Source organism: Miniopterus schreibersii (assembly GCF_964146895.1).
Source record: "Miniopterus schreibersii genome assembly, chromosome: 5".
Classification (NCBI taxonomy): Eukaryota; Metazoa; Chordata; class Mammalia; order Chiroptera; family Miniopteridae; genus Miniopterus; species Miniopterus schreibersii.
This window is the reverse complement of record NC_138106.1, coordinates 65708739-65836870: the sequence shown is the minus strand read 5'-3', so window position 1 is coordinate 65836870 and position 128132 is coordinate 65708739. Positions and strand designations below refer to the sequence as shown.

Below are 128132 nucleotides of genomic sequence, written 5' to 3'. Positions count from 1 at the left end.
AGCGCCCTCTTGTGTTAGACACTATTTCGTTGACTTCGCAGAATAGTTCAACGCGGAATTAGCCTCTTTTAATTGTGAGGCGAAAGAGTAATTCGTCCAGGGGCACGCTGCCAAGCCGTAAGACTACTTTTCCTAAAGGCTGCGATTTGTTTCAAGTTAACAGAAGCTACTTCATTAAGTAAAGATTGCAGTAGTTTCCGCCTTACTTAAAAATCATGAGTGGAGCCCCAGTGTTTGCAGAATGAAGTCCAAGCGTCATGTTGGGGCCCAGCCTAACGGCATCTTCATTTTCCCCTTTTCTCCATGTCCTGCTGCCCTCTGGCCGCACGGCGTGTATTCCTTGCCTAGGGAGCTGGAGTTCCTGGGTTTGCCCTACAGTATACAGTGAGGATTACAGAAACTGGTCTTAAGGAGTCAGAACTTGGGTTTGAATACCCCGATCTACCCCTTACTAGCTGAGTAAATCTTCAGGGTTTCTTACTGTCCACAGGACCTACATTTCCTTCTCTATAAAACAGAAGTAATCTCCTAAAGTATCTCCTAAAAGGGCGGTCATGAGGATCAAGTGAGATAATTGATATATACCATTGTTTGGTCACTTTATACTTCCTTCAGTATGTGTTTAAAAAAAAAAAAAAAAAAGTCTCCCTACGTGGCTCAAAAGTTCTTTGACGACAAAGACTTTTTTCCCCCAACAGAGACCATAATTCTTTTTTTTTTTGGTCACAGCACTTTGTACTGTGCATTTCATATATGAAAGGTGCTCAGTATTTGTGTATGGATGACTCCTCAGGTTCCAAGCCTAGAGAATGGAGAAAGAATCAAAGTATGCCTCATGACAGAGCAGGGTGGTTTGGTGATTGGGTGATTTGAAGTCCCTGGTCCACCATTTATGACTGTATGTAAACGTGCCCAGCCAAATATTTTACATAGAGCGGGTAATTAATTCGTGTTTGTTTTATTTTTCCCAGGTGTGATCTTCACAAGTTATTTAATCACTGAGACTCTCACTTTTATCATTTTTAAAAGAGACATAAACATGAGATTTTTTAATGTGAAATTATGTATTTATAGATGTCTGTGTATATATATATATACATATATATTTTTTTAAATGTTTTTATTGGTTTTAGAGAGAGAGGAGGGAGAGAGAGAAACAATTGGCTACCTTCTTTGTGCCCCCTACTAGGGATCAAGCACACAACCTGGGCATGTGCCCTGACTGGGAATCAAACGGGGACCTCATGGTCGATGCTCAACCATTGAGCCACGCCGGCCCAGCTATATATTTTTTAAATTCTCACTCGATATTTCTAGAGGAAGGGGGAGAGAGAGACATCAATGTGAGAGGAAAACATATGTCGGCTGCCTCCCATACCTGACCAGAGAACGAACCTGAAACCTAGTCACATGCCCCAACCAGGAATTGAACCCGTAACCCCTGGGTGCATGGGACAAGGCTCCAACCATGGACGATATTAATCCATTAATTCACCTGTCAGTTCTCTGTGAGGTCCTATCTTGCTGACCTTTGTTTCCCCAGGACCTAGGCTATACTAGTTTCAATAACTATCCATTGAAGAAATGAATGCAAGCTCCAGTAACCCCCAACAAATGGGTTAAGGAATGAAAAGGAAGTTTACTGCAGGACAAAGAAAAATAGCATTGCATCAGACAAAACTGAATTTAAATTCGAACTGCCATTTGCTAATTCTGTGAGTTTGAACTGATAAAGCAATTTTACTGATCATGTTTTAACTACAAAAATGTAGTAATACTTGTAGTGTTACTGAGAAGATTGAGATAATACAGGTCAAATTTGTAATACAGTGCTTGGCTCTTGGTGGACTGTTGCTTAATGGTAGCTATTGTTTGTAACCTCTAAAGACCCATTCAAATAATGGTTTAAATGCTGGAAGAGGCAGGTAATATATACACAATTATTATTTTAATTTAAATGTGTAATTTGTGAGGTGACTGGTATAACAACTGGCATTTATTCATGCTTACATGCCAACCATAGTTTGAAAGTTTAAAAAGATATTTAAAAATTTATCTTTATTTTTGGAAGTATTACAGATGTCCCCCTTTTTGTCCCCATTGACACCCTCCTCCCACTTTTTTAAAAAAAATTTTATTTTTTAAATGTATCTTTATTTTTTAAAGTGTTAAATATGTCCCCCTTTTTTTCCCACTGACCCCCTCCTCCCCATTTTTAAAAAAATTAAAAAAAAATTTAAATTGATTTTAGAGAGAGAGGAAGGGAGAGGGAGAGACCAAGAAAGAAACATCGATGTGAGAGAGAATCATTAATCAGTTGCCTCCTGCACATGCCCCAGCTGGGGACTGAGCCTGAAACCTGGGTATGTGCCCTGACCAGGAACCTAACCCTCCCCCCTTCAACGCATAGGACAACACTCCAATCAACTGAGCCACACCAGCCAGGGCAGTTTGCAAGTTTTTAACATGAAGTCAAGTACATTAAATCATCACAACAACCCTAAGAATTAAGTGCTACTATTACTCTTACCTTTATGAAAGAGGAAACTGGATCACTGGAAAGGTAACAGGTAGAATTGAACTTGGAATTCAAGTAGAGAGCTACAACAAAATCAGAGAAAGAGTAGCTAGCTAATCAGGATTTCACTAACCTTGAGTAAGTTCTAAATGCAGCTTTGTAATCATATTGTATTTTCCAGTTCCATTCTCAAATTTTAGTGCACAGAAGAACCACCTGAAAGGCTTGTTAAAACTGTGGTACTACAAAGTTTTTGATTCAGTAGACTTGGTGGGAGGGGACCCCCAAATTTGCATTTCCAACTGAGGTTTCCAAGTGATGTCGATGCTACTGCTCTGGGGACCACACTTTGAGAACTACCTGCCCTAATTCACTCATTTTCCAAGACTATTTCACACTTTCTGCACAATCCAAAAACACCTAATATCTCCTCCCCCTCAGCTGATGACAAATGCTTTATATTCTCACCATGTCTGTGGTGGTACCTGCATTTGTCCTTATATGTTCTGTCTTCCTGTCACTTATGCAGTAGATCCTATCCCTCTTACTTACACAAACTTGTCACTCTTCTCACTCCACTGTTTCATCAGATACCCTCCTCCCACTACTGGAACATTCCCAACAGCATAAATACCTGCCTTTGTATCTCCTATCTACAAAAAAAACAAAAGGCTCTTCCGTAAATCTCGACTCCTTCTAATTTATTACTTTTTCCCTTCATATAGAAACTCTTTAAAAGGTTTGTTTATACTTACCATTTCCAGTATCTCTTTGCTATTTGGTAACTGTTATCCTGGTCCAACCCACTATTATCTTCCACCTTTGTTACTGCAATAGCATCCTACTGGTTCTTCTCTTATAATCTAGTCTCAACACAGCAGCAAAAATGATCCTTGAAAGGAATCAGTTTCAGCCCTGGCTAGGTAGCTCAGTTTGTTAGAGCACTGTCCTGATAGAGCCAAGGTTGCCGGTTCTATCTCCGGTCAGGGCACATACAAGAACCAGCCAATGAGTGTATAAATAAGTGGAACAAATCAATGTGCCTTTCTCTCTCAAATCAATTAAATTATCAGATTCATTCACTCAACAAACTTTGTAAAAAATGTTTTTATTGATTTTGAGAGAGAGAGGAAAGGAGAAAGAAACATTGATGTGAGAGTAATGTAACACTGATTGTGGCTGCCTCCCACATGCCCTACTAAGGATCAAGCCCTTCAATAGGGTGGAGGGCGGGGAGGGGCGAGTCCAGAATCAAACCAGTGACCTCTTGGTGCATGGGATGATGCACAACCAACTGAGCCACACTGGCCAGGTCACTCCCAACAAATTTTTAAGTGCTAATTATGTGCCAGGCACTGTACCAGACCTTGAGGATATAGCAGTGAATATGAAAAAATAAAAATAAAAAAATCCCAGCCCCAAGGAGCTTACAATCTAGTTATCCTATTAAATCATCAGGAACATGTCACTTCTTTCCTCAAGGCCATACAATCTTCCCATCTTATTCAGAGTCTTTACAATATGTAAAGACCAAAGTCTTTACAATATGTCTAAGAGGCTTACATAACATACCCCTAGCTACCACTCTGATCTCATCTTCAGCTCTCTTTACCTACTCTGCTTCTGTTGCACTAGCTTCCTTGTACCTTGAATCCTCTCTCAGGGCCTTTGCATTCATTCCTCTCTTTACTTGGAACTCCCTTCCCTGACATCTCCTAGCTCAGCTTCCTTCAGGTCTCTGCTCAAAGGTCAATCTTATCAGTCTTCAAACAAAATAAAAAAGAAATGCTCTCCTGTTGGATGCAATTTTTAAAAATCTACAGGTTTTAGAGAGGGAGGGAGAGAGAGAAACATTGATTTGTTGTTCCACTTATTCATGCATTCATTGGTTGATTCTTGTATGTGCCCTGCAACCTCAGTATAATGCTATAACCAACTGAGCTATCCGGCCAGGGCTGGATGCAAGTTTTAAGAATATGGTTTAAAGGCAGATAGTGTCCTTTATATGAAGAAAATGGTTCTCCTTCCTTCTAGCAAGTATAGCCCTGCACCAGAGTGCATGCTTGGAGAGGGTAGTGCTCCTGTGAACGACCTGCCTAGAAGGTAGTTCTCAACCACATTTTTATAAAATTGTAATGCCTCCCCAAGCCAGCAATCCCCTTTCTCAAACTTTTTGTTTTTTCCAAATTATAAGAGAAAGTTTATTTGGAAAGTTACAGAGGTAGTAGAAGTGAGCCAGCTGGGCTGTGTGTGAGAGACAGAGACTGACTAAAATAACATTACCATCTGACATTTTACATATTTGTCTCCTGTTAGCCCAGAATTTAATGGCTGGGACGCCTTTGTTTGTTGCCGAATCACCAACATCTAAAACACTTCTGGGCACATATTAGGTTCTTAATAAATATTTGCTTAATGAATGAATGAGCCAATGAATGAAGATAAGCTGGTAGAGTGAGAAAAATAAAACAATTGCTGTGATATGGAAATCAAGGAAGAAGTATTTTAAGGAGGGAAGAGTTCAGTAGATATGCCATAGAAATGGCTACCGAATCTGGCTGGAAAGCAGATCACAGGGTTATCAAGCAGTGCTGTAGAGCTTCACTGGTCAGTGTGGCAGCCACTAATTACATGTGACTATTAAGCACTTGAAATGCTTGCTTGAAGGTTCTGGCTTAAATATAACGAAGGTCAACTGGGTAATATTATAGGAGTAATAGTAGCAAGTATGGCCCGGTAGCCCAGTTGGTTAGAGCATCGTCCCAATGCACCAAGGTTGCAGTCCCATCCCCAGTCAGGGAACACACATGAATCAACCAATGGGTAGAACAACAAACCAGTGTTTCTCTCCCTCTCCCTTCCTCCCTCTAAAATCAATTTTTAAAAAAGAGAGATTAAAGATGGTTGTGGACTGAGTGGAAGCTACACTGACACTCTCCTGAGACCAAAGTGAAATTACAACTAAAATATAGAAAAACCATCCTGAATAATCAACTGCAACTGAAGACAAGCTGGAGAGCACCCTCATATCCAAGGAGGAAAAGTGGAGACCACATAGAGACTGGTAGGAAGTGGGGAGGTACAAGAGGGCTGGCTGGGCTCCCACAGGCAGCAGCTGAAGGCCCGGAGGGATATCTCAGCTGTAGGGGGTTCCCACTGAGGACTCTGGGGCCTAACCCCCAGGCTGGGCTTCCCAGCCAAGAGCACCAGAACTGACAAAGGTGCCCACATAACATCGGGCTGTGAAAAGCAGCTGGGTTTCTGTCTGCCAGGGAGAGATGGCTGGAAATGCAGGCATCCTCTTAAAGAGCCAACACACAGTTTTGTATGTAGCCATTCACCTTGGGCTCCAGAAGAGGGAGGAGTGGACTGGAACTGTTCGAGGATAATCTAGGGTTGTGGGCTCTGGAGATAGAGCTCAGAGGGCAACCCTCTGGACTCCTGTGCTGAGTCATTTCCCCATACCGCAGAGGACATCTTTCTCAGGCAGATATTTAAATTCCAAGCAGCTTTTGCCTGAGGGGGAAGCAATTGCCCACCCTACCCAGAGGAGTTTCTATAACCTGAGGCTCCTTAAGAGACTGATAACAATCACCCACCCCACCTTTCAGAGTTTCTACAGCCTGAGGCTGGAGGCAGACTTCAGAGTGCTTTGGGTCTTTGCCTGATCTGCTTCTGGACCTGGGCCTTGGAAAAGCAGACTTTGGTGGGCATCTTGGTCATGTTCAAGCACACCAGGCCCCAACAGAGGAGACCTCAAGCCATGGGTTGTTGAAAGCTCCAAACAGGGTACTCAAGACCAGTCACAAACAGCATCTGACATTGGCATGCACCAGAGACCCTACAAAAAGACTGAGAGTCCTAGTAGGCCTATGTAATACATAGAAACACACCCAAATAGGCAGCCAAAATGGAGAAACAAGAAAACAAGCGCCAAATGAAAGAACAAGAGTCTCCAGAAAAAGAGCTCAATGAAATGCAGATAAGCAATCTATCACATATAGAGTTCAGAATACTGATCATAAGAATACTCAACAGCATGAAAAAAGATATGAAAACTATGAAGGAAATGAAGAATGACATAGCAGAAATAAGGAATACACTGGAAGGAATAAACAGATTAGGGGTAGCTGAGGATCAGTGAATTAGGAGACAGAGTAGAAAAAAAATCACTCAATCAGAGATCCAAAAAGAAAAAGAAAAAAACAGGACAGTCTAAGGGAGCTGTGGAATAGCATGAAACGTAACAATATTCCCATCATTGGAGTGCCAGAGGAGGTTGAAAGTAAGCAAGGGTTAGAGAACCTGTCTGAAGAAACAATGGCAGAAAACTTCCCTAACCTGATGAAGGAAAAAATCACACAAGTTCAGGAGGCACAGAGTCCCAAGCAAGAAGAATCCAAAGAGGCCCACACCCGGACACATCATAATTAAAATGCCAAAAATTCAAGACAGAGAGAATCTTAAAGGCAGCAAGAGAAAAGCAATCTGTTATCCACAAAGGAGCTCCCATAGGCTGTCATCTGACTTCTCATCAGAAACTCTACAGGCCAGAAGGGAACGGCATGAAGTATTCAAGGTAATGCAAAACAAGAATCTGAAACCAAGACTACTTTATCCAGCAAGGCTATCATTCAAAATAGATGGTGAAATAAAGAGCTTCCCTGTCAAAAAAAAGCTAGAGGAGTTAATCAGCATCAAACCAGCATTGCAGGAAATGTTAAAGGGACTGCTGTAATTAGAAGTAGAAACAGAAGCAAGAAATGTTAAAGGGACTGCTGTAATAAGAATAGAGAAACATAGGCATAAAGAATTTAAATGGCAACAAATAAGGACCTATCAATAATAACCTTAAGGACTTTAAGGGACAGATCAACAGCAATAGTCATAGTCGTGGACTTTAACACCCCACTGACTTCACTGGATAGACCTTTCAGACAAAAAGTCAACATTATCTAACCCTACAATTTAAAGAATTAGAAAGCTCCCCTGTGAAGCCGTCTGGACCAGGGCTTTTGTTTGTTGGGTTTTTTTTTATTACTGCTTCAATTTCATTAGTTATTAGCCTATTCAGGTTTTCTGATTCTTCCTGATTCAGTTTTACATGATCTCACTCATATGTGGAATCTAATTAATAAAATTGACTGAGGAATAGATCCAGAGACATAGAAGCATGGGACAGATTGATGAATCTCAGAAGGTGCGGGTGGGGGAGTGGGTGGGGAGAGATTAATCAAAGAACTTATATGCATATATGCATAACCCATGGACACAGACAATAGTGTGGTGAAGGCCTGGGGGAGGTGTAAGGTAGAGGGGATCAATGGGGGGAAAAAAGGGGGATATCTGTAATACTTTCAACAATAAGGATAAATTAAAAAAAAAAAAAGTTAATTATTAAAAACTGGGAAGTTGGTGGCCTGTTTGAAAAAAGCAAAAGAACACTTGAAATGGCATTATATAAAAACATGTCTGTAACACATAAGAAGACAATTAGAACATAGGCAACAAAAGTTGCCTTCAAAGAATACTATAGAATTATTGGGTGTTTGAGATAGAGAGAAAAGGCATCACTTCTTAGTGCCAGGGAAATTAGACCACCTAGTTTGGAGAAATTGAAGCATCTGAGGTTCTGCTGAGTTCCAAATTCTAAAAAATTTGTAAAATTAAAGTCTAGTTGAAACTGGATGAGCTTGCCATTGTAATTTACATATATAAGAAAAAAGCAGTCTTAGAAATCAGTTACTGCTTGGCTATTTGGAAAGAAAGGGTCTTTTTTCCCTTTTTAATTCTAATGTTGCATTACTGAAATAACAGCATATTGTTACACAGAAATAAGAATGTACTCCTTAAAGGGAGACAATAACTTGTATATACTACTAGAAATTCCATACATCCCAATGAAATTTCATTCCATTTTGGATAGCCTGAATTTACTTAGCACTTATGTGCCAGACACCATATTAAATGTTTTACATGAGTCAAGAACCACTTCTAATCTTTTTATAGATAACAATTTCAAGAGATTAAGCAATTTAAATAATGTTGGAGCCTGTGAGAGTGGAGCTGAGCTAGAACCATGGGAGCAGGGCTGGGAGACTAGTGAGGTGTCACCAAGAGCCTTGTTTGCCTCACTCTAGTGGTGGTCCTGCCAGGCAATCTTAATCTTTTATTTTTTAACCTCTAAGCTATTTTAACTTCAATGTATCTCAAGCTGTGGCCAGGGAAGCCAGTTCTGTAAAAAGAGGGCAACTTCCATTCAAATCATATGGCTGGAGAAAAGGAATTATTTCCTAGAAAAGGAAAGCCATATACACTACAGTAGGAAAGTGCTGTACGTTAAATAAACCCTTTTTTTCCCAGAGGAAAAGAAATGAGTTTTATCCCCCCAAACCCAGTTTTCATTATACGGCCAAATCCCATGACATGTCAAGGGATCGCTTAACCTTTTGTTCAATATTCAGTTAAACAATACACCTCAGTGCCTATGACATGCCCAGCACTGTACCAAATGTTCCTTTAATAAGTGAATGACCACCTGAAGTTTAACCTTTCTATCAATTTTTGATGAAAGGGTAGTTGCTGACATGGCTAAAAGAACATTTAAGGAAAATGGAGTCCGAGACAAGGTATTCGTAAAAAACCCACACCAATGATTCAACTGTTTTACTGGGCTCAGCAAACTTGGACAACTTTTACTTTCTAAGATTTTTTTATAGTAAACAAAATACATTTCCGAAGTTTTGCAGATATTTAATTAATTGGGGAAAGATACTTGTTTAGACAGACAAAACTTTGAAGAGCAAGTGAATTCCATTCAGGAAGAGACTAACAGAACTTTATTTCCAATCCATTTTCTTTTCAAGCTATCAAATATTCTCTTTCAAGTCACGTTTTCTGGGCGCATAAAGAGAGCCTTTTGGAAATGAATTAATAGTCTTTGACTTCTTCATTCTGTTGACAGACTCTCGAGAATGCTGAGAAACCTCCAGATAACCAGAATGTTTTCTGTTAGGAACAAACTTCAGAGCCTCTTCCCAACTACCAGTGTTTTTCAGACATAACAAAATACGCATCATTTGATCTAAGGTGAGATTTTTTGTACCAATGTCCCACTGTAAGTATTTATCTAATGGAAGGCATTCTGTTGCCAGATTCAGCCGTTTTGCCTTGGCTAGGGATGTGCCTGGCTGCATATTCTTATCAACAAAAGATCCCACTATATAAATTTTGTCATGCTTGAAAGTAGTCATAACATTGGGAGAATCGGCAGTTAAATATATAATACTGTCTTTTGGAAATAAATCTATGTGAGATTTTTCTGTTGCCGTTAAAAGCAATTTGTCCCATTTTTCTCCATAACGTTTAACTAACTCTCTATGAAAAGGGCTATCTATTTTAAGATTGCAGAAATGAATATGGAAAGGATCAACATTTCTTCTGTTCCATCCTTCACTTTCTAAAAGCTGGGAAACAGCACTCTGCAGTTCTCTTGGTTTCATATAATTATCATAAGCCATGTCAAAAACCAAAGGCTGTCCAAACTGCATGGCCTGGACACCCTTCCAGCCCATTGCTATGTCCATATTCCGATCCCAAAGTCGTAGAAATAGAAAGTCTTGCTGTTTATCTTCCTTAGCTGTTTCTAGCAGCTGGTCTTTTTTTGCTTTTTCCCTTGCTGCTGCTTTCATTTCCTTTTTTATTTGCTTAGCTTTCTTCATTTTTTCCTTTACATATAAATATTTTAAATATTTTTTTTTCGATGATTTAGAAGCACATTCCATAATGGTTTTGAGCTCTTCTTCACTAATGTGTTCTGGTACTTCTCTGCCAAGCAACCTCCACATCTCAATTAACTCCCTAGTTGCAGCTACAGGATCTTCATCCTTGGTACTTGAGACTGTTGGAACACCTTCTTGCACACTAGATTTCATTGTAATTTTCCACCCATCCAATTCCAGCTGTTCAGGTGATGTACTTTCCTTTTTAGGAGAGGTCACAGCTGGTATTTTGGAAGACATGTATCTCTGCAGAATCATGGAATATAAAACCCTTCTCTTCTTATTAAGGGTAAATGGCACCAAAACTTTGGCAAAAGGTCTTATGAAGGTGATACCAATACTCATTTTGAGGAAAACAGCCATGTAAGAAAATCCCTAAAAAAGAAGAAAAATGTAATGAAAAGTTAAAGATTTTAAAGACCTCTCAACTAACTGTGCAAGTATAAATTTGAGACATCAAAATGCAATCAATTTCTTAAACACAAAGTGGAATCTTAATTCAACTTTATTTGCTGCACTATTTTTTCCTAGACTCCAGTGGCCTAGAGCCTATGATCCCTCACTAGGCAAAGGTGTAAAACTTATTTGGGTTCTTATTTTAGACACTATTGCTTTAGGCAAAAGGATACCTTGAAGATCCTTTTTAGATATGATTCTAGGAGCCCAGAAAATCAATGTTACTAGATAAGAGTTATATACCACTGATGTGGCTAAGATCATGATGCTATATTTTTCTCAATTCTGTACTAACCCAGGTAGTACAGACCCAAACATAAGATCCATAACATAAGCAACATAGGTAGAAAAGGGCTGAGAAGTTATAAAATATGGCAACTGGTAAAAAAGCACTTAGGAGCTGTTGTACCAATGCTCTTATGTGTTTTCAAAACAGAAATATAGAGAGATCTACTGACTTTAAAACACAAACCTTTCTCCAATTCAGACTTTATTTTGCAGTAAATAATGTTATTGCCAAATAAAATGTCCAAAATTAGGGCAAATATAAATGAGCGCCACAGTTTTATACAAAAGGTTTGGATGTCCACAAAACAATGAAGACACTTAAAGATGTGAAACTAGTGCTGGATTTGAAGGTGGGGGGGGGTAGGAGGGAAGGAATTCAACTTTTTACAAAATGCAACTAAAATACCTGAAAAGAAAAATTTCTTTTTCTAATGACTCTGCATGCTCCTGGGTCTCCTGCTTCTTTGACCTGTGCACTGATGCTCAGATGTCCCATCTCCTCACCCCCTTTAAAGGTGGATGTACCTCTCAGTTCTGTCCTTAGCCCTTTTTTCAATCTAAATACTTTCCCTAAGAGGTTGGATTTACCTCAGTGGCTTCAATCACCATGAATCACAAGACACCTCAAATGCAACATATTGAAATAATCTCTCTCCCTTGCCTTCCCAATCTGCTTCTCCTCTGTCTTGTTTTAGGGAAAGACACTGCTATCCATTTATTTGCTGAAGCCAGAAACTGGGAATCATTTCATTATTGTCTTCTCTCATACACAGCATACCAAATCCATTTGAGTTAAATTCACTTTACTTTCTAAATACTTCTTGAATCCATTCACTTCACTTCAACCCCATTTTCTTAACTGCATCTCCTAGACCTCAGATTTGCTCTCCCTTATCTTTAAGCCATTTGGAGGAAGTGCAAATCTGATCAATGAACTCATATTGTCCCCAAGGAGTATTTCTAAGCCCCCTGCAGCCAGGTTAAAGTCCAAAGTTATAAATGCGGCTTATAAAGTTTTTCACAAAACCATCCTCTGCTCACCTCTTCAGCTGCAACTGTCTAGCAACTCACCTCAAACTTTAGATTAAGTATTCCTGTTAGCTTTTATAGTACCTTGCACCTCTCCATCACAGTACTTGTAACACTATATTCTAATTGCCTCTTTACTTATTTGCTCTACTAGATGGTAAACTATCAGGGCAAGGACTGTGTTTATATTAACACTGAACTCAATGCTTGGCAATATATGGCTCTCAAAAATCACTGAAGTATTTTTCCTTTATAATTTTTAAAAACCGATTTTAGAGAGAGAAACATCAATCGATTGCCTCCCGATGGGGAATTGAACCCACCATCTTTTGGTGTACTGGACAATGAATGCTCCAACCAACTGAGCCACACCAGCTAGGGCTCTTTTATTTTACTTTTTACTTGTAGAGAATTTTTATAAGAGTTTATTTGAGCCAAACTGACCACATATGCAGGGAGCAAGATCTCAAATGCTCCTCAAGTATTTTCCGAATAAATACCCTGGGTCAGTGCTTCTCACATTTAAAATATGCTCAGACAACTTTTTTTTTTTAAACTTTTTAAAAATAGAATTTTATTACAAATTTTTTTAAAAAAAAAATTCAACAATCTAGCAAAACCTAAATTTACTATTGATACTAATTCCTGAGTTTGCTGTGCTACCACACAAGTCAAGAAATTAAAGAAACCATTAAATATTTAGAAACATTTAACATCAGAAGTCTTAAAATCTTAACTGTATGTAGTAGCTACAACCTGAATTTTTGAGTATTTTCTCTACAAAGAATCTTATCAGCTATACAAAAGTCTGTAGTTTTTATACAGAAGCTACTATCGAGCTGCACTTGAATTCATTCTTAGCAAAACAATGCTTCTAAAAGGCCTTCATCTGCCTTCCTCCTGTTTTGCTCTGAACATTGCCCTAAAAACAACTCATTTTAGACTCCCTGGAATATTTAACTTGGAGTCTTCATCCCCAGTATGAGAAACACTGATTTCAGAAAAAAGTTTTTTCTCTGTAATTGGTAAAAATTTTTAGGATATCATTGTAATGAAAACCCAAAATATAAAAATGCGAACAAGGGTATTATTTTGGGAAACACTGCTCTTGTTCCAAGTAATGTACTATTTATAGTTTCTTGAGACACTGGGCTTCTTTTTTTATTATTTAGAGAATACTTTATTAGTTTCTGTAACCAAACCCATGTAGATAAGACTTTACATATTTACTACAGTGCATATTTACCCTGTACAAGTGGGTAAAATTATGTTTAACGTTTCCAGACCAACATGGCTGTTAACTTCTGTAGAATGCCAACCCAACAAGGTACAACTCGGACACTTTTCCCAAAGTTGACGGTACAGCTAAAGTCTCCAAAAATTCAAATTATATATACATATCGATCAAGAGCAACAGTGATGTATCACTGTGGGCTTCCTCTAAACTGTAGGCCTTCTGAGGGCACATGCTCCACTAAGTCTCATCTAAGACCGTCTCCCGCGTCCTCCCGCCTCAATACAGCTGGGAGACAACAAGAAATGCCCGTACCAGGAACGCAGACAGTGGATCCCGCCGGCGAAGCCACAGGGACCCGGGGAGGACGCAGGGCTGCCGGGAAGCACTGCCTCTGAGGGGTGCCCGCCACACCGGACCCGCAGCTCGCTGAGTAGTTGACGCTAAAACCGTCACTGACCCTTGACCCTTGACCGGAAATCCCGCCCTCTCCTCTCCGCGCCGTCATATGACGTCAGACGCCAGGGAAAGTTTTCCGGCCTGGAAAGCGGCGCCGTGGGAGAGCCGGCTGGTTGCTCGCCCTGCGCCGTTTTAACGGAGATGGGCTGTTTAGGTGTTTTTGTTGTTGTTGTTGCCCTGTTCTCCCGTTGTTTTTAAAATTTTCTTGTTTTTCTTTTTTTTTGTTCCCTCATTGTTTAAAACTCCTCCTAATCGTCTTTTTAAAATTTCTTTTATTTATTGATTTTAGAAAGAGGACGGGAGAGAGGAAAAGAGAGAAGCATGGGTTTGTTGTTCCGTGTAGTCATGCGTTCTTGGGTGGCTTCTTGAATGTGCCCTGACCGGGGATGGACTGCAACCTTGGGGACCGGGTGGACGCTCTAACCAGCTGAGACACCCCACCGGGGCTGATCCTCTTAACCTACTCTCCGCGTAGTCACTTAACTTATGCACATTTATTTCCATAATACTAAAATTAATGTTTCCTCAAGTCTCACTGAGCTGTGAACTCCTTGATGCTTGGACTTTAACTTTTTTGACCAGCTTATCACCAGTACCTGGTACAATGCTTGAAACCTGATAGGCAACACTAAATATCTCTTGCACCACTTAGCTCATTTAGAAAATCTAATGTGAAAATGAAGTTAAGGCGCTAATATAAATCAGTGGCCTTTGCGCAAGAATTCTGCTGAGCCAGTTTAGTGAAAATCTCCCACCCTGGTTATCAGATCATCCATTATGTCTGATAAAATACCTCATCCTACACTCACAACATCATATCACTCTGGCTTTCCTTCAGCAAGAATCTCATTAGGTCTACCAATCTCTCATGCCCCCTGATGTTATCACTTAGTAATTTTACATTCATTGACCCTCATTCTGCTCTTTGTCTATAAATCCTCCCCATTCCTCCTTGTATTTGGAGTTGATCCTGATCACTATCCCTTACTGCAAAACCCCCATTGCAGTAATGCCTCTTAAATATAGTCTTCATTTTTGTCTTTAAAAAATATCAATGAATAATGTTTTCTTTAACTCTACTCCCTCATAATTTTTTAGCATTAGCTGACTTGATTTGTCCCTCCCGCCTCAGGATCTTTGCACATCACAGCTTTGCCTGTGATTTCTCAGCTAACTACTACTATTCTTCAAACTAAGCACCACTTTCTCAGGGAAGTATTCTTTATTTTTGCTTTATTAATTTTTTTCTTTTTCTTTTTTCAGGGAAGTATTCTTTGAACCCCAAGACTTGTTATTTCTCATGCTGGATGTTCCACAGCACCCTTTATTTCTTAACACTCTTCACACTTGCAATTTGTTGTTCATTGTAAACTCCATAAAGATAAAGGCAGTGTTGGCCTTGTTTGCCAGTGTCCCCAACACCTAGTATTGACTGGCATACAGTAGACACTCAAATATTAGCTGAAGGTATGAGTAAACATACAACCAAAAAATTTAAACAAAAGGACATAAACATACAAAGAATCGAATTTGCTTACGATATTTAATTTTTATGTTTACTTGTAATTTTAATATGGCATTAATAACATAGAAACCAAAGCCTGACTTAATATTTAATTTCTATTGACTACAGTTTTGGTGCCATGGTATTAAACCATAAATAAGTCACTTTTCAAAAGAAAGATCCTCTAACTTTATACTGTAAAATATTAAAAATAGTATGGACTGGCTTCCTGGTTCATCAATAGGCTACAAAAGAGAACATACTCACTTTAGAAAAACTAAAAATCAAACCTTAATCCAGAATATAATACTGTGTGAGGTAGAAGTATTCTTTTTCTCCAAGTACCTACGTTAACAAAGTTTCAGTGAGACCAAAAAAAAAAAATCATACATAACAAAAAAGTAACTTAAGCACTTTGCTTTATTTTTGTGGAGCTTCTATATACTGTTGGCACATGATGGAAATTAATAGTTGTTTTGGCTTTCAGAGCTTTTTTAGAGTATTTAAAAATTGACTGAAGGCTAGAGGAAATGGCTAAGTCGTGTTCTTCTGTACCAGCAGAAACCATTGGAAACTTTTTTCAAAACAGTAGTTGCAGATCTATCCAAAGGCTTAGTACTTGTCACCCATTCCTGGCAGTGGTGCTTTATCCATGCTGATAACTGTACATCACTTCCCAGCTGGTGTCCTACGTGATGTCGAGAATCAGTAAGTGCAACAGCATATACTCTGCCCATCACTTCCCACTTCCTATCAACAAACAAGTCCGTAAAAACCAAGCCTCCATAACCATGTACAATGAAGGCAACATCCTCTTTGTAATGAAGTTATCCCAAATGTAAGCCATGTGTTCTTCAGGGGTGTTGCTGCATCTTTTTGGAATGCATTGGAGAGGCTGCTGGAGAGATAAAAAGCTCTCAATTTGAACCATTTTTAGGCAAGAGGATTCAATATTTTGTGTTAAAAGGCCTTTCCACTCTTTTGCCATCTTTAGGTCCACAAAGTTGTCATTGGGGTCTGGCACGATTACATCATAATGTGCTTGCAATGCCATTTGAATACATGGTATCTGACTTCCATGTTGTAGACCATGATGCATTATTGCCTGTTGACTCCACTGACCAGCTTGAAAGACCCCATGGTCTTGAAGGACAAGAAGAGCAGAATGATGATTTGTTAATGCTTTCTCACTCATAAAAATGAAGCTTCTTGATTCTTTGTCAGCTTCTGGTGAGGTGTATACTTTTTATAATTTGCACACTTTCTCAAGAACTCATAACTATTTTTCAAGCAAATGGCCAAGGGCCTGGTCGTGCTTGCAGTTCCTCTCAGGGGCATTTTTATAATAGTTAAAGACAGAAGGCGTTTGTGTCTTGATGTGTCTCAACTCAGCTTTTTCATTGAAGTCATATTTAAGTTCTTCTAGTAAGTAAGATTGTTCAATAAATTTTTGGAAGCTCAGTTCCTATGTCATTGGTAATCACTGAAAGTGAAAAGAAATAATACGTTAGTGGTAGAAAAAATAAAATTTTCAGCTTGCTAAATTCGTCTGGTGGAAAATCATGCCAAATTAAGCACTTCACAAAGACATTAACCTTGTGGCCTATGGTAAACACTTTAACTCAAAATAATTGTGAATGATGCAAAGTAATGAGAAAAAGAACATGCTAAGGGACAATAGCCAGACCATATATAAAAATAGGACTTTGACCCACAACCTGTAGCAACTTGCCAGGAAACCAACCCTTTATCTATAATAAACAGCTCAGAAAGCTAGCTTCCTAAGTTAGACTTGTAGGAAGTCAGACTGCCATCTCTAGTGATCAGGAAGCTAAACAGTAACTTACGTTACAATTGGCCCCAAATGGACAAGACTTGTTTAATAACTGACAGCTTTTCTATTTTTTCCCCCCACTGTCAACTTAGGACGTACAAGAGAAAGCCAAATATGTACCCCTAATCAATCACATAGGATGCCCCGCTTCTGGTTAGCCTGCCTACAATTTCCCCATGTCAGTGGACTTCCCTTTTTTCCACTATAAAGCTTTTCCATGCCTGGACGGTGTGGCTCAGTGCTTGAGCGTCAACCTATGAACCTAGAGGTCAGGGTTCGATTCCTGGGCAGGGCACATGCCTGGGTTGGGGGCTCGATCTCCAGTGGGGCAGTGTGCAGGAGGCAGCCAATTGATGATTCTCATCATTGATGTGTCTATCTCTCTCTCCCTCTTTCTTCCTCTCTTTGAAATCAATAAACACATATTAAAAAAAAAAAAAAAAAAAGGTTAAGTGGCTTGCCCTAAAGCCAAACAACTATTAAATAAACAATTGGGTACTGAGGGTGGCTGACTCTAAAATTCCTGTTCTTTTTAATATTTTTAGAAAGAGAGGAAGGGAGAGGGAGATCGAAACATTGATTGGCTGCCTCTTGCATGAGTCCACACACCACGCATGTGCCCTGACCTGGAATCAAACCTGGCAACCTTTCAGTGCATGGGATGATGCCCAACCAACCGAGCCACATGGGCCAGGACTTAAATTCATGTTCTTAACAAATACATTTATACTCTCTCCTTAATTTGTTAACACCAACACTGTCAATCCACAATCTACTTCCAACAAGTAGCATAAACTCGTATCCCTGCAGTCTGTTTTCCACATAGCAGCTAGAACTATCTTTTCAAAACATCTAAATTGGATCTCACACCCTTGCTAATATTTTGTTGAGGATTTTAGCATCTATATTCATCAGGGATATTGGCCTGTAATTCTCTTTCTTTGCAGTGCCTTTATCTGGTTTTGGAATTAGGCTAATGCTGGCCTCGTAAAAAGAATTTGAAAGTGTTCCTTCATTGATTGGCTGCCTCCTGCACGCTTCCTGCTGGGGATAGAGCCTGAAACCTGGGCATGTGCGCCGACAGGATCCTAGGTCGATGCTCAATCACTGAGCCATGCTGGCTGGGCAAAAATTCTCAATATTTTAAAGATAAGAATCAAGCTACTTGTGAAGATGAGGTGGATAGCACCACGGCACAGGATTCCAAATCTCTCTCTCTCAAAAATCAATGAAAACATATTCTCCGGTGAGGATTAAAGTTAATTCACTTGTGATGAGAAAGGGGCTTTTGTAGATTTCATTAATCTCTGTTCAAGGAAGCTGTTAGTCAAGGGGTAAAATAAAGGGTTGATTAATTTCACATTGCCCCTAGGTCTTGAAACTATTAAAACCATACCCACTACGTTTAAAACAAAAATACAATGAATACCTAATTAAATACTTAATACACACTTCTAACACTCAACAAAGAACCATACCCATTAAGATTAAACCAGTCCATCCTCTCTCTTCTTATAAATGCTGGGCTGGTGAATTTCTATATTCCAATGATTTTAATTTATTTTTTATTTTAATTAATTTTTTCAATATGTCTTTATTGATTTCAGAGAGAGGAAGTGAGAGAGAGCGCGCAATAGAAACATCAATGATGAGAGAGTCATTGATTGGGTGCCTCCTGCACGGCCCCGACTGGGGATCAAGCCCTGACTGGGAATTGAACCACGATCTTCGGTCGACGCTCAGCCACTGAGCCACCCTGGCCGGGCCAATGATTTTAATTTAAAAGGCTCTAGCCCTGCCTGGGTAGAGTCTTCCCGATGCCCCAAGGTTGTGGGTTCAACCTCTGGTCAAGAAGCAACCAATGAATGCATAAATAAGTGGAACAATGAATCAATGTTTCTCTCTCTCTAAAAAGTCAATAAAAATTTTTTAAAAAAGGTTCTATACAGTGTAAGCTAAATGTACATAAAAGAAATGACATTATCCCCAAATATACTAAGAAAAATCATCACTTTTTGGGGTCTTTGTTCATATTTTTTAAGTTAGGAAGCTTTCCGCTGAACATCATAAAACACTGTAAGAAAAAAGATTCTTTAGTTTTTCATAAAAGGCAAAATGAGGTTGTTAGATGACTTCCTCAAAAGTAGAAACAACTTTTTAGCTCTTTAGTTGTTTGCAATACAGTCAACTATGCAGTAGAGGTTGTTAAAGCTAAAACAATAAAAATACTGGTTAAAAGAGGTGTGTCATCCTTTGCCTTTGCCTTTTATTCTTTGAAATTCTTGAGCTTAAAGGTCATTTATCTTCAAATACGTTATTCAAAACAAGCTCCAATTCAAAGAAACTAACTGGCTCACTAAGTCTTTATTAGCAGAAATGCTGTATTTGGTTCAGTGACAAGTTTAAATGATATATTTGCAAGGTGAATAACTTCATTAACTTATAACTTCATTTCTCATAAGTTTACTTCTTACTGCTAAACTTTAAAACCACTTAAAAAAAAAATCCTCTCCCGAGGATATTTTTCCCATTGGTCATTTAGAGAGAGTAGGGGGGAGGTAGGAGAGGGGGGGAAGAGAAAGAAAGAGATAAAGAGGAAGATCGATGTGAGAGACACATCAATTGGTTGCCTCCGGCTTGTGCCCAGATGGAACCTGCAACCATGGTAGGTGCCCTTGACTGGGAATCGAACCCAGGACCCTTTGGTGTGATGCTCTAACCACGGAGCAAACCTGCCAGGGATAAAACCGCTTTTAATGGAAGCTGCTAGTTTGGGTGGAAAAGGATTAGTCTTACTTACACTTCCCTTTTTTATGTTTCCACTTCTCAGAGCTATTTCCATCTTTTGTAGTGAAATTTGTTTCCTATAAAATTGGTTAATTAAGCCGGCTTAGTTCTCCCGTTAGTTAAATTATTCAATTAAAAAGGTTGATTCATGAGTAAACTTTAAAATCCAGATATTTTTCATTAAGCAAGGTTTTTATTTGTTAAATAAACGAAGGCCTCTACATGAAATCCTTGCAGTGAACGTCACTCTCAGCCATCCCCTAAGAATCGCCGCTTTCAGCCCTCCCTGCCGGGTGAGGCACTCGCCCCCGCCCACGGGCCTCAGCACCTGGAGGCGCGTCTTCACCCGCCCGGACCGCACAGTCGCCGAGACGCAGGGTCGGGAAGCACGAGGCTGCACCCTAGCGGCGAGCCGGGGAAGGCCCTTTGTTGACTCAGGTAAAACGCGTGAACTCAGGTTACCTCCCGGGTCCTTCCAGCTTCCAACAGCGCAGATCTAGTCATGTTGCCTCTGACTGGAGTGCTCCGCTGAATTTTGTTCAAGTTATTGCGATTAAAACACACATTAAAAAATTATTCAAGTATGTAGGTTATTCAAGTATGTATATTATGGCCAAATAGGACAATTTTCTAAACTGATGGGCCCTTTGAAAGGACTGAAAAATAATCATTCTAAAAGTTGCGTTCATTGAGGACAAGGCTGTTTCCCTAAGTACAGTAATGAAAGTGGAACGAATTCTAGTTTACATCCACCTGCTTTCTATCAGCATTTTGTTTTAGAATATTGATGCTCAGCTCCGCCCCGCCCCGCGCCCTTTAAAAATAAGGAGCTTGAATTTTAAAGAGATCCTCTCTGACTTTTCCCCCCGCAGCTGACCTAGTTGATTTCCACTCAAACTGCTAAACCAATGGCTAGGTCGTTTTGTTTCTCGGTTTGAGGAAGCGCGGCGAGGACAAATACATAGGAGCCCACGAGGAAAGTAAAGATAGAAAAGGAATAACGTTTTAGTCTCGTGTTTCTGGCGCGCCCCTCACGGGATCCAGTGAACTGGTAGCTTTCCTAAACTTTCCCGTTTTTTATTTTTTGTGATAATTTTGGTAAGTTTATTTCAGCCGAACTGAGGTATATCCCAGCGAGCTGGCCAGGGAACAGGATCTCAAAAGTTCCTCCCGTCTGTGTCAAGCTCGTCTTCCGAGTCAGCAACTCCTTTGAAGATCTCGGGTTAAAACTTCGCGCCCGGCCTTACTTTGTCTCCGGGGCAGACAACGGAAAAAGCGCCACTAAACATACAAAAAAACAAACACTTCCAAGCGGCAACCCGCAGAGCAAACAAGCCCGAGGAAGTAATTTCCGGGTGGAGGTGGGAGGGACGGCAGAGTTCCGGTCGGAGGGCACGCGACGACTCTTGCGCAAGCGCGGTTGACACTTTCCTGTGTTTTTTTTTTTTTTTTCCTCTCTCCCCTCCCCCTCCCTCCCCCAGCCAGAGGGGTCCTGAGGTGACAGCGACTGCAACTGCGACTACAGCAGCAGGAGGAGAAGATGGAAAAGGGGAAGGCCGGGCGACGTCGACCTTCACCGGGTGAGAAAGGGTGGGAGGAGGGCTGAGCAGATCGTCTCCTGCCTCGGGCAGATGCGAGGCGCGGGCGGCGACGGGCGCTGCGGCCCCGCAGCTGAGCCGCGAGGGCTCGGGCCCTGGCGGGGGCGGGGTGGGGGGCGCAGCGCAGGGAGCGGAGGGGCGCGCACAATGGAAGCCTCCTGGGTCGCGCCGCCCCTGCGAGTCCGCACGGGGTGGGCGCTGTCACCGAAGCCTCCGCAGCTCTTCACCCCGACACCCTTTCATTCTTTCCTCGCGTCGGGAGCATCCTGCAGGAGCCTTATCGCCCGCACGTCTTCCCGGCTGGCTCGCCGCGGTGCTGCCACGCCTTCCTCGTAATGCCCAATCTTCCAGTTTCATTTCCAGCTCCTCCGCGCCTGCCCCGGCTTCCTTCTGTTCCTTTGATCTTGACTTTGCCTCTTTCTTACCCCCGTACCTCCCAGTAGGTAGCCGAGGCTGCAAAGGTGAAAGGCGGGGCTTGCTAATTGACTCTTCATTAGTGAGATAAATGCTGCAACACGTTTTCCTCCGTCTGAACGGACGCGCTTAATCTTACTTTTCCAGCCTCCTTATGCTTCTTCCAAAAGTGATTTAAAAAAGTCTAACAAAGGATTTAAAGCGGTCCTTTCGTTGTGTTTTTATTCTCGGCATATTTTGTTTTTGAAATTGCCTTATGGTTTATTTATTGATTTTTTTTTTTTTTTTTTTTTTTTTTTAGAGAGAGCGAGCAATTTTTGTTGTTCTACTTATTTATGCGTTCATTGGTTGTTTCTTGCATGTGCCCTGACCTGATGAGGGATTGAACCCTCAACCTTGGCGATCAGGAGGAGGCTCTAAGGAACTGAGCTACGGTGCCCTGGGATGCTTTATGGCTTAAATTACCATCTTCAGTCTTGGGTACTACATCTCAAACTAACACCTGATGAATCAATTATTTTGTTTTGTTTTCTCATTTCCTTTTTTTAAAAAATAATTTATCTTTATTGTTGAAAGTATTACAAGTGTACTCCCCCTCATTAATCCCCTCCACCAGGCATCTGCCCTCCCCTTTTCTCATTTCTTTTGTACTGTTTGTTTTTGCAGAGACAGCCTTAATTCCAAATTTACTTAGGAGTGCCCTTGTGGCAAGGCACCTCAAACTTTTTTTCCTGTCCTTATCGGAAAAGGAGAGTGAACACAGACCTCTGGGACATTTCCTGAAGCAGTTGAAAACCTGAAATCCCTTTCATAAACAACCAGAGTCATTTTGTGTGTGTGTGTGTGTGTGTGTGTGTAGTTTAGAGATACTCTTTCCTTTGAAAATGCATATATAGATACAGAGATGTGTGTGTGTATGCCTCCAATAAATCATAGCATTTGTATTTAAGTACTTTCTTCCTCCCCTAAAACGTTGAAGTAAAATTTTAGGACACATTCAGAAAATGCACACTGTTTATGTGATGTCCTTTGTGTGCTTCCTAACACAACTTTAGGGCTAGTCATTACCTCAGTTTAAAATGCACTCATGAGAAGCTTCTCAAGCCTTTCTTCAGAGTACATTGAATCTATATTTAAAAATTATTTATAAGCATGATTACCTTATTTCCAAGTTCACAGCATATCAAAAGCAGTAAATTAGATAGGGACAGATTAAAAAAAGTATTGGCACCAGAGACAGGTTTACTGATAGTTAAATAAAATAATAATTAAATTCATGGGTCATTCAAGGGAGAATGACCATTAGAAACATTAAACAACAATAAAAAAAAGTATAACATATATTAGAGTTATAGATCACAATTTATAAATGAGTTTTTTAATTAAAACCAGAAAGTTCAAGTAAACTTTTAGGTTTTCATCTGGTTGATTCAGACAACATTCTTCAAGATCTGTGTTCACTTTCTTTTAAGTGTACATATTTTTTTATTTAAAAATTTTTTTATCCCAGCCAGTTGTGTGGCTCAGCAGTTGAGCGTCGATCTAGGATCCAGGTGATCGGGGTTCGATTCCCGGTCAGGGCACATGCCCGGGTTGTGGGCTAGGCAGCCGATCAGTGACTCTCTCATCATTGATGTTTCTGTCTCTCTCTCTCCCTCTCCTTTCCTCTCTCTGAAATCAATAAAGATATATTAAAAAAAAATTTTTTTTTAGAGGAGGGGGAGAGAGAGAGAGAGACATCAATTTGTTGTTCCACTTACTTATGCATTCATTGGTTGCTTCTTGTATGTGCCCAGATGGGAGATTGAATTTACAACCTTGGTATATCAGGACGATGCTTTAACCAACTGAGCTACCCAGCCAGGGCTGCACATTTTTTTTTTTTAATACTTAGGTACTAACTAGTGTGCTAAGAATTTTATAAATGTTTAATTATTTCAGAAGCCTCATAGGGTGGTTATTTATTATTTCTAATTTGCAAATGAGCAGCCTGGGACTTAGAGAGGGTAAGCAACTGTAAGCAACAGTAAGAAGCAAGCCAAGGTTCAAAACCTGGTCTTTTTGACTACAAATTTATAATTTTAACCTTGTCTACTGTCACAGGACATTAGTGAGCCTACTTAGAAAAAAGGTTCCATGGACAATTGTGTTTGACAACTGTAGTTACAAGAAGATTTTTATTTACTGCAGACTTTTTCAGAGCCTTTGCCCTGGTTCTGTACATTGTGCCTCCCAAAGAGAGTGACTGAATATGCAGTTTCTCAGACTTGCTTGATTTCGAAACACTTTCCTCCTTCCCCAGTTTCACTTTGAGGATCTAGTGGAATAGGAGGCAAGACCATATTTTAATAGAGACTTTCAAGTGGTATTGGGAGCTCAATATAGAGTAGTAGGTCAATTAGGGATAAATATAAGAACTATTAAGTAATTTAAAAATCTTTGTTAAAACAAGTTTGAATTTGCAGTAGTAGTAGCTACAGTTACTACAATTATGTGATTTTCTTCAGCAGTGTTAAGTAGTCCAGAAAGAATTTGGGGAAAAAATGAATTTAGTTTTTTTTATTTTGTTAATTCTCACCCAAAGATAATTTTTCTTTTCTTTCTTTTACAAATAGGATTTTTTATTTGTCACCATTAAGTGCCTGAATTTTAAACAGATTCTTGGACTGGGGGCTCATATCCATCAGCTCATTCAACTTTAGCACCTGTCTCATCCCCAGTCTCTTTTCCAGAAATGCTAGCTTCACCATGAAGCTCCATGAGTTTTCACAGTTAAAATGTGGGCTCCTTCAGCATTTTGACTTTTCTGACAAAGACATCATGGAGTGGGTAAAAGATGGGCAAGCTTTTCCTATGTATTTTCCAATGCTGGAATCAGTTTATTGACCACTTCTTTCAAGTCATTTTTCTGTAACTCTTAGGTCATGATTTCTATCATCATCTAGAATTGGTGAACCTGTTGATGCTGAGCATAAGAGATCTTCTGAATCTGATTGTTGTGTTCTTTAGTAAAACCCACGGAATAGAGGAAGCAAATAACCATTGGTAGTTTTGACTTCAACATGAGCTTCAGTGCTGGTATGCCACTTTTTGACCATGGAGCACGTTTGTCTCTGGTAAGGTCCATGCTATGGAAATTAGTGAGGCAGCTTTTGCCCTGAACATCCACAGTAATTAGCTTGAATTTTCTAAATGTGGCTTCATCATTCTGCAGATCAGCTAGGCTCACTTCAAATACACGATCCTTGAGACCATCAGATGCAATTTTGGTTCCTTGAGTTCTTGTGACTAGTGTTTTCCCAATATTTCTTGTATTGAACATAGCTGGTGCTTTCACATCATACCAATCTTTCTTAGAAAATGGATCAACCACTTTCTTCTTGGCTCCCTTTTTAGTGCCTTTTGTAAGGTACTTGTTCTTGCCCACCACTGTTGTGCTTGCTCAGAGAGCCAAAAGGCAGAGGATATTCTTCCCATTGATTTTTAGAGAGTGGAAGGGAGGGAGGGAGGGGGACAGAAACATCGATGTGAGAGAGACACATTGATTGGTTGCCTCCTGTGCATGCCCTGACCGGGGCCAGGGATTGAACCTGCAGCCAGGTACATGCTTTTGACTGGGAATCAAACCTGTGACCCTTCAGTGTAAGGGTTGACTCTCTAACTTCTGAGTCACACTGGCGAGGGCAAAATGAATTTAGTTTTAGTTAGGGTTAAAGGGTATGACAAGATGTGGGGGCAAAAAATGTGAGGGTTCAATGTGGGGGTTCAATGTGAGTGAGGAAATGGAAGGGTCGTAGGACAGTATGTTGTAGAATGAGAAGTTCTTATTTGAGAATTTGAAAGGTGCAACACGATTCCTTAAATCCATTCATAAGTGTATATTTCTGAAATGGGGACGTGTAGAGGAAGTTTGTTAAAATAGAGTAAATTAAGGTAAGTTCTTTGTATTGAGTAAGTTGATTAATAGAAGTGTTAATGGCTGGCATTGCTCAGTGGTTAAGCATCAGCCTATGATCCAGGAGATCGTGGTTCAATTCCTAGTCAGGGCACATGCCTGGGTTGCGGGCTCGATCCCCAGTAGGGGTCATGCAGGAGGCAGCCGATCAATGATTCTTTCATCATTGATGTTTCTGTCTCTCTTTCTCTTTCCCTTCCTCTCTCTGAAATCAATTAAGACATATTAAAAAAAAAAAAAAAAGGAAGTGTTAGAGATTTAGAGTGATGGCAGAGAGGAAAACTATGAGTCAAGTATCAAAATATTCTAGGAATGTTAGAGAGCTGGTCTTGGCTCAGTACATGGCAGTCACAAGTATGGGTGAGATAATATATCCAATTTATGGGAATTTTAAAAAAAGGAATTATTGCAATAAAGATAGAATATTCATTGGAAATGGTGGTTGAGGGAGGAGATTGTTTATTCCTAATTTTGTAAGTGGGAGAAGAATCTTCTTGAGAGAGTGTCTTAAAAAAAATAGTGTAGTCAATAAAAAGCTAGGATTCAGTTAAACTAAGGTGGAGGACATGTTCAAGGAAAAGATTCAGAATTTAAGGAAATAGTATTGCTCTAGAAAGGAATTTAGTGGGCTAAGGAAGAGATAGAGAAGAATGTAGATGAAAGGGTAGAGTTGAATTACATAAGAGATGTAAGGCTCTAGGTATTGACATCTAGGGCGGTAAATGTGATTCCCAGGCCTGATGATGGAAGGCAGAGGATTGGAAAGTAGATTAGAGGCACATGGTAACACAGGAAATGGGTTATGGGTAGGATTGAGTAGCTGCAAAGATCTAGACTCGCACTTTGTTATGGTGCTGTCTTAAACCTGTCTCCCAGATGGGGAAATCTAATGTGAACCTTCATTAATTTAGGAGGCTGGCTGATGTGAGCTGTTTCATCCTAGCTGCCTGTCTAAAACTTACCCATTATGTAAAACTTATCTCAAAGCTCAGTTCAATTATGCCTTTTAAAGAACTATCTCTTAGTTAACTAAAACTTAAAAAAAGTTATACCTACTTCTGAATTTCCAGGTGTCTCTGCACTTCTTGTGTGATGTTTATCAGATTTCATAATGTATTCTAGCTTGCTGAATTGTTTAGTCTGTGCTGTTTTACTGTTAATTTGTGACAGGGACTGTCTTACTCGTCTTTAATCTCCATAGCATCCAGCATGCCTAGAGTACACTGGTTAAGAATACTATCTCTGGAATCAGATCAGTGATGGACCAACATGATGACCTTGGGCAAGTTATTTGGATTCTTCAAACCTAAATTCTTCATCTGTAGAGATAATACTTTTACTGGTTTCATGAGACTTTTATAAGGATTAAATAAAATAATTTCTGTAAAGTACTTAGCATAATGCCTGACAGTAGTAATTACTATTATCCTAAATAAATGTTTATGGAATAAATAAGTGAATGAGTGATTCCAGAAGTTACTTGGGAAAAAGTCATGCTTTTAATTGTTTGACTCATATATTTAGGAGGAGACTAATTAGAGAGATTTTCCTATATGATAATACTAATATATGCTGCTGAAGTCTCTTAAAGAAGTATATTTTAATGTAAAACATAATAATAGTTACCACTTATTTTGTATTAACTATGACAGGCATAATGCTAAATATTTTAATGCTAAATATTTTAATATAGACTATCTCACTTTAATCTTAACAGTTGAAAAGCTGGGTATCCTACCTGGTTGGTGTGGCTTAGTTCGCTGGAGTATTGTCCTGTACATCAAAAGGTGGCTGGTTTGATACCCAGGTTGCGGGCTTGATTCCCAGTTGGGATACTTGTGGGAGGCAGCCGACTGATGTTTCTCTCTCACCTCTCTCTCTCTCAAAAAAGAAAAGAAAAGAAAAGAAAAGAAAAGAAAAGGAAAAAAGCTGCATATCCTGCCCTGTTTTAGAGACGAGAAACTGAATCTTAGAGAGGTGACAGCTAATAAGCACTATGTACTCTTGAGCATTATGCTATACCAGATAATCACAAGTAGAGGCACATCATATGTTTATTAAAATACTCCAAAACCAACCTGGTATAAGATGGAGCAACTCAATTATAAAAACCCCTAAAATTTTGGGAAGTCACAGTAGTATTAATTAAAGAAATAGGATAACATGCTACAAAACAGTATAGAAGCACTTTTAACTCAGTGAATCACTTTGGGAATAGTAATCTATAAATTATAATTTAAGCAATTAATATTCCTTTTTAAAAAATACATGTTATTAAATTTAAAAATGACTAGAGAAAGACTATACTTTCAGGGATCACTTATATAGTTTGTTACTGGAGAGGTTTCTCTGAATGTTTAGAGCAACTGAAACCACAAGGAGAAGAGGCAGTGTGTTCTCTAGGGAAAAAAAATGGACTAGAAAGTAAATTTATATAAGGTAAGGGTAAACAGATTTCTTACCATTTGTTTATTTACTTAATTGAATTTATTGGGTGACATTGGTTAATAAAATTATTTAGGTTTCAGGGGTATGATTCTATAATACATCATCTGTATATTGTATTGTGTGTTCACCACCCCAAATCAAGTTTCCTTTCATCACTCTTTATACCCCCTTTTCCCTCTTCAACCTCCCTCCCAACCCTTCTCTCCCTCTGGTAATCACCACACTGTTGTTATCTGCCTATGAGGTTTTTTTTTCTTAATCCCGTCACCCTTTTCACCCAGCCTCACAACGCCCCTCTCCTCTAACTCTTACCATTTATTTAAAAATTATTTATTTATTTTTGGTAGTCTCTAAGCAATGCTATTTTATTAAAAACTACTTAAAATGATCGAAAGCTTATACAGAGAGGTTAAAATAATTTTTACATCAATGTTTGCTTCAAGAAATGAATATAGTGAAGTCAGTATTATATATTATGAACTTAAGATAAATTTTTTTCACTATATAGATTTCGGGATAAACTATAGTTCATTATAATTGTTATTTAAAAAATTAAAAAAAATTTTAAGTTGTATTACATATAGCAGAGTATACATATCTTTATTTTTTGAATTTTGTTATTTAAAAAAAAATTTATACATGTTTTAATATATAGCTTGATCACTTTTAATACTTATATACATATACCTGTGTAGTCATCACCTAGATCAAGATATAGAGCATTTCCAGCATCTCAGAAGGCTGACTTGTATCCTGTTCCAGTCAATATTCCTTTCCTCCCAGGTACTTACTATTTAGGACTTTTATCCAGTTTGAAGATTGGGTTGTCTCGCCTTTGCTTTGTAGGAGTTCTTTATACATTCTAGTTATGAGTCAGGTGTTTGAATTATACAGTATTGTTAACTGTAGTCACCCTGCTATTCATAGATATATGTATTATAAATAATCTTTTTGTTCGGTCTGTGGCTTGCCTTCTCACTCTCTTAATGATGAGGTTTGATGAATAGAATTTCTTAATTTTAATGAAGTAAAGTTTATTAATCTTTTTCTTCATGAATAATATTACTTGTGTCTTGTTTGAGAAATCTTGGTCTACCTTCAAGGTCATGAAGCTATTCCTTTCCTTTTTATTCTAGGAGCTTTATTTGTTTTCTCTTTGACATTTGAATCTGTGATCCATTTAAAGTTAATTTTTGTGTATAGTGTGAGGTAGAGGTTAAGGTTTATTTTCCCATTTGGTTATCAAATTGCCTCAGCATTACTTATTGAAAAGATCATCCCTTTACCTCTGAATCGTAGTGATGTGTTTGTCATAAATAGATGACCATACAGGTGTGGATTTCTATCATTCATTTTTATTATGAAATATAATATTATTATGTGATATATTCCAGTAAATTGTAAGTTACAGGAAAGCTTAGACTGTATTTAGTTTGCTTACTGCACTGTACTCATTACCTAATACAGTGCCAGGCAAATGATAGACATTCAATCAATATTTGCCGATTAAATGAAAGAATTAAAAAAAAAAAAAATTTACAGGAAGTCTGAAAAATATTGGTGAAGAAAGACTTAAGCTGTTCCGAGGTGCATAGATGATTAAATATGTAGTAGAATTAAAGTGTTTTTGTAAAATATTTCCAACTTCTAGCTCTCAGTTTCTGCTTTGTCACCCCTGTTCCCCCCAACCCAATCATAAGAATTTGATAATTTGTCTGGTTATATGATTCAACCAATATTCATTAAACACCTATTGGATGTTAGGACTTTTGCCAGAGAACTTCTTTTTAGTTCTTAGAGGCAGGTTTGACTCTTTTTTAAAAAAAAATTATCATCGTAGATATATTGTTTAATGGAGACATTTTGTGTGAGAATCTGCTACTTTTTTTTTTTTTTTTTAAATATATCTTTATTGATTTCAGAGAGAGGAAGGGAGAGGGAGAGAGAGTTGAAACATCAATGATGAGAGAGTCGTCATTGATCGGCTGCCTCCTTCACACCCCTGACTGGTGATCGAGCCCACAACCTGAGCATGTACCCTGACCGGGAATCGAACCTTGATCTCCTGGATCATAGGTCGATGCTCAGCTGTTGAGCCATGCCAGGCTGTGCTCTGCTACTTTTGATTATTTTTTGACCTTTATGTTTTTAGTCCATCAGGTTCTGTAAAATGTATCAAAATGTAAATTCTAAATCTATCAAGAAGTTAGTTTAAAGCAAAGGATGGCTGTGAAAGGTTTTATGGCATTGTTTATCTCATTTAGATATTAAATGATAACTTTTACCATGTCTTTGTAGAAATTGTCACAGAAGGAAAAAGGAAAAAGTCTTCATCTTCTGAGTTACATAAGGTATGCATGAGTTTTCCTTTTAACCTGTTCATTATCTTTAGAGTTACTAATATTGAAAGTATTTTGCTATTTGTCTTTCAAAAAAAATTTAAAGAAAATATTGTAAAACTGTAATTAATTACTGTTTTTTGGAGAATGGTGTATCCTAATTAACTGAGGGTTAGCCAGGGAACCCTCTCTGGGACCAGCCTTGTTTAAATTATTGTAAGAGTACCAGTATACTTTCCAGGCCTCATTTTAGATTTTATATAAAACATAAGACAGTATTTCTTTGATAACTGAATGTATTAGAGTGCCTCATGTTCATTCATTATAGTACTGTAAATGTATAAGAGTTATACTCAAGTTATGTGCTGAAATTACTGTTTGGAATATGTCCTTTTAAACATACATTCATTCATTCACTCATTCATTCATTTTCTATAAGCCAAGGGTAGCAAAACAAAGTTTCTACTTACTTAGGAAGTGTTTCAAAAATTAATCCATTTTTAGAAAGGTGATCTTTTTTTCTCTGGAATTTTGTGATTTAAATGCAGTAGTATTTACATTATAATAATTTACATTGTAATAATTTATTAGACACTTTTTTCTGAAGCATTCCAAATTATACACAGAAGACTTTAATTTGGCACAGAGACCTTTAATTTGATACATTTTGTGGAACAAGGAGGGCTCTGAAAGGGAATCAGGAGACCCTTATAGACCCTTATAAGAAATAGGTACTCTTATTTCTGCCTTGGTATACTTCAGATATTCAGGATGTGGTTTCTTTTTGTTATTTAGAGAGAGGAAATGAGAGAGAGAGAAAGAGAGAAACATCTATGTGAGAGCAAGAGATCTTATAAGCTGCCTCCTGCACTCCCCCCTACTGGGGATCTATCCTGAAACCGGGCATGTGCCTTGTCCAGGAATTGAACAGGCAACCTTTTGGTGCATAGGACTATGCTCAACCAATTGAGCCGCATTGGCCAGCATGTGGTTTCTTTTTTTTTTTTTTTTTGGTAGGCTGGGAGGTAAATGACTAGAGCAATACTTTCTATCTAATCATCTCCCTTAGCCTGTGTTTCAATGTCCCAAAGTTTAATGAACAGAATAGGGAAGCTGCCCTGAACTGAACTCAACACTTTGGAATTGTGACGTGGTTTCTTTATGTAAAATTCTGGATTTAGCTTAAGTGCGGTAAATGAGGGAGGTTAAAAAAAAATCTTATGTTGCTACTGTACTCAGTTTTATTTTTTTATTTTTATTTTTATTTATTTTTTGTGTACTCAGTTTTAAATACCTGTGTACTGACTACTACTTATTTTCTGTTTAATACTCTCCTTTACGCTGTTGCTTCATGCAATTTAATCTGAGATTCCACCATTAGAAATTCATAATATTGAGTAAATCATTTCACTTTCTTATTTTTAGGTGTACTACAGTAATTTTAATTTTTTTTAAGTAACTTTAGATTTAAAGGAACGTTACAGAAATAGTACAGTTCTTGTCTACCTTTCACTCAACTTTCCCCAATGTTAGTATCTTACATAACCTTAGTACAATGATGAACATTAAGAAATTAACATTGGTACAATACTTTATTTTTTTTAAAAATTTATTGATTTTAGAGAGAAGAAATGTTGATTTGTTGTTCCACTTATTTATGCATTCATTGGCTGATTCTTTTATGTGCCCTGATTGGGCATTGAACCTGAGACCTTGGTGTACTGGGATAACGCTGTAACCAACTGAGCTACCTGGCCAGGGCTACAATACTGTATTTAATTAATTAATTAATTTTTTTCATCCCTGGGTTAGTACAATACTTGAAGTTAAACATTAGACAACATTAGACGTTATTTAGATTTCTTCAGTTTTTCTACTAATATCATTTTTCTGTTCCAGGATTCAATCAAGGATCCCACATTATATTTAGTTGTCATGTCTTCTTGATTTCCTGCAGTCTATGACAGTTCTTCAGTCTTTTTTTCTTTCATGATTATGACACTTTTAAAGAATACTGGTTAGTATTTTGTCAAATATCCCTCATTTTGGTTTGTCTCAAGTTTCTTATAATTAGATTAAGGTTATGGCTTTTTGGGAAGAATACAACAGAAGTGATGTACCCTTCTCAGTCTATCAGGGGGTACGTGATGATCATATGTCTTATTATTGGTGTTGTCAGTCTTGATCACCTGCTTAAGATGGTGTTTGCCTGGTTACTTCATTGTAAAATTACTCCTTCCCTTTGTAATAAATAGATACTTTGGGAGAGATACTTTGAATCTATGCAAGTGTGCTTTCTCTTAAACTTTCAACCACTGTTTTAGCTTCTTGCAGTGGATCTTGCCTTTAACTGTTAATATATGATATTCTATGGGTGATTTTCTATTTCCTGCACTCCCTTTATATTTATTAATTGAAATTAGTATGTAAGGGTGAGCTGTCTCTCTTCCCCCTTATTTATTAATTAAATTATTTAATTGTATCAATATGGATTCATACATATTTATTTTATTCTATGAATTATAATGTACTATATTGTTATTGGTTTTGTTAGTCAAAATTTTCCAGTTTAGGTTTTGGGAGATCTTTCAGGTGGGCTCCTGTGCCCTTTTGACCTGCTCTTATCTTTTTTTTTGAGCACTTTCTTACTTTCTGCTACTACAAGATACTTTCCAAGGAGCCCTGGTTCTTTTTATTGAAGAATAGTATTTAGGAATCCAGGTTTGGGTGCTAGGTATGCTCATTGCTGCAGGGGTGTCATAATATCTAGGCTCTCTCAATAGATAGGAATAGAAAAATATATGTATATTAACCCATAAACATATACACATCTCTATATTAATTTCTCTGTCTACTTATCTGTACACCTGTAGAAACCATGAATTTAATACCAGTACTTCCAATTCTGATTCAACACCACAAGACTTATTCCAGCGTTCTCCCTTTTCTTATATTTTTATTTTTTATTTATTTTTTAAATCCTTGTCTGAGGATATGTTTTTATTGATTAGAGAGAGAGGAAAGGAAAGTGGGGAGAGAGAGAGAAATAGTGATGCAAGGGAGAAACATTGATTAGTTGCCTTCCCTACACACCCTGACCAGGGATTGAACCCACAGTCCAGGTATGTGCCCCAACTGGAAATTGAACCCTTGACCCTTGACGTCAGTGTACAGGACGATGCTTCAACCAACTGAGCCACACTGGCCAGGGTCCCCCTTTCCTTTTTAAATGTTTCTCATTATTTGTAATATATTTACTTAGTTGTTCAACAATAATATACACATATTTTATACCTATTTAGTGATTTTTAGAGAATGTTTATAAAAGCTGGGGATAGTGAAACAAGGAAGGGCCTAGGGCAGAGGAAGCAACAGGAAAGAGACTAGGTGGGGAAATGAGCCTAGACTGGGCTGTTTGGCTTACTTAGAAGTCAAAGAAAAAGGGGCCTTATGGACAGGTTCAGGGGTTTATTTCGGGACAGGCTGCCACTCACAGCCCATTGCTCCCCTGGTTGTAAGTCTTGTGGGGTCCCTTAGAGTTTGGGAGATGCATGCCTGTGGGGGAAGAAGAAGGGGAGGGGTAAGGCATGGGTGTGCTCCTGGGAGGGAGAATATGCCGGTACTACTGCATTTTAAAAATGTACAATGTCTTAGAAAATTAGTGTACTAAATTCATGTTAGTAGTTTATAATACTGCTTTTTCTTAAGCCAGCTAGGGAAATAAATTACTGAAAGAATTAGAGCTTTGATGGATATATGGACAAGACACTGATACCATTTGAGTTTAAAGTATTTAAAAAATATTTCTGAAGCAAAACTGGTTTGTTCCAGGTGCTCTCCCTCCAGGGAGCATGCCCATGCCATTCCCTTCCCCCCTCCTTCCCCCACAGGCACGTATCTCCTAAATTCCAGGGGACCCCACAAGACTTGCAACCAGGGGAGCATTGGGCAGTGGCAGCTTGTTCTGGGATAATCCCCTGAACCTGTCTCCAAGGCCCCCTTTTATCTGACTTTCCAGTGAGCCAAAGCTGCCCAGCCTAGGCTCTCCTGTTGCTTCTTCTATGCCCTTCCTTGTTTCACTGTCCTAAGTGTTTTTACTGTGGTCAGTAAATTCTTGCTTGCTTTCCTACAAAACAAGCAAAACAAAGCTCATTTGTTGCAGAGAAATTAGAAAATTCAATTGAGCAAAAAGAAGACTACCCAGACACAATCAAAATTAACACTTTGGTGTATAGCCTTTTAATTTGCCTCTCTGTATATCTATTTATAATAAACAAATATTTTAAATATATAAAGCCCGGCCGGGTGTGGCTCAGCGGTTGAGCATCCACCTAGGATCCAGGCGTTCGGGGTTCGATTCCCAGTCAGGGCACATGCCTGGGTTGCGGGCTCGATCAATGACTCTCTCATTCCTTTCCTTTCCTCTCTCTGAAATCAATAAAGATATATTAAAAAATAATAATAATAATAAAAAAAATATATATATATATATATAAAAGAAAACCACAAAGTACTGTTTTATAATTTACCTTTTCTACTTAACTATGTTGTGAACATCATTTCCTAAATCAAATTTAAGGTATTGTTCAGTAGATATGCATTGAATACTTTACATGTATTGGACATGCATAAGTACACCAGGGAAGCAGCGGTAACCATTTAAAAAAAAAGAGTATTTGAGCCAAACTGACAACATAGGTCAGGGACCAAGATCTCAAATTCTCCAGAGAATAGCAGTTTGGCAGCTTCTTTTATGCATTTGAAATTAAGGAGGGGATGTAAGGAAGATTAGAGAACGGAAGGTGAGGATTGAATTATAGGATAGGTAATAAGATTATGTACACTCAGAATGTTGTGAGGTTTCAGTGGCTGAGTAGCAGTTGGTTAGAGCGTTGTCCCAATATGCCAAGGTTGTGGGTTTGATCCCCTTGCAGGGCACATACAAGAATCAACCAATGAATGCATAAATAAGTGCAACAACAAATCTCTCTCTCTCTCTCTGCCCCCCTCCTCCTCTCCCCCTTCCTCTCAAAAAAAAAAAAAAAATCAAATAAAAATGAAAAAAATTGTTATGAGGGTTGATACCCTCTTTGAGGGGTATTCTGGTATTTCAAAGGTGTGTTAACTTAGATACACAAGGATATGGATGGGGCTGGCTTAAAAACTTTCTCCAAGGAAGTTACAGGCTTGGGGCATGACTACCCACCATACCTGCCCACTTAGGAATTTATTCAGATCACCCTGTGAGGTTACTTTCATCCACACTTCCTCTTTTTGCTCCTAAATTTGAAGGATGCATTGATGACTAACCTTTTGGTCAGTGTGATCTCACAGTGCTAGGAAGGCTCATTCCTGGGAAGTCTCAGTATCAATGTCGCCTTGACCATTGGGGATGGCACAATACTGTAACCATGGGATCTGGATTGAGGCCGAATTTTCCCAAAATGGGAAGGGCAGGTGAATGGAAGGCGGTCAAGTCTTATGGCCTTCATTGCGAAGGGGGGGACGGACACGACACCACACCACTCTGGATTATTTCTATCCTGTCAACTATCATGATTCTAGTTTTCCCTTCTGACCCATTTTTTTGTACTTGGCATCTAGTACAACATTTACATAGGCTATGAAAGAGTTTTAACAGTTATCTTTTATACAAGTTGAGTAATCATAAAGTTGGAGTATATAGAGAAACCCAAAGAACAAGTGTAATTGTCATGACGAATATCATTAGCAGACAGAGAAGGAAACAAAATGGATTCTGAGTTCAGTATCAATCCATAAGTACACAGGCCTTGCTGATTTCTTAGGATAGCTGTCTACCTCGGGTAGGTGGCTTCTCGTCCTCGAGGAGTCTTTGATGTCCACTGACAGGGGTAGATGTCCATTTGTGATTAGGAGCCTGATAAGTTCCCTTTTAATGAGGTTGGAGAGTGTCTTTTATTTGATGTCATTTCCAAAAAACAAAAATCTCCAGGTGGCAGTCAATGATCTTTAAAGTTTTTGCTTTTGGGAACTTGCTATGGAAGGAAGCAGTTAACGTGGCATTTTCTTGAAGTGACACTATCAAACCTTGGCAACAGTATAAGATGTCTCCTTTAAATAATGGGAGCTCATAAGTTCATCTAAGTCCTGCTTAAATGCACTCTGGTGCATGAAGGAATGCAAAAAACAAAAAAATGGGGAGCCAGGGAGCAGGGAAGAACCAAGCAGCTGTCTTGGATTTCCCATTGCCCCGACTCTTCTTTTAATTTACAACTATTGGTTACCCATATGATATATCCTAGAAGTTTTCTTAGATATACTGAGATTTTTTAACCCTTAAAAACCTCGATGTCTAATGAAAACTAAGAAGTAGTCAATTAACATTCTTTAGCTTGGACACTTATAACCTCTAGAAATATTTTTCGTAGACACAAATATCAGTTATTAACATAGACTTATTTTTTGTAAAACCCAAAATAAAGACAAGCCTGATTTACTTAAACCAACAAACTTAAGCTAGCTTTTATTTACTAAGGATTAACCTTAGATAATGTAAGCTTGAAAAGCATTTGTGCTAGTGTCTGTATTTCTAGGAATTTTAGGGTACCCAATTCTGTTTTAAAATTTTTTATCCTCACCCAAGGATATGTTTATTGATTTTAGAGAGAGGAAGGGAAAGAGAGAGAGAGAGAAACATCAATCAGTTGCCTTCATATGTGCCCCAACTGGGGATCAAATCTGCAACCTAGGTATGTGCCCTCACCAGGAATCGAACGTGCAACCTTTTGGTGCATGGGACGATGCTCCAGCCAACTGAGCCACCTGGCCAAGGTGGGTACCCAATTCTTATAAGCACTTGCCTTTAAATTAATTCAAAAAAATTTTTTTAAATTGTTTTTTTTTGGCCTTTAAATTAATTTTAACCATATTATCTGAAGGTAGAAAATTCACATTTACAACGTGCATATATAAACATAGACAGACACAAAAAGAGAACAATTGAATCCAATTCTTTTTTTTTTTTGGAGACATTTACAATTTATACCTGTACTTGACAAGTAAAGTTCCAAATCTTTCCCTTTTTAAAATAAGGACAGATATTTTTAATACCTTGAAGAATTGGGTTGACAACTAAACAATGTCATAGGTCAATCCATTTATCTAAATCCTTTTATATAGTTTCATTTTAACTTAGGGGAGAAGCCTTTTAAGTTGTAATACAGTCTCTAATAGTGTTTTTCCCCCGCATTCATTCGGCCTAATTATATAGCTGGCTTTTTCTAATTGTGTGTGCAAAAGATTAATTTAGAAGTATCAAACGATCCTCATCTTGGCCATCTTAGTTATAAATGGGAGCCTGACTGTAGTGGGCTTATTGGTCTTGGAGCATTTTCCCATGTTAATTTTGAGATCTGTAGAGTCTGAACAAACTTCTGGGGAAAACCAGTGTTTACCTGCATGTTTCTGGACCAGCCAAATGTGGCTATCTCTATGGGACTGTTTTATGCCCTAGAGGAAATTTTTCCTCAGGCCACAGTGGTAAACATTTTTAATGCTACATTATCTTCCATTATATGAGAGTATTACTGTTAATTTAACCAATATCCTGTTGTTATAATTTTAAGTTGTTTGCAATTTTTAAATTATAAACAGTGCTGCAATCATTATCCTTATAGCTAACTCTTTGGAACATCATTATCCACTAAATTATTCTTGGTCTTTTGTTAGAAGCTGGATGTAGATTAATTCAAGGCTGATCTCTCTGGATAGATGTGGAGTAAGAGTGTGAATATTTTGAATTCTGCTAATGGGGAGATCCGTAGTTTTTGGATTTGTACATGGGGAGCTTGATACTCTTTTTATTTATTTATTTAATTTTTTTCCCCCTATCACCATTTATCCCCTTTATGCCCTCTTCTACCTCCACCCATCAAAAAGATTTATTTTTCCTTGGTAAGTCATAGCCATACCTGTGGGCAGACCCCCAGTTTTCTTTAAATAATAGATTTATATCTATGTAGTATCTGAACAACTAAGTGATTAAAATTCTGAAGTTCTATATTAAGAACATGGCAAAGACCATTTTAGCCTGAATAGTTTAAAGAGTATATGTTAGTTCCTGGCTGGGTGGCTCAGTTGGTTAGAGCATTTTCCCAATATGCCAAGGTAGTGGGTTTGATCTCCTGTCAGAGCACATACAGGAAGTGACCAGTGAATGCATAACTAAGTGGAACAAGTCAGTGTTCCTCTCTCTCTCTTTTTCAAATCAATAAGAAAAAAGTGTATGTTAGCAATTTGTAAGTGTCAGTGGAATCCAGCATATATTTTTTTCCTGGATTATCTGCTTTTGATAGCATTCTCTTTTTGAGGATATATTATAATGAATTAGGTTTGAAATAAACCTCAGAATAATTGTATGAATTGATTTGTTAAAAAGCTTATTTAGTATGACATCTGAATGTTAATAAGTAAAATAAATGTTCTTGAGCTTGTTTTTTGAGAAGTTATTAGTGTTCTATTAGTGTAAGTGTAGCTTGAAAGAAAAGGGACTTAGAACCCATTTTGCCTTAAAAGATTAAATTTTAATCTTTAAAGTATTATGAAACAATGAAAAATACTTAAGTATTAGGATTCCATTTTGATTCTTGTAATGGAATTGTAATATATGCGTTGTTGAATCATTAATACTTGGAATCTTTGTTAATTGTACACAGTTGAGACTGTGATTAAAACTTGTCTAAGAAGAGGTCAGATTGTTGCAAAAAGGCTTACATATTTTTGACTGGCTAATCATTAAGAAAAACATGAGTATAGAAAAAATTAACAGTAGTTGTACCCAAAATCTGCTTGCCATTTATATACAATATTAGAGTGAGAGATTTACTATATTGACCAGGAAGCTGAAGCAGAGGTTTTTCTGAAGTTTTAAATGTTTTTTGTTTTTTTTTTCTACTTGCCCAGCCTGTGTGGCTCAGTGATTGAGCATTGACCTAGGAACCAAGAGGTCAGGGTTTGTACATGCCCTTGTGGGCTCGATCCCCAGTAGGGGGCGTGCAGGAGGCAGTGGATTGATGATATCTCTCATTGATGTTTTTCTCTATTCCTTTTCCTTTCTCTGTCTCTAAAAAATCAATGAAAACATAAATGTTTTTTTCCTTGCCTTTAAATAATTGCATGGTATTCCATTAAAAAAAATTAAATATTTGGAAACTATAAGAAAACATAAAAATGAAAATAAAAATCACCTCTTATGCCAGGCCAGCATGGCTCAGTGATTGAGTGTCGACCATGAACCAGGGCACATGCCCAGGTTTCGGGCTCGGTCAGGGCACATGCCCAGGTTTCGGGCTTGATCCCCAGTAAGGGGTGTGCAGCAGGCAGTTGATCAATGACTCTCTCTTATCATTGATGTTTCTTTCTCTCTCTGTCTTCCTTCCTCTCTCTGAAATCAATAAAAATATATTTAAAAAAAAAATCACCTCTTACCTTTCAGAGATAATCACTGTTAAATACTTTTTGTGTATATTCTTCCATATTTTTTTCTGTACATGGTTTTTTTTGCATTATAATAGAGATCATTCTATATACTGTATATGATTTTCTGCTTATATTGGAAATAATTTTTAAGTTAATATGGAACATGTTTTTTGTTTTTTAAATTATTTTTATTTTTATTGGCGACAGTATTACAGATGTCCCCCATTTCCCCCCTCTGCCCAACCTCTGCCCCACCCCAGGCCTTCGTCACACTATTGTCTATTTTCCTGGGCTATATATATTTGCATATATGTTCTTCGGTTAATCTCCCCCCCCCCACCCCCCCACTTGCCTCCCCTCCTAGAACTGTCAGTCTGTTCCACTGAATCCATGTCTCTGGACCTATTTTGTTTGTCATTTTATTTTGTTCATTGGATTCCACATGTAAGTGAGATATGATATTTGTCTTCTTCTGATTGGCTTATTTCACTTAGCGTAATAATCTTTAGGTCCATCAATGCTGTTGCAAAGGGTAAGAATTCCTTTTTTACAGCCACATAGTATTTCATTGTGTAAATGTACCACAGCTTTTTTATACACTCATCTACTGAGTAGGCTGTTTCCAGGTCTTAGCTATTGTATATAATGCTATTATTAACATAGGGGTGTATATATCTTTCTGATTGGTGTTTCAGGATTCTTAGTATATATTCCCAGAAGTGGGATCTCTAGGTCAAAAGGCAGTTCCATTTTTAACTTTTGAGGAAACTCCATACTGTTTTCCACAGTGGCTATATCAGTCTGCATTCCCACCAGCAGTGTACTAGGTTTCCCTTTTCTCCCTATCTCACCAGCACTGTTTGATGGCAGCCATTCTGGGAGGTGGGAGGTGATACCTCATTGTTGTTTTAATTTGCATCTCTCTGATGATTAGTGACATTGAGCATTATATGTATATTGGCCATCTGTATGTCCTCTTTGGAGAAGTGTCTATTCAGGCCCTTTGTCCATTTTTTAATTAGATTGTTTGTCTTCCCAGTGTTGAGTTGCATAAATTTTTTTTCTTTTTTTAAAAATCAACTTTTAAAAAAAGAGGAAGGGGGGGAGAGAGAGAGAAACATGGGTTTGAGAGAGACACTGGGCGACTCCCTCATGCCTCCAACTGGGGATTGAAGCAGCAACCTGGGTATGTGCCCTGAACAGGAATGGAACCTGCCACCTTTTGGTGTATGGGACAATGCTGCAACCAAGTGAGTCACACTGGCCAGGGCTGTAAGCTCTTTATATATTTTGGAAATTAACCTCTTATTAGATGTATCATTGGTGAATATGTTCTCCCATACCGTGGGTTCCATTTGCATTTTGTTGGTAGTTTCTTTCACTGTGCAGAAGCTTTTTAGTTTGATGTCCCATTTGTTCATTTTTGCCTTTGTTTCTCTTGCCTTGGAGATGTGTCACCAAAAATACTGCTGTGTGAAATGTCTGAGATTTTACTGCTTATGTTTTCTTCTAGGATTTTTATGGTCTCATGAATTCCATTTAAGCCTTTTATCCATTTTGAGTTTATTCTTGTGCATGGTATAAGTTGGTGATTCATTTTATTTCTTTTATATGTACTTGTCCAATTTTCCCAACACCATTTATTGAAGAGACTGTCTTTATGCCATTGTATGCTCTTGCCTCCATTGTCATATATTAATTGACCATAATGGTATGGGTTGATTTCTGGGGTCTCTGTTCTGTTCCACTGATCTATATGCCTGTTCTTGCACCATTACCAGGCTATTTTGATTACAATGACTTTGTCGTATAGTTAGATATCTGGTATTGTGATCCTGCCAATTGTTGTTCTTATTTCTCAAGATTGGTGAGGCTATTTGGGGTCTTTTTTGGTTCCATATAAAATTTTGGAATATTTGTTCTAGATCTGTGAAATGTGCTGTTGCTATTTTAATAGGGATTGTGTTTAATCTATAGATAGCTTTGAGTAGTATGGATATTTTAACGATGTTAATTCTTCTAATCCAGGAACATGATATATATTTCCACTTGTTTGTGTTTTCCTCTGTTTTTCTTTTTTCAATGTCCTATAGTTTTTCCAAGTACAGGCCTTTTACCTTCTTGGTTAAATATATTCCTAGATATCTTATATTTTTTGTTGCAGTGGTAAGTGGAGAGACAGAAACATCAATGATGAGAGAGAGTCTTTGATCGGCTGCCTCCTGCACGCCCCCTATTGGGGATCGAGCTGGAAACCCGGGTATGTGCCTGGGAATTGAACAGTGATCTCCTGGTTCATAGGTCGATGCTCAACCACTGATCCATGCTGGCCAGGCGGTATAATAGCTTTTTAATCTTCGGATATGACTAATCTTTGTTTAGGGTCAACTCATGAGTTATTTTGATATTTAGAATGAAACAGCCCACAATCAAATAACATTGCAATTTATAGTACAAAAGAAGGGAATTTGGCTTAGCCTCTAAAAAACGAAATATAATAACAGATTTGAGAAGCTGTTAAAAGGACACAAGTCACTGTTAAGGGTAACCGTACTCATACAGACTACAGTGTAGTCACAAGATACATGCATTTAGTTTATATAAATTCCAGTTATATATTTTGAGATATTTATTTTTATTGATTTTAGGGAAAGAGAAGAAAGGAGAGAGAGAGGAGTGAGAGAGAGACACGTCCGTTTGTTGTTCTACTTATTTATGCATTCATTGGTTGTTTCTTGTATGTGCCCTGACCTGGGATCGAACCTGCAACGTTGGCATAGCAGGATGATGCTCTAACCAACTGAGCTTCCTGGCCAGGGCAAAGAGGTACATTTTTATACAGAATAGGTGTAAATAATTAAGAAGTTACTGGTTCCCAGGAGGGTTAATTCAGAGTTGCTCATGAAAAAAAATAGTTGAGATATACTTTCTTCTAATTTATTCTGTCCTTTTGACTTACACTTTACTCTCATTGAAATTAATTTGTGGGTTGTTTCTGGTTGTAGTTGACATAGTGCTTATTACATTCTACATTTTGTAGGCTTAACTTGATGCTTAACCATTATTTATAACTTTCTCTTAATATGAAAGTTATTTAAGTTATAAACAAGTGATTTCAAACTTGTGGCTAAGATGGCTACATTCATTCGTTTGTTTATTTAGCTTATCATGAGCCATATACATTGAGGGTATAAAGGTGACTAAATGAGGGCTCTCTCTTAAAGTCAGGGGGAACCTTTTTTCTGCCAAGAGCCATTTGGATATTTATAAGATCATTCGAGGGCCATACAAAATTATCAACTTGAAAATTAGCTATGAAAAAAGCTCTTAGATTTATTGAATTTTGACTCCCACCTGCGGTTGCCTTGTCAGGGCCAGACCAGATGATTTCCCCACCCCTTCTTTAAGGACTTACACAGTCTGGAGAAGAAGATAGACATGCAGACATACAATTATAATATAATATGCTACATGTAATATAAATAATACAATATAAATGTACCAAGTACTAATACCCAGAGAAAGCAGTACCTTGGTGTGGGAGTGATGGTTGTATGGATAAAAGAATAATTTGAGTAGAATCTGAAGTGTTTCACAAGGGAAAGACAAACAGAAGGACATTCTAGATTGAGGGAGCAGTACATGCAAAGTTCTAGAGATATAAAATAATATGATACGCTTGAAAAAGGTCGAGTAAACTCAATGTGGTTGGAGTATAGAGTTTGTGATGTGTGGGTGATGTGAAAGAGTTTAGATTGTTAAGAGTTTTATCTGTAAGTAATGAGTATCATTGTTATATTTTAAGTATTATAGCCATACTTAGATTTGTGTATTAGAGATATTGGGGATAGCATTTGAAAGATTAGAAGAAACTGTAGGTAAGGGAATATTTATGAAGCTATTGTGATACTTCATTTATCGACCTTTATACTGAATGAAAGGCTTTTAAAAATATATTTAGCTGTCTGTAAATTAAGCACTAGTTTAAAACTCTTTAAAACTAATAGCAAAATATTAATGCAGGGTAATATAATGGTTCTGTTAGCTGATTCAGCTCTTATTTATATTTTAATTAAATTGATTATTTTCTCATTCTGGTTTCAGATAACAAAGATGTTAAATGCAAAACCAGAGGATGTTTGTGTTAAACCACCACTGTCCAAACTCAGAAGCTCAGAACGATGGGATCTCCCCTTGCAGGGGGTAAATAAAAACTAAGTTCTTTTAAGTATATAGTGTTATTTGGTGTTTTAAAAATATTTTAGTGAAACTGAATTTTTTATTTTCTTATATGTCCTTTTGTATGTTTTTTCTTTTGTTATTTATTTGTAGGTTTTAAATTAGTGTATTTCAGGCATATGTTGAACTCATGCTTTGAGGTTAAGGTCTTCAGTTTAAATCTAAGTATACCTTATTATGCATTATGCTGTTTCACTCTTGTTTTGTAAACTTGAGAGGGTTTATCGTAAAATGTAACACAACTATTTTTCAAAAGGTATTTTGATTGTAAATCAGGACTTTAATTTTATCACTATTAAGCATTATTATAGAGATCTCATAAATGAGGCTTAAGAGAGCACTTTTTAAGTATTATCTTTTCTCTTTCCTGGCACAAATCATTGTGAATTTTTTAAAAAAGCAATTTTTCTCAGATTTTCCAGTTTATCCATTTGGTGCTGTAGTAGTCTCCTAGGGCTAATAACATAACAAAATGCCACTAACTGGGTGGCTTAAGCAACAGATATTTATTTATTTATTTATTTATAATATATCTTTACTGATTTCAGAGAGAGGAAAGGAGAGAGAGAGAGAGAGAGAAACATCAATGATGAAAGAGTCATTAATCGGCTGCCTCCTGCACGCCCCCCCGACTGGGGATCAAACCTGCAACCCGGGCATGTGCCCTGACCAGGAATCGAACACCAGTTGCCTGGATCCTAGGTCAACGCCCAACCGCTGAGCCACACCTGGCTGGGCCAGATATTTATTTTGTTACAATTCTGGAGGCTGGAAGTCCAAGATTAAGATGCCGACAGGGTTGGTTTCTCTAAGGTCTCTCTCCTTGGATTACAAATGGCCATCTTCTTGCTGTGTCCTCATATGGCCTTTTTTCTGTGCCCCCACATCCCCAGTGTTTCTTTCAATTCTTATAAGGACACTAGTTCTGTTGGATTAGGGCCCTGCCCTTATGACCTCATTTAAGCTTAATTACCTGTGGACAGGTCCTATCTCATGTACAGTCACATTAGCAGTTAGGAGTTCAATATATGAATTTGGTATGGGGGAGAGGACATAATCAATTCATAACAGTAGCATTGAGTATATTTGTTTTTATGTTACAGACAAGAAACATTAACCATTTATTATAGCATTCTCAGAGGAAAGATTTGTCATTAATATTAGTTGCTTTAACATTATTTAAAAATTTAATTATTAAATAATTGTTTTGTATATAAGGTACAAAAAAGAAATAATACATGGGACCATATGATTTCTGTTGACATAAAAAGAAAAAATATTTACATAAGATTAGAAAATTTGGGCTGCATTGAAAGGTACAAGGTGAAAGTAATAAAGAATCCTTCTTTGTCCCTTTTTTCCCTAATGGCAACCACCATTAACAGTTTTTTCTTTCATTCTTTTCAAGCAAAAAAAGCATATGCCAACATACGAGTTACATTATTCTTTTGATTGTTGCAGAAAGGGATCATGAAATACATATTGTTCTGTGTTTGTGATTTTTGGTTAATAATGCAGGTTGAGGCAAAAGTAGGTTTACAACTGTTTGCACGGAAAAAGACATGGCAGGTTATAATTATTACAATAGCTTTATTAACTCTGTGTTTTGCTTATTCACAACTGTAAACCTACTTTTGCCCCACCTTATATATCTTAAAATATTTTCCATTTTAACATATATAGATCTACTTTTAAAATTTATTTTTTAAATGGCTTTTTAGTACTCCAGAGATATGCTATAATTTATTTACTTAGTGCACTGATGTTAGTTTTTTTTCTCTTCTCAGAGTTTTGCTGATAGAGACAATGTTGCAGTGACCATAATTTTTCATGTGTAGGGAACCATTTTTGAATGGGATTACTGGGTCTAAGGAATTTTTATTTTTAAGTTTCAATAAATATTCCAAAATTGTCTCATAGAAAATTGCAGTAATTTATATTGCCACCAATGAGAGCTCCTATTTTCTACAAACTTACTAGCACTTGGTGTTATCACACAGTAAGATTGTTGCCAATTTAGTAGAAAGAAAAATATTATTATTATTATTTTTAATCCCCACTGGAGGACATGCTTAGAGAGAGGAAGGGAGGGAGGGAGGGAGAGAGAGAGAAAGAGAAACATCCATCGGTTACCCTCAGTAAGTGCTGAAGTGTACTATGTAGTTAGTTCTCTTATACCTTAGGCAGTTTACAAGGGTTTTAGGAGCTCTGTGCCTTGAGCTGGGGACAGAGACCAAAATGTATTTTTTTCTATTATTTAATAGTCATCAAGTTTCATCCATGTTATAATGTGTCAGAATTTCCTTCCTTTTCAAGAGCAGATAATATTTCATTGTATGTATGTATCACATTTTGTTTATCCATTCATCAGTTGATGGCACACAGTTGATTTGCTTCCACCTTTAGCTGTTGTGAACAGTGCTGTTACGAACATGGCTGTACAAATATCTCTTCACGGAAGATAGTGTTTTAAATTTGCTTTGTATATCAGTTATCATACATCCTTGTGAGATAGCTTCTATTATTACATTTCTTTTTTAAAAATATGTTTGGTAATTTTTTTTTAGAGAGAGAGGAAGGGAGAGGGAGAGGGAAAGAGAGAAACATTCATTGGTTGCCTCCTGCACACACCCTGACTGGGGATTAGTCTAGCAACCTAGGCATGTGTCCAACTGGGAATCGAACCGTGACCTTTTGGTGCACAGAATGATGCTCAACAAACTGAGCCACACCAGCTAGGGCCTATTACATTTATTTTCAGATAGGAGACTAATGCATAGAAATAAGGTAAATAATTTATTTGTCTAGATTCACACTGTTAGTGTATTAAATAAATCAATTTTAACTTCTGTTTCTAGTCAGATTAAAATCTAAACTCTGTCAGTAAGATGTCGACTCTTTCGTAAAATTTTTTGTGTAGCAATTCATAGAAAACCATTTGTAATCCCTTCCAAATGTTATAAATTCAGGTAATTCAGAATCACAGGCACTACTTAACTTCACACCTAATAATTTTTATTATTGCCTTTAGATTCAGTAAAAATTTTCATAGTTATGTAAACTTTAGAATCTCAAAATGTTGATTTCCTAAGTAAAGCTGCCTGGAAATTTTAAAACTTATTCCTACTATTTTTTGGTGGATTTATATTTCTCTACTAGCAAAAGAGCCAAGTGTTTTGTAGATTGCATTTTTCCTCCTTTGTGAACAACTATGAATTTCTTTATTTTGAATTTCTAAAACAAAAATTTAAGTGCCTTTTTATTATCATGTTGCTATATTTATTATTAAAATTCCATTTTTTTCCCTAGTGGGAAAGAAGTCTAAGAAACAAAGTCCTTTCTCTAGACTGTAAAAGTAAAAAAGGTGTCCGTGGGCGTCCTGTCACTTCTAAGACATCATCAGAAAGGTAAGATACATGTGTATGTGACTAGGATGGGGTTATACTATGTATAAATAGTGTGATCATGGGTGATGGATTTGTTCTCTTTGGGTCTCAATTAAACAACCTTTGAAATATGAAGATTAAATTCAGTGGCCTCTAATGTTCCTTACAAGCTCTATCTTTCTGTGACTCTATCTTAAGTCCTTGTATTTGTGCATTTGGAACATCTTGATAAGCTTTAGCTGATAATGTAAGAGTTAATATAGATTGATTATAATGCTTGATTTGTCATTTGTGGTCTGCAGTGAAAAAGATGCTCCATTTAGCAACTGTGGGCCTGTAGTCATAGTATTAATGAAATATGGATATACTGGAATTAAATATATGGGAGATTTAGATTGTGATTATTATCAGAAGGAACGTAGAACATTTAAGGGTTGGACATCAGCAAATAATCAGAAAGTTGTTATTGTACAAAAGGGTATTGAATTTTCTTTTTTAAAATAGTAAATGAATAAAAAATGATAATAGCAAGGTAAAGTCTGCAGTTACTGGGAGATCACACAAATTAGAAGACTAATTGGAGTTCTTGAATTTATTTCAGAGTACTCTATAAGCTACTACTCTGTCTTAATTCTCCCATGTCTGTAGGAAATATAAAAACATACTGGTGACCCCTTAGAAGTTTCTATACCCCCTGACCCTCTACGATACAAGGGATAAATTGTCATGGTGAATATGCAATGACTATGCTTTGAACTTCAGAATAACCATGAACTCAATTTGTAGACTTGGTTTCTCCAAGGTTATTATGATCATGTCACAAGTCATATTTGATTTGAGAGATGGGATACTAGAAGTAGAAGAATTATTTTTTAATGAAAATAGTCAACATTTTCTGAGGGTTTGCATGAACCCAGTTGTTTTATTTTATGGGAGAGATATCCTAAAAACTTTGCATATTTCAAAATTTATATCATTCAAATCTTATTTTCCCATAAGAATGCCTTTGAAGTGTTGGGAACAGGTTCTTTGAGTATATCAGTCTATTATTTCTTTAATACTGCCTTTTAATTTTCTTTCATTATCTCTGATATTTTACAGTTCTTTCCTAAATCACCAGCCCAGCATAAAGTGGCAATTGTTTGGCTCTTCTTATAGAATTTACCACATGTGACTTGTGTTTTAAAGTTACCGATTTTCAGGCATCTTGTCTGCATTAGCACTATGATGTCCATTTAATGACACTGTTAGAGGATAAAAAAAAGATTTAAAAATTTAGTAGCAGTAGATATTGGACTAGAAGTGCAGCCATGACCAAAACCATCATGTTTTTAAAACAAAAAGAACAGTGTTTCTGACGTGATTCTGACAAAGGAAGGTGGATAGTTCTTTTTATTGGTCAAAGTGATTCAACACTAGGCAATAGTATAGGAAGTTTTATAGTTTACTCAACTAGCTACTTTTGGAATAATACAATGTGATTTTGGACAAATTGTTTAAATTTGGAGGGCTTTGTATTATTTCAGAATTTGTAGCTGTATTACCTTAGTTCAATTTCACGGAGTTAAAATGCTCATTCATTGTTTCTGTGTATTTGTGGGGAAATGTGCTTGCATGTTTAGAAGTGGAATTAAAAAAAAAAATCTCTAATGTATGGTAGAGAGGACCTGACCAAATTGTAGTGGCATAAACTCAGGAGGGGGTACTTCTTTGTACTTTAAATTAGTTTTTCTCTACCTTTAATGAAGGTTCTGGACCTTTTGATTCTTAACTTTTTAGACAAGAACGAATTTGGCTGGCTTATTCTCCAGGAATTTTTTTCCCTCTCTTGATCTCATTTTCACTACTAATGAGCTTATAGAATTTGTACTCATGGACTTAGTTCTCTGGTAACATAACGTTGTTATCAAGTCACTATTCTTTCTACCCATTAATTATTCATCTTGGCATATGAATAATGGATTACATGAGTAATATCCTCAGGCTGGATCTGAATACCCTCTATTTATAATTATGGCAGCAAACATCTATTGACTGCTTATTATTACATGCCAGGAATTAGATTAGCCTGCATTATCTCATTTAATTTTCACAAGTCTATGAGAAATAAATAGTATTGGCCTTATTTCACAGATGAGGAAAATTAGGTCTTCTAATTTATTATAATGTGGAGGAATATTGTTAGTACATTCCTGAAAAACATATTTTAATATTAGTAGACTTAATTTTTTTAGTTATATATTATTGAGTTTTGCTAGGCTATCTGAAACATTTTATAAATTGCTACTGTGCAGGGAAGTAGAAGCAATAAAATATATCTGGAGAGGGGGAAAAAAAATGCTTTTATATTTGCATGACTTGCATGATTTTAAAACCTCTCATCCTATGTACTGTATTTGATCTCACTTTTGAAGATTGTAATACCTGTCAGTGTCTTTTTAAAATTTTTTATATATCTTTATTGATTTCAGAGAGAGGAAGGAAGAGGGAGAGAGAGAAAGAGAAAGAGGGAGAGAGGGAGAAAAAGAAACATCGATGTGAGAGAAAAACAGTGATTGGTTGCCTCCCGCATGAGACCCTACCAGGGATGGGGATCGAACCCGAAACCCAGGTATGTGCCCTGACTGGGAATCAAACCCAGGACCTTTGGGTGTATGGGACGATGCTCAACCCACTGAGCCACACCAGCCAGGTCAAAATTAACAGTTTTATTACAATTTAATTTACATATTTTAAAATTTACTCATTTAAAGTCTATAACAATTTTAGTACATTTATAGAGTACCATGCCCACAGTACCATGGGCAGAACCGTGCCCACAATCTAATTTTAGAACATTTTAACTCCCCTTCCCTCCAAAAACTATCCACTCTCACCTGTAGCCCAAGGCAACCATGAATCTGTTTTCTGTCTCTATAGAGTTGCCTGTTTTGGATATTTCTTATGCATGAAATCATACAATATACTCTTTTGTATCTGGCTTCTTTCACTGAGCATGTTTTGAGGTTTAACCGTGTTGTAGCATATATTAGTTCTTTGTTTCTTTTTATTGCTGAATAACATTCTATTGTATGGATATTTGTTGTTTATCCATTCACCAGTTAATGGACACTTGGGTTATTTCTACTTTTGGCTATTGTGAATAATGTTGACATAAATATTCCTATGTAGGTTTTCTGTGTAGACCTATGTTTTCATTTCTCTTGGGATTGGATTTTAGGATTGGAATTAAACTGTTGAATTGTTTTCCAAAACAACGCTACCATTTTACATTCTCACTGGCAAGTGTATGAGTTTTCCAATTTTTCTATATCCTTGCCAATACTTATTTTTCCTTCCTTCCCTCGATATCCTAGTGGGTATGAAACAGCATCTTGTGGTTTTGATATGCATTTTCTAATGACATTGAGTGTCTTTTCATGTGCTTGTTGGTCATTTGTATATCTTCTTTGGAGAAATATCTATTTAGATCCTTTGCCCATTTTATTTTATTTTATTTATTTTTAAATTTATTTTTAATTAATTTTTAAAATTTTTTGCCCATTTTATTATTTTTTTTCTTTTTACCCTTTGCCCACTTAAAAATTATGTTGTTATTTTCTTTTGTTGAGCTGTAAGAGTCCTAATTTATATAGCCTGGATATAAGTAATTATCAGATACATGATTTGCAGGTATTTTCTCCTATTCAGCTTTTCACTTTTCTGATGGTGTCCTTTGAAGCATAAAAGTTTTTCGTTTTGATGAAGTCCCATTTATCTATTTTTCTTTTTTGTCACTGTGCTTTTGTTGTCATATCTAAGAAACTTGCCTAAGCTGAGGTCATGATTATTTACTCTTGTGTTTTCTTCTAAGAGTTTTATAATTCTAGCTCTTAGATTTAGTTTTTTTTATCCATTTTGTTAATTTTTGGATATGGTATGAGATAGGTACTTAAACTTACATTTTTATTTGTGGCTGCACCATTTGTGTCCCAGCACCATTTGTTGAAAAGGTACCCATTTTCTTGGTACCTTTGTCAAAAATCAACTGACTGTAAGTATAAGGGTTTATTTCTGGATGTGCAACTTTTTTCCATTGATCTATCTATATGTCTTTCCTTAGGCTAGTACCACTGTGTTTTGATTACTGCAACTTTGTAGTAAGTTTTGAAATCAGAAGTCATTCAACTTTGTTATATTTTTCAAGATTGTTTTGGTCATTTTTGGTTCTTTGCATTTTTCAGTTCAATTTTAGAATCAGGTTGTCAATTTTAACAAAAAAGGCAACAAAAATTTGCTAGAGGATGTTTGAATTTGTAGACTAGTTTAAGAAGTATTACCATCTTAGCAAGATTAAGGTCGATTCATGAACATGAGATATCTTTCCACCCTACTTAGGTCCTCTAATTTCTTTCAACAGTGTTTGGCAGTTTTCAGTGTGTCTTAGACTTTTTTTTGTTAAATTTATTCCCAAGTATTTTCTTCTTTTTGGTGCTGTTGTGAATAGAATTTTCTTAATTTTATTTTCAAAGTGTTCATTTCTAGTGTATAGCAATTCAATTCATTTATATATGTTGACCTTATATGCTTGTTTAAGTTTTACTAGTTTTAGAATTTTTAGTAAGATTCCTTGGAATTTAGTTATACAAGATTATGTCATCTGCATATAAAGGTACCTTCCCAACTGGATGCCTTTAACTTTTTTGCTATTCTTAATTGTTCTGGTTAAAACATCTAGTACAATGTGAAATAGAAGTGGTAGGAGTGGACATCTTTGTTTTGTTCCTTCTCTCAGACTCATCAGTCTTTCACCGTTAAGTATGAAGTTAGTTATAGGTGGGTGTTTTTTTTAGTATTTCTTTAATTTTTTAGTTAAAAATATTTTAATGTTGATATTATTGCAGGACTCCCCATTCCCCTCCTTTGCCTACCTCCACCCTCACCTGACTCCCCTTTCCTGGCCTTTACCAGATTATTGTCCCTATCCATGGGTTATGCATATATGTTCTTTAGCTATTTCCTTCACTTTCTTTATCCAGTCACCCCTGCTCCCTTTCCCTTAGGCACCAGTCAGTCTCATGTATTCTAGAAGAAAACATAGATAGTAAAATCTCAGACATCTCTTGCAGCAATATTTTTGCCAATATGTCTTTGAGGGCAAGAGAAATTCAAGAAAAGGTAAACAAATGGGATTTCATCAAGCTAAAGAGCTTCTGCACGGCAAAAGAAACCATCAACAAAATGAAAAGAGAACCCACTGTATGGGTGAACATATTTGCCAATGATACATCCCATAGGGGTTAATTTCCAAAATATATAAAGAACTTATACAACTCAACACCAGGAAGACAAACAATCCAATTAAAAAATGGACAAAGGACCTGAATAGACACTTCTCTAAAGAAGACATACAGATGGCCAGTATACATATGAAAAAGTGCTCAAGGTCACTATCAGAGAGATGCAAATAAAAACTATAATGAGGTATCACCTTACGTCTGCCAGAATGGCTACTATCAATAAATCAACAAGCAGGTGCTGGTGAGGATGTGGAGAAAAGGGAACCTTTGTACACTGTAGGTGGGAATGCAGACTGGCGCAGCCACTGTGGAAAACAGTATGGAGGTTCCTCAAAAAATTAAAAATGGAACTGCCCTTTGACCCAGTGATCCCACTTCTGGGAATATATCCTAAGAATCCCAAAATACCAATCAGAAAGAATATGTGCATCTCTATGTTAATAGTAGCATTATTTACAGTAGCCAAGATCTGGAAACAGCCCAAGTGCCCAACAGCAGATGAGTGGTTAAAAAAGCTGTGGTACACAATGGGATACTGTATGGCTGTGAAAAAGAAAGAAGTCTTACTGCTTGTGACAGCATGGATAGACCTGGAGAATATTATGCTAAGTGAAATAAGCCAGTCAGAGAAAGACAAATACCATATGATCTCACTAATATGTGGAATCTAATGAACACAATAAACGGGTGAACAAAATGGAACCAGAAACATGAATACATGGAACAGTTATAGGTTTTTTATAGATGATGTGCTATGTTTGTGTCTCCCCAAAATTCGTATGTTGAAATCTTAATCCCTCATTTGGTGGTATTTGGAGTTAGGGCCCTTGGGGGAGGTGTTTAAAGCATGGAGGTGGAGCCCTTATGAATGGGATTAGTGCTCTTCTAAAGGAGACCCCACAGAGCTTCCTAGTCCCACAGGAGGACACAGTGAAGTTGGCTGTCTACAACCTGAAGAGGGCCTTCACTGGAACCCGACGTGTGGGCTGGCACCCTGATCTTGGACTTCCCAGCCTCCAAACAGTGAGAAATAAATGCATGTTGTTTATAAGTTATTTAGTCTATGGCATTTTGTTATAGCAACCTGAAAAGACTAAGACATGCCCTTTTTCATGTTGAGGAAGTTACCTTCTCTTCCTGATCTGTTGGAGGGTTTTAAATATGAATGTGTGTTGAATTTTGTCAAACGCCTCTTCTGCATTTATATTATGTAATTTGTGTCTTTTATTAAAATAATGTATTAACATGAACTAATTTTTAGATCTTGAACCAACTTTGCATTCCTGATATAAATCCCACTTGAATCTGATTTATGATCTCTTTTATATGTTGCTGAATTCAATTTAGTAGGATTTTGTTGAGGATGTTTTATGTTTGTATTCAGAAGGGAAATTCATCTCTAGTTTTTTTATGTTGTTTTTGTCTGGCTTTGGTATCAAGCTAATACTGGCCTTGTAGAATGAGTTGGAAAATATTCTCTCTTCCTTTGTTTCTGGAAGATTTTTCAAGAATTGATATTAATTCTTTAAAGATACTAATTCTTCTTCTCCTAAATTTGATAAGAATTCTTTAAAGAAGAATTAAGAAAAAAAAGTTGGATAAAATTCGCCAGTGAAGCCATATGTTCACCAACCTTTGTGTGTGTGTGTGAAGTTTTCAAATTACAAATCAAGTTTTGCTTATTATAGCTGCATTCAGATTTTCTATTTTTATGAATTAGCTTTGGTAGTTTATGTCTCTAGGAATTTGTGCATTTTATATGTTATCTAATTTGATGACATATGTTTGTTCATAATATTCCATTATCCGTTAAATTTCTGTAATATTATTAGTGATGGATGACCCCTCTTTCATTCCTGATTTTAGTAGTTTGTGTCTTCTCTTTTTTATGTTCAGTCTACCTAAAGATTTGTTAATTTTGTTGATTTTTTTTCTGAAAGGACCAACTTTTGGTTTCAACAACTTTATTGGTTTCGTATATTCTATTTCATTTCTTTTACTATCATCTTATTTTCTGTATTCTGCTTGTTTTGGACATAAGTCTAGTTAACATCACATGTAGTTACACATTTTTTTGGTCATGAGCACTTTTAGATTTACTTTCTTAGCAACTTTCAAATATACAATGTAGTATTAACTATAGTTACCATGCTGCACATTACATCCCCATGACTTATTTTTCTGTTGTTAATTTTAAAATGAATTCCATTGTGGTCTAAGAAACTTTTGTAAAATTTCACTTCTTGTAAATATATTGAGGTTTATTTTATGGCCCAGTGTTTGTTTTTTCTTGGAGAATATTTCATGTGTTTGAGAAAAATGTATATTCTGTTGCTTTGGTGGAGATAAATGTCTGTTAGGTTGAATTGCTTGATAGTATTCAAACCTTCTGTATTCGTGCTGATTTTCTGTCTAGTTCTACCCATTATGAGACTGGGGTTTTGAAGCATTGAGCTATTATTGTTGAATTACCATTTTCTTTCCGCTGTTTTGTCAGTTTTTGCTTAATGTATTTTGTGGTCCTGTTATTAGGTATATGTATATTTATAATTGATATATCTTACTGATGAAGTAAGCCTTTTTTAAAAAAATTATTTTTATTGTTGAAGTATTACAGATACCCCCCTTTTTTCCCCATTGATCCCCTCCAACCTGCACCCCCCCCTACCCCCAGGCCTTCACCACACTATTGTCTGTGTCCATGGGTTATGCATATATGCATATAAGTTCTTTGATTAATCTCTCCCCACCCACTCCCCCACCCCCACCTTCCCACTGAGATTCATGTCTGTTCCATGCTTCTGTGTCTCTGGATCTGTTTTGTTCTTCAGTCTATTTTGTTTATTAGATTCCACATATGAGTGAGATCATGTAAAACTGAATCAGGAAGAATCAGAAAACCTGCATAGGCTAATAACAACTGATGAAATTGAAGCAGTAATAAAAAAACTCTCAGTGAACAACAGCCCTGGTCCAGATGGCTTCACAGGGGAGCTTTCTAATTTTTTTAAGTTGTAGGATTAGATAGTTTATTAAAAATATTTCTTGCTTTTTGAGGTAGGCCTTGTAGTGCTATGAATTTCCCTCTCAGGACTGGTTTCACCGTGTACCATGGATTTTGGGTTATTGTGTGTTCATTTTCATTTGTTTCCAGGAAGTTTTTTATTTCTTTCTTGATCTTATTGGTAACCCATTCATTGTTTAATAACATGCTATTTAGCCCGGCTGGGCGTGGCTCAGCGGTTGAGCGTTGACCTAGGATCCAGGCGATCAGGGTTCGATTCCTGGTCAGGGCACATGCCCGGGTTGCGGTCTCGGCGCGCAGGAGGCAGCCGATCAATGACTCTCTCACCATTGATGTTGCTATCTATCTCTCTCTCTTCCTTCCTCTCTCTGAAATCAATAAAGATATATATTAAAAGAAACCCAAAACACCAAAAACATCTATTTAGCCTCCATGTGTTTGAGTGTTTTTACTGTAGTTAATTTCTAATTTCATGCCCTTGTGATCTGAGAAGATTGATACGATTTCAGTCTTCTTGAACTTATAGAGACTTGTTTTGTGTCTTAACATGTGGTCTATCTTTGAGCATGACCCATGTGCACTTGAGAGGAATCTATATTATGCAGCGTTGGGGTGAAATGTTCTGTAAATATCAATTAAATCCATCTGATTTAGTGTACCATTTAGAGTCACTGTTTCTGTATTCACTGGAAGATCTATCCAGTGAAGTTAGTGGGGTGTTAAAGTCCACAACTATGACTGTATTGCTGTTGATCTCTCCCTAAAAGTCCTTAAGGTTATTATTATTGATAGGTCCTTATTTATTGCCATTTTAATTCTTTATGCCTATGTTTCTCTATTTCTTCTTTATTACAGCAGTCCCTTTAACATTTCTTGCTTCTGTTTCTACTTCTAATTATAGCAGTCCCTTTAACATTGTATTTAATATTTTTATGTGCATACCCTTGTAAAACAAATGAAGACTTGAAGATATGGTTAGGACAGAGTTTACAGTCCTTTTTTTAAAAAAAAAGTTTATATTGAACTTACTGGGGTGACATTAGTTAATAAAGTTATATAGGTTTCAAGTGCACAATTCTATAATACATCATCTGTATATTGTATTGTGTGTTCACTACCCAAAGTCAAGTCTCCTTTTGTCGCCATTTATCCCCCCCTTTGCCCTCTTCTGCCTACCCCCTTATATACCTTTTTAACAAAGTGATAAATTTGTGGGAAAGAGATAAGACAAAAGAAAAGGGTGTATGCTTCTAGGGACAGTACATTGTTGTAACTAGAACTATATGGGAGAAACTAATGGAGGATAAGCATTATTTTTGCAGATTTGTTTGCACAGTTCCATTTTAGTGCTGATTTCCAGTCTCTAGTGATAAGAATGTCTTTGTGGTACAGAGAGAGCACTTTCTTATGGGAAATTTTATGGCCCACTTTCAGGTAGAAATGGAGGTCAAAGAGCCCTTCCTGCATCTGCTGTTGCTCAAGTGTCTTCAGCTCAAAATAACCAATATGGCAAAGTGGCATATTTTGGGGTGACATGTTCGTATCCGCTTCAGCTGGACATTTGGGCTGTTTCCAGTTTTGAGTTCCTATGAATAAAGCTGCTATGATATTCATGTACAAGTGCCTATATGGATATGTTTTTATTTCTTTTGGGTGAATACCTGGGAGATGGATTGCTGGGTCACTGAAAGTAATTTTCAGAAATGTCCTCAGAGGAATGGTGGCTTGAGTGATCCCCTTGGCCTCTCCCCCTGAAATTTCAACACGTTAACCAACCATAATTCAACAAAGAATTCCCTACTTAATACAGAGACAAGCCTGAGAGACCCATGCATTTAAACATCTAAAGGTTGCAGTTTTATTGAAAAGAAACACCTTCACTTTGGCCAGTGTGGCTTAGTGGTTAGAGTGTCGGCCCGTGCACTGAAGGGCACATACCTGGGTTGCTTGTGGGAGGCAACCAATTGATGTGTCTCTCTCATATCCATGTTTCTCTCTCTTCCCTCTTCCTCTCTACTACTCCTTCTCTGCCCCTCTCTCTCTCCTTCCTTCCCTTCCTTGCATTCTTCTAGAAAATCAATGGAAAAAATATCTTCTCGTGAAGATTAACAAAAAAAAAAAGAAGAAAAGGAATATTTTCTTCCTTGACAATTCATTTTGATGAGTAGCTTCACCCTTCCCTTGGCTCTGTGCTTGGCAAGTATTTACATTCTGACTTAAAAACAAAGCAATATAAAAAATCTGCCACCAACAGATTATTCATCTAATCTTTATTCTAATTTACCAATAAGGAAATACAAATTATATTTTGCTTTGCTACATACTAAGTGGCCCTTAGAAAGTGAATTATACATCATGAAGGGCTTAAAAATATCACATCCTGTCTTCTCTCACCTCATTCCATCTCTGCAGTTTAATTTGGTTAACCCTTATTCTGTCCTCCCGAAAGTGAATTTAAAATAAATAAAATTAACATTCAGCATAACTCCCTTGGATATCTTATGTGTTTCTAAGAATGTGCTTAATAGGGGGAAATTTGTATTATGTGTATATAATTGTGGATAAAAGATAACTGTAAGCTATTGCTTTTTTCCATATACCTTTAAAAAATTTTTCATTCATTTCACCCTATTTCTTTTCATAATTCTTTATGCATTGTTTTGGTGTAAACTCCTTGTGGTGAGAGGAATACATGTATTTAAGACTAGCAATAAAATGCCAGGTATGTCCCTTAAAAAAAAGAAAGTATATTTTCAACTTTGTAAGAAACTGCCAACTGTTTCCCAAAAATGATTGGGCCATTTTACATTCACACTAATGGCATAGGAGATTTTACTTCCTCTACAACCCTAATAATACTAGTATGGTCAGTCTATTTATCATAATCCCTTGTAATTGATGTGAAGTGGTATCTTATTGTGATTTTAATTGCATTTCCTTGAGGAATGATGACGGGCAGCGTCTTTTCTCATGTGTTAACTGTTTTTTTTTGTATTTCTTGTAAAGTGTGTTGAAATCTTTTGTGTCTGTATCCCCCCACCCTTTTTAAAAGATAAGAAACTTTTTTTTTGAAGACCATAAAGATAAGATTAATGATATTGAGCTCCGTTTTCATGTGTATGTTGGCCATTCATATCTCTTTTTTGTCAAGTGTCCAAGTCTGTTGTTCACGTAGAGTGGGTAAAAAACCTTTTTTTCTACTGTCCTAAGGTTCTCTGATGGGTCCTGCATTTTAGACTGTCAAAATACAGATTAATAAGAGAAAAGCAAACGGTTTATTAGCACATGCAGCGTGGATATTTGTTGGAGGAGTTCAGTGATGAGCTACTCAAAGGAGGGGTTAGAACTTGGACATATAGTGTCTCAACAAAGAATAGATTTCTAGGGAATTGATAAGACAAAGGAAAAAGGTTTGAGGTTTCCAGGATCGCAAACTGTGGGATGGTAAATATATGGGGTAAACTAATGTTCGGTAAGTTTTGTTTAGTAAGGCTTGTTATGTAGATTTCAACTCTGGGCTGTTAAGAGCCTTTGGTGATGAATAGTCTAAGCCTGGTTTTAGGCAGGTAGGGGACAGCTTTTTTTTGGCATTTGCTGTTTCTTAGTTATCTTCACCTCAAAATAATACTTATGCCAAAGTGACATATTTTGGGGTGGCATATTCTGATTTTCTATTCCTGTTTTCTTAGAGGACAAGAAATACTCTGAATTATGAAAAAAGAAACTAAAACACTACTTTTTTTCCAATCATCAGTTTCCAGAATCAAAAAACAGGACTTGAAGTTTGAGAAAAGATTATTTTTTTTTGATTTCTGGATTAATTTTGCCAAGTTATATAATTAAGTCATAGTTATGTATTCATTGAATGAACTGCTTGTGTTGAAAAATTTAAGTTTAACAAAAGGTGAGCTTTTCTAGAAACTCTAAGTGTTTTGTTCATAGACAAACATTTTTTTTTTTTAATGCTGTGCTTATACTGAGTTTTCCTACAATTGCAAATTTTCAAATGTGGAAAATAGTGATACAGAAGAGATCTATAACATATTATTTTCTAGGAATGATATTTTTGGTCTCTGAGTACATAGGTCTGTAATTATTTCCCCTTATTAATGAAGTTAAATGAAAAGTAGTATAATGCTTTCTAGTTTGAAAGGGACATTTCACAAATAGATAATTGGATGGTTCTAAATAGCCTACATAAGTTCCTTTTTTTTGTTAATTCTTACCTGAGGATATTTTTTCCATTGATTTTTTTTTTTTTAAATATGTTTTTATTGATTTCAGAGAGAAGAAGGGAGAGGGAGTGAGAGATAGAAACATCAATGATGAGACAGAGTCATTGATTGGTTGTTTCCTGCACTGATGGCCCCAACTGGGGATTGAGCCTGCAACCCGGGCATGTGCCCTGACCAGGAATTGAACCATGACCTCTTGGTTCATAGGTTGATGCTCAAGCAGTGAGCCATGCCTGCCAGGCTCCATTGATCTTTTAGAGAGAGTAGAAGGTGGGGGGGGGAGAGAGAAAAACATTGATGTGAGAGAGACACATCTGTCAGTTGCTTCCCGCTGGGTGGGGATGGAACATGCATCTGAGATACGTGCGCTTGACCAAAATTGAACCTGCGACCCTTCATTCTGAGGGCTGATGCTCTAATCGATGAGCCAAACAGGTTAGGGTGGTAAGTTCTTTAGCAGGGATAGTATATAGAATGTTGGGTTAGATGGAGCTCTCCATTTAGCTATCCTCTACTCTTTATTTTTACTGTGAAATATAATGCACCTACCAAAAACATGAATAAAAGGTAAGCAGTTTAATAAATTATTCATTATAATTTAATACATTTTTATAAGGCAAATAAGTTCATGTAACCATCATCCAGGTACAAAATAGATTACCTCAGAAGTTCTTGTGCGCTTTTGCATTTACAACTCCTTTCCTGTCCTTTAAAACTAGCCTATCTCCTAACTTTCAGGGCACTACTTTCTTACCTTTTTTTTGAATAATATTGCCAACTAAGTCTGTCTGTCTAAATACTAGGTTTAGGTTTTATTTTGTCTGGTAGGAATGTTGTTCTTTACTCTTAAGTTTCTATTCCAGTATCCATAGACATCTTATGGCATTTAAATGCAGAAATTATAAAAACAACCTCACCTGAATGATTTGGGGGAAAAAGATTGCTGATTTCTGCAGTAGGATATTAGTCAACCAAGTTAGTTAACCAAATTTATAAACATGAAATAAGTATTCTCCCAGAGAATCCAAATTGTCTTTTTCACTTAGAGCCACTCTATTAGAATAATCAATTAAATCATCAGTGGTTGTTATTTTTCAACATAAATCTTTTGTGTGTGTGTGTGGTTTTTTTCCTTTATTCAATTGGTATGGTTTATTACATTCATTGAATTTTTAATATTAAACCAACCTTGCATTCCTGGAATGAATCCCACTTGGCAAACCAATTTGCTAGTATTTGGTGAAGATTTTCATGTCTACATTCATAAGGGATATTGATCTGTTTTCTTGTGATGTCTTTGGTTTGCAATCAGGATAATGCTGGTCTCATAGAATGAGTTCTTTCCTCTTCTGTTTTTGGAAGAGTTTGGGAAGAATTGCTGTTTACTTGAGCCAACTCTTGAGGCTTAGTTCAGTTGCAACCACAGGCAGTGGAAACTGGGCAAAAGTCTGGATAGAGGAGGGTTTCTGGTGGATTTGGGTAAGGGGAGCCATGGGTTTGGTTGATGCAGGGTTACAGGAGGTAGAGAGCCTGTTGAGAGCTGGGTGAGGGATCTGGTAAGGCCACATGGGTTTGAGGACGTCCTGGAGATCTAGAACAGAGAAGTGATGGGAATGGCTTGTGTATTGGAGAATGTGCTGAGTGGAGGTGATGGAGGGAAGAGACTGGAGATGGGGAGGGAATTGAGAGGAAGTGGGGGGGGCTGCCCAGAGGTGGCAGAAAGAGGCTGGGAGGAAGAGGAGGTGGCCTTGTATGCTTCCAGAGGAGGAATTGGGAAGGACACTGGGAACAGAGGCTCAGAAGCAGGATAAATCCTCTGTGTGGGGAGGTGTAGGGAAGCTGCAGTCAGAGGTGAAGTTGGTTGCAGTGGGAAGCGGCCCCAAGAGCCCCCGCCTGAGGTGGAGGCCAGGAAACCAGGAGGGGAGCCCAATATGGACAGTGAGGTGGGAACAGGGTCCAAGCTGTTAGAGCTAACCTCTCCAGGTGAGCTGGTCCTCTCTGTGGCAGCCTGTATGCTGGTGGGAGGTGGAGGAGGCATAATGCTTGGAGTCTAGCAAGGGTCTTCACTGGCCTTTGGCCAGCCTGAGGGTCTCTTGGGAGAGGAGCCCACATATGCCCAAGCAGGTGAGAGCTGCCAAGGACTAGGCCCCTGACTCCTGCAGGGAACCTGAGGGTAGAAGCCCTTGCCATCAGATAGGTGAAGCAGCTTGCCCAAGAGGGGGACACAGAAACAGCAGACCTGCTTGGGAGCCCGAGCGCTTGTTAGCCTGCAGGTACTCAGCTAGCCAGACCACTTAGACCCCACCATGGACCTGGGAGGCAGGGTGGCCATTACCTCACTTACAGGGGTGTAGACAGAGATTCAGGGAGGGGAAGCCCCTTTTCCAATGAGGCTTGCCAGCCCAGTCAGTGGGACAGGGACATAGGCTGGGGCCTTCCAACCACATGGGCACTTGTAGTGCTGGGGCTCTGAGATGGCTACCTTGTTTGTATCAGTGGCTTCTTGATTCTGGGCGGTATTTTAGACATCTGCTTTGTGCCCCCAGTGGCCCCCATCTTCTGTGGAGCTGATAGGGAAACAGGCCAGGAGGGGGGTGGCCACATGGGGTGACCAGTGAGGGGCAGCTCCCCAACATAAATTCTTATTTGGTCTGGGTGTATAGAAAAATGGCCTTTTCCAACATTGGATTTTGTTTTGTTTTGTTAATCTTCACCGGAGGATACTTTTCCCATTGATTTTTAGAGAGAGTGGAAGAGAGGTAGGGAGGGGGGAGAGAGGAAAACATCGTTCTGAGAGAGAGACACATCTCTTGCCTCACTTCCTGACCGCACTTTCCTGAGCAGGCAGGGATCGAACCTGCAACGCAGGTACCTGCCCTTGACTAGGAATCGAATCTGCACCCTTTGGTGCACAGGCTGATGTACTAACCACTGAGAAACACTGGCTAGGGCCAACATTGGGTAATTTTAATTAAAATTACCATTGAGCCCTAGCCGGTTTGGCTCAGTGGTTAGAATATCAGCCTGCGGACCGAAGGGTCCCAGGTTCGATTTCAGCCAAGGTCACGTACCTCCATTGCAGGCTCGATCCCCGGTCTGGGCGTGAGCCAATCATTGATGTGTCTCTCTCACATCGATGTTTTTCTCTCTCCCTTCCACTCTCTGAAAAGCAATAGAAAAAATATCCTTGAATGAGGATTTTAAAAATAAATAATAAAGGGCACTCTTTTTCTCTTCTCCCCAACTCCATTAAAAAATAAATAAAATAAATGAAATTATCATTGAGATAATAATTTTCCAAATAATTTAGCAAATTACTAATAATCAGTAGTTTTCCTACTGGACTAAAAGTATACCTTATGTATCCTAAAGATTTTTAAAGTATTTTCATTTGATCATTTAGAATTTTAAGTTGTACACTTGTAAAACCTTACAAAAGAATAGTTTTAATTTCCTGAATGCCAAAAATACATATTCATTTCCCTCATTAACTGATAGGTTTTGGTTAGGTAAACCTGAAATGTTTTCCATTCTTTAAAAAAAAAATTCATTGACATCTGTCTTTAAGTAGTGCTTACTTAGTATGTTAAACAGAAATAGAGGCACGTAGAAAACAGAAAAAACACACACAGATTAACAGCCATCCTTAAAATTTAAAGTAGAAGATTTTAAGAGATGAGTAATATTCCATGGTTTATTTAACCATTCTGCTATTGCTGGGCATTTAAGGTTGCTTTTAGCTTGTTGTTTTTATATTATTATACCATGATGTATATCTTTGTGCATAACTCTCTCCCCTCTGTTTCATACTGTTTGTGGTCCAGGATTTCATGCATGGAATTATATTGACAAGAGTATAACAAATACTCATACTATATCCTTCATCTAGGTTCACCAGTTAACATTTTCCCGTGTTTGCCTTCTCTCAATCTCTCTTCATACATTTATATAAGTGCATATCACATATACACATATATTACACATTTTTGGGGAGCCATTTGGAAGTAAGTTGCATACTTCGTGACACCTCACTTTTAAATACTTCAGTCTGCATTTTGTAAGAACCAGATATTCTCTTACATAATAGCCACATACATTGTGAAGAGAATTAACAACGATTTCATGTCATCCCTTATATTAAGTCTATAATTAGAATTCTATGAATGTCCCCCAAATACCTTTTATTTTATTTTTAAAATCTAGGATCAAATTGAGGTTCTTGCATTATATCTTTTGGTTATTATGTCTCATTAGTCTCTTAATCTTAGAATAGCCCCTGCCTATCTCTTTTTCTCTCTCTCTTTAAACCATGACATTGACTTTTTTGAAGAGTCCTGGCTAGTTGTCTTTAAGAATGTCTTACATTCTAGATTTTTATGATTTATCTGGGATTGTCCTCATAATTAGATTCATGTTACATTTTTGCACTAGTACTTCATAGCTGATGCGATTTGCTTATCGCATCATATTGGGATACATAACATCTGCTTGTCTCACTGTTGGTGGTCCTGTATTTATTTGATCACTTGGTTAAGGTGGTAGCTGCTGAATCTCCCCATTGTAAAGGTGCCTTTCTCCTGTGTAATTAATAATCACCTGTGAACCTAATTATCTGTTTCCATTTTGCTGACACCTAGGTGGCTGAGCACTGATGAAGTCACAAAACAGTATATTTGTAACATCATAAATTCATGATTATTAATATCACTAGATTCCTAAACTGCAAAATAATCTGAATGTATTTCTCTAGTCAGCTTGTGTCCCCCCTCTCCACAATGATGATTTGAAACCTTTTCTTTTTTCAAGCCTTTTTTCCTTTCAAGCCTTTTTTCCTTTACCTCTCATATGACTTTGGAAAGATGATCTTGATTCCTTCTGCTTCTTAGAAGAAGGAAAGGGGTGCCCTTCTCCCATCGCAAATCAGCATAGTGGAACAGTCAAAGTGCTGGCAATAGAATTGAGAGTGTATGGTTCTGGATCCCACTTTTACTACTCACCCATTTTACTGTGGGCTTAATCATTAGTTGTTAATCATTCTATTTGGTCTTCTCAATTGCAAAAAAAGAGGGGTTACCATTGTACCTCATAGAGTAGTTGTAAGGATTAAATGAAGTAAATTATTGTAAAATGCTCAGCACAATGCCTGATATATAATGCATGTTCAATAAATATTAGCTCTTTTCCTTTTTTTTAATCCTTACCTGAGGATATGTTCACTGACTCTTAGAGAGGAAGGGAGAGAGAAAAAATCATGGATATGAGAGAGAAACATCAATTGGTTGCCTCCCACATGCATCCCGACTGGGGATCAAACCTGCAACCCAGGCATGTGCCCTGGCTGGAATTGAACCCTCAACCTCCTGGTATGGGATGATGCTTCAACCAACTGAGCCACCCGGCCAAGCAAATATTAGCTCTTCTTATATCATTTCTTAGGAAACTTACTTTGTTAATTATTCTGTCTCCTTTATCTTTAGCCTCTCCCACTCTGCTGACCTCTTCCTGTGTGCCTGTATTTTTTGTATCCCTGTCCTTCTTTCCCATTGACTCATCCTTTTGTGTTCTGGCTTCTGCTCCCACCATTCCACTCACCTACTCTGGTAAAGTTACCATTATGTCTCTAAATTCATTTTTATTACCCTTTGACTTTAGTGCTCCTGTTTCATTCTTCATAAAAGATCAAAGTGATCTTTTAAAAATGCATTTCTGATCTCATTCTCTTGTTAAAACTAGCAATTTCTATTGTTGTTGACATAAAGTCTCAAATCCTTAATATAGTTCACAAAGTCCCATCTAACTGCCCATCCTTATCTTGCACAAATTTCCTTTTCACTCTAAGCACTTGAACCAGGTAAGTCCTTTAATTTTCTTGAGCAAGCATTACTCATATCAGAGCCATTTACATTTTGTACCCCCTTTCAGACAACTCTATTTTCCACCTATTTCCTTTGGAGAGTGCCTATTCTTTGAGGTTTCAGCTTAAATGCCATATTCTCAGTAAAACCTTTCCTGACTTGGTTCAGATGAAGTGTGGCCATCTGTATTTTTCCTTCTTATCACTCATCACAATTGTAATTAAGTAATTAGTTGGGGAATTCTTCTCTGGAATGTAAGCTCTATTAAGGCAGAACTATAACCATCTTGTTCATTGCTGAATCTCTAGATTCTAGAGTTGTTCTGCTAGCAGTTATTCAGTAAGTAGTTGTTGAAGGAAGAATGAATTCTTCTTATTCAAAGAAATGTTACGCATTAATGTTATTCCTTAATAATAATTATAAAACCCATAGATTAATTTTTTAAAATCTCAAAATGTTTGGAGTTTCAGTGCATTCTATGGAGATTCCCTGAAGACTGGTACCCCCTTCCTTCCAGATGGTCTGAAGATATAGCCCCAAGTGGCTGCTGCAAAAAGTGATTTATTTGAGATCTGTTTTGTCTTTAAAATACATGGGCACTTGCCCTGGCTGGTTAGAGAGTCAGCCCGAGTGCTAAAGGGTTGTGGGTTGGATTCCCAGTCAAGGGCATGTACCTGGGTTGCAGGTTCGATCCCTGTTCCCGGTCAGGGCTCATGCGGGAGGTAACCAATCGATGGTGAGGATTAATAACAATAATAATAAAAATACACGAGCACTTTGTTTTCTGTTTCTTAATATGCGTATGTTTGTTAAACACACTGGTGCCTAAAACTGGTACCAGGGAGTAGAATAGACACTCTTATGATTAAATATTTCCAATTCTTTTAGCTAGTCCTTAATACTTTAGATGAGGTAATGCTGCACCCTTAGTTTTAACAATGTTTTTCAATCAATAAATGCTAAAAGAAAAGAAACATTTTTAGTGCAGAAAGTGGTTGCCTCTGTGATGAAATGTGCAGATGTGTATTGTTCCACTAACAGTGAGAATAGGCACAGATGGGTTACCAGGAATCCAACAGCTGTACATAGTATGTGACTCCAGTTGTAGTATAACAGACAGAATTCTGAAGAAAATCCCAATTTAAGTGAAATAGGCTTTACTTTTTAATGTATATTCGAGACTGGTTAGGCAAATTTTTTACTTAAAATGCTTACTGTTCTCTTTAATTGCTTGAAGAACTGAAATTTAGAATTCCTGGAGGTTTTCATTTGTTACTGTTTCTGATGCATTCATGTATTATACAATGTTTAGTTCTGTATTTATTAATTATTTATGTGTGTAACAGGCAACTCAGAGTTATGTTGACGAATGTCCTATGGACGGATTTAGGACGAAAATTCAGAAAGATCCTACCTAGAAACGATGCTAATTTATGTGATGCCAACAAGGTGCAATCAGATTCATTGCCTTCGACATCTGTTGACAGCCTAGAGACATGTCAAAAATTAGAACCTCTTCACCAAAGCCTTAAATTATCTGAAAGGTACGTTGTTCAGTATTGATTTTGTTCAACTTACCACATTTAGGAATAAGTCCAATAGTCTTAAAAATAAGATTGTTGGAAATGATCTTTAAGAAAATCTGCATATGCAGGTGTACCCCATTTGAAAGCAAATCTTAAAACTGACAGTCTTAATTTACAAACTTATTGATAGGTTGATACTTGATTAAGTAGATTGACAATTATTTTTAAAAACAAGCATCAGTACATTTAACTTACTTTATAATTTGATTCACATATACATATTTTAGGATTTATTTATGATATAAAATGAAGAGATGTATACAGATAGGTAACAACCTAGATTAAATAACATTTAAAAGGTATGTTAACATATCTTTTCTATTTTCTGCATCTTTAACATACCTTTTAGGTGTTAATTAATCTAGGTACTTACCACTGTCAACTTTTTTGAGCTTTCTTGTATTTTACTTGCATTTTTTTTTTTTTTTTTAAAAAGGAGATGATATTAAAATATTACCACCAGATTTTTAATATAAACATGCAGTTTCATTTTGAAAACTAACAAGACCAGATTTATTTTATCTTTTTTAAAAGAATTGTGTATGAAGTTTGGGGCTGAAAATTAGAAATTAGCTCTGGGAATTTGTGATCTGTAACAATATTTTTAGTGTATTTCCATGTAGAATTTTAACCCTTAAATGAATAGTTTTTGGAGGAGGTACTTTACTATCATTTAGAATAACCTGTGCTTAGCTAGTGCTTTGGTTATGTGACTGAATGACACTCTGTTTTAAGCCAAAATCCAGATAAAAACCACTAACTTTCATTCAACACCGTTATTTTAAAAATAAAAGTAGAATTCTGTCAAAAATAACGTATAATATTACATTATACAAAAATAATGTATAATATTATACATTAATTTAAAAAGATATCTTTTTGTTGTTATCTTTTAATTTTTTTTGTTAATCCTCACAGGAGGATATTTTTTCCATTGATTTTTAGAGAGAGTGGAAGGGAGGGAAGGAGAGGGAGAGATATAGGGAGAGGAAGCGGGAGAGGGAGAGAGAAAGAGAAAGAAGGAGAAAGAAACGTCAATGTGAGAGAGACACATAGATTGGTTGCCTCCTGCACACGCACCAACTGGGGCTGGGGATGGAACCTGCAAGCCAGGTACATGCCCTTGATTGGAAATCGAACCTGTGACCCTTTGGTGCTTGGGCAGACACTCTAACCACTGAGCCACACCGTCCAGGGCAGGGACACACTTTTAAAAAAAGTGAAAATATAAAAAGCCAAGTAACGAGAATATCCTTATTGATCATACGTTACGTAGATTTAACTTTCTAAAGCACTCTAAATCTTAGAGTCAGACAACTTAGCTTCAGTAATTTATGAAGCAGTTTGCTCTCATTCTTCAGGATTCTAGCACTTTTCCTTTTTCGTATGGGTGAGCTATTCCCTTACTGTGCAGAGATAAAGGGGATAGTTAAAGGAATGGCCCTTCTAACCCCTAAGACTCTTTTGAAAAGAGGCTTCAACTCTCTTCCAAATGACAGTCGCATCAGTTCCTTCATTTCATCTGTCCTTTTTCAGCCAAACTGTGTAATGTTTCTTCCTGTTAAAAGAATAGTTTTTTTCACCAGTAATTGTTAGTAGCTAGATTATGTGTTCATGAAATTTAAATATAATATGAAGTAGAATCCCAATAAGATTTTAATTTGGTTTTTACTGTGTGTGTGCTTTTTTGTGTGAACTACCAGCTGGTATAGAACTTTTTTCCTGAGCTCCAGGTTTTTGTAAATTTAACTTGTTCAAAGTGAATGCATCATCTTTGTTTTCAGACTTGTTGCTCTATCTGTAGCCCCTCCCTGTCTGAGTATATGACTCCTCTGTACGCTCAGTTCTCCAAGTTAGAACTTGTCATTGTCCTGACTCCTCTTCCTTCCTTATCTTTCACCACCAGTCATTTATCATGTCCAGTTATTTTTACCTCCTAAGTCCAGAAATGATCTCCTATCCATGTTTATTGCCACTGCCTCACTTCAAACCCTAACTTTGTGCCTGTATTACTACGATAGTTAACTGGATTGGGCTTCCTGTGCATAGTCTTTTTCTTCTTGGTTATTTCCCTATATTGTTGCCTATATTGTATTTCTTCTAAAAGCAGATATTACTTGTCACTCTTTAGTTTGACATCTTTCTGTGGCTACGCATGGCCATCAGGATAAAGTTTAAACTCCTTAGCTTGGCATACAAGGTCCTTAATGATCTCACCTTTGTCTGTTTCTAGCCTTACATCTGTCCACTCCTCTGCATTTATACTGTGTTTTATTTTTTATTAAATTTAATTGATTTTAGAGAGAGAGGAGGGAAGAAGGGAGGGAGGGAGAGATTTGTTGTTCCACTTATTTTTATGCATTTATTGGTTGCTTCTTGTATGTGCCCTGACCGGGGGAATCGAGCCTACAACCATGGCGTATCAGGATGTTGCTCTAACCAACTGAGCTACCCGGCCAGGTATACTGTGTTTTAGACTTAGGGAACTATTGGTAGGTCACTGAATGTATAATGCCATTTTATACCTCTGAGCTCATGCTCTTTGCTCTTTTATCTTGGAAGCAGTTGTCATTTTTACATTACTGACTCCTATGGGCCTTTAATGTTGAGCTCATATGCCTTCTTCTTCGTGAGCCTTCCTTAATTCTACCCTCCACATCTGCATTTGATCCCTTTGTTTTGCTAAGCAACCTGTTCATATATCACAGAACTCATTATACTACATTCGATTTTTGGTTTCTGTACCTCCCTGACAGTAAGTCTCATGGGGGCAAGGACTACACTTTATTATTTTTCTTCTATTACTAGTACCTAGCACAATACTGGACACATAAAATGTTTACTTAATACAAGGAAGAGATTGTTTCTCAGCAGTGACATCTCTAGTCTTTTTGAGTGTAATGTAGTTTCCTCCATTAGAACCAATTATTTGCTCTGTAATTTGGTGAAAAAACAAACAGGAAAAGAGATTACAACTTCAGATAAGTAAATTGGAAAACTGTTTAGCCCGACCCGGTGTGGCTCAGCTGTTGAGTGTCGACCTAGGATCCAGGCAATCGGGGTTCAATTCCTGGTCAGGGCACATGCCCGGGTTGCGGTCTTGATCCCCAGTCGGGCGCCTGCAGGAGGCAACTGATCAATGACTCTCTCATCATTGATGTTTCTCTCTCTCTCTCCCTCTCCTTTCCTCTCTCTGAAATCAAGAAAGATATAAAAAAAAGAAAAAAAAAGAAAACTGTTTAGAGTATGGCTTTAGATAGATGTTTTCTGTCCAGTATGTAGTATCTGGAATGGGAGAGTTATGCTTTCTTTAATCTTTGCTTAACTTTGACATGATGCTTTTTGTCTTATTTCCTTTTTTACTTAGATAGGATTTCATTATTTCAGAAAGATGAAAGGGAGAAAAATTTATTTTTGTTAGAAATTTTATTGCATTCTGGGATCTAAAGGGTAATGATCTAAATATGTTACCTTTTTAAAATTCTCAATTGATATGTTTATTGATTTTAGAGAGGGAGAAAGAGAGAGAGAAACATTGATGGGAGAGAGAAACATTGATTGGCTGCCTCCCATACTCATCCCAACCAGGGGTTGAACCTGCAACCTCGGTATGTGCCCTAACTGGAAATTGAACCCACCACCTTTTTGGTGTATGGGACGACGCTCTAACCAACTGAGCCACCCAGCTGGGGCTTCAATATGTTGCCTTTTATGTGAGGATAATTTAGTCTTTTAATTTCTGGATAAGATTGAGAAGGTAAACAGAAAACACATGATCCAAGTCAATCTTGTTAAATAATGAAGAAAAGGGGCAAGAGTTTTAGAAATATCAAACCAGCAGTATTTGAAATACACAAGTTTCTTTTTAAGTAAGTAAACCATATTTTACTGTAAGTTTTATCTCCATACATGGTTTTACATCTTTTTTCTTGGGGGAAAATTTCTAGACATTTATAAAAAATCTTGGTCAATAGGCAAGAAAAAGCCTGGTGGGACACAAATACAAGGCTTTTGAGAAAATAAACCATCTTTCTCCTGCTTTAATCAAGTGGCATCAGAGATTTTTAGAGAAATATGGAGATAGCGTACTCATAAATCATTAAGAAAAGTTAGTTCCTGGTGTTTGAAACGTCCCTAAATGGCGTAATTATATTTATTCATTTTTCTTAAATTTACATATTTTTGAAGTTTTAAAAAAGTACGTATTCCAGATACTGTGATGATAAGACTTTTTGGACACTATTTCTACCACCTTAAGATTTCGGTAAAACTGTAATATTTTAGGTGAGTGATAATATATTTACTTAATAAAAAACAAATTTAGAAAATCTGTGAATAATTTTTTCTCTACATAGCTCAAGAAACTGATTTAGAAACTATTTTGAATTATATCATTTGGGGTAAGAATGTATTTATGAGAACCTTATTAAAACATCACATAGCACAGTTTTAGAAAAGCATTCATGTAAATTACAGCAAAGTGAAAACTAAGTATTGTAATTAAAAAAAAATTATTGATTGATTTTTAGAGAGGGAGAGAAACATCGATTTGTTGCCCCACTTATTTATGCATTTGTTGGTTGATTCTCTTTTTCTCTCTTAATCCCCACTTGAGGATATGTTTATTGATTTTTTTTTAGAGAGAGAGGAAGGGAGAGAGACAGGACAGAGAGAGAGAAATATTGATGTGAGAGAGAAACATCATAGGTTGCCTCTTGCACATGCCCCAACCAGGGATCGAACTTGCAACCTAGGTATGTACCCTGCCTGGGAATTGAACCTGCAACATTTTGGTGTATGGGAAGATGCTCCAACCAAGTGAGCCACCTGGCTGGGGCTGTTGGTTGATTCTTGTATGTGCCCTGACCCAGGATTGAACCCACAACCTTGGCATATCAGGAAGACCCTTGAACCAACTGAGCTACCTGACCGAGGCTATTGTAATTTTTTTTTTGCTTGTTATATTATTGCTTTATTACCGGATGTAATTTTGTTATCTTTCAGCAAGGGTTCCATTTCTTTAAAAATTTGTTGTTAACCTGAAACTTATATTAATAGCTCTTATCTGTTTTTCAAAGTTTTCCCCATTATTAATTTCATTTATTTGAATCTTACATTTACCTTGCTACTTACGCAGGGAAGGAATCAACAGTTTGTAATTGAGAAAATTAAGAATCAGAGAGAATAACCATGCAGAGATAAAATCAATAAATGGCATTACTTCTCAGGCCAGTATACTTTCTGCTTTATCTCACTGCATTACAAAATTTGTTTCTGCTTTGGTTTAGCATATTTTAAATATGATTTCAAAATATTATTACAGTTAAATTCTGTTTTATTTTACTGATACTGTTTACATACTTGGGGGAAAAATTGGACAGACTGTGTCAAATGACAATTTTCAGTCCTTCAGTAGTGAAGTAATATGAGAAATGAAGTATACACCTTTATATATATACATATATATATTTAATTAATTTATTTATTTTAAGAAAAGAATTTTTGATTGATTTTAGAGAGAGGAAGGGGGAGGGAGGGAGAGAGAAAGAGAGAGAGAAACATTAATGTGAGAGCAATGTTGATGGGCTGCCTCCTGGGGATGGAGCCCGGAATCTGAGCATGTGCCCTGAGGGAATTGAACTGCAACCCTTTAGTGCACGACGCCCAACCAACTGAGCCACATTGGCCAGTGCTTTATATTTCTTTTAGAAATTCAGAAACTCTTGAAGTGCTGGCTATCCCTGGAATTTCTGTTGCAATGCTAATTTATGTAATTGTACATCAAAAGACAGCTTTGGGATTATGAACTTAGTCATAGATCTGTATTCTGTAAGGCTGTCACACAAATCTCTCTGTTTCTTCAAGGTACTCAAATTGGGTAAGTTGCCAGTAGTTGAGGCTCTGTGTTATGAACAGCCGTGTGTACTATAGGCATTGCTAACTATTTAATAGGTGTTTATCTAATAGGGTATTTCATCAAGATTGCAGAACAAAATAAATTATGACAATTATGTACTATTCATAAAAGGATTATTTATAACTTTGAGCAAGACTTCAATAATAGGAAAATGAGTTTTCCTTTATTGTGTAACTTTCAGTATGCCGGGACTGGTGCTAGCTGCTTTACATCTATTATTTCATTTACTCTTAACAACTTTGTGAGGTAGATATTGTTGTCTCTATTTTAGAGATGAGATCAATGCTAGGAGGCATAAATTAAGGTAAGTTATTTACCTAAGGTTATGTACCATCATTAGATGCTGAAATCAGAATCTGACCCTGTTTGGTCTGATTCCAGAACCCTTGCTCTTAACTCCTGTGCAATACTGCTTTTCACTCTAATGAACTTTAATTTCTTTTCTATAAATAAAGTAGGAATTGGACTTTATTGTACATTTTATATGATGTCTGTTTCATTAACCTTTAGGTATTCTACTTATCCTTTAAGTTTTTCATTGTGGAATTAGTTCCCCTTGTAATTGAGTGCTTTCTCATTGAAAGGTATACCGTGGTAGACATGCTGAAATAGTTCCTTGAACCTTCTGATAGCCTCAGAGGCCCTTTAGGGCTCTTATGCTTTAAAGATGTGGGGGGCGTGCAGGGGGTGGGGGTGGCAATCGATGTTTTGTTTTCACATTGATGTTTCTCTCTCTCCCTCTCCCTTCCTGTCTCTCTAAAAATCAATTTAAAAAAATCTAGCAGCAAAGCAAACCATACAGGAATAGGATGATTTACTTTTTTGTTGTTTGGTTCTCTTTAATGCTTTGTATAGGACTAATCTTTTATGGAAAACATCTTCCCTATTTGGAGAGACAGCTCTTTTTAGGGTCTGTCTGTCTGTCTGTCTGTCTGTCTGTCTCTCTCTCTCTCTCTCTCTCTCTCTATATATATATATATATATATAGTTAATCCTCACCTGAGGATATATTTTTCCCCCCTTTGATTTTTAGAGAGAGTGGAAGGGAGGGAGGGGGGAGGAGAGAGAGAGAAGGAGGGAGGAGAGAGAGGAGAGAGAAAAACATGGATGTAAGAGAGACACATCGATTGATTGCCTACCACGTGGGCTGTGACTGGGGCTGGGGATTGAACCTGCAACCTGGGTGTGTGCCCTGACAAGAGATTGAACCCAGAACCTTTTGGTGTATGGGATGATGCTCCAACAGATCCACACTGGCCAGGGCACAATAGCTTTATTAACTCTGTTTTGTGTACTCATAGCTGTAAACCTACTTTTGCTCCAACCTGCATTTACTGTGTCTTTGTTTTTGGATCATATATACTACTTAATTATTGCAGTACATTTTTTGTGATGGTTGTACTAGAAATGGATATTTTTAAAGATTTCTTGAAGTATTGATAGAAAAGCGTTATCTGGATCCTTTGGCACTTTAGTATTATGGATACAGTGTAATGGAATAAAATTAAAAAACCAAAACATAATAGGTCCAGATTCTTCTACTACAAAGAGTTACTTATACAGGGGTGAGCGTTTATCTTTTCTGTGCTTTGAGTTCTTCATGTTTAAAATAAAGAGAAAGCTAATTATTTTAAAATTCTTCTAAACCTGAAATTCTATGCTGTTTTGAACATAGTAAAAAGAATATAGTGCCTTTATGTAGCAAAAATAGAGCACCTCTCTAATTACTACAGCAAATATAATAAAGTATAAGGAAGGTCACATTTTTCACTTAAAAGTACTTTGACTTTTCTAAGTGTTAATCTATTGTCTCTCACAAAGGATCAGTAAAGTGCTGCTAATGACACTGATAACAGTGATATGATAACTTAAAAAATGCAGTAACAGACACTAAAAATTTATAATAATTGGGCTTGGGCCAGTCAGTTCAGGGCCAAATAGTAACCTCAAGGGCATCATTGTAGTGTGGCAAAGTACATCAACTGTTCATAATTCAACTGGCTAACCAAGAAAAGATTATACTAACCTGTTCTGTTTAAGAAGACACCAGGGTTACATAGTACATTTGATATGAACCCGGCCAATTAAAAAACTTTAGAGCTCTAAAAATACACTTTAATTTTTCTAAATGTTTAATTTATCGACTCTTTCCCTGATGCTATGATATAAACCATATATATTACTATCAATATATGTACTGTTTTACTATGGCATCTGTTATTACCATAATTGCAATCTGAATGATGTCTTTCTTATTGGATTTAGCATTTGTTATTTGCCAATTACAGGTTTATAATTACTTATCAAGAACCTTTATGTTGAATGAGAAGAATAATGATTTCTTGAATTGGCTTGTAGTTATCTGTGTTTTTAATAATGACTGGAAAAGAGAAAGAAAGCATTTTCTGAGAAAAATTGTTTAAAATTTTAAGCACCCTAATAACAGCCATGATGACATTAAAGCCATTGCAGTGATAGGCTAATCTGTGCCAATTAATAAGACACAAGAACTTCTAGAAACAAAAAAAGAGTATGTTCATCCAAAATTTTGAGTATTTACAGGTTGATTTCTAGGGCTGTATAGTTCTTGTAGCTCACTTGTGCTCAGATGATAATGTTTCAAAGTTCAACTTTCAAGAATATATATTTTACTGCAGACCTCAGTACAGTAGTGTTTGTTATTTTGTGTGACAGGATACCCAGAGTTATATTGACGAATGTCCTGGGAACGGAGTTAGGAAGAAAATACATAAAGACCTCTCCTGTAACTGAGTCCACTTTGGGTGATACAGACAACTTGCAATCAGAGCAGCTTTCTTCATCATCTGATGGCAGCCTAGAGTCTTGTCAAAATCTAAGTCCTCACACGAGCTTCTTTTTACCTGAAAGGTATGTTTAGTGATAACTGTACTCAACATAAATTTTATTCTCTTGAGCCTTCCTCTGTTCTTCCCCCACAGATATGTTATTACTAAATGTGGGGCAAATGTGCTCTGATGGCTAGTATGACTTTTCTCTCCTGGTTGCTGGAATGGGTGTTGGAACCAACAATCCATGCATGGCTAATAATCAGTTTCAAAAATCACCAGTCACTCCACTTGTGTTTTGGGAAAATGGATGCAGACTCTTAATGAAAATTTAGTTACCTATTTCAGTATTTCAGTTAATTTGTCTAATATAATTGAAATCCATTCCCCTGACATCTGTCTAACCCACCTCCTTCTATGTTCTCTTCACCCATCTGTCTGTTCATCCATCCATCCCTCCATCTTGTCTTATTTACTGTTTGTTTGTTTTGTTAATCCTCCCCCGAGGACATTTTTTCCATTGATTTATAGAGAGAGTAGAAGGGAGGGGGAGAGGGAGAGAGGAAGAGAGAGAGAGAAACATGGATGTGAGAGAGACACATTGATTGGTTACCTCCTGCACACTTCCTGACCAGGGCTGGGGCTTGAACCTGCAACCCAGGTACATGCCCTCGACCAGGAATTGAACCCTCAACCCTTTGGTGCTCAGATGATGCTCTAACCACTGAGTGACACCAGCCAGGGCTTATTTACTGTTTATTTACTGTTTTTATATCCAGATTCTAGAACTGTACCTGGCATTTAGTGCTTAGTAAATATTTGCTGAATGAATGGCTGAATGCATTTCTCACAAAAATGGTTTGAGATAACTGAATTTCATTAAACATGGCTTACTGTGCCAATGAGAGAAATGGAAATTTGAAGTTGCTTTTGTTTTAAGTTCTGGAAGAGTGGGAATTGTAAATAAGAAAAAAATTATGGGAAAAGCTTGGGGATATCAGTAAATACTGATCTTTTAACTTTTTTTTAAAGAAATAGTTTGTTGATTTTTAGAGAGAGAGGAAGGGAGAGGGAGAGAGAGAGAGAGCGAAAAATCAGTGTGAGAGTGCAGCATTGAATGGCTGCCTCCTGCACGTCCCTTACTGGGGATTGTGCCCGAAACCCAGGCATGTGCCCTTGACCAGGAATCAAACCGGCAACCTCCTGGTGCACCAGATAACACCCAACCAACTGAGCCACACCAGCCAGGGCTTTTTTAATTTCCATTTTATCATGAACTTCTCTTTTTAATTTTCTGCTTTTAGTCAGTATAGTAAGTAGTTTTGATGTGAATGAAAAATTATTGATCCAGTCTTTTTTTTTTTACCCCTGAACCATCCAGAGGTAACTTCTGGTTTGTATTTCTCTTGTAAACCTAATTACATTAAAGAGTATTTATAGTTGCCTCTTTAAAGCTCTATAACAAATTGCTTACATTTGTAACACATTTTATTTTTATAAATTGTTTATTTCTTAGGAACTTAAAAATTTTATGAATTTTTCTCCTTTTGAAAGATATTTTATGTTTTCACCTAGGTTCTACTTAGTGAATTATCAATAATGACAATTTTAACTTTATTAGATCTCTTTCTGAATTTGCTGAAAGAAAAAGATTCAGTGGTTTTATCTAGTTACTGACAATTTAATGTCTAATTAGAGATTATTAGAAGTGCAGTTATCATTTTGTACTATAGGTGTTTATTTATTTCTGCCTTCTTTACTGGACTATGAACTTAAGAAGAGATATCATGTCTTATTTGCATTTATACTCAGTGGTTAGCTCAATACATTTTGAATTTTGTGCCCTTGGGTTAATGTTTATGTCATTTAATCTTGACTTTAATTTCCCGAGTTGTAAAAACAAATAATTTTGAATGACTTTTCTACCTCACAAAATTGTTTATTATCTCTTTTAAATTTCACATGTGAGAATTCATTGTGCATATAAAATATATCGATAAAATTGTTATTACTGAACGCTTATGTAAGACTTATGTTATTTGCCTATTTCTTTTTTAAATATCTTTATTGATTTCAGAGAGAGGAAAGGAGAGGGAGAGAGAAAGAGAGAGAAACATCAATGATGAGAGAGTCATTGATTGTTTGCCTCCTGCACGCCCCTGACTGGGGATTGAGCCTGCAACCCTGGCATGTGCCCTGACCAAGAATTGAACCCTATCTCCTGGATCCTAGGTCGATGCTCAACTGCTGAGCCATGCCTGGCCCGGCTCTTTTTTTTTAATCCTCACCTGAGGATATTTTTTCCATTGCTTTTCAGAGAGAGTGGAAGGGGGAGAGAGAGAGAGAGAGAAACATCGATGTGAGAGAGAGACATTGATGACTTAAGTCATTCAAATTCCATGGTAACAGTACATCATAAGTAATCACTTAGATAATCACTGTGCTTACTTATGATGTACTGTTACCATGGAATTCAAATGACATCAACTGCACATTCATGCTGTTATGGAAAATAGCACTAATTGTGAGGATTCTATGAAGCTGTCATATTAAATCTGCACTTTTCAGGCCTTATACCAATCTGGGGCTAAGGTTTAATAATAATAGGTCTAAAATTTATGGCTGTTCCTAAAATCTATTCAGTAAAAACTCTAGCTCTCCTCAAGGCCTTTCTAAATAGTTGTGATCAGTAGAAGTTTGCTTCCACAAAGCGAATGTCAATAGGAGTCTCCAATATGGGGTATGGACCGAGGAGAAACTTTATTCAAACGAACAACTAGCAAACTGGGGAAAGGCAGCCTCTGTTGGAAACCAAAAGTCGGCTCCCCTGAGACAAAGGGGAAGCTACCTTTTATAAAGTTTGCACCCTGGTTCCTGATTGGTCCACTTTTTTTGCAGATGAGGAATCCAAATAGCAAAGCTCTGATTGGTCCAAGTAGCATGGCCCTGATTGGTCAGATTGGTCGTTATGGAGCAGCTCTGATTGGTCAGGATAGATGCAAAGGAGGATATAACTGCACAGGTCTGATTTGGCCGGCAGGTCTCAGTCCATCCATTGCAAGATGATACCAGGAACTCATTTATAAGGATTGATTCAGATGGCAGGAACACAGTGCAGGATGCTGACGGTTCAATCTAGCTTTTTCTTGAAATGCAGTGTTCATGAGAGGCTTCTGTCAATGGCTCTAGACTCTAGTTATGAATTTGTGCCCAGTTAACCATGAGGGGTCCTTCTTGGCAGATATATTCCTTTTTGAGGTTCACATTCCAGGTGGTATTTGATGTGGGCCTTGAAAATTCATTCTGTTGGTGGTAATTTTCTTTGATTCTTGTGTTTGGAATGGTATAGACTTTGGAAGCTCACACCTGGATTCACATCTCAGCAGCACTCCTAATAGGCTGACTTGTCTTGGGCAAGTTACTTACTGTTTTTAAAACAGGGATAATCACACTTCCAGGATTATTGTACAGGTTTAAGGAAATAAGGTAAAGTCCCTAATATAATGCCTGTAACTTAGTATGTGATTAATAAATGGTAGTCATTATTTTCCTCTCTCTTACCACGGCTGATATCAAACATCCCATTAAAGACTGTTAATATTGTAGTTGATGTTACTGAAATAATCTCGCCAGTGTCTTATCCTGAGGTTATTGCTACCTCTGTTGCTATTACCAGTGCTGCCAAGGCATTTGTCACAGCCATACTAGTACTACCTTTTGGTTTCAGGAGGACTACTGCACTCCTTAAGCCAAGCTTTAGTTCCCTTCTCCCTTAAAATGAGTTCATTTTGTGGAGAACCTAGAGTGCCCTGTGGAAATAATTGCAAGTATAGTCATGCCATCACTTCAGTTGATGTGCCCCATTAGAACTGAAATACAGTATGAGCACATAGTAGGCTTGAGAATGGGACTTTTGTAACCAACCTCATCTCAGCCTGCCTGTCTCAAAATTAGGAAGAATAAATTAAAATTATTTAGATCTTTTTAAAATGAGACATGATGTTCTGACATTATGGTTGTCCTGTTATTGTAGAGATTGTGATTAATATACCAACTCTTGTTACAAAGATACAGTGTCAAGTATCAAGTAAAAATTGGTGGGTTGAAGAATGGGGGCTATGACTGTGAAAACTGAGGAAGTGTCATCTGAGAACCTGGAACTTATGCCCTTGATGATATATGTGGGAAAAATGTCATATAAAGGCTAAAAATCTTAGTTTAATCTTAGACTGTCTTCAGTGGCTGGGACTATTGTTACTGACTCTGACAACCTGAATGGAATTATGTGGGAAACAAAAATACTTTAAAAAAAAATAAAATTTATTGGGGTGACATTGGTTAATAAGATTATGTAAGTTTCAAGTGTATGATATTATAATACATCATCATATAATAAATTGCCTTTGAGTCTGAGTGGGAGATTGCAGCAGACATGACAGCATGTGTGATGTGCTGTCAGACTGACGTAAAATAATCTTATGTTTTATGCCAAAAGTAAAGGAATAATAGAAAATACCAAGGATGAATAGGAAATTTAAAATGGTTTTCCTGAAGTAGCATATTTGTTTTTTTCTAGATAAAAGTTTATTATTTTAACATAACACATATTAAGCTTTATATTACTCTTGTAACAACTTCTAAGTAGTATTTATTGTCTGTACTATGATAATTGCAATGCGATAAAGGCTATATCTGTATTAACTTATTTAGTATAGTCTTGAATTGCAGCTCAGGCAATTTGCTTAACTTCTTTTCTGTGCTTCAGTTTATCTCATCTATAAAATAAGATAATAATACCTATGTATGCTCGAGGAGTAAATGAGAAAATCAGCTTTTTTCTTTTAATTTGATGACATTCCGCATCAGTGTATAGGGCTCTATTTTATCTCTTTTTACATATATATACTTCCTTATGAGTGGACATTTAGGATGTTTTTTATTTTTTGTCTGTATAGCACAGCTACAGTAAGTGGATTATAGATATGTCTTTGCGTATTTATTCTTAGAAATCCTTATATTCCCATTCTCTTGTATTTTAACCAGAATTAGGTGCTATTAAACTTTTTCTGATAACCTCTTGGTAAAAATAAATATAATTTTTTTCATTTCAATTATTTTTAATTTTTAGTGAAGATGGATTTTGTGTTTCTTATGTGAATTTTCTCTTTAGTTTTCATATATATTGGGGTATTCCATCTATTTCTTACTGATTTGTAAGAACTCTTATTAAAGGTATTAACCCTTCATTATATGTTGCAATATTTTTTGTTTCCTATATGTAATTTTACTTTCTTTGTAATGCCTTCTGTAGTATAGAAATTAAAATTTTTATTTTGTAAAACCTATAAGTGTTTGACACCTGTGTTTTGGTTTATCCTTGGAAAGACCTCCTCAACTTTAAGTATGGAAATAGGTCTATCAACTACCGTTTTAATTTGTGATGCTTTATATGAGGTATCAGATCCAGAACAGTAGTCTGGAGGTTACTTTTCTAATTGAGATTCTGATTCTATTTTGCCTTTCTGTAGTCGGGTTTAAATGTCTGTGGACACTTGGGTGATTTCCACCTTCTGGCTATTGTCAACATCACATGTTACGAACATCACTGTACAAGTATTTGTGTCTCTATTTTCAATTCTCTAAAAAAAATTTGTTTTAATCCTCACCCAAGGATATGGTTTTTTTTCCAATTGATTTTTTTTTAAAGTGTGGGGAAGGGAGGTGGGGTGAAGAGAGTGTGTGAGAGAGAAACATTGATGTGAGAGAGAAACATCGATCAGTTGCCTCCCATATGTGCCCCGACTGGACTGGGAATCCAGTCCCAACCTGGTGGTATATGGGATGATGCTCCAACCAACTGAGCCAGATCAGCCAGGGCTCTACTTTCTTTTTTTAAAAAATTTATTTTTATTGTTGAAAGTATTACAGATGTCTCCCTTTTTTCCCCCATTGATGCCCTCTACCCTGCATCTGCCTCCCTCCCAGGCCTTCATCACACTATTGTTTGTGTCCTTGGGTTATGCATATATGCATATAAATTCTTTGATTATTCTCTCCCTACCCACTCTCTCACCCCTGCCTTCCCTCTGAGATTCCTCAGTCTATTCTATGCTTCTTGTCTCTGGGTCTATTTTATCAGTTTATTTTGTTCATTAGATTACACATCTGAGTGAGATCATATAAAACTGAATCAGGAAGAATAAAAAAACCTGAATAGGCTAATAACAACTGATGAAATCAAAGCAGTAATAAAAAAAAACTCCCAGCGAACTAAAGCTGTAGTCTGGACGGCTTCACAGGAGAGCCTTACCAATCATTCTACTACGTATTTCAGCAGTCCCTTTAACATTTCTTGCAATGCTGGTTTGGTGGTGATATACTCCTTTAGCCTTTTTCTGTCTGGGAAGCTCTTTATTTCACCATCTGTTTTGAATGATAGCCTTGCTGGATAGAGTAGTCTTGGTTTCAGATTCTTGTTTTGCATTACCTTGAATACGCCATACCATTCCCTTCTGGCCTGTAGAGTTTCTGATGAGAAGTCAGCTGACAACCTTATGGGAGCTCCTCTGTAGGTAACAGATTGCTTTTCCCTTGCTGCCTTTAAGATTCTCTCTTTGTCTTGAATTTTTGGCATTTTAATTATGATGTGTCTGGGCTTGGGCCTCTTTAGATTCTTCTTGCTCTCTGTGCCTCCTAAACTTGTGTGACTTTTTCCTTCACCAGGTTAGGGAGGTTTTCTGCCATTATTTCTTCAAACAGGTTCTCTAACCCTTGCTTAATTTTGACCTCCTCTGGCACTCCAATGATGGGAATATTGTTACTTTTCATGCTGTTCCACAGCTCCCTTAGACTGTCCTGTTTTTTAATTGTATTTTTTTCTTGGATCTCTTATTGATTTTTTTCTACCTGTCTTCTAATTCACTGATCTGATCCTCAGCTTCCTCTAATCTGCTGTTTATTCCTCCCAGTGTATTCTTTATTTCTGTTATGTCATTCTTCATTTCCTTCATAGTTTCCATATCTTTTTTCATGCTGTTGAGCATCCTTACAGTCAGTATTCTGAACTCTATATGTGACAGATTGCTTATCTCCATTTCATTGAGCTCTTTTTCTGGAGACTTCTCTTGTTCTTTCATTTGGGGCTTGTTTTTTTGTTTCCCTATTTGGGTTTGTTTCTATGTATTAGGTAGGCCTGCTAGGACTCTCAGTCTTTTTGGAATATCTCTGGTGCAGGCCAATGTCAGATGCTGTTTGTGACTGGCCTTGAGTACCCTGTTTGGGCCTATCAATAACCCATGGCTTGAGGTCTCCTCTGTTGGGGCTTGGTGTGCTTGGATATGACCAAGGTGCCCACCAAAGTCGTCTTTTCCAAGGCCCAGGTCCAGAAGCAGATCAGGCAGACTCAAAGCACTCTGAAGTCTGCCTCCAGCCTCAGACTGCAGAAACTTCACTGGGTGGGGTGACTGATTATTATCAGTTTCTTATTGAGCCTCAGGCTGTAGAAACTCCATGGGGTAGGGTGGGCAATTGCTTCCCCTTCAGGCAAAAACTGCTTGGAAGGTAAATGTCTCCCTGAGAAAGGTGTCCTCTGCAGTATGGGGGAATGTCTCAACACAGGAATCCAGGCGGCTGCCCTCTGAGCCTTATCCCTTGAGCCACCAACCCTGGATTCTCCTCACATAGCTCTAGTCCACTCTGCCCTCCCTCTGCCTGAGCCCAAGGTGAGTGGCTGCACACAAAATTTTATGCGTTGGGCCTTTAAGAGGGTCCCTGTATTTCTAGCCATCTCTCTTGGCAGACAGAAACCCCACTGCTTTTCACTGTCAGATGTTATGTGGGTACCTTTCTCCGTTCTGGTGCTCTGGGATGGGGAGCCCAGCTTGGGGTTTAGACCCCAGAGTTCTCAGTGGGAACCCTTCACAGCTGAGATATTTTACGGACCTTCAGCTGTTGCCTGTGGGAGCCTAGCCAGCCCTCTCACTCCTCCACATTTCTTACCAATCTCTTATGTGGTCTCCACTTTTCATCCTTGGTTTATAAAGGTTCCCTCCAGCTAGTCTTCAGTTGATTATTCATGGTGGTTTTTCTATATTTTAGTTGTAATTCCAGTGTGTTCCTGGGAGAGTGTCAGTGTAGCTTCCACTTAATCTACCACCATCTTGGAATCTTGCCTGTTGTTGTTAAACAGTTTTGAAAATGTAGTAATTACTATAGAGTGGAACCTCGGTTCTCGAACTTAATTCATTCTGGGAGGCTGTTCAAGAAGTGATTTGTTTGAAAACCAAATCATTTTCCCCCATTAGAATAATGTAAATTGAATTAATCAGTTCCAGACTCCCTATGAGACTTAAATGAATCACTTTCAGCACTCGTTCCAAGGAGGTATTTTAGGAGGTCAGCATGCACCATCTTCTCTTTTTCACATTATGCTGTCACTGGCTAACTGCTTTTCATTTATCCAAATCAACAGTTTTTCTACCTCTTCAATTGCCTGTGATAGTTGTTCGTGATTACTTTCACACCCTTAGCAACATCACCATTCTTGATGGCCTCTTTATGTTTTAAAATTGTGCTAATTGTCGATTTTGCCATGCCATACTTGATAGCCCAGATCAGACATGTGAACACCTTTTTTCATACTTTGCAATTATTTCTTTTTTCAGCTCTATTGTTCTCACAACTTTCCTTTTCACTTTGCTGCTATCACTAAACTTCTTAGGAGCCATGGTGACTTACTGTACATATTTAGTAATAATAAGCAGCAACCAAAGCTAAAAAACACGAAAATATTCACAGCACAATTTCCTGAGATGTTAGCAGCATGAAGTTTAGCGGTAAAGTGACTCATACTTGTGCATTCTCTCCTTTGTTTGTCACCTGAGAAATGTGACTTATCTTACAGGTATTAGCGTGAAAGGGTGGTTGGGTTGAAAACTGAAGTTTTGTTCAACATCCGAGACCCCCTCCCATTACCCCCTCCTCCCCACTCTACACCCCTGTGAACAACTTGGTCGACAGCTGAATTGTTTGAGATGGGAGATGTTTGAGTACTGAGGTTTGACGATATATTTTATTATAAAGGAATGCTTTTTGCCAATAATTTTATATAGTTTTTTTATTTCAAAATTGTACCTACTTAAGACCATAATCAGTTGTTTCATTAATAATTATAATGGGAAAAAGTATTGTGTCTAAAGATTTAATCATTCTATGACTATTTGAAATAGTACCATAATGATTTCCCAATGGTTTGTATCAGTTTATTTTAAAAAATTAATTAGTGAATATTACTGAAAGATTACTGACAGATAATATTGTATTAGCTTTAGCTGTACAGCACAATTCAATAATTGGGAAATGATTAATACAATAAATTTAGTTAACATATATCACCATGTACAGCTACAGTTTTTTTTCTTGTGATGAGAACTTTTAAGATCTGTCTTAGTAACGTTCAAATATGCAATACACTTACAATGGAAACTTGTGCCTTTTTACCATTTTCACCTATTTTGCACCCCACTGCCCCCTCCAGCTCTGGCAACCACTAATCTGTTGTCTGTATCTAGGTATTTTATTTATTTATTTATTTATTTTAGATTCTACATATTTGTGAGATCATACAGTATTGGTCTTTCTGTGTCTCACTTATTTCACTTAGCATACCTTCAAGGTCCATCCATGTTATCACAAATGGCAGGATTTCTTTTCTTTTTTTATGGCTGGATAATATTCCATTGTGTATATGTATAACATTTTATTTATCCATTCACCTATTGATGGACAGTTTTTGTGTGTGTGTGTGTCTTGTAAATAATGCTGCAATGAACAGGATTGTAGATATCTTTTGGAGATAGTGATTCCATTTAAGAATAAATACCCAGTAATTGAATTGCTGGATGATATGGTGGTTTTATTTTTAATATATATGTATATTTAAATATATCTTTATTGATTTCAGAGAGAGGAAAGGAGAGGGAGAGACAGAAACATCAATGATGAGAGAGTCATTGATCGAGCCCGCAACCCGGGCATGTGCCCTGACCGGGAATCGAACCCCGATTGCCTGGATCCTAGGTCAATGCTCAACCGCTGAGCCACGCCCGGCCAGGCTATTTTTAATATTTTGAGGAACCTCCATACTGTATTCCATAGTGGATGCACCAATTTACATTTCCACCAAGAGTGCACAAGAGTACCCTGTTCTCCGCATCCTTGCCAACACTTGTTATTTCTTGTTCGTTTTGATAATAGCCATGATACCTCATTGTGGTTTTGATTTGCATTTCCATGATGATTGGTGATGTTGAGTTCCTTCATATGTACCTGTTGGTTATCTTTATGTCTTCTTTGGAAAAATAATTATAAAATTCCTCTGCCCATTTTTTAATAAACATATCTTCACTTGAGGATATATTTTTATTGATTTTTAGAGAGAGAGGAAGGGGGAGAGAGAGAGAAAGAGAGAGGGAAGGAAACATCAATGTGAGAGACAAACATTGAGCAGTTGCATTCTGTACCCACCCCTACCAGGGATCAAATCTGTAACCTAGGTATGTGCTCTCTCTGGGAATCTAACCTGCCACCTTTTGGTGTATGGGATGATGCTCCAATCAAGTGAGCCACCTGGCCAGGGTTGCCCATTTTTTAATTGGATTTTTTTTTCTACTTAGTTGTATGAGTTCTTTATATATTTTAGGTTTTTTACCTGTTTTTGGATATACGATTTGCAGATATTTCTCCCATTCCATGGGTTGCCTTTTCAGTTTGTTGATAGTTTCCTTTGCGGAAGACAAACTTTTAATTTTGGTATATTGTTTACGTTGCTTTTGTTGCCTTTGCTTTGGTGTTAAATCCACAAGTCGTTAAGACCAACATCATGGAGCTTAACCCCATATTTTCTTCTAGGAGTTTTATGGTCTTATGATCAAGTCTTTAGTCCATCTAAGTCTTTGAGTTGATTTTTGTGTATAATTTAAGATATTGGTTGTTTCATTTTCTTGCATGTGGCTGTTCAGCTTTCCCAACAACATTTATTTTCCTGTTATATATTCGTTACTTCTTTATCATAAGTTAATTGACCATATATGTGTGGATATATTTTATTTATTGTTACACAATTATAGATATCCCCCACTTCTCTCCCCCTTTTCCCCCTCCACCCAACCCCTGCCTCTCCATCCCCCAGGCCTTCACCACTCTATTGTCTGGGTCCATGAGCTATGCATATATGCATATATGTTCTTTGGTTAATCTCTTCCAGTCTCCCCTACCCTTCTGAGATCTGTCAGTCTTTTCCATGTATCCATCCCTCTGTTCCTATTTTGTTTGTCATTTTATTTTGTTCATTAGATTCCATATATAGGTGAGATCATGTGATATTTGTCTTTTTCTGACTGGCTTATTTTGCTTAGCATAATCTCCAGGTCCATCCATGCTGTTGCAAAGGATAAGAGTTTCTTCTTTTTTATAGCTGTGTAGTATTCCATTGTGTAAATGGACCACATATTTTTTTTTTCTTTTTATTCCTCACCTAAGGATATTTTTTCCATTGCTTTTCAGAGAAAGAGAGAAAGAGTGAGAGAAAGAGAGAAACATCAATATGAGAGAGACACATCAATTGGTTGCCTCCCACACATGCCCCAACTGGTGCAGGGAGTCAAGCCTGCAACCTAGGTACATGCGCTTGGCTGGAATCGAACCCTAGACCCTTCGATCTGCAGGGCAACGCTCTAACTACTGAGCCAAACTGGGTAGAGCTGCCACATCTTTTTTATCCACTCACCTACTAATTAGCATTTGGGCTGTTTCCAGATCTGGCTACTGTAAATAACGCTGGTATGAATATAGGTGTGTATATATTCTTTCTGATTGGTGTTTCACGATTCTTAGGATATATTCCTAGAAGTGGGACTGCTAGGTCAAATGACAGTTCTGTGTGAATTTATTTTTGACTCTTTATTCTGTTCCGTTAATCTATGTATCTCTTTTTCTACTAGTACCATACTATTTTAATTACTGTAGCCTTGTAATATAGTTGTGAATCAGGATGTATGATTTCTTGGCTTTGTTCTTCTTTCTCAAGATACTTTGGCTACTTAGGGTTTTTTTGTGGTTCCATAGAAATAGTAGGATTGTTCTGTTTCTGTGAAAAAGGCCATTGTAATGTTGAAAGGGATTGAATTGAATGTGGTTAGATTTATTCCTAGGTATTCTTTTTGATGCAGCTGTAAATGGGATTATCTTAATTTCTTTCTCTGATACTTTGTTATTAGTGTATAGAAACACAACTTTTTTCTTTTAAAATTTGTTGATTGATTTGAGAGAGAGAAACATTGATTTGTTTTTCCATTTATTTGTGCATTCATTGGTTGCTTCTTGTATGTGCTTGGACCAGAGATCGAACCTACAACCTTGGGGTATCAGGATGACACTGTAACCAACTGAACTACCCAGCCAGGACTAGAAATGCAACTGATTTTTGTATATTGATTTTGTATCTTGCAATTTTACTGAATTTGTTGATTAATTCTAACAGTTTTTTGGTGGATTATTTAGGGTCTTCTCCATATAAGATCCTATCATCTGCAGGTATTGACAGTTTTGCTTTTTCCTTTCTAATTCGGATACCTTTAATTTTTTGTCTTGCCTGATTCTCTGGTTGGGATTTCCGTTACTGTTTGAATAGGAGTGGGGAGGGTGGGTACCATTGTCTCGGCCCTCATCTCAGATGAAAAGCTTTTAGTCCTTCACTGTTGAGTATGATGTTACCTGTGGGTTTGTTGTATTGGCCTTTATTGCGTTCCTTTTGTACCCAGTTTATTGAGGGTTTTGTCATGAAAGGATGTTGAATTTTTTCAAGTACTTTTTCTGTATCTGTTGATTTCTGTATTATATGATTTTTGTTGAGAATTTTTGCAGCTATATTCATTAAGGATATTGGTCTATAGTTTTCTTTTCCTGTAGTGTCCTTACCTGGCTTTGGTATCAGGATAATGATGGCCTCCTAAAATGAGTTTAGGAGTGTTCCCTTCTTTTTAGTTTTTGGGAAGAGTTTGGGAAGGATTGGCATTAATCTTTTAAAATTGTTTGATAGAATCACCACTAAAATCATCTGATCCTGGTCTTTTCTGTATTGGAAGGGTTTTGAAATCTCTTTACTCATTATTGGTCTCTTCATGATTCAGTCTTAGTAGTTATTTAACCATTTCTTCTCGGTAATCCAATTTGTTGGCATATAATTGTTCATAGTAGTTTCTTGATTATCCTGTGTATTTTTGTGGTGTCAGTTTTAATGTCTTTTCTTTTTTTGGTTTATATTTTTTTGAGTCTTTTTTTGTTTGTCTAGCTAATGGTTTGTCAATTTTGTTCGTCTTTTCAAAAAACAGTTCTTAGTTTTGTTGATCCTTTGTATGGTTTTTCTTATCTCTATTTTATTTATTTCTACTCTGATTTTTATTGCTTTCTTTTTTCTGCTTTGTTTGTTCTTTTTTACCCCCAGGTTCTCAAGGTGTAAAGAGAGGTTGTTTATTGGAGTTCTTTCTTGTTTTTTAATGTAGGCATTTATCACTATGCACTTCCCTCTTAGAACTGCTTTTGTAGCATTATATAGGTTTTGATGTGTTGTGCTTCTATTTTTCTTTGTTTCATAATTTTTTTTTCCCAATCCTCACCAGAGGATGTTTTTTCCTTTGCTTTTCAGAGAGAGTGGAAGAGGGGGGGAAGGGAGAGAGAGAGGGAGAGAGAGAGAGAGAGAAACATTGATGCGCAAGAGACATATCGATTGGTTGCCTCCCCTGTGGGCCAGGGATTGGTCCTGCAACTGAGGCACGCACCCTTGACTGGAATAGAACCTGAGACCTTTCCGTCTATGGGATGATGCTCTAACCACTGAGCAAACAGACCAGGGCTGTTTCATGGTATTTCTTGACCTCCCCTTTGACCAGTTGTTTGTTCAGGATCAAATTGTTTAATCTCCATATATTTGAATTTTCAAGTTTCCTCCTGTTATTGATTTCTTGATTCATAATATTGTGGTTGGAATAGATACTTGGTTTGATTTCAGTCTTCTTAAATTTGCTGAGAATGTTTTGTGGCCTGTCATATGATTTGTCTTGGTGAATGTTTCATGTGCACTTGAGAAGAATGTGTATTTTGGTGGTGCTGGAAGCAGCATGCTCTATAAATGCATGTCAGGCCCTTTTGATTTAATGTATGTCTCTATTCCAATGTTTTCTTGTTGGTTATTTTGTCTTGATTATCCATTACTGAAAGTGGTGTATTTAGGTATGACATTGTGTGCATCATTCCAAAATTTGTTTTTAAAAAACTTTATATTTTATGTATTTAACTGGTACCTTATATTTAAAATTATTTCCTCTGGGGGAAAAAAAAATTATTTCCTTTGTAGGTAAAATTTGTTACCACACTCCAAACTTTATTTTGTACTTTTGATATGTGAACCATGCTTGAAGCATATTAACAATTACCTTTGACTTACTAAGTTTTTTAAATACACATGGATGTGGTTATCATGTGTTTGTGTTCATGAAATTTTTACTTTTTAGACCTATTTGTTGTATTTAGTACTTGTATTATTCTTTTGCTCACTTTACATGTATAGAATCCATGTTTCTTTGTGCCCCCACCCCCCAAAGAAACAGGGAGAACTTAAGGGTAGAATAGGGATGAGAACTCATTTCTCAAATCTTAGTTTATTTATTTATTTATTTTTACTGTTCAGATTATATACTCTTCTACATGGGACTGTATTTTTAAATATGCTTTTATTGACTTTTAGAGAGAGAGGAAGGGAGAGGGGGAGAGAGAGAAACATCGATGTGAGAGGGAAACATCAGACAGCTCCCTCCTGCTCCCCCCCCACCAGGGATCGAGCCCACAGCCTGGGCATGTGCCCTGACAGGGAATTGAATGGGCAGCCTTTTGACGTGTGGGGTGACGCTCAACCAACAAAGCCACACCAGCCAGGGCATGGGACTGTATTTTTAACTCACTGAGTTTTTTCTTGAATATATGCCAGGTGGCTTCAAAATTTATTTGGTTTTGAAAGAATTGAATGTAATATTATTTTATTTTGCAGGGGTTCTCAACCAAGTAAGACAGTAGATAAGAATTATTCAAAGCGGGCTGCACACACCAAAGAAAAGACAAGAGGTGATGATGGCGTTTCTCTTGTAGTGTCTGATACTCAGTCTAAAGGTTTGTTAACTTAGAAAACTGTTGTCATTTGAATTTCTGTGTATTGCATTTGTAATAATTTTTTAAAAATTGATTTTGAGAGAGAGAGAAACATCGATTGGTTTCCTCATGTGCATGCCCTGACCAGGGACAGAACCTGCAAACTGGGTACGTGCCCTGACCAGGAATGGAACTCCTCTACCTTTTGGTATATGGGATGATGCTCCAACCACCTGAGCCACACCAGCCAGGGCATATTTGTAGTAGTTTTTAATTTATGAATAACTCTATTTAATTTTATGTTTAAAGGATATGTGAAAATAAAGAGATTATTTTAGCAAATCAAAGAAAATGGCTAAATTTACTATCTGTATCCTGTAGTACATTACTTTTTGGTCTGTTTATTAAATCCGAAAGTAAATTTGAGTATTTTTTGTTGTTGTTGGGGCAGGGCACATACCTCTAAAGTTGGAATGTCAGTTTAGCTCTTTCTGACTGGTGTTTGCATGACTGTGTTTGGGGTTGGTACTGGTGCTGACCTTACTACTGTTACTAGTTTCCCACTGCTTATCCTCCTGTGAAGCACATTCTTTATTCAGTAGAATTTCTCTCAGCTCTGGGAGGGTGCCAGTACCAGTTACTATAGCATTTTTAAACGTAAATACATCCCAGCCTACTGAAACTTCTTTGTGGGCCTCCTGGCATGTAGGGCTAATGAATTAAAATTTTTTTCTCTTAAAAGTAAAAAAATTTTTTCACAAGAACAATTTACTGCATTAGTCAGATGTGAAACTAACATCTTCAGAGGTCTCTTAGATTATTGATAGCTCAAACTAGTGAGGTATCTTGTCTTCTAAATGATTTTTAAATTACTTATAAGACAGATGGTCCTTTAATGACACTATACAAAATTTCTTTGTACTTCCTTTGAAACACAGCTATTTATACATTTTTAGTAGCTTTTTCATAGAAGAGGCAAACTTAAAAGGATACTAGACTAATAGCTTTGACGTATACAAGAAACCAGCTGAAACTCTTAGGAGGGCAACCTTTAGAGAAAACATTGTGACTCCGTAGTCATAATCTTTGATTTAGCTACTAAGTACTGTCTGCATATAATGAAAGACCTTTCTTTTCTTATGAATATTGCTTTTCCCAGCAGTAATTACCTTTGGTTATCAAATATAAGTATTTGTACAAATGGGCTCAGTTCAGATACTATCAAGACAGCATTAAGCCCTCACTTTCCATTGCTTTTCTAGGTAGAGTAGGAATAGTTGAATAAAAAGCTTTCTGGTTGTATCCTTTAGTACTACAAAGTCACAGTGGAATTTTAGATTTACAGCAGGGAAAGAATGCATGATAAAATAAATGCTTTATACTTTCTCAGTATTCCTGAAGGTGCTCCTCATAGGTAAAGTGATTTTAAGAAAATTAGGTATTGAAACTTAAAAAACTCAGCATGTTTTCATGCTATTAATAATTGTGTCTAATACCAGTTGTTTAACAGCAGGCTGTAAATTAATGGGAATTCTGAATTAAACTCCAGGTGTACCATTATTTTGTAGCACATTAAGTTTGCCTTGTGGAAATTGCTTTTATGAAAATAATACATTTAAAATATTAAATATTTTTTTGTTTATAGGAATTTTTCATCTCTTTGATTTTACATGCTAGTAATATTTGCAAGTTAAATTGTATATATTATGCAAATAGAATCCTATTTTATTTATGTATTTTTTTAATCCTCACCGGAGGATATTTTTTCCATTGCTTTTCAGAGAGAGTATGGGGGGGGGGGGAGAGAGAGAGAGAGAGAAAGAGAGAGAAACATTGATGTAAGAGAGACACATCGATTGGCCACTTCCTGCACATGACCTGACCGAAGCTGGGGATCGAGCCTGTAGCCGAGGTACATGCCCTTGGCCAGAATCGAACAACCCAGGATCCTTCAGTCCGAGGCTGATGCTCTAACCACTGAGCAAAACTGGCTAGGGCAGAATCCTATTTTTACAATGTCTAGCTCTATCTAATAAATTTATTTCTGTTTTCCATGAGATAGTCTTGCAGATGTGCAAATAATAAACTAGTTAAAGGAAATTCCTATATAGTAGAGTTTTTCTCAAGCCACTTTCTTTTCATCAGTCTTTTTGCCACAGAGTTTATGTTTAGAAATTTTAATGTGATACAGTTTTTATGTGTAGAAATTGTATTTGACTACTTTTACAGTTTACAAAGTTACAAATAAAATGTAATGTGCTTTTCAAAATACTATATTGATGATTTGGGGGGAGTTTGCTTTCCTGGGGGATGGAGTAACGAGTATTTTCTTTGGAAATTGGGAGACTGTTGACTGTCTTGGAGTTTTTGCCCTCACTTCTGTCCCAGTGCCTGTGCTTTAAGCAACAACAAAGATAATATGAATGTTAGTCATTAGGTGTCTCTGAAGCTAGAGTAGGAGCAAGAATCGTTGGTAGTACTGAGGAAACTTTGAGTGGAGAGGTCAGGCTAGTTAGTGTTACATGAATTATGAATTATGAGTTCAAGGAAGCTGTTTAGGATTTGCTGTGCATAAACTTTGAGTTTGTATTTGAATGATACAGATTCAGGAAGCAAAATTATTCAGGATAACTTTCTATTAGGTATAACCTATTGGAAGGTATTTTTGTACAGTACATACATTTGATAATTGAAATACTAAGCAGTTTTAATAATAATTGCCAAGGGTTTCAAAAGAATGCTTTCTTATTAAAGGGAACACTTATTTCTCTGTAGGGTAGTAGATTTATTAGGGACTTCAAATGACAGTGTCTTGATTTTTAAAAAGAAGAAACTAACTAAAGCAAATTGATAGCCTTGCGAATGATTACATATCACCGCCAGATGCTGAGGAAAGGTATTTTGGCTCCTTTTGAACGAATAGTGATCACTATTCTACTCTTTCCAATTATTGTCCCTTTTCACTTCAAAATGTATATATATAAAATCTTACACTTAAAAAAGACAACTAATTTATAAAATTACAATGAATTACCGAAACGTTTTAAGACATGAATTTCCCAAATTTTATTAAGACCACTTCCCCCCTCTTTCTTGTTTTACAGTTGAATGCAGTTATAGCTAAAGGTAAAACATGGTTTGGTTGCTTTGCTTTGGTTACTAACGAATACTCCCTTTTTACATATTTTCTTCATATTTATTGTACGATGAACATTCACTTTGTGTATGCAGTTTAAAATAGAGTATCTTTATATTCAACCACGTCCGTATGAGAATTTAACAGTGGACTTCTTTTAAAAATTAACTTTGGAAGTGGTATAGCAATTGATGATGTTTCTGAGAGCTCTTCTAAAAGGTATCCTTTCTGTACTTTTTGGTTATGTTTATATCTCCTTTGTTTTTAAAGACCTTAATAGTGGAAGTAGAGGTTCTGAACATCTTGAAGAGGGGAGCAGAAACAAGAATGACACATGTTCTCATACAAAAATGGAACCCACTCTGATTTCCAGAAAGAGAAAGAAAAGGCTTAGAAGTAATTTACCTGATTCTCATAATTCTACTTCTTTATATAAGTCAGCAGAACAGACAGTAAGTAGAGGCATTTAGATGCCACCTGAAATAATTTGTGCTATGATAAAAATGAATTGACCATGGCCAAATGATGTTTTTCTGGCTTTCTGGTTTTATCATCAGATTTCTTTTTCTTTGTCTATTTTTTTATTTTTTAAAAATGATTTAAATGAAACTTTTTTTTGCAGTTAATACAGTTATTGGAACAAGTTTTAAATATTATGAATGAGTAAAAAGGTTAAGTTTTAAATATTATGAATGAGTAAAAAGATTAAGTTCGCCCCTCTTTTGATACTCCTCCTTACTTAGTACTTCAGTATATGTCTTTCAGACTTGTTTTCTTTTTCTTTTCCCTTATTTTAAACAAACACTATTTGTACTGTCCAGTTAATTTCTTTTTCACTTGCTCTGTAAAATTATTATCAGATTTTTTTTATCAGTAGTAATTTACTTATGAACTCTTTAAGCCTCTCTTATCTAGAGTTTAGGGAATTTTTTGTAAGTAAAGAATCACTATATTTAGTGCATACATTCCCTATTTTCAAAGACTTAGTATTGGGTAACAATAAACATATAAGAAGACAGCTTTTTTATTTCTTTGATTCACAAGGCATTTCAGGACTTTGAGTATCTTTGAGTTATAATTATAAACATGATTTAGATTTATTCAGTAACAGATATGAAGGCAGTGACTGATTTCATAATTTTTTATATTGTTACCTGTTTAAGTTTTTAATTTTTTGTTCTTATTACTGGCCACATGATGTCATATGGCCTCTTTTGTAAAATAAAACTGTAAAAAACAACTTCTTTCATTCTAAAGTTGACTTAGATCATGGAAGACCATCTGAGCACTTGTAAATATGGGAGTCTCACCATCCTATCCTTTTAAAAACTGTTCAGCCATCAGTTTGGACATACCAAACTCTATGTCTTTATACTTGGGAGACACTGGCAAGAGTAATGTAGTACAACTGTGTAATTTCCTATCCCTGTAGTTATAGAAATGATGTAATATTTTTTACTTTAGGAATTTAAACTTTTTAAAAATTTATTATGATAACCATATTTGAAAAATGCTAATTTTTTAATTCATTTATTTATGTTCAGAAAGAACAAGAAAATGACTCAACAGTATCCTCTGAGTTTGAAAAGCCAAGTGAAAACTGTGATCAAGATTCAAAACTGCTTGAAGACATTACACCTGAACCTATTGAAAGTGATTTTACTGAACTATCCTACCTTAATAGTCAGGAGTTGGCTTTGAATGCTGCTCCCAAAAGCACCTCTGAATGTTCAATCTCTGAAACTTTTGAGAACTCTACTTTCACTGATACTTTGGGGAATTCTGCCCTGGTTGAGAAGGATGAGAGTAAGTTGGACACAATGGAAAAGCCTCTTTTAAGTGACCACAATGAAGGGAACCAACCATTGATCTCAGCTGAAACAAGTAAGTAACAGGAGGATTATAAAGCTTCTTAATTTTTTCTGCCATACTTAGTTATTTTATTTCTTCTCTTGAACTAAGGCAGTAAGCCATTTATGATATCACTGTGGGATATATTAACTTTAGGGAAAAAAGAACTTGGGGTTTTGGGAACTGAAGTTTATAATACTGATTTAGATAAAAACAGTGGAATACTCAGAAGCAGAAGTAATTTTTAAAAAAATTAATGTACTGTAATTCATCTTATCAGATTTTAAAAGATTCCATAAGGGCCATTATTACTGTCATTTGGTTGATGAAACTGAAGTACACAGAGTGTAAGTGGTATTTAATTATTGTCGTTAATTTTGATTTAATTAATTTTTTAGTATTTGATGTTGTCACATGGTACATAAAAGGTTCTAAAGGATGTACAATGAATAGTCTTCCACATCTTCCCCTAGCCATGCATTTCCCCCTCCTGGAAGCAATTAATGTAACAGAATTTAAAGTACAGTTTAGAGTGATGGTACAATATATTATTGGGACTAGAACTTGTTCCTAAGCTCTTCTCATGGCTTGATATGTTTTTAAATGTCTTCATCCTTCAACCTGTGGGTAGCTGCTAAATTGTAGCGCTGATTTGGAAACATTGCACATAACTAGTATAAATCAGATAATGAATGAATGATAGGCCAGTTTCTAAATTGAATAAAGTTAGATGATTAAATTTAATGGGGTTATTAAAGATATATTGCATGAATTAGAAAATTTTGTTATGTGATTATTGAGATACATTTAAAAAAAATTTTTTTTTCCTTTTCAGTTGTTGTTTCCAGTGATGAAGAAGGACCCATTGAACATAAAAGTTCAGAAATTCTTAAATTACAATCTAAGCAAGACCATGGCATCACTAATGAAAATCAGAATATTTCTGAATCAGCATTGTCAGAACTACCATTGATTACATGTGAGCCTGTACAGGTAATTTATTTCTGCATTCTCACGGATAAATAATGAAATATTGACTATTGGTTAATGACTATTTTTTGTTTCATCAAGGAGAATATTGTAGTAAAAATTATACATTTTAAAATTTATTATTTTTAAAAAAAATATGTTTTTATTGATTTCAGAGAGAGGAAGGGAGAGATAGAAACATCAATGATGAGAGTCATTGACCGGCTGCCTCCTGCACGCCCCTTACTGGGGATTGAGCCCACAATCTGGGCATGTACCCTGACCAGGAATCGAACCATGACCTCCTAGTTCCTCAACCACTAATCCACGCTGGCTGGGCAGCACATTTGTTTGGTTTGAATTTTCTTCTTTTTCTTTTTTTTTTTTTACAGAGGTCAGCCTTTTATTGAATGTGTTACAAAAGGTTTAGTCAGAAAGACCAAAGCCCGTGTCATCATCAGACTCCTCCGACTCTTCTTTCTTTGCTTCCACTCTCTGCTCAGCTGGGGCAGCAGCGGTGGAGGGGGCAGGGCCTCCTGCTGGGGCAGGTCCACCAGCCCCTACCTTGCAGATGAGGCTCCCGATGTCGACCTTGGCCAGAGCCTTTGCAAACAAGCCTGGCCAGGAAGGTTCAACGTTTACACCAGCTGCTTTAATGAGGACACTGATCTTATCCTCTGTCACTGTCACCTCTTCGTCGTGCAGGATAAGGGCTGAGTAGATACAGGCGAGCTCTGAGACCGAGGCCATGGTGTGGGCGAGTAGCAGGTGGGCACTGCCCGGAGTGGTGCTAGTCACCGGAAGAAGTGAGGACCTCACCCCAACGCGGCCTTAGCTTCCTCGGAAGAACCGAGCACCTTACTGGCAGCTGGGGAAAGGGGGCTGGTTTGAATTTTGAGACAGCTTTCATATTAGTTTCAGAGAAATACGTAATTTTTTAAATTTTGAAATGAAAGGATTATACCATTTTTTCCGGTCACTTATATTTTTTCAGTCTAAATATTCTATTACTTGAATGTATATATTTTTAATGGTTCTCATTAGGCATTAAGTACTTTATCAAAACTTTTTCTAGAATTAAAGTTTCCAGTATTTATCTTGTCTTGTAATACTATAATTACTTGGAATTATTCCTTTTCCTCACATGCTATTCAGGCAGTACAATATAGAGGAAAGAGCATGGCTTCTGGAGATATATAGACCTGTGTTCAAATCCTGCCTTTGCCATTTGGGCAAGTCACTTCCTTAAGCCTGAGTTTCCTCCTATGATAAATGAGGATAGTGACATCAACTTCACAAAATTATTTTGAGTATTAAATGAAATAACATATGAAGAATTTAGAACAGTGTCACAAACTTTTCAGTTAAGTCCTTTGTATCTTTATTCTTATAGGACGTAATAAATGGTAGTCTCTGTTGGTCTGATGTCAGCCACTTGTGTTTTTGACATAGCATTTTGAAGAGTCTAGCTCTAAAGTAAGGTTCAAGTCATTTATTGTCAGTATTTGTTCATATTATGAATTTCTGAATATGTTATTTTTAAGAAATGATTATCATTGACCACCAGTACAGAATTATGGTAAACTTCTGTTGGTTTGTTTTTAAGTAAAGTCAGAGGCTGCTATTCTGTAGAGTGTGAGGAAGAATTTGGTCAGTTTTACAAAAACAGTCTGATGTGATTAGGTTCACCAGTGTTTCTGTTGCATCAGGAACTCCATACAGAAATCACCTTAGCAACTGTGTTCTGAATTTTTGTTAAAATGTAACCATTCTTGCCCGATGGACCATAACATACTTGATGGCGTAGTTATATTTGTAATTAAAACACTGTCATTGTTGATAATGAGTTTAAACTTGTCAATTATTATAGTTCCTTTGGTAGCATATAAGTTTACAATGCAGTATGAAGTGATCATATTATAAGAAAACAACAGGTCCTGGCCAGGTAGCTCAGTTGGTTAGAGTGTCATCCAGATATGCCAAGGTTGATCCTGGACAGGGCACATGCAAGAAGCAACCAAGGAATGCATAAATAAATGGATTAACAAATTTATGTCTCTCGCTCTCTGCCTCTTTCTCTCTAAAATCAGTCAATAAAGCCCTAGCCTGTTTGCTTCAGAGGTTAGAGCTTCAGCCCGTGGACTGAAGGGTCTGGGTTCAGTTCTGGTCAAGGGCGCATACGTCGGTTGCAGGCTTGATCCCTGGCCCTGGTCGGGGTGCGTGCGGGAGGCAACAAATCTATATGTCTTTCTCACATCGATGTTTCTCTCTCTCTCTCCCCCTTCCACTCTCTCTGAAAAGTAATGGAAAAAATATCCTCGGGTGAGGATGAAAAAAAAAAAGTAAAATCAATCAGTAAATAAAAAATTAAAAGAAAATAACATATCTTGCAGAACTGACAGAATATGGTCAGAACCAAACAACAAATAATGTGGAGACTTGCCAAGATCTATAAGGCCAAATACCAGAACATCTCCACATTCTCCCTTGTTTCCAGTTTTAAATGAAATTATGAGAAACATGGTTTGCTTATTTTTAGGAGGCAGTTAGTCTGTGCAAAATGTGAGGCCCAATAAGAAATTATTTCTATTCTATCTTGTACTTTTATCACTTAAACACAGAGAGTTCTCTGACTCTGATCAAGTGATTAGAGCAACCTTGTAGTTTTTGCTTCCCCTTTTTATGTAGGGGGTAAGAACAGTATAATAAACAATAAAATATGAGAATGACAAAGAAATTCCATCCAAGCAGGTAAATGCCATTGTGAACTGGGTTAAAAATAGTGAGTACTGTGTACGTTTCAGATGGGGACTAATCACATTTTCTAGCAGTAGGTGGAAAGGTAGTGCACATGTGTAATTGCTCTAGTGATAATTTATTTGGTTACTTGTGACGTTAGGGGTAAAGAGGGATACTGTGCGAAGGCTAGGCAGATAGGGAGCTGAAAAAGTCATTTCAAAGCAGTGTAAAACTCAGGAGAGGGTGTAGCCACAGCTCCTGCTGATACTGCCTGGTTGTCTATTGTAATTTAAAGCAGAGTTGTGTAGTTGTGTGGAAGTGGTATGAATTTTGAGGTTTTAGCCAACTGGTTGGCTATCCTCAGACATAAAGCGTATAGTAAAACAGATTTCATGTAACAGATGGTTTTTAGACACTTCCTTTCATTGCTCACTAAACTCTTAGTACTAAGAGCATCATCTTGGTTTATGGAAGCAATTTTATGTGGTTGTAATAACCCTTGACTTAGAGATAGAGACATGAATTTGTCTTAGCTTTGCTTTTTACTAACTGCATTACCTTGTCAAGTCACTTAACCAGTCCAAACATCTATTAATTTAAGAAATGGAAAAAAATAACTACCTCATAAAGTGGTTATGGTGATTAAAAGAGAGAATATATTTAAAAATTCATTTTAAACTAAAACACTATATACATCTTAATTTACTTCTGTTGAGTTAAAAATGAATAAAGGGTATATCGAGTTTGAAATCATGGCTTTGATACAGAGGAAGATAATTTCAAGGGCTTAGACCTATGGGATTAATTTAGGATTTGACTGATTTTCTCAAGGTAAATTGTGTACTTAAAAAAAAGTGTTTTTATTGATTTTAGAGAGAGAGGAAGGGAGAGGGGGAGAGAGAGAGAAACACTAATCGACTGCCTCCCCCACTCACCCAAACTGGGGATGTAACCTGCATCCTGGGCATGTGCCCTGACTAGGAATTGAACTGGTGAACTTTTGGTGCACAAAACAGCAGTCAACCAACTGAGCCACACTGGCCAGGGCTAATTCATGTACTTTTTAAGAAAAAATAATCTAGATAATTATTTCCTTACAGTAAGAACAGTATAATATTCTTCAGTTTCAGTAATTTAAAGGAGTATTTGACTTTGGAAAATCATTGTCAGCATTTATATAATACTTAGGGTTATAAGCATTTTATAATTTATTCCTTGTTAGGCTTCATCTGAATCATGTCCTGCTGTAGAAAACATTTCCTGTATTATACCTAGTAACGAGATGGATCTACAACTGGATTTTATATTTACTTCTATTTATATTGGTAAAATAAAAGGAGCTTCTAAAGGTTGTGTTACTGTAAGTATATTAAATTTTTTATTTTATTTTATTTTTTTTTAGTTTTGGATCTTGGACAAGGCATTTCAGATTGTCTTCTTTTTTTTAGTGCAAATGAAAATAGAACAGAATAATTTTATATGGGAAACTTTAAATATATCATTGTACATACTTTATCATTATACATACATGTCTTTAATTGGAAGGGGATTCCTAAAGTCACAGGGGACTGTCCTAAAATTATATTTCTGATCTGATTACTCTACTGAAAATCTTGTATAAAAACTATGTATTGATATTCTTTGGGCTCTAAAACTAATTTGGTGGGAAAGTACATTTTTATTAAAGTTGCAGTGGGGAGCACAAACAAGAAATCTAATTAGAGCTTATCTGAAATATTTCCTCTTCCAGGAATCCTTTTTTGATTTCCCCTTCCTAGCCAGAATTAACTTCTCCCTGTACTGTGTACTTACAGCACTTTGGACATCTTTGGACATCTGTTGTAATATTTATTTTATGTGTTTATAATTGTTTATATTCTTGCCTGAACCTCTCTATTAGCCTTTAAGCATCTTGTGGTAAAGAGCCATGCTTTGGTTCTCTTTTATCCTTCCATAAGTGGCTGAAACTTAAGTAGGCCCTAAAACTTCAGTTGAACTGAATTGACTACATCAGATTATAACACAGATATTTTCCCAGAAGTTTTATTAATGTTTTCACTGTGTTAGGAATAGGGCAGGGAATATAAAAATGGTAAGACATGGTCTGTGCTTTCAAGGACCTTGTAGTGTAATGGAAGCAACAGACACTTAAATACTTATGTTACGGTAAAATGTACAATGGAATATGTACAAAAAGGGTACATGTGGGAATGAGTACCTGTATCTGTCTGGAGGAATCAGGGAAAGCTACACAGAGAAGACAGTGGAAGATTTAAAACATAAAGTAGATGTTTACTTGGTGACAATGTGGGGGAAGACCTAATCCCAATAGAGTAAACATTGTGTACAGCTGCAACAAATCCTGTGAACTACAAATAATGATAGCTTGTGATATAAAATCACTTTGATTGAAAGCACAAGAACAATTTAGTTTAAAATTAATATTCCCTGATCACTAGTTTTCAGATATTAATGATTTTGGCATGCTTGGGGTTATTTTACAGTTTTTTTTCTTTATGGAATTTTGTTCACTTTTTATCACCCCCCCCAATTGCATTTTGCTTTTTTATTTTAAATTCAGGTTTAACCAATTTCCTGTTGAGTTCTTTGTAATGGCAGAAAATTGGGTAACTTCAGCATATGACAGTAATTTATTAGCTGGGGAAGAAAATAAAACTAAATATTCAACAATGGATTTTCATTAATTAATGTATTAATTACATTATTACACAGTCAGGTGGACTTATTATGGGTAGAAACCAAAACCAAACAAAAGAGACTACAAATGAATAAAGGAATAATGAAAAGAACACCTATAATCTTGCTTATCTAGAGACAATGCCGCTGATTCTGAAGTGTATATCATTCTGTATTCTTCATATTAGATATATATGTTTAAAACAAAAGGGTATGACATACATACTGTTTTGTAACTCACCATAATTATATTAAACTAATTTAACTCATGTACCTGTTTTAGGATACTTGGGTTGTCCTTTAGTTCATGACTGTTGGGCATTTCAGTTCTCCCAGTATTTTGCTATTACAAATAGTAGGGTACTGCAAATACTCAATAAATGTCATAAAGTAGGTCTTAAAAATTTGTCTCTTTGTTGGAACACTTCTTATAATTAAGGTAAAAAACTTAAATGTCTAATTATAAGAAAGTGGTTTAGTAAATCAAAGCAAATATATGCAGGTAAAATATGTGCATGTGAGCAAAGACAGGAATTCTGCAAAAATTAAAAGTTATGTTATGATGCAGAGAGCATAAGCAATTTAAAAAATTGACAAAAATATAATTAAATTAAAAATAAAAAAGCTTAACTTTAATATATGTTCTATTTTAGGCAAAGGCCATGATGCTCTGTAACTTAGAAATTAAAAAACTTCTTTTTGGATGGTTTGTAAATATATTAGAGAATTAAACTCAGTCATTTTCCAAATGCTTAGTAAGTGTCTACTATGTACTGTTGCAGACATTGGAATACTGTTCTCACCTTCATGATAGTTAAAATTTAGCTGAGCTAGAAAAATGCCTATAGTAGTAAACTTGTATAAATTAGAGCCATTTTTTATAGTTGGACATATAAGTTGTTATTACTTTTTTTAGTCTTGAACAGCGATTTTCCACCTTTTTCATCTCATGGCATACGTAAACTAATTACTAAAAATCTGCGGCACACCAAAAAATACATTTTTGCCAAAGAAAAAAAGGTATAATTTTGATTGACTTACCAAAAACAAACAAACAAAAGTAACCTACCCCTTTTGCTCCAAAGTGACTTTTTAAAAAAAATCAGGTGCCTATACTTGTATATAAGGATTTCTGGTACCAAGAATTAACCAATCAGATGCAGCCTTATTGTGCCAATAAGATGCAACTCTATCATATGACCTATATATTTATGGTTCAAGACAGGGCATTCACACCAGATGGCTATTGTTGTGGTGGCTGTTGGCATTTTTGTTTGTTTGACAGTCTAATAAGAAAAAAGAGGTCAGTGCTCCTGACTAAATAGTCAGGTATTGCATGTTTTAAAAATTCTTGTGCCAAACCGGTTGAAAATTGCTGGTGTAGAGAATGCTGCAGTAGATGTAAACATTTCATGTTTAGATCTCAACTTTGTCAATAGTTGGAAAATGTGTATTAAGTACCTGTTATGTTCAGAGAACTCTACTGGCTGTTGTAAGACATTATAAAATAGCTCTTTATGTTCAGCTTTATTCTTAAGTTTAAATAGATGTGAAATGAATTCAGAGAACTGGGTTTACCTTATTGCCACAAAAACATCTTATTTTCTCAAATGAGGATTAAATTTTTGCTGGGAGTAGGGCTTTGCCTTTACGAGAGGTTACATATTTGGCTTAATCATCATACAAAGGTATAAATGAGTATCAGATCCTTGCCAAGATAAAAGGTTTGATAGAACAAGAATACTTAACAGTGGAAAAAAAAAGAGAGAATAATGTAGAAAGTAGAGGCCAAAGATACACAAATGGCACTATTTCTAGCTCATAATTTTGTAGTAATAACTATAAAAATTTAAAAGCAAACCACTCATATATTTATTTTCTATAACTAGTTATTTTCATTTGGTAAGATATATTTTATGAGGTTAAAGATCCAGTGAAACACATCAGAAAGAATTTCACAATGGAAAATATACACCAAATTCAGGGTGTCTCCCCCCAAATGTATACACACTGATAGCTCAATTTTGAAAATGAAATGTATTTTAATAAACACTGCCTTTACAATTATTTAAAGTGTGTGTATACATTGTTTTTGGACACCCTATATATAAGCAGTTGTGTGAAAGTGACAGAAATATAAGGTGAATTTGATTAAATTAAACTAGATAACATACTTAGATGCTAGTGTCTAATAGTTCCCCTTGATTGAGGGTCTTATTTAAAGCTGAGAGAAGTTTAGTAAGTTACCTAAGTTTATGTACTTGCTATTTATTTAAGTGGTATAGATAATAGAAGCAGGATTTGAACCCCAAGCTCAGCTTTTAACTCATACCATTTTGCTTGAATTTTGATTTAGTGCCTAACTTATACTATGAAATACGAGATTTATATTTGTGAAGCTACAATATGAAATAATTTTTAAATTGGCAAAAGAAATGGAGTCACACTAAGCCTGCGATTTCACTGAACATTGTTTTTTATTTATTTGGAACTCTGTTGACATTTAAATTAGGCACCCATGTATCAAGACCATGTTCAGTTTTATTTTGTGCTCACAGATTTGGTCAACAATTTCATAAATGGGTTGCTTAAAAGAGACACCTAACTAAAAAATAAATTAATAACCACGAATTCATTTGGCATTAATGGAAAAGCACATGTCAAAGCACAAGCCTATTTTAGATGATACATGTAAGATCTAGGTGCTCTACAACTCTAGAGAGTTTATTATAATAATAGCAACACTTAAGGAGGTCAGATATATGCAAGTGGTACCTAGAGAAAATTAGTGTCCTGGCAGAAGGAGCAACATAAGGAAATTTGTAATATGGAACAAAGAAGGATGAATGTTGGGAGTTTCAACAAAGCCAAGAATCAAACCCTGTTTTGTGGTTAGTTAATTTACCAAAGGCAGTGATATCTCTTGGCAGTTTCTTTTGGACTTTGTCTTATTTCTTCTTTAAAACTCAGGAAACATTTTTCAAAAATATATTAAGTAAACTCTTATTTTTTTTTTTTTAGAATGAGCATATTGAGAATTAAATTATTTGCACATGGTTCTTTTTTTATTGAACTTATTAGGATGACATTGGTTAATAAAATTATATAGGTTTCAGGGGTACAATTCTATACTACAGTGTCTGTATATTGTATTGTGTGTTCACCACCCCAAATCAAGTCTCCTTCCATCACCATTTACCCCCCTTTCCTCTCTCCTACCTCCGCACCACTCCCCACCCCTTTCTCTCTGGTAATATTATTTTCTGTCTGTGAGGATTTTTTTTTGTTTAATCCCTTCACCTTTTTCACCTACCCTTTCCCCCCGCCCCTCTAACAGCCAACAGTCTGTTTTCTGTATCTATGAGTCTGTTTCTATTTTGTTTGTTAGTTTATTTTGAAATGGGATCCTAACTTTATTCCACATATAAATTGAATCATATGGCATCTTGTCTTTCTCTGTCTTATTTCACTTAGCATAATACTCTCCAGGTCCATCCATGCTTGTTCCATAGGATAAGATTTCCTTCTTTTTTACGGCTGAGTAGTATTCCACTGTGTAAATGTACCAAAGCTTTTTTATCCACTCATCTACTGATGGACACTTGGGCTGCATCCAAATTGTGGCTATTGTAAATAACGCTTGTATAGGGTTCTTAAACCTTCATAAAATGAAGTAATTATACTGAAACATATTCTTGGTTTACTGATAAAAAGTCTTGAGCACTTTTAGTGTAGAATTTGAATATGTACTTGTGGTTTGAAAAGGAAAAAAATTTTGAAAACTTGGAGTAGTAACAACATTTCGAGTGGTTACTCAGTTTTTACTTTTGTATTTTTCCTTTAGTTCACGCCGAAGTATGTTAGAATCCCATTTCAAGGTAAGATATTGTCTTACGACCTTTTCACTATAATTCGGAGTATAAAATAACTAGCAAAAATTCTGAAATCTTTCTGCAGCAAGTTTTCCATAATTTTTTCTTCCAATATAGAATTTAAGTAAAACCAATGTTAATAATGTTTTTCAGTCTAACACTTTTTTTTTTTTAGCAGCTTCAAAAGCAGCTAAAATGTTTTAAGATACTGAAAATAGTATACTATTGTTTTAATGACTTCAAGTCAAGTAATATTAAGGGACTCACGATAATTTCTTGGGTTTAACAGAAATAATGTTTTGATAGCAAGAAGAGTTTTGGTATATAAGAAGGGAAGAAATCAGAACTGTAAGGAAAGAAGCATAAGGAAAATTTTTAATGTGTACAAACAGGTCAAATGGTTTTGCATAGGGGTTAAGAGAGAACCAGTAAAAAAGAATGGAAGGAGGGAAGGGAGAGAGGGAGAGAGGGAGGAATGGAAGAGGGAAAGAGGAAGGGAGAGATAAAGGGATGAAGGAATGGAGGGAGGAAGGAATGAAGTCAGGAAGGAAAGAGGAAAAAAGAAAAGGCAGACAGGCACAGGGCACAGGCAAGGCAGGCTAGGAACAGAAAGAAAAGTGGAATGAAACGGGGTGCAGAAGGATACAGGAAAAAGGCTATGAAAGAAGGAAGGGAAGGAAGGAAGGAAGGAAAGAAGGAAGGAAGGAAGGGGAAAGGTATCAAGGGAGGAAGTGGGAGGGAAGAAAGAGAAGTTTAACTGAGGAGTGTGTAGGAAGGAGTAAAATATAAAAGAGAAAGAAAGAGGGTGAGTGTGAGAGACAAGGGTGTGAAAAGGAAGAGCTAGTAAGAAAATGAAACAGTTTGGGGCAGTGGGGAAAGAAATCTAATAAGTCAGTTAAAATATTACAGTAAAATATAAGATGCATGGATGACAGGTATATAGGAAGATTAGGTAGGTAGGTATATAAAATATGGATAGAGCCACAGATAGGTGATTGATTGATTGATTGATAGTCTATTGAAAGGAGCCAGTAAGTAGTAAAAGAAAGAGGGGACATAGTGTAGGATAGGACAGGATAGGAAGAGAGGAAAGGAAGGCTGGTAGGCATGCAGACAGGCACCGAGGATAAACAGGAAGAAATACAGAAAGGGAACAAGAAAAAGACTTTGGAGAAATGAATAAGGGAAGGAGAGGAGGAAATGTGAAAGAATTGGAACATGAAGATACTAGTTAATAAGTATTTGAATGTTTATTGTGAAATCCTTTCAAACTTTAATGTTAATATGAATCAGCTGGGGTTTTTTGGTTAAACTGAAGATTCTGATTCAGTAGATCAAGGCAGGGAGCTGATTTTCTGTATTTCTGCAGGCTCCCGGGTGATGCCAATGTCAGAGACTGAGAACTGCATTTTGAGTAGCAAGGTGCCAGGAGATAATGAGGGGAGGAGTGCTAAGAAATGTGTTTCAAGTCAGTACCCATCTTGGGTTTATACTTAGCTGATACTTATATTCCTAGTTTAGCTGCTTGTTTTCTTAAAGTTGTACCAGATGACCTTTAGGACTTCTTTATACCAGTTTTATATATTTCTTTGAATTAAAAAAAAAAAAGGTCCTCAGAGGAGATTCTTTTAGCTCACTAAGAGGGAGGAAGAGTGATAATTCAAAGTGATTACCTAGAAGTTTTGAAACGTAAAACCTGTAAGAATTTTAAAAGAAACATAATCTTAGCCTGGCCGGGTGTGGCTCAGTGGTTGAGCATTGACCTAGGATCTGGGAGATTGCGGTTCATATTCCTGGTCAGGGCACATGCCCGGGTTGTGGGCTCAATCCCCAATTGGGGGTGTGCAGGAGGCAGCTGATCAATGACGACTCTCTTATCATCGATGTTTCTATCTCTCTCTCCCTCTCCCTTCCTCTCTCTGAAATCGATAAAGATATGTAGGTAGGTAGGTAGGTAGGTAGGTAGGTAGGTAGGTAAGGAAGGCAGGGAGGGAGGGAGGGAGGGAGGGAAGGAAAGAAAGAAAGAAAGAAAGAAAGAAAGAGAGAGAGAGAGAGAGAGAGAGAGAGAGAGAGAGAGAGAGAAAGAAAGAAAGAAAGAAGAAAGAAAGAAAAGAAGAAAGAAAGAAAGAAAGAAAGAAAGAAAGAAAGAAAGAAAGAAAGAAAGAAAGAAAGAGAAAATCTTAGACCACTCAGAAGCTCATAGTATTCTTGAAAATCGTTTGATAGTGGCTAATCTGTGTAGTAGAATACAGATGTTTTGGGAGAAGAAAGATGGGCATAAATTGGCTTGTGGATAGCATTTAGAGGCTTGGTTGATAGTATTGACTAATACAGAAATACATAATCTTCCAAGTTATATTATTACTTTTCTGCATTGGTAAGATAGTCTATTCCCCTCCCCACCCCCCCTTTTGCTAGTGTTATTGGAACTCTTAGTAAGAAATCTCTCTGGACAAGGGTTTTTATGCTGTGGAAATTTAGTTTTATATTTTCTGTTCCTGGATGTAACTGAGATCATATAATGTGAAAGACTAAATTGCTACATTTAATTACCATTTAATAATTATTTGGTCCTTTCTAATTGCAAAATGATCTTTTTTACTCTGATAATATTGGTGATATTTTTGAAAAAATTGGTAAATAATTCTTTTTGAAAATCTAGTATATTAGAGTTAGATAGTGCATAAGTGCTGTATTCCTAAGTAGATTAATTTATTAATTTGTTCTGTTTTATTTGTTTAGCTTCCCTGAATGAGGTTTTATTGCTGGTGGACACCACACACTTGAAGAGATTTGGGTTGTGGAAAAGTAAGGATGATGACCCCAGTAAAAGGAGCCATTCAGTCCTCTTCCTCTGGGTCTCCTCACATTATCTCCAGGAGATTCAGACCCAGTTAGAAAACTTCACGTTGAGCCAGCAGTGTGAGTATATATTGATTTCTAAATTTCAGGATAACTTGAGAAGTCTTGTAAATAAAGTAGTTTTCTTCTTAGTGATTTAATAGAATGTAATTTCATTGAATTGAAACTTAATTTCATTGAATTAAAAAAACATTATCCCTTAATATTATGTAAGATAAATTATTTTATTTATTCACATAATTTCTCCTGATACTTTCACTCAACCAAATGACATTATTTTCTAAAACAAAGGGAACACCTTATCTTTTAGTCAGTTGTCATCCTTGGCTGCCTTTCTTATGAGTTTCTTGCCCTTATTTCATAATGAACTGTGACTTAGCTAATCAGTGGCAAAGTTAAAGAAAATACAGAAGTTTTTACCTTCAACATTTTCTTGAGTTTCTAAAAGAGAAACTCAATTTACTTATATATCCTTTCTCTAATACTGGGTTGAATACTTTGCTGTAGTGCTCCCAAGTATATACATGTAAATATATATACTTACATGTATATATATATTTAAAATTAGTTATATTTCTATCCTAATTACTTCCAAACTAATTGGGAAAATTCATGATTACATACCAGAGAAGTCGGAGAAATAGAATTAGCCAATTATAATCATTATTGGGGAAGAGAATGTCATTTGAGACCACTGTTGAAATGATTGATTAAAGAAAAGGATATTGGAATATTTTTTAATTAATAGATTTGATACATGGAGGAAGGAAGAGAAAATTAATTGCTTAATTATCATTCATTTATTCATATATTCAGTAACAAATTTTACTAGCATCTACTAAATGCCACGTTCTGGAAATACAGAGGTCAGTACCATTGTGGAGTTTCCATTCTAATCAGTAGGAGTCTAAAACTTGTGAATTTTGGTTCTAGTTACTAATGGTGCCTATTTTTGGATTTAATTTGCCTGGGTTATTGCTTTGCTAGTGGTTATATACCAACCATACTATTATTAATAATCAAGTTATTTTAATTATAATATCCTTGAAAAATAATACTACTGATAAAAATTGTTTTGTTTTTTTAATAGCAAAATCCAGTGAATTCATTTTCCTTGAGCTACACAATCCTATTTCACAAAGAGAAGAATTGAAATTGAAAGATATTATGACAGAAATAAGTACAACCACTGGAGAATTAGAGCTTTCTTATCCGTTGTCTTGGGCTCAGGCACTTCCTTTATTTCAGAACCTTTCTTCAAAAGAAAGTTCTTTTATTCATTATTACTGTGCTTCAACTTGTTCCTTTCCTGCTGCTGCTGCTGAAGAAATGAAGATGAAATCAGTATCTCAGGTTAGCATATGATTATAAAATTGGTGAGGGTGTGGGAGAAGGTTTGGTAAAAATTCTTTTGTTGAAATTAGGCTGATTTAGAAATGCCGTTTTATCTAAGGGGCACAATAGCCAACCTGAAAGAACTCCCAATGCCAAAACTAGAATAGTGGGATCAGCAAAATCATTAATGACAGTATGTGATTATTACCAAAGAATAAAATGAATACCCCAAAATCTATATTGATATAAATAAATGACTGTATTAATGATGAATACATAAATAATAAATGATTGATAAGGGACATTTCTTACTAAGAAAAATATTCCAATTAATAAATATAAAAAGAATGAGAAAAATAGAAAACCATCATTAGAAAAATCATAGTTACGCTATTGTTGCAGGCAAGGTCCACCAAGAGATGCTAAATTCAATGGGTGAAAACTTAAGGAGAAACAGGATATGTGCATAATCTCAAAATCTCTTCCCCAATACATTTATTAATTACAAAAGGTAGTAACAGTAGAGAATCCTGGCAGATACCACCTTAACCCAAATGATCCAAGTTAATAACACCAGTAATAAGACATTTTGACATAATGTACCTGTCATAGCATGCGCTGAGAAGGGTACATCACTTCTGTGGTATTCTTCCCAATAATGTATAACTTCAATGTAACCATGAGAAAAATCAGAAAAACCCAGTTACAAAATAACTGACTGATACTCTTTGAAAATATCAAAGTTATGAAAGATAAGGAAAGACTGAAGCATTGTAGGGTCCTGAAACAGAAAAAAAATATATTGGTGGGAAAACTAGTGAATCAGAATAAAGTCTGTAGTTTTAGTTTATAATATTATACTAAGGTTAATTTCTTAGTTTTGATAATTGTACTATGGTTATATAAGATGTAAATATCACTGGAATCTGGGAGAGGCTTGTTTGTGTTTTGCAATTCTTCTGTAAGTCTAAAATTATCTTGAAACAATTCATAGTAAGTTTAAATATGCTGTATTTTGAATTGGACATTGGTAATATACATGTGATTTGTGTATCTCTGTCAAATACCTCTAGAAAGAAAAATGTTTATTAAGTTTGCTATGGGGCATACATGTGCATGTACATGTACACACATGACAGTTTGGTCTGGGGCTAATCTGTTATTTAAAAGGCTTGTAGGAAGCCACATTAAGAAGACAAGGAGTGAGACTACCACGATCTTTCTTTATGTATATGTTGTAAAAATTTTGCATGGTAGCTATGTTGTATATACAAATTTACATTCTTTTCCATTTAATAATAGAATATCAATTCATATTATTATAAACTCAGTCTCTCTTTTAAATTTTTTCTACTGTATTATCACCTCTTTTGTTCATTTTGATACATAGTTTTCAGATTCTCTTTTAATTATATAGCCCAGATCTATAAGTAACACTTCAACTGAAACTTTGGCCATTGTATGTACAATATCTTTCCCCCCCCCACCCCCCCCCCCAGGTCTCCAAACCGTTTATTTCTCCTGTCCGGGAGGTGGGGGTCCCCGGGGGCCAGGCGGGAAAATACTGCAGGCGGCGGGGTCAGGTGCCAATGGGTTCGGGATGGGGTGGCCCTCAGGCGAAGGTGGAGCCCTTCCAGCACGTTGGCCGTTCGTGGGGTCTTAGTTGATGTAGATCCTGCCTGGGCTGCTGCGCAGGAGCTGGGCCCGCAGGCCGCACAGCAGCTCGCTGTAGGAGCGCTTCTGCAGCCCTCCCATCTTGCCGATGCTGTGAAGGCTACAGAGCGCGCAGAGCTCGCTTGAGCCGCCGAAAGCCATGAGCTGGTCCGGAACCACATGCACCGCGATATACTGGGCCGGCATCTCCTGCCTGCGCCAGCCGCTGGGTGAGCTCGCAGAGAAGCCCGTCCCGCACGGGGACACACTGGCGTTCACCGCGAACATCAGCATAATAGCGGAAGGTCGGCTAACACACAGCTGCAGCCTGGGAACCTGCGCTACGTGACAGCCGCCCAGTTCTGTCCCAGTCCAGTATCTTTTGATCAAAAGTATTATTTTGATGTTTACATGTTTGCAGAAATTCTAAAAGCATATAACTCATTGATTTGGATTTCTTTTTGTAACATTTTCTCTTACAAGTCTAAGTTTTGGCTGTTCTTTTCAGAGTTAATATGTATTTATGTATCTATAAGGAAACTTTTCTTTTTTTGCCATTTCCTACCAGCCCTCAAATACAGATACAGTCAAACCTACTTACACCTTCATGCAGAAGCAAAGTAGTGGATGCTACTCACTTTCTATTACATCTAACCCAGATGAAGAATGGCGAGAAGTCCGGCACACTGGACCTGTTCAGAAGTACGTACTGTGTCATGTCCTGTTTGTAATAGGTGGGCACACTAGTCGTTTTCATTCATGTTGCTGATTTTAAAGTAATTTACCTTTTTTAATGTTTTGAGTTTTACTTTCACACTAATGACTGGTAATAGAAAGAATGTGTTTTTTTAATTTATAAGAAAGTTACAAAAATTTTATTAAGAAAACAGTTGGTGCTGTTTTATTTAGTTTTATGTTAATAAGACAGAAATGGCAGCCAGACTGTCAAATTTGGTAAGATTAAAGCATTTATTGAAAATATCTAATACCAATGTATGTTTTTAAGATATATTTCATATCTAAATATGTAACAGGAAAAATGAAATTATTTACTAGAGTATGCCTCAATTTAAGGTACTTTGGAGCTTATCAGAACTTCCCTTTCAGAAGTTGCTTCTTTGTTTTTATTTCATCTTTTATGTATCTTCTCATGGTGGAAAGGCAGAATCGGGAGTTTGTACGTTTGAGGATGGTTTTATTCCTCTATGTGATTCCTTTTCTGTGTTCTAGAAAAAAGAACACATGAAAGCATAGGATAGTAAAAATAGTCAATAAAATAGAAACTATAATATTAGCATTTAAAATTTTCACATATTCTTTTTCTAATTAGGTGCTATGGTTATCAAGATTAATCAATTACAGATGATTTTTATCTTCTTGAATCTTTCTGGTTTAAGAAGTATATATTATACCTTTATTGTTGACCTCATTTGTGCAATGAGTATCACCCCGTCTACTCCAAGGTTACGGCTAGGAACTCACTACTGGTCTTATTCTGAACTTCAAGAGAGGGTGGCAGAAGAAAGATGCCTAATTAGTTGTCATCTTTTTTCTACTTCGTTTTGGTCGTGCCTTAATTATTCATTTCCCTTATTATGTTCTCTGAAGTTTTACAGTATAAGCACTTTATTATGGGGAAACTTGCCTCCTAAAGCTCCTATGTTATTTTTTTATTACCCAGCTGCTGGTTTAGATTAGCCACCAGTAGAGCATTAGCGCCAGTTTTTGACTGCTGGCTCTTCTGAATGGAAAGGAACTGGGAATCTGAATAGGGATTCACTTTGAGTTGGAAAGTGGAGCATCGGAAAATCTTCCATGGTTTATTACATCAGTTTGTTGAAAGTTACAAATTATGCGGAAGAAAGATATCCTCAGTGGTATTGTAATTGGTTACGAGATAAACCTATTGACTTAACAGATGTTGAGACCAGCCTACGTGGGCAAGGACTGGAAATGAAAAGATACTCAGTGAGACTACTATATGTAGCTTGTGAAAATAAAGAAAGGAAAATATAATTGCTTGTATCCTGTCAAATAGTTTTTACTCTACGTATTTTAGTTATTGAATGCTACTGCCCTGTTATTGGATCATGTAACAAATCTTTTTGATACTAGAATTTTCAGTACCAATGTACTTTAACTTTACTTTTATTTCTTAAGGTTGATCGTATACCCTCCTCCACCGACTAAGGGGGGACTGGGAGTAACCAATGAAGACCTGGAGTGCTTGGAAGAAGGGGAGTTTCTTAATGATGTAATTATTGACTTCTACCTTAAGTAAGTACAATGCTAAATGATCTTCTCATTTGTTTTACAGATTTTGATGTGAATCTTATAGTAAATGTTTTTATATCTAAATATTTAACTCTAGAGAAAAGTAACCTGCCAAGATATTAGATTTGAAAAACTTTCACCTACCAAGGTTCTCTAGAGCTGACTAATTCAGTTTCATTCCTTTACTTCCGATAGATACTATATACTTCAGAAGAGCTACTGTTTTGTTTGCTTTAGTTTTTGTTTGTTTTTTATTTATTCTTCTTGGCCTGTTATTGTGGGGAAGGAAGTGCTTACATAATTACAAATCACTTTGGGAATTAGCTGAAAAGAAGCAACTCTTTGGAGTTATCTATTATATCTTTAAGCACAATAAGAGTCAACAGTCATTTTAAAAATCCATATCACTGTTCTATTAATTTTGTATAGCCAAGCTGCAGGAATAGATAGGAAAGTTTAATCAACTTTCATGCAAAGGTAATTTGTTTCTAGCCTTCATTTTGTACTATATCCCTAGACTTGTATTTCCAGCACTTCTTCAAGATAATTATTACATTGACCTCTCTCAAACTAAAGTTTTTAAAAATTTATCTTTATTGTTGAAAGTATTACAGATGTCCCTCTTTTTCCCCCCATTGATCCCCTCCACCAGGCATCTGCCTCCTCCCCCAGGCCTTCTCCATGGTCTTGTCTATGTCCTTGGGTTATGCATATATGCATATAAATTCTTTGTTATCTCTCCCCACCCATTGCCCTACCCCTGCCTCCCCTCTGAAATTTGTCAGTTTAATTTATCATTTTACCTAAGCCCTATTGTTTTACTGATAATCCAGTACTTATTCCAGTCATTCAGGCCCCAAATCTCACACTATTATTTACTCTTCATCCTTGACATTGTATATTTAATCTCTAAAAATTTAATTTAATTTGGGTCTTTTTTATATCTTCTATGTCTCTATTTAGTTATAACTGTTTAGAATATAGTTATAATAACTTACAATGTCCTTTACTTATTCTAACATCTGTGTCAGTTCTGGGTAGGTTCCCCTGTTCATTGTGAGTGTTTTTTCCTTCTTTGCATGTCTGGTGATTTTTTTTATTGGGTGCTGGGTATTTTTCTATTCCTATAAATATTCTTGAATTTTGTTGTGGAACACAGATTGTTTGGAAGCAGTTTGATGCTTTTAAGTGTCATGATTTTTATGATTTGTTAGCTGAGACCAACAAATTAATCCTCACCTCTGAGGAAAGACCTTTCTGAATGTTCTACCCAGTGCCTCATGAATCATGAGATTTTCCAGCCTGGCTGGTAGGAAAAGGCGTTATTCCCATGGCCTGTGGAAGTGCTGGGTACCATTCTATCTAATCTTTTCAGGTTGTTCTTTTTCCAGCCTTGGGTATTTTCCGTACACCTGTACAATGATCAGTATTCTGCTGACTACTTGAGGAGGACTTTCTGAAGATGTGTGGAGCTCTCTATGCATACAGTTCTTTTCTTTCCACTATTCAAATCTGCAAACTCTAGCTGCCTTGGTCTCTCCTGACTCTCATCATCTCTTCAACTCAGGGAGTCTGCCAGCCTTCAGTGGGGTACTCCTTGTGCTGCAGCCTGGAAACTGTCAAGGCAGTAAGCTGGGGCATTAGTGGAGCTTTCCTTGTTGGTTTCACATTTCTCAAAGATCACTGTTCTTTGTTACCTGATGTCCAGGGTTTTGAAAACTATTGTTTTATGTATTTTGTTCTATTTTTTGGTTGTTTCAAGCAGGAGGGTAAATCTGGTTCCTGTTATTCAATGTAGGCTGGGAGCGAAAGTCTCCATTATCATGGACTCTTCACCCTCCCTTTGATATCTACATATTCAGTTGCCAATTTTAGTAGATTCTGTGTCTCAAATTCATTTATTCTCTTTCTTTTGTCATCATGATCTTTCTAGTACTCCTTATCTCACCTAAATTGTCATTCTGCCTTTTAAAGTAGTCTCCCTGTATCTTTTGTCTTTGTTTTGCTGTCCATTGAGTATATTTTTTATAACCATTATTTTTCTTAAGAAGGCAGTTCTTAGAAACTTTTAGTAATTTCTTATTCCCTGTCAAAATGAGTTCAAACACAGTCTTACATTTGAGGGTCTTGATAATATGACACCAATCTGTCTTTTCAGCCATCTAGTAATCTAACCTTACATATATTATATAGTCCAGCAAATTGAATCAGATACATTTTGCTAAACAAAGCCCATCCCTATTCATGCTTCTGCATTAATGTCCCATTTTTCTTGCTTCCTGGAATTCTCACCTCTTTTTCTCAACTTGTTGAAATTTTATTCCTCTTTCAAGGTTCTTCTCAAATGGTACCTTTGTGACCACTCTTCCTGATCTTCTAAACAGATATTATTAACGCCCATAAAACTTCATTTGCATCTTTTATGGTACTTTTAATATTTTGCCTTATTTTATAGTTATTTGGTGCTTTTATGATCATTCTCCCTCTAAAGGTTAAGCATCTAGAATCTTACTAATTTTTGTATCCCTATAATAGTGTAAAATTTCTGTTTTGTGAGATGAATTAAATCCATTTTGGTATTAATTTTTAAATGTTTTATTGGAATTAACTAACAAATTTTACTTCTAATGCAGTTATATTTTTCTCTACTGCCTTTTTATAGAACTGACTATATCTGTCCCTTATTTTCAGAGGGGATTCTAACTTTATTTTTTAAGCTACTTTCATTTTTTAAATTGATGAATAACTTTCAGGTAGCAAAGTATAGAGCTAATGAATGTTCACATATGTATGCACCCATGAACTCATCATTCAGATCAAGCATTTTTTGTGTTTCCTTCTCTGTAGTATATCATCATAACCACATTATAGAAAAACTTCACATTGTCTTTGTCTGTTATGCTTTTTAAAAAAGCAATTATAAGGGCATTTTTGAACCTGCATAAACATTAAGAATGATAGAGTTCTCTAATCATGAAGGATTTAATTATTAAATGATTGAATTATAATCTTATGTTGAAGGATTTTTAGTATAGAAGGAGACTAAGAATTTAGAGATTAGTCATGTCTCAGAGTTACTAAGATTTTTCTAGATTTGTTTAGGAGTGTTAGTTTCAGTTTTATATTTGATTGTGTGATTATTTGGTTAATATTTCCATCTACCCTCATTCCTCTAGACTATAAGCTATATGAGGGAGGTACTTTTTTTCCTCTTCTTCTTTTGTGCCTACAGTGTAAATATGGTGCTCAACACATGTTAGGAATTTGATAAATATTTGTTAAGTAAATGAATAAGTGGGCAATTTCTGCTTTAAACAGTCTTGGTTCAAGTGAAGTAACTAAAAAACAAAAAATTCTGAAATCAGAGCAGATTGCAAGATTGCTTTGCATCTAATGGGATATAAAGATGAAGATTCCCAGAGTACATAAGATAATTGGGAGAAGATGAGGTAAAACCTAAAAATAACTTATTTTGTGGTGTTCCTACTTTACCAGGTATCTTATCTTGGAGAAGGCATCAAATGAACTTGTTGAACGAAGTCACATTTTTAGCAGCTTTTTCTATAAATGCTTGACGAGAAAGGAAAATAACCTAACAGAAGATAATCCAAATCTTTCGTAAGTCAGTCTTCCAATGTACCTAAGTTTTGAGAGGCAGATATACCATTTTGATGTTCCTAATGAAATAACTTCATTTAGTGTTCCCTAGAGTGAGCAATATTACCACTGGTGTAGGTCCTGGGTCTGTTGCTCTGTGAGACATTTCTCACCCTTCCACGGTACTGCTTCCTATCAGGGAGGCAGACTTGCAGGCTGCATTTCCAGTTGCATGTCCTTTGGGGGACACTGGAAGTTGGAAAGTAAGGAAGGAAGAAGCTAGGTTATCTCTTCTTTACCTTCTGCCTTGGGCAGTAATGCTGGCAGTTTCTCATCCTAAAGTATAAGCTCCATGAGGTGGCTTTCCTAGATGCTGTAACATAATTCCTTATGACACTTGTATTTTAGTTATTTGTTGTGTTTTTTTTCTGCCTGCATTTTAAAATAAATTTCTTTAGGGCAGTGTGGGTGATTTTCATTATTTGTTCTTAGGAACCTAATAAATATTTGTTGAAAAAATAAAATGAAAGATGAACAAATAGTGGCTATACTTAACTCATTGTCTTATAGTTTCTTTATATATGAAATGAAAGGAGATGAGTGTCATCTTTAAAAATCTAAAAATATATGCCTCCTTCTTCCTCTTCCATTATGTTTTAAAACACCTTTCTATTCATAGATACAACATTCAGATAATTCTGTCCAGGTTTAATAGTAGTGATTTATACCATGCCCAGATGGAACTAAACAGAATAAATAGGTATAGCTGTTTATGTTCAGTTGTTGCGCCACTTTTGGAATTTATGAAACAGCCTATAAATTGTTGCCTTTCTTCTGTCTATTACATTATTTATAAGTAGAGATCAGATTTAAGAATACTCAGGAGTTAATAAACGGAGACATTTTCTAGTGTGTTAGATATATTATATATCTTGAAAAGGATAGTTAAGTAAACTAAACCTAGCAATTTTCATTTATAAAAGTGACTCTTAAAATCCTTATCTTAAATTTTTAATTTTTTACATATCAAATATATCTATCTTTCCCAGAATGGCACAAAGAAGACATAAAAGGGTAAGAACATGGACTCGCAACATAAACATCTTTAATAAAGATTACATCTTTGTGCCTGTAAATGAGTCGTGAGTATTTCAGATTATTTTAAAACAAAAGTGGAGAGAGTGCAGAAAAAAGTATTCGGGGCATATTTAGATTAATAATCAGTAAAAAGTGTGGGTACATAGATCTCAGATATTATTTTAAATCTTTTTTTTAAGAGGTAGCTACAACAGTGAGTTACTTATCTTGGATTTTGGTTTGACAGTGTTTATATTGTAAATATAGTGAAAAAAATAAAAGGGCAAATCACCACAAGACTATAATGACTGACACACTGAATTTTTTTTGGACTCAAGAAAATATTTTCTAAATAAAAGATCAGAAGATTTTAAGGTGAATCTTCAAATATTTAAGAGAATAAACCTTTTAAGCACTAACAGAAAAAAGGTGATGCTATGAGTCTGTTTGTCTGTTTATTAAAGCAGATCCTCAACAGAAAACACTGACTATATGAAAGTAATTAAGTTTGAATTACTCAGATTTTATCATAAGTAGTCTTCTTAATTAGTTTTGGAATGTGTGTTCTATATTATATCAGATATTACAATTGATTCTTCAAAATTGATGCAAAGTTTGTCATACCCCCTTTCTTAGCTGTAGCTCTAGGACATATTCTTCTGCATTGTTTAGATTTTGTTATTAAGATTGTATTTCTTTTTCATCAGGTCTCACTGGTATCTTGCAGTCATTTGTTTTCCATGGTTAGAAGAAGCTGTATATGAAGATGTTCCACAAACCATGTCCCAGCAATCCCAGGCTCAGCAATCCCATCAAGACGACAAAACAATAGGTGATAAACTTAACGTAAATAGTGTTTTTAATAATGGCAACAACCGTGGAATGGTTATAGGGAACAGTATAATGTTGAAAAGGTAGTATAGTTATTTATTATCATTAAACTTATAAGAAGAATAAGAAATCTGAAATTTTCCTGATAGATTCCCAGCCTCCTGTATAGACCAAATGTAACTCTTGTTATACTTTCATATCAAGTTTCATCATGGCACTTTTTATAGACTAATCTTGGTGACATGACTAAGAATTCATGCCATGGATCTTCAGGCATAGCTTGAAATCCCTCATCTTTTCTTAATATGAAGTAACACGGTTCTTGTTAACACTAGTAATTTGGCTAGGTAATATGAGTCTCTTATAATTTTTCCATGATTTTTCTTATGTTACAACCCTAATCTTAATTAAGCAAGCAAATAAGCCTACTTTTTTTGAAGAAGAAAAATCAAAATTATGTATTTTATAGCTGTATCCTACGTGGCAAGCAGAATTAATTAATAATAGTGATTATCATTAGTACTGACCAGAACCTGGGGGGAGGGATATCTGATAAAGCAATTGATTATTTTCAATTTTCTCTAATCATCCTCTTTTTCAAAAGTATACTTATTCAACACTCTATGATCATAGGTTATAAGAACAGTTATTAGGCAAATTAACATTCCTCTACATTAAAAACAGCAGACATTTTGATTAGTGATCCATCTTTGAAGATCGTCTTTTTATAAGAAACTGGCCCACCTAACTGGTGTTTCAGGTTTTGGATCTGGGGTTTATGTATTGTCTGATAATAGCTGACCATTGTCAGTTTTTATCCATTGATTGAATTTTGTTTAAACTTTAACCATGAAAAAAATCAAATAGAACCCAAATATTTTTTTCCATTTAAATACTATATATATATGTACAAATTAGAATGTATGCTTATCTAAATACTTTGTACTAGACATAAAGACTTATAGCTGCTTTGTTATTTCTAACTAGATAATGATGTACATACTACTTCAGCACTACCCTTGGGTAAAGTGGATTCCCAGGTAAGTGTGTTCTTTATAGATGTGAATCTGTAAAATAGAGCATAACTAGGTGGCTATGGGACCCTGGTGACCCATAATTAAATTTTGCCCCTCTATGATTCTTTGATGGATTTTGTAGGGATACAAAAGAGAACATGAGAAATTATCATTCTTTTTGCATCTGTTTAGCTTACTTTAACTTCCTAGGTTTGTTTGTTTAGTAGTTTATCTGATCATCTTAGTTGGCTACTTTTCTAATTTCTATGATCAGATTTATTCTTCCTTATGTTAGCAGTTTTTTGAACTTAGTGTAATGAATAAGCTAAGCAAGCATATTTTATATTCTACTTTCTGTTCATAAAAATGATTCAAAATAGACTCAAGGTCAATCCATATGATTTCTAAGACTAAATACTGTTAACTTTTCTATATAAGGGCCTCCAAACTAGTATGCATGGTCTAGATTTGGTGTCTTAATTGGTTAAGGTAGCCATGGAAGGAATTCTGGGTAAGTATAGACAGTAGCCGCCCCCGGCTCAGGTCTGTGTCCTCACTGTCGCTGGTGTAGGACAGTCAGAAAGAAGGTGATTTCCTTTTCTTCTGTCACAGTCGCAGGATAAGGGAGTTAGTTCCTTCTTGCCTCTAGGCCAGGTTTTTCAAATTAGGTTCCTTGGAATACTTATTCTAAGGTGCAGTTTGTGATAAAAAGGGATTCCAAGGTCAGTTAAGTTGGGCAAACCCTGTGTGCTATTTCTGTCTTAGAGATTCACTGTTATGTTAGAATAAGAAAGAGACTGAGAAGTTCTGCTTTAATGAAATGTTTAAGTTTAACCTGTTGTTTCTCAAATTTATCAACAAAACACCCATCCCTTTCCCCTTAATGTACACTAATATTCTGCTTTTTGTGCTTCAGAGGGAAGAAATGTGTCTCTACCAACATTATTTATTGAGGTAGAGAATGTATGTAAGCATAGGTTAAATTTACTTGTTTACCTTTGCTAAAGATGATAACTCTGAATAGAAGTAATTAATTAAAGTTGTTTTTTAGAACACATTAAAAGTTCATAACTTATTGGGGGCCACATGTAAAACTGTATAAACTACTGTTTCACCAGTATAAGAAAATAAATCAGTGAATTTTGAAAAATGAATTTAGCTCACTTTAGATTATGAAAAGAACTCTTATTTGAAATTTTAATTTCAAAGTTGTTTGAAACACTTTAGAGAGCATCTGAATAACAGTTTATTCAAACGCTTTAATTGTGAAGTCATAAAAATTCATGTTATTTCAGAGTACTGAGACGAGCATGTCAATACCAAAGAAAATGTGTAAAAGGTAGGTACATGCTGTAATAATATTTTCAGATATTTAGGTTCACTTTATATACAAATACATACATCTTGATTTCTTCCTTTGCTCTTTATAGGCCATGCATTCTCATACTAGACTCCTTGAAAGCTGCTTCTATACAAAACACAGTTCAGAATTTACGAGAGTAAGTAATTACGGTTTGCCCTTCAGTCTCTTACCTAAAAATCTCAATAATTTTGATGCTACCTTAAGAATTACTGAAAAGACTATATCAAAATTATATTTTATTATGTATTTAGGTGAGGCCTATACATCTAATCAATAATAAATATCCCCTATTATGTGTTAATATTCAAGCATTAATATTTCTCAAGGACTGTCAAAAGTAAATTCAGAATAATTGAAAATGTAACTTTACAAAGGAGCAGTGCAAATGTTAGTGGTTATCAAAAGTAATACTTTAGGGAAAAACCCCTCACATTCTTATGTGTGTGTACGTGTGTGTGTATAATTTTATAATTTACTCTAAGGATCTGGAAAAACTAACAGCTAAAGTTTTAAAATAATTTGTTAGTTTACTTGGTGATATAAATGACTATGTTTTTGAGTTGTGAAAGTTGAGTTGTTGAAAAAGGTCTAGCTTTTAGTTTGAAACTAAGATGATATACTTTAAAGTAGGACTTTTGAAGCCTAACATATTGTAATTTCTACTGTGAAAGTTTAGTCTTTGGAAATTTGGCTTGAGCTAACACATCTGGAAGCAAATGTTTTTTCACTTTTGTGAAAGTGTTGCATAATAGTAAAGAAATTTCTGTTCAAGTCACTCTACTTTTTGGTGATTTAAGGTATTTAGAGGTAGAGTGGGAAGTTAAACGAAAAACTCATCGTGAATTCAGCAAAACAAACATGGTGGACCTATGCCCTAAAGTTCCTAAACAAGATAATAGCAGTGATTGTGGAGTATATTTACTGCAGTATGTGGAAAGCTTCTTTAAGGTATGTAAAGATATAAGTAAGCTTCTTATTCACAGTTTCCATTATTACTGGGCAAGCAAAGAAGCAGGAAATGTTATAGGTAATCAAGAAAAAACAAGAAAAGAAATGGAATCACAGATAATTTAGATTTTGGAATTAGCAGATAAGAATTTAGAAATGGCCCGGCCAGGTGTGGCTCAGCGGTTGAGCATCGACCTAGGATCCAGGCGATCGGGGTTCGATTCCCGGTCAGGACACATGCCCGAGTTGTGGGCTTGATCAATGACTCTCTCATCATTGATGTTTCTATCTCTCTCTCTCCTTCTCCTTTCCTCTCTCTGAAATCAATAAAGATATATTAAAAAAAAAAAAAAAGAATTTAGAAATGATTTGATTAATATGTTAGAGAAAATCAAAGATGAACAAAATGAATGAAGAGATGAAATCTAAGAAAATCAAGTGAGCATTCTAGAGTTGAAAATGTATAATGATATATCTGAAATTAAGAACTTATTGGATAGGTTTAATAGACTGGATACAGCAGAAGACAGGATGAGTAAACTTCAATAAAAGACAGTAAAAAGTATCTGATTTTCTCAGAGAGAAAAGAGAATGTAAAGAAAAGAACACAGTATAAAGGACAAGTGCAATATAGTAAAAAAGTCTAATTTACATATACCTGGAATTCCAGAATAATTACATGGGGGATGGGGGGGTGGTGCGTGCAGAGAGTAGTAAGGCAGAAATGTGAAGAAACATTTTCAGAACTAGATTCATGTAGTCAAGTAGTTCAGAAAACCATAAACTAGATAAGTACAAAAACAAGCATGGGTGTTATTTTCTAGCTCATCAGACTCTATGGAAGCTAGCGATATTAAAGAAGAAATTTTAAATAGCAAAGAATCACTCTTTGCTTTTTGAACTGTCAGCTTATTACTTCAGTCATTACCAGTGTAGTTGGTATATTGAGCAGGGTATTTATACTTGCTTTAGAAAATCCTTTAAAGGTACTTCTAAAGTGTAAGGATTACACTTTGAAGTGTAAGGTGCAGTTACAACTTCTGGTGTAATTGGAGAGGAATGATAATTTATTGCAGAATATGGTTATGGAAGTCATTGAATGTATTTTGTTTTTTTCACATTGGAACTTCATTAAAGGGTGACAATTCTGGTCATCTAATACTCTTTCCAAAGAGATGGTTTTATTTTTAGAATATTTAAGTGCCTTATTACTTAACATATCTGAGTTTGTTGCATAATTCTACTTTGTATAGCCTCAATTAGTAGAATATACTAATAAAGGTTGTAGTATTATTTAGGATTTCTGGGGTTGGGGGGAACTTAAAAACGAAACCTTGTGTTTTACAAATTTTTGCACTAATATAGCTAAGCCTCAGTGGAAAAATAATAGGTTTGGGAGGGACCACTCAAAACCTGTGGAACTTGTAACTAAACCCTGACAAAAGCAATATTACTTCTAAAAAATATTCGCATGGTTAAATCTCTGCTGATATTTGCTCCCAGAATCATAGTCCATTCTTTCAGCTCTATACTCTTAATTTCTTCCATATGTAAGTCCTTCTTATATCTGGCTTCTAATAGTTTCATCAAATTTATAAACATGATCTAGGGGTAGCCTTCTTTAGCAGTTAATTTATTTTTTTTTAAACACGGGGAAGGTCTTTGCAGTTGTAACTCGCACCTTCCTGGTTAAGCTTAACTAATGGAAAATACAGCAGTTCATGAAGCCATTACATTAGCTATTTCTTGCATTCTAAGAGGCCCTTCTGCAGTATTTTATATGCTTTTTTTAAAAAAAATCTGAGATTCTTCGTTTACTGCTAAGGCTTTTTCTTTGTTTTAACAGTTTCAAAATATTAACATGTTGGAAAAAATTGTGTTCAAATCAACCTGACTTCTGCATTGTGCTGAATCATTTTCTATTTACTAATTCTGTTTTGCACTACTCAGTTAAACACCATTGTAGCAGAACAAACAGGATTTAATTTTAATGTTCAAAAGCTAGCAATTTAATGAATATGTTCTAAAATTGTGGTGATGGTTGCACAACTCCGTGAATATAATCATTCAATTGAATATTTTAGGTGAATTTTATGCTGTGTGATTGATATCTCATTTAAAGAGCTGTTATTTAAATAAAGTTGGCAATTTCTCATTTCTTGTAAAAGTAAAATTCAAGCAAATTTGAAGCATACTGGTGAAATGATTGCATTCTTTCCTTTCTCTCTTTAGGATCCTATTGTTAACTTTGAACTTCCAATTCATTTGGAGAAATGGTTTCCTCGTCATGTAATAAAGACCAAACGGGAGGATATTCGCGAGCTCATTTTGAAACTTCATTTACAGCAACAGAAGGGCAGCAGCAGCTAGTTAATCTGTACAAAGATGACAGATGTTCTGTGCGATTACGGGAAAGCTGCTTACCAGCATTTGTGTTAGCCAGCTCAGAGAAGAAAATAACTTGCAGTAGTTTTATAAGTCATTGAATGTTATTTAAAATATATAAGGTGTATTATTAGAATTGTTGGGATCTCATAGGGGGGTAATATACATAAACTTATTAGAAATGAAAATTTCATAAATATTTGATATTTTTCTGATTTAATATGCTTGGATTATGCAATAGTAATATGTAATGTGGGAATGTTTTTGTAGATAATAAAACTATGTGATCTGTACTTCCACATAACGGGAGTTGAGGGGAGTTAGGTCCTCCCTCATGCCAGCCCCAGTGCTTGTCAGATTTGTTGACAAGTCACACTATATTGTAATTCTATTCTTTGCAGCTCAAGCATGCAGTATGAATACTGTGTATTTTTTTTTAAAGAATTTAGTATCAAGGCTTCAGAAAATGCCGTTTGTGGCATCCCTTCTGTATAGTGCAAAAGACATAATGTTAGCAAAATGATAAAAGTTCAGTCTTTCAAAGCGCAGCTTATTTTTCTCAATTGCTAAATGGAACCATTACTCTGCTGTAATTTTTTTTAATTTTTTATGTCATATGTGGGGATCTGAGAATTTAGTTCATTCAGGGTGAAATTTGGAACAAAAAAATTTAGCTATACAAAATAGGTTTAAAAAATTATATATGTAACTCAACTTAGTTCATTTGAAGTATAGCTATATACTGACTCCTACATTATCCCAGAATATATGTACACAGGTTATGTAAGTATATTAGATAAAATTGGTGTCCTTATAATTTTAATTAAAAAATACCCTCAAAGTCTTATTTATTGTTAGAACTAAATATATAATTTTATAGCTCTGTTACCCAGTATTCATCTGCAAAGCCAGATTGCTCTCATTGCTTTTATATTTTTAAATTGTACTTTTCAGAGACTTGTAATCCCCATGGAACTAAATTTTTTTATTAATTGTTCAGGTAACAGTTATGAATTCATGTGATGAGGGTGGTGTTATATAAATACTTCACAGCCTTCTAATATTATCAGGAATATTTTGAGGGACAATTATAATGTATTTTCTCAGATAAGAAAAATGTTTTTCTTAAGAATATTTTAATCTTCTGTTTTAAGCATCTCTTGGATTTACATTGTAACTGTATATAAAGCAGCAAAGCAAAGGCAATTTCAGATAAAGTTAAAAATAGGAACATTTTATTTCAAAATCATGTGAATTGATATTGTCAGTTAAGCCTCAGTGTTCTTAAGCTTTTGTTAATCTTGTCACCATCTTTATATTGTTAAAGATATTTGTCTTCTGGAGATTTCCTATAAAGATGCTTATAATTACATGTTTCATTCCCAATTTGTGTGTGTGTGGGGGGAGGGGACTTTTTTAGGTGACTATTAATTATTTTGTACATCTAATTTTGGGAAAGCAAGTATATATAATACATCTTCTTGTGACTTCTTAACTTTTTTGTTTGTATGTTTTTCAAAGATACCACTGTCTTTGATCATGTTTTGAAGATTGTTTAAAATTCATTTTCCTAAATTCATGTGGAAATGCTTTGAGAATATCAACATTTTATATTAAACACATTTCCAACTCATTAAATTGAGGTGTAATTTTTTAAAGAAATGTGTGCCGGTCTTAGAAATGAATTTTGAATTGTACAGTGGCCAGTGCATATCATGTAAGTGATGCTTAGATTAATTTTTTTTTTCCCAGTTTAACAAGCATGTAGTTAATTTGATTGTCAGTTCAGGGAATGTTTGGCAGTTTTCTAGGTACAATAAAATGAATGATAGATCTTATTTCTGAATCCTTTATAGTTTAATGGGAGAAGTGGACATATGAACACTCTTATATTCTC

The 128132-nt window shown here is 36.2% G+C and overlaps 2 protein-coding genes and 4 pseudogenes across 18 annotated transcripts; 1 reads left to right on the top strand and 5 right to left on the bottom strand.

The window, feature by feature from the left end:
- Window positions 1–9155: 9155 nt before the first annotated feature.
- Window positions 9156–13767, bottom strand: TRMT10C (tRNA methyltransferase 10C, mitochondrial RNase P subunit). Its single transcript, XM_081138321.1, has 2 exons — window positions 13622–13767; window positions 9156–10674 (listed from the first exon to the last, which is right to left on the bottom strand). Exon 2 carries the CDS (start codon window positions 10660–10662, stop codon window positions 9388–9390), a length of 1275 nt encoding a protein of 424 aa, XP_080994447.1. The 5' UTR covers window positions 10663–10674; window positions 13622–13767; the 3' UTR covers window positions 9156–9387.
- A 1605-nt stretch (window positions 13768–15372) lies between these two features.
- Window positions 15373–20394, bottom strand: LOC308557494 (putative protein ARB2BP; annotated as a pseudogene). Its single transcript has 2 exons — window positions 20353–20394; window positions 15373–16734 (listed from the first exon to the last, which is right to left on the bottom strand). The product of its transcript is annotated as a putative protein ARB2BP (transcript).
- Window positions 20395–20431: 37 nt separating this feature from the next.
- Window positions 20432–127245, top strand: SENP7 (SUMO specific peptidase 7). 13 transcript variants are annotated; one of them, XM_081139269.1, is made up of 26 exons: window positions 20432–20941; window positions 21372–21470; window positions 30604–30656; window positions 44208–44306; window positions 47652–47749; window positions 67469–67666; window positions 76320–76514; window positions 91533–91651; window positions 95037–95218; window positions 96311–96650; window positions 97453–97610; window positions 101548–101685; window positions 106867–106900; window positions 108264–108362; window positions 109637–109816; window positions 110847–111109; window positions 113313–113446; window positions 114905–115021; window positions 118514–118636; window positions 119665–119757; window positions 120400–120524; window positions 121511–121563; window positions 122835–122878; window positions 122970–123038; window positions 123700–123850; window positions 126083–127245. In XM_081139269.1, exons 2-26 carry the CDS (start codon window positions 21431–21433, stop codon window positions 126218–126220), a joined length of 3243 nt encoding a protein of 1080 aa, XP_080995395.1. In that variant the 5' UTR covers window positions 20432–20941; window positions 21372–21430; the 3' UTR covers window positions 126221–127245. The 13 variants fall into 13 exon arrangements, 12 of the variants coding, with proteins under 12 accessions (XP_080995395.1, XP_080995393.1, XP_080995391.1 ...); XM_081139266.1 differs by lacking the exon at window positions 20432–20941 and adding an exon at window positions 29001–29088 and having other exon boundaries at window positions 21388–21470; XR_013998952.1 differs by lacking the exon at window positions 20432–20941 and having other exon boundaries at window positions 21299–21470; window positions 119665–119689.
- LOC308557821 (small ribosomal subunit protein eS1 pseudogene) lies at window positions 24552–25354 on the bottom strand (annotated as a pseudogene). Its single transcript has one exon. The product of its transcript is annotated as a small ribosomal subunit protein eS1 pseudogene (transcript).
- LOC308558099 (large ribosomal subunit protein P1 pseudogene) lies at window positions 98013–101521 on the bottom strand (annotated as a pseudogene). Its single transcript has one exon. The product of its transcript is annotated as a large ribosomal subunit protein P1 pseudogene (transcript).
- LOC308558100 (macrophage migration inhibitory factor pseudogene) lies at window positions 112751–113038 on the bottom strand (annotated as a pseudogene). The gene has a single exon. The product of its transcript is annotated as a macrophage migration inhibitory factor pseudogene (transcript).
- Window positions 127246–128132: the final 887 nt, after the last annotated feature.

Bases quoted from the DNA above. Each gene is read 5' to 3' on its own strand.
- SENP7 (XM_081139269.1), top strand. From the start codon at position 21,431: ATGGAAAAGGGGAAGGCCGGGCGACGTCGACCTTCACCGG. The intron at 97,611-101,547 runs GTAATTTATTTC...ATTCCTTGTTAG, and splicing joins TTACATGTGAGCCTGTACAG to GCTTCATCTGAATCATGTCC. The intron at 109,817-110,846 runs GTGAGTATATAT...TTTTTTTAATAG, and splicing joins CTTCACGTTGAGCCAGCAGT to CAAAATCCAGTGAATTCATT.
- TRMT10C (XM_081138321.1), bottom strand. From the start codon at position 10,662: ATGGCTGTTTTCCTCAAAATGAGTATTGGTATCACCTTCATAAGACCT.